The sequence below is a fragment of the Ranitomeya imitator genome, chromosome 4 (genome assembly GCF_032444005.1).
Source record: "Ranitomeya imitator isolate aRanImi1 chromosome 4, aRanImi1.pri, whole genome shotgun sequence".
NCBI lineage: Eukaryota > Metazoa > Chordata > Amphibia > Anura > Dendrobatidae > Ranitomeya > Ranitomeya imitator.
Window position 1 is genome coordinate 692,598,299 of NC_091285.1, and position 144,179 is coordinate 692,742,477.

General features: G+C 48.2%; 3 protein-coding genes across 3 annotated transcripts; 1 reads left to right on the plus strand and 2 right to left on the minus strand.

Moving 5' to 3' along the window:
• Positions 1-16,693: 16,693 nt before the first annotated feature.
• C4H17orf114 (chromosome 4 C17orf114 homolog) lies at positions 16,694-78,682 on the plus strand. The gene is made up of 3 exons (XM_069767462.1): positions 16,694-16,800; positions 66,185-66,264; positions 77,945-78,682. Exons 2-3 carry the CDS (start codon positions 66,186-66,188, stop codon positions 78,112-78,114), a joined length of 249 nt encoding a protein of 82 aa, XP_069623563.1. The 5' UTR covers positions 16,694-16,800; position 66,185; the 3' UTR covers positions 78,115-78,682.
• A 4,737-nt stretch (positions 78,683-83,419) lies between these two features.
• Positions 83,420-88,524, minus strand: PSMB6 (proteasome 20S subunit beta 6). The gene is made up of 6 exons (XM_069767463.1): positions 88,367-88,524; positions 85,738-85,805; positions 85,456-85,587; positions 85,242-85,371; positions 83,754-83,898; positions 83,420-83,626 (listed from the first exon to the last, which is right to left on the minus strand). The coding sequence occupies exons 1-6, from the start codon at positions 88,463-88,465 to the stop codon at positions 83,499-83,501; spliced, it is 702 nt and encodes a 233-aa protein (XP_069623564.1). The 5' UTR covers positions 88,466-88,524; the 3' UTR covers positions 83,420-83,498.
• Positions 88,525-92,002: 3,478 nt separating this feature from the next.
• LOC138677382 (dnaJ homolog subfamily C member 18-like) lies at positions 92,003-104,324 on the minus strand. Its single transcript, XM_069767464.1, has 2 exons — positions 102,841-104,324; positions 92,003-93,711 (listed from the first exon to the last, which is right to left on the minus strand). Exons 1-2 carry the CDS (start codon positions 103,351-103,353, stop codon positions 92,722-92,724), a joined length of 1,503 nt encoding a protein of 500 aa, XP_069623565.1. The 5' UTR covers positions 103,354-104,324; the 3' UTR covers positions 92,003-92,721.
• Between the last annotated feature and the right edge of the window lie 39,855 nt (positions 104,325-144,179).

Below are 144,179 nucleotides of genomic sequence, written 5' to 3' on the forward strand. Positions count from 1 at the left end.
TGATGTGTGTGTATTAGGAGGAGGCAGTGATCTGATGTGTGTGTATTAGGAGGAGGCAGTGATCTGATGTGTGTGTATTAGGAGGAGCAGTGATCTGATGTGTGTGTATTAGGAGGAGCAGTGATCTGATGTGTGTGTATTAGGAGGAGCAGTGATCTGATGTGTGTGTATTAGGAGGAGGCAGTGATCTGATGTGTGTGTATTAAGAGGAGGCAGTGATCTGATGTGTGTATTAGGAGGAGCAGTGATCTGATGTGTGTGTATTAGGAGGGAGCAGTGATCTGATGTGTGTGTATTAGGAGGAGGCAGTGATCTGATGTGTGTGTATTAGGAGGAGCAGTGATCTGATGTGTGTGTATTAGGAGGGGGCAGCGATCTGATGTGTGTATTAGGAGGGGGCAGCGATCTGATGTGTGTGTATTAGGAGGGGGCAGCGATCTGATGTGTGTGTATTAGGAGCGGGCAGTGATCTGATGTGTGTGTATTAGGAGGAGCAGTGATCTGATGTGTGTATTAGGAGGAGCAGTGATCTGATGTGTGTGTATTAGGAGGAGGCAGTGATCGGATGTGTGTGTATTAGGAGGAGCAGTGATCTGATGTGTGTATTAGGAGGAGCAGTGATCTGATGTGTGTGTATTAGGAGGAGGCAGTGATCTGATGTGTGTGTATTAGGAGGAGGCAGTGATCGGATGTGTGTGTATTAGGAGGAGCAGTGATCTGATGTGTGTGTATTATATAGAGGGGCAGATTTCTGATGCCTGTGTATTATATAGAGGGGCAGATTTCTGATGCCTGTGTATTATATAGAGGGGCCGATTTCTGATGCCTGTGTATTATATAGAGGGGCAGATTTCTGATGCCTGTGTATTATATAGAGGGGCAGATTTCTGATGCCTGTGTATTATATAGAGGGGCAGATTTCTGATGCCTGTGTATTATAGAGGGGCAGATTTCTGATGTCTGTGTATTACATAGAGGCAGGGACGCTGCTTACATTAGGCGATTTGAGCCCTTTGGCTCAGGCGGCAGAAGAGAGGGGGCGGCAGATTCCGTAGTAACTGGATTTGCGCTGCTAGGTTTTTTTTTTTTTTTAAATAAAACTCCGGGGTCAAGTGCCCGCCCCCCCTCCTCCCTCCCTCCGTTTTTTGCAATTCTGACCAGTGTCCCTTTATGAGGTAATAACTCAGGAACGCTTCAATGGATCCTAGCGGTTCTGAGACTGTTTTTTCGTGACATATTGGGCTTCATGTTAGTGGTAAATTTAGGTCAATAAATTCTGTGTTTATTTGTGATAAAAACAGAAATTTGGCGAAAATTTTGAAAATTTCGCAATTTTCACATTTTGAATTTTTATTCTGTTAAACCAGAGAGTTATGTGACACAAAATAGTTAATAAATAACATTTCCCACATGTATACTTTACATCAGCACAATTTTGGAAACAAAATTTTTTTTTGCTAGGAAGTTATAAGGGTTAAAATTTGACCAGCGATTTCTCATTTTTACAACGAAATTTACAAAAACCATTTTTTTTAGGGACCACCTCACATTTAAAGTCAGTTTGGGGGGTCTATATGGCTGAAAATACCCAAAAGTGACACCATTCTAAAAACTGCACCCATCAAGGTGCACAAATCCACATTCCAGAAGTTTATTAACCCTTCAGGTGCTTCACAGCAGCAGAAGCAACATGGAAGGAAAAAATGAACATTTAACTTTTTAGTCACAAAAATTATCTTTTAGCAACAATTTTTTTATTTTCTTAATGGTAAAAGGAGAAACTGAACCACGAAAGTTGTTGTCCAATTTGTCCTGAGTACGCTGATACCTCATATGTGGGGGTAAACCACTGTTTGGGCGCACGGCAGGGCTTGGAAGGGAAGGAGCGCCATTTGACTTTTTGAATGAAAAATTGGCTGCACTCTTTAGCGGACACCATGTCGCGTTTGGAGAGCCGCTGTGTGCCTATGCATTGGAGCTCCCCCACAAGTGACCCCATTTTGGAAACTGGACCCCCCAAGGAACTTATCTAGATGCCTAGTGAGCACTTTAAACCCTCAGGTGCTTCACAAATTGATCCGTAAAAATGAAAAAGTACTTTTTTCACAAAAAATTTCTTTTCGCCTCAATTTTTTCATTTTCACATGGGCAATAGGATAAAATGGATCCTAAAATTTGTTGAGCAATTTCTCCCAAGTACGCCGATACCTCATATGTGGGGGTAAACCACTGTTTGGGCACACGGCAGGGCTCGGAAGGGAAGGCGCGCCTTTTGACTTTTGGAATGGAAAATTAGCTCCAATTGTTAGCGGACACCATGTCGCGTTTGGAGAGCCCCTGTGTGCCTAAACATTGGTGCTCCCCCACAAGTGACCCCATTTTGGAAACTAGACCCCCCAATGAACTTATCTAGATGCATACTGAGCACTTTAAACCCCCAGGTGCTTCACAGAAGTTTATAATGCAGAGCCATGAAAATAAAAAATAATTTTTCTTTCCTCAAAAATGATTTTTTAGCCTGGAATTTCCTATTTTGCCAATGGTAATAGGAGAAATTGGACCACAAATGTTGTTGTCCAGTTTGTCCTGAGTACGCAGATGCCCCATATGTGGGGGTAAACCACTGTTTGGGCGCACGGCAGGGCTCAGAAGGGAAGGCACGCCATTTGGCTTTTTAAATGGAAAATTAACTCCAATCATTAGCGGACACCATGTTGCGTTTGGAGAGCCCCTGTGTGCCTAAACATTGGAGATCCCCCACAAATGACCCCATTTTGGAAACTAGACCCCCAAAGGAACTAATCTAGATGTGTGGTGAGCACTTTGAACCCTCAAGTGCTTCACAGAAGTTTATAACGCAGAGCCATGAAAATAAAAAAAAAAATTTCTTCTCTCAAAAATGATTTTTTAGCCCGCAATTTTTTATTTTCCCAAGGGTTACAGGAGAAATTGGACCACAAAAGTTGTTGTCCAGTTTCTCCTGAGTAAGCTGATACCCCATGTGTGGGGGTAAACCACTGTTTGGGCACACGTCGGGGCTCAGAAGGGAAGTAGTGATATTTTGAAATGCAGACTTTGATGGAATGATCTGCGGGCGTCACGTTGCGTTTGCAGAGCCCCTGGTGTGCCTAAACAGTAGAAACCCCCCACAAGTGACCCCATTTTGGAAACTAGACCCCCAAAGGAACTTATCTAGATATGTGGTGAGCACTTTCAACCCCCAAGTGCTTTACAGAAGTTTATAACGCAGAGCCGTGAAAATAATAAATACGTTTTTTTTCCTCAAAAATAATTTTTTAGCCCAGAATTTTTTATTTTCCCAAGGGTTACAGGAGAAATTGGACCCCAAAAGTTGTTGTCCAGTTTCTCCTGAGTACGCTGATACCCCATGTGTGGGGGTAAACCACTGTTTGGGCACACGTCGGGGCTCAGAAGGGAAGTAGTGACTTTTGAAATGCAGACTTTGATGGAATGGTCTGCTGACGTCACGTTGCGTTTGCAGAGCCCCTGGTGTGCCTAAACAGTAGAAACCCCCCACAAGTGACCCCATTTTGTAAACTAGACCCCCCAAGGAACTTATCTAGATATGTGGTGAGCTGTTGTGAGTTCTGTTTTTGGGCTCCCTCTGGTGGTTACTGATGGTACTGGGTGATTTGTGTTCTGCTGTCTCTGGTGTCCACCTGTTCTATTAGGATTTGGGAGTTTCCTATTTAACCGGGCTTTCTTGTCATTTCCCCGCCGGCTATCAAGGTTATCAGAGTGTTTTGTTACCTCAGCTTCTGGCTTCAGATTTTCTTGTTCCACGTTTTGTTTTATTTTTGTCTTGTCCAGCTTGCATATAATTGTTTCTTTGCTGCTGGTTGCTCTAGTGGGCTGTAATTGCTCCTCATGTTCCATGAGTTGGAACATGAGTTCAAGTAATTACAGGATGGTTTTTTGAAGGGTTTTTTGCTGACCGCGCAGTTTACTTTTGTATCCTCTGCTATCTAGTTTTAGCGGGCCTCATTTTGCTGAATCTGTTTTCATACTGTGTATGTGCCTTCCTCTCATTTCACCGTCATTATATGTGGGGGGCTGCTATTTCTGTGGGGTATTTCTCTGGAGGCAAGAGAGGTCTGTGTTTCTTCTAATAGGGGAAGTTAGATCTTCGGCTGGTGCGAGACGTCTAGGATCAACGTAGGCACGTTCCCCGGCTATTGTTATTTGTGTGTTCAGGTTTAGGGTCGCGGTCAGCTCAGGTTCCATCACCCTAGAGCTCGTTGGTGCTTGTCCTTTTGTGATTCCCTGCCATTGGAATCATGACAGTATAGCCGGCCAGAAATGTTTGGGCTGAAGTAGGAGGAAAAGTAGTCTGAGGAAGTTTTTTTTTTTTTTTTTCTCCTCTGAGGTTGCTGCCTAGCCCTAATTGCAGCCTGGCTGATTTTTTTTTTTTTCCTCCTCTTAATCCTTGAATGGCTCTGACCTTAGCTGTTTATCATGGACGTCCAGAGTTTAGCTTCCAGCTTGAATAATCTTGCTGCTAAGGTTCAAAATATACAAGATTTTGTTGTACATGCTCCTATGTCTGAACCTAGAATTACTATTCCAGAGTTCTTTGCTGGAGATAGATCTAGTTTTCTGAATTTTAGGAACAATTTCAAGCTGTTCCTTTCTTTGAAATCTCGCTCTTCTGGAGACCCTGCTCAGCAGTTTAAGATTATTATATCTTTCCTGCGGGGTGACCCTCAAAATTGGGCATTTGCATTGGCACCAGGGGATCCTGCGTTGCTTAATGTGGATGCGTTTTTTCTGGCATTGGGTTTGCTCTATGAGGAACCTAACCAAGAGATTCAGGCTGAAAAAGCTTTATTAGCTCTCTCTCAGGGACAAGATGAAGTAGAAATATATTGTCAAAAATTTCGGAAATGGTCAGTGCTTATTCAGTGGAATGAGTGCGCCCTGGCTGCAAAATTCAGAGATGGCCTTTCTGAGGCCATTAAAGATGTTATGGTGGGGTTCCCTGCGCCTACGGGTCTGAATGAGTCTATGACTATTCAGATTGATCGGCGTTTACGGGAGCGCAAACCTGTGCACCATTTGGCGGTGTCTTCTGAACAGGCACTTGAGACAATGCAATGTGATAGAGTTCAGTCTAGAAGTGAACGGCAAAACTATAGGCGGAAAAATGGGTTGTGCTTTTATTGTGGTGATTCAGCTCATGTTATATCAGCATGCTCTAAACGCACAAAAAAGGTTGATAAGTCTGTTGCCATTAGTACGTTACAGTCTAAGTTCATTCTGTCTGTGACTCTGATTTGCTCATTATCATCCATTTCCGTCGATGCCTATGTAGATTCAGGCGCTGCCCTGAGTCTTATGGATCGGTCATTTGCCAACCGCTGTGGGTTTAGTCTGGAGCCTCTGGAAGTCCCTATTCCTTTGAAGGGAATTGACTCTACACCTTTAGCTATGAATAAACCTCAGTACTGGACACAAGTGACCATGCGTATGACTCCCGTTCATCAGGAGGTGATTCGCTTTCTGGTACTGTATAATTTACATGATGTCTTAGTGCTTGGTCTGCCATGGTTACAAACTCATAATCCAGTCCTTGACTGGAAAACAATGTCTGTGTTAAGCTGGGGATGTCAGGGGGTTCATGATGATGCACCTCCGATTTCTATCGCTTCATCTACTCCTTCTGAGGTTCCTGTATTTTTGTCTGATTATCGGGATGTTTTTGAGGAGCCTAAGCTCAGTTCGCTTCCTCCTCACAGGGATTGCGATTGTGCTATAGATTTAATTCCTGGTAGTAAATTTCCTAAAGGTCGTTTGTTCAATCTGTCAGTGCCAGAGCATACTGCTATGCGGGATTATGTTAAGGAGTCCTTGGAAAAGGGACATATCCGTCCATCTTCGTCCCCTTTGGGAGCAGGTTTTTTTTTCGTGGCCAAGAAAGATGGGTCCTTGAGGCCTTGTATAGATTATCGTCTTTTGAATAAAATTACCGTAAAATATCAGTATCCTTTGCCTTTGTTGACTGATTTGTTTGCTCGCATTAAGGGGGCTAAATGGTTCACTAAGATTGATCTCCGGGGTGCGTATAATCTTATACGAATAAAGCAAGGTGATGAGTGGAAAACCGCATTTAATACGCCTGAGGGCCATTTTGAGTATTTGGTAATGCCTTTCGGACTTTCTAATGTTCCTTCAGTCTTCCAGTCCTTTATGCACGATATTTTCCGTGAATATCTGGATAAATTTATGATTGTGTATTTGGATGATATTTTGGTTTTTTCTGATGACTGGGAGTCTCATGTTGAGCAGGTCAGGAAGGTGTTTCAGGTCCTGCGGGCTAATTCCTTGTTTGTAAAGGGCTCAAAGTGTCTCTTTGGAGTCCAGAAGATTTCTTTCTTGGGGTATATTTTTTCCCCTTCTACTATTGAGATGGATCCCGTCAAGGTTCGGGCTATTTGTGACTGGACGCAGCCTGCATCTCTTAAGAGTTTGCAGAAGTTCTTGGGCTTTGCTAATTTCTATCATCGTTTTATAACTAATTTTTCTAGTGTTGTTAAGCCTTTGACGGATTTGACTAAGAAGGGTGCTGATGTTGCTGATTGGTCTCCTGCGGCTGTGGAGGCCTTTCAGGAACTTAAACGCCGGTTTTCTTCTGCTCCTGTGTTGCGTCAGCCTGATGTTTCGCTTCCTTTCCAAGTTGAGGTTGATGCTTCCGAGATTGTAGCGGGGGCGGTTTTGTCACAGAGAAGCTCCGATTGCTCAGTGATGAAGCCATGTGCGTTCTTTTCTAGAAAATTTTCGCCCGCTGAGCGGAATTATGATGTGGGTAATCGGGAACTTTTGGCCATGAAGTGGGCATTTGAGGAGTGGCGTCATTGGCTGGAGGGTGCTAGACATCGTGTGGTGGTCTTGACTGATCACAAAAATCTGATTTACCTTGAGTCTGCCAGGCGTCTGAATCCTAGACAGGCTCGTTGGTCACTGTTTTTCTCTCGTTTCAATTTTGTGGTTTCATACCTGCCAGGTTCAAAGAATGTGAAGGCGGATGCTCTTTCTAGGAGTTTTGTGCCTGACTCCGTTGGAAATTCTGAGCCCACTGGTATCCTTAGGGATGGGGTGATTTTGTCGGCCGTCTTCCCAGATTTGCGACGTGCTTTGCAGGAGTTTCAGGCGGGTAAACCTGATCGTTGTCCGCCTGAGAGACTGTTTGTTCCGGATAGTTGGACCAGTAGAGTCATCTCTGAGGTCCATTCTTCTGCGTTGGCAGGTCATCCTGGAATATTTGGTACTAGAGACTTGGTGGCCAGGTCTTTTTGGTGGCCTTCCTTGTCGAGGGATGTGCGTTCTTTTGTGCAGTCTTGTGAGGTTTGTGCTCGGGCTAAGCCTTGCTGTTCTCGAGCCAGTGGATTGTTGTCACCTTTGCCTATCCCGAAGAGGCCTTGGACGCACATTTCCATGGACTTTATTTCGGTTCTCCCTGTCTCTCAAAAAATGTCCGTCATCTGGGTTGTGTGTGACCGCTTTTCTAAAATGGTTCATCTTGTACCCTTGCCTAAGTTGCCTTCCTCCTCTGAGTTGGTCCCTCTGTTTTTCCAGAACGTGGTTCGTTTGCATGGGATTCCGGAGAACATAGTTTCTGACAGGGGATCCCAGTTTGTGTCTAGATTTTGGCGGACGTTCTGTGCTAAGATGGGCATTGATTTGTCCTTTTCGTCTGCATTCCACCCTCAGACGAATGGCCAGACGGAGCGAACTAATCAGACCTTGGAAACTTATTTGAGGTGTTTTGTTTCTGCTGATCAGGATGACTGGGTTACCTTTTTGCCGCTGGCCGAGTTTGCCCTTAATAATCGGGCTAGTTCTGCTACCTTGGTTTCTCCTTTCTTTTGTAATTCGGGGTTTCATCCTCGTTTTTCCTCTGGTCAGGTGGAGCCTTCTGATTGTCCTGGAGTGGACATGGTGGTGGATAGGTTGCATCAGATTTGGAGTCATGTGGTGGACAATTTGAAGTTGTCCCAGGAGAAGGCTCAGCAGTTTGCTAATCGCCGTCGCCGCGTGGGTCCTCGACTTCGTGTTGGGGACTTGGTGTGGTTGTCTTCTCGTTTTGTTCCTATGAAGGTCTCTTCTCCTAAGTTCAAGCCTCGGTTCATCGGTCCTTATAGGATCTTGGAAATTCTTAACCCTGTGTCGTTTCGTTTGGATCTCCCGGAATCGTTTGCTATTCATAATGTGTTCCATCGGTCGTTGTTGCGGAGGTATGAGGTACCTGTTGTTCCTTCGCTTGAGCCTCCTGCTCCGGTGCTGGTGGAGGGAGAATTGGAGTATGTTGTGGAGAAGATCTTGGATTCTCGTGTTTCCAGACGGAAACTCCAATATTTGGTCAAGTGGAAGGGTTATGGTCAGGAGGATAATTCTTGGGTGGTTGCCTCTGATGTTCATGCTGATGATTTGGTCCGCGCTTTTCATAGGGCTCATCCTGGTCGCCCTGGTGGTTCTCGTGAGGGTTCGGTGACCCCTCCTCAAGGGGGGGGGTACTGTTGTGAGTTCTGTTTTTGGGCTCCCTCTGGTGGTTACTGATGGTACTGGGTGATTTGTGTTCTGCTGTCTCTGGTGTCCACCTGTTCTATTTGGATTTGGGAGTTTCCTATTTAACCGGGCTTTCTTGTCATTTCCCCGCCGGCTATCAAGGTTATCAGAGTGTTTTGTTACCTCAGCTTCTGGCTTCAGTAATCTTCAGGACAAGCTAAGTTTTTGATTTTCTTGTTCCACGTTTTGTTTTATTTTTGTCTTGTCCAGCTTGCATATAATTGTTTCTTTGCTGCTGGTTGCTCTAGTGGGCTGTAATTGCTCCTCATGTTCCATGAGTTGGAACATGAGTTCAAGTAATTACAGGATGGTTTTTTGAAGGGTTTTTTGCTGACCGCGCAGTTTACTTTTGTATCCTCTGCTATCTAGTTTTAGCGGGCCTCATTTTGCTGAATCTGTTTTCATACTGTGTATGTGCCTTCCTCTCATTTCACCGTCATTATATGTGGGGGGCTGCTATTTCTGTGGGGTATTTCTCTGGAGGCAAGAGAGGTCTGTGTTTCTTCTAATAGGGGAAGTTAGATCTTCGGCTGGTGCGAGACGTCTAGGATCAACGTAGGCACGTTCCCCGGCTATTGTTATTTGTGTGTTCAGGTTTAGGGTCGCGGTCAGCTCAGGTTCCATCACCCTAGAGCTCGTTGGTGCTTGTCCTTTTGTGATTCCCTGCCATTGGAATCATGACAGTGAGCACTTTGAACCCCCAAGTGCTTCACAGACGTTTACAACGCAGAGCCGTGAAAATAAAAAATCATTTTTCTTTCCTCAAAAATTATGTTTTAGCAATCATTTTTTTATTTTCTCAAGGGTAACAGGAGAAATTGGACCCCAGTTATTGTTGCGCAGTTTGTCCTGAGTATGCTGGTATCCCATATGTGGGGGTAAACCACTGTTTGGGCACACGTCAGGGCTCGGAATTGAGGGAGCACCATTTGACTTTTTGAATACAAGATTGGCTGGAATCAATGGTGGCGCCATGTTGCGTTTGGAGACCCCTGATGTGCCTAAACAGTGGAAACCCCTCAATTCTAACTCCAACACTAACCCCAACACACCCCTAACCCTTATCCCAACTGTAGCCGTAACCCTAAATACAACCCTAACCCCAACACACCTCTAACCACAACCCTAACCCCAACACACCCCTAACCCTAACCACAACCCTAATTCCAACCCAACCCTAACCCTAAGGCTATGTGCCAACGTTGCGGATTCGTATGAGATTTTTCAGCACCATTTTTGAAAAATCCGCGGGTAAAAGGCACTGCGTTTTACCTGCGGATTTACCACGGATTTCCAGTGTTTTTTGTGCGGATTTCACCTGCGGATTCCTATTGAGGAACAGGTGTAAAACACTGCGGAATCCGCACAAAGAATTGACATGCTGCGGAAAATACAACGCTGCGTTTCCGCACGGTATTTTCCGCACCATGGGCACAGCGGATTTGGTTTTCCATATGTTTACATGGTACTGTAAACCTGATGGAACACTGCTGCGCACCGTGTGCACATAGCCTAATTCTAAAGGTATGTGCACACACTGCGGAAAACGTTGCGGATCCGCAGCAGTTTCCCATGAGTTTACAGTTCAATGTAAACCTATGGGAAACAAAAATCGCTGTACACATGCTGCAGAAAAACTGCACGGAAACGCAGCGGTTTACATTCCGCAGCATGTCACTTCTTTCTGCGGATTCCGCAGCGGTTTTACAACTGCTCCAATAGAAAATCGCAGTTGTAAAACTGCAGTGAAATGCGCAGAAAAACCGCGGTAAATCCACGATAAATCCACAGCGGTTTAGCACTGCGGATTTATCAAATCCTCTGCGGAAAAATCCGCAGAGGACCAGAATACGTGTGCACATACCGAAACCCTAACCCTACCCCTAACCCTAGCCCTAACCCTACCCCTAGTTCTTACCCCAACCTTAGTGGAAAAAAAAAAAAATTATTTATTTCATTATTGTCCCTACCTATGGGGGTGACAAAGGGGGGGGGGGGGTTATTTACTGTTTTTTTTTTATTTTGAATCAAAATTCACTTTGGAACGAATCTGCCGCCTGGCAGATTCGGCGGGCGCACTGCGCATGCGCCCGCCATTTTGGAAGATGGCGGCGCCCAGGAAAGAAGACGGACGCACCCCTGGAGGCTAGGTAAGTATAAGGGGGGGGGGGGGGAGATCAGGGCTCGGGGGGGCGTCGGAGCATGGGAGGGTGGATCGGAACACGGGGTGGGGGATCGCTGTGCGGGGGAGTGGATCGGAGCACGGGGGGGGGGATCGCTGTGCGGGGGGGATCGGAGTGCGGGGGGTGGGATTGGAGCACGGGGGGTGGGATCGGAGCACGGGGGGAGCGGACAGGAGGACGGGGGAGCGAAGCACAGGACGGAGGGGAGCGGACCACCGATCGGAGGGCTGGGGGGGAGATCGGTGGGGTGGGGTGGGGGCACATAAGTGTTTCCAGCCATGGCCGATGATATTGCAGCATCGGCCATGGCTGGATTGTAATATTTCACCAGTTTTTTAGGTGAAATATTACAAATCGCTCTGATTGGCAGTTTCACTTTCAACAGCCAATCAGAGCGATCGTAGCCACGGGGGGGGGGGGGGGGTTGGGGGTGAAGCCACCCCCCCTGGGCTAAACTACCACTCCCCCTGTCCCTGCAGATCGGGTGAAATGGGAGTTAACCCTTTCACCCGATCTGCAGGGACGCAATCTTTCTGTGACGCAGCATATGCATCACAAGTCGGATTGGCACCGACTTTCATGACGCATACGCTGTGTCACAGGTCGGGAAGGGGTTAAAGGGGTTGTCCAGGTTTGTAATGAGTCTGCAGTCATTCTTTGTGACTGCAGACTTCTGACTTCTCACAGTGCGCACTGCACGCTGTCAGGATTCTCTCGTGCTGGTGATTTACATACACGCGGTCACGTGCTGACTAGACATGTGTAGCCTCCGTCATTGAAAATGAACTAAGCGAGGCCGGGCACGTCTAGGCGGAATTTGGTCAGAAGTATACAAATCACATGCTTGTGCTGACATGAACGGCCACCGGCAAGGGAGAATCCTAGTAGTGTGCAGTGCATGCGTTGTGAGAATTCAGAAGCTGCGATGTCAGGATTCAGCTCTGCAGGTTCCAGTAGTCGTCACATGGACACTTCACTCATATGTGATTTTCATACTCACGGTCCCGTGACAACGAGCTTCTCTTCTGCTTCTCTCAGTTTTTCACTGAACATTGAGAGCATTAGGGAGAGGGGCTCGTGGGTACATGACTGAGTGTGCAAATCGCATATGTCCTGGGGGGGCGCCAAAATGAATTCTTGTCCCTGGTGCCAGAAACCATAGATACACCTCTGCCGGTATGCCACTGCGAGCGGCGATTACCGGGTCCGGTGGAGGGATGTGTGTGCACAGGCAGTGAGGCAGGGACTGTGGGGAGGGCGCCATTTTTCCGTTCGCCTCAGGCAGCAGAGAGGCTAGGTTCACCCCTGCATAGAGGGAGAGATTTCTGAAGCCTGTTGTAGCATAGCCCCTGCTACGTGTCTTGGGGGACACTCGCTGGGCACAGGATTAACGCACTCGGGCACGGTTTTCTTACAAAACAGAGTCTTTTAGGTTTATTTCACACAACATAAAGCACATCCTCAGGAACTTGTTAACAGCTTGAACAGTATCTGGACATATTCAACTTCACCACAGTTCATCTCTGACCCCGGTCAGCATAACACACGGATCCCTATCCGTTACCTGGTGGCGACCTTCACAGGTTCCTGGACACCTCTTGGCCTCAGAGGTGCCCCAGATACAATGTCTCTCTCCTCTACCCCCGGTTAGCATAACACGGATCCCTTTCCGTTACCTGTTGGTGCCGCACAGGTTCTCGGATACCTCTTCTCCACAGAAGTATCCTTCAGACGTTCTCACTGACCCCGGTCAGTATTGCCCACGGTTATCAGACAGTTCCACACGCTGCCATGTGCTCTTCAGGAATCCTATTCCCCAGGACTTCCAACACAGGCTTCCAGGACCTTCTGGGATAGACCATTCAGGTCCACACTCCAAGACCATGTGACCAGACCTCAGTCACATTATATAGTACTAACCACTCCCACAGGCGGGAGTGTGGATGTGTGGCTAGTTTGTCCCGCCCATCACACACAACTACCCTAGTAAGTCTCCCTTACAACTACACCATACATACAGGGCCGTATTTTCCACTAGGCACTCGAGGGCACGTACCTAGGGTGGGGACGATGGGGGGGGGGGGGCGGCACCAGAGCAAGTGAGCAAGTTTTTTTTTTTTTTTTCACCTCCTGACCGCCCCAACCCCTGCCCGCCGCCCCCCCGGCCCAGCCATCCATCCACCCACCCTCCGACCGCTGGTGTGATGAGCCATGCATACTGGGTGATGAGCCATGCATACGGGGGGGAGGGGGTGGAGAGATGAGCCATGCATAGGGGGGTGGAGAGATGAGCCATGCATAGGGGGGAATATGAGTCATGCATACAAGAGGTGGGGGGGATATGAGCCATGTATACAGGAGGGCGGGGGGGGGATGAAGGAGGACGGTAAGCCGCTCGCGCCATGCAAGATGGGAGAAGGAGCGGGGAGCGGAGGGGGGTGGTGGAGTGATGAGCCATGCATAGGGGGTGGAGTGATGAGCCATGCATACGGGGGGGTGGAGTGATGAGCCATGCATACGGGGGGGTGGGGGTGTTGGGGTGGTGTGATGAGCCATGCATACGGGGGGGGTGTTGGGGTGGTGTGATGAGCCATGCATATGGGGGGGTGGGGGTGGAGAGATGAGCCATGCATACGGGGGGGAAAGATGAGCCATGCATACGGGGGGTGGAGAGATGAGCCATGCATAGGGGGGAATATGAGTCATGCATACAAGAGGTGGGGGGGATATGAGCCATGTATACAGGAGGGCGGGGGGGGGGTTAGAGCCATGCATACAGGGGGGGAATTATGAGCCATGCATACAGGAGGTGGGGGGAATTATGAGCCATGCATAGGGGGATATGGGCCATGCATACAGGGGGGGGGTATTTATGAGCCATGCATACAGGGGGGGGGTATTTATGAGCCATGCATACGCGGGGGGATATGAGCCATGCATATGGGATGGGAGGAAGATGAGCCATGCATACAAGATGGGAGGGGGGCATTATGTGGGTTCATTATACAGTATTGAACATCATGTGGGGTCATTATACAGTATTGAGCATCATGTGTGGCCATTATACAGTATGGAGCACTGTGTGGCCCTTATAAAGTATGGAGCATCATGTGTGGCCATTATACAGTATTGAGCATCATGTGTGGCCATTATACAGTATTGAGCATCATGTGTGGCCATTATACAGTATTGAACATCATGTGGCGTCATTATACAGTATTGAGCATCATGTGTGGCCATTATACAGTATGGAGCACTGTGTGGCCATTATACAGTATGGAGCATCATGTGTGGCCATTATACAGTATTGAGCATCATGTGTGGCCATTATACAGTATTGAGCATCATGTGGGGCCATTATACAGTATTGAACATCATGTGGGGTCATTATACAGTATGGAGCACTGTGTGGCCATTATACAGTATGGAGCATCATGTGTGGCCATTATACAGTATGGAGCATCATGTGTGGTCATTATACAGTATGGAGCACTGTGTGGTCATTATACAGTATGGAGCATCATGTGCAGTCATTATACAGTATGGAGCATCATGTGTGGCCATTATACAGTATGGAGCACTGTGTGGCCATTATACAGTATGGAGCATCATGTGTGTCCATTATACAGTATGGAGCATCATGTGTGGTCATTATACAGTATGGAGCACTGTGTGGCCATTATACAGTCTGGAGCATCATGTGTGACCATTATACAGTATTGAGCATCATGTGTGGCAATTATACAGTATTGAGCATCATGTGGGGTCATTATACAGTATTGAGCATCATGTGTGGCCATTATACAGTATGGAGCACTGTGTGGCCATTATACAGTATGGAGCATCATGTGTGTCCATTATACAGTATGGAGCATCATGTGCAGTCATTATACAGTATGGAGCACTGTGTGGCCATTATACAGTATGGAGCATCATGTGGCCATTATACAGTATGGAGCATCATGTGTGGCCATTATACAGTATGGAGCATTGTGTGGCCATATTTTTTTTGGGTTATAATTATTGTATATGAAACAGTGTGATCAATGCTAAATGGGTGTGGTTGGGACTTGGATATGGGTGTGACTAGTTGTGAAATGGGTGTAGTCCATGGGCGGACATACCGCCGGTTCAACCGGTGCAGCTGCACCGGGGCCCGGAGGCTCTGGGGGGCCCCTGCAGGGCGGCCAGGGACGCTGCTACCATTAGGCGATTTGACTATCAGGCGGCAGAAGAGAGGGCGGCAGACTCTATAGTAAGTGAATTTGCGCTGCTAGTTTTTTTTTTTTTTTTTTTCTAAAACTCCGGGGTCAAGTGCCCGCCCCCCCTCCTCCCTCCCGGAGGCGCGTCCTGTCTTCAGCGGTCACATGGTACCGCTAATTTAAGGTCATGAATATGCGCATATTCATGACCTTAATTAGCGCTATCATGTGACCGCTGAAGACAGGAAGGAAGACGCTGCAGAAGAGATGCCAGGAAGGAAGTTCTGTTCTGTGCTGCGCGGTGAGAGGTAAGTATGACAGGGAAAAAGGATGTGGAGCCATGCACGCAGGGAAAAAGGATGTGGAGCCATGCACGCAGGGAAAAAGGATGGGGAGCCATGCACGCAGGGAAAAAGGATGTGGAGCCATGCACGCAGGGAAAAAGGATGTGGAGCCATGCACGCAGGGAAAAAGGATGTGGAGCCATGCACGCAGGGAAAAAGGATGTGGAGCCATGCATGCAGGGAAAAAGGATGTGGAGCCATGCACGCAGGGAAAAAGGATGTGGAGCCATGCACGCAGGGAAAAAGGATGTGGAGCCATGCACACAGGGAAAAAGGATGTGGAGCCATGCACACAGGGGAGAAGAATGGGGGAGCCATGCACGCAGGGTGGGAGGATAGGGGAGGCATGCACGCAGGGGAGAAGAATGGGGGAGCCTTGAACGCAGGGGAGAAGAATGGGGGAGCCGTGAACGCAGGGGAGAAGGATGGGGGAGCCGTGAACGCAGGGGAGAAGGATGGGGGAGCCGTGAACACAGGGGAGAAGGATGGGGGAGCCCAGCACGCAGGGGAGAAGGATGGGGGAGCCGTGAACGCAGGGGAGAAGGATGGGGGAGCCCAGCACGCAGGGGAGAAGGATGGGGGAGCCGTGAACGCAGGGGAGAAGGATGGTGGAGCCGTGAACGCAGGGGAGAAGGAATTACGGGAGCCGTGAACGCAGGGGAGAAGGATGGGGGAGCCATGCACACAGGGTGGGAGGATGGAGTATAAATATGGAGTATAAATACTAGGCCCTATAGGGGGGACACAGTGTGAGTGGACAGTGTGAAGAGGGGGCCGGTATAGAAAGGAGAGGTCAGTGTGAAGAGCATGTACCATAAGAGGGACAGTGTGGGGGTCATATTTTGTGCAGACAATATAGTGAGGGGCAATTTTTTATTCCGGAGCATTGTAATGACACTTGTATCTTTAAGGGCGTCTTGTGGAGACTTTCTGCAAAAGAGCGGAAAAGATCGAAGTCTGCAGAGACGGCTGTGGCTGAGAAAACTCATCATGGGATCTGGACAAGATGAAGAAAAGAAGAACGGCTCCAGAGACGACGTTATCTATAAGGTACCTGGATGTAAATGTTAATTGTGATACTAACTAATTCTCATGTTTTTATTTATGTTAGGAGCCATTTTTCCGTTCGCCTCAGGCAGCAGAGAGGCTAGGTTCACCCCTGAGGGCGGCTAATATAGAGGGCAATCTGGCCAGCCTATCCGGCCCCGAGGCTCCGGGGGCCCCCTGGCCAGATTGCCCTCATGTGCGGCAGGCATGGAGCAATCTCTCCAGCTCCGCTGCCTGCAAGAGAAAATGGCAACGGATCTGCAGGGAATGGATGCTTCCTGCTTCCTTTCTCACACAGACAGCAGCGGGTCAGCTGAATGACATCATCATTCCGCGCTGCGGCTGTGCGAGACAGGAAGCTGCCGCACACTGGCGTCTGCACACTCATGCCTGGAAGGAAGCTGCAGCTGTGCAGGACCTCAATCACCCCCTGAACAGGAGGTAAAGAACAGTCTGAATGTGACGGATTGTTTGCAGAGTAAAGAGGGGAGACAGGGGCAGCAGTCAGAGACTAGAAGCAGTGATTTACTGACTGTGACCCCCGGAGCTTTGTGTTCTCTGGTCAGTGCAGGATTTTCATCCACACACAGCAGGGACCAGAGAGTTCAGAGCTCAGGAACACAGTCACTAAATCACTGGGTCTATTCTCTGACGGGACTCCAGTCATCACTGCAGTATCAGATCCAGGCTGGGACTGACCCCTGAGCCCATCACCCAGTGAAGACTTTTTCACATATACTGTATCTGTTGCATTAAACACACATATAAGGGTATGTTTCCACTGTCAGTAAACTCTGCGGATTGGACGCTGTGTACATTCGCAGCATCCAGTCCGCAGCTCCTGATGTTACAGCATAGTGCATGAGATTTCAAGGAATCCAATGTCCACTATGTATGCAGCGGCACCCGCAGCTTCCCTGCAGAGACGGACATGCGGCACATCTTTCTAGACTGTAGCATGTCTATTTATCTTGCGGAGACGCTCAGTCTCCACAAGATAAATATCACAGTCCAATGTATAGGATGCGGTGATTCTGCATGTGTTCAATGAACACATGCGGAAGCATCACTCGTACAAAAGCCGGCAGCGCTTTGGACCGAGCGGACATGTGCTGCATCCAAAGCGCTGCCGATTCCTGACCGTGGAACCATACCCTTATACATTAATGTATACTATGTCACATATGCAGTAGACACAGGTGTTTATTATACATGGGCATATTCTACAGTGTGTGTATATATATATATATATATATATATATATATATATATATATATTAGCTTTGTCGCCTTCAAAGAAGGGGGGCCCAAACACATTTCCTGCACAGGGGCCCCAAGCTGTCTGTGTCCGCCCCTGGGCGTGGCCTAAAATTTGCCGTGGCGCACTACGTGCGCCGCAACCTTTATACCCCTTTCCCTTCAAGTGTTGGGAGGTATGGTACCGCATTTGCCAGATCACAGCAAGTGCCGCAAATCCCATAGGGAATGAATGAGGCCGAACGCAGTGTTGCCGTAAGTGATCCATTACGCGGCAGATGCGAAAAAACTGCCCGATCTGCTGCAAAAGGCGACTTTCACATCAGCGATTCTTGCCAAAGTCACTGCCGATAATGTCACCAATGGGGGAGGCAGTTACCAATGGGTAAATACGGCCCTGCATATATATACACACTCTTGAGGGACTATAGGTCCCAGAACAACAACATTGCATCAGACTTACCGCGCAGACTCCCTCTGCGACACATATCTGCCATTCACAACACTGCCGGACTTTGTGTCATCACAATTATGCCTCCAAGTGCATCTTGCAGCGCGCACACAGCACCCCCTGGCTGTAACATTGGTCACTACACCACATATTCCCCCCCTCTGTTCAAACCCGTGGGGTTGAACACTTGTCACACACCCGGGATCTCGTGACCCGGTATGCAATTCACCTTGCCCTACCAGTCGTGAGGACCGTCTCAGTCGGACGTGAGCATCCTTTATCATCATACCCTTGTTAGGTTTTCCCCACCCCCAGCGGTCAATATGTAGGCCTTGAGCTTTGGCCTTTAAGTCACAGTCTGTCTGCGTCACCAGACCCTTTGTCACCACATTTTTTCTACAAGGTCTCCCACCTATGTCACTCATCCCTGAGTCAACTGAGGTGACACTACTTTTTTCCTTAGGCTGGGTACTTCCACCCCTTTGTTTGTCCATATTTCGGGTCAAACATGGCAGCCATCTTCCATCAACTGAGCGATGCAGTCCTGTAAGGCGCCATCCTTCAACCCTTAACTGCTCGATCTCCTTCAGATATACCATACGATATTGCAGCAGAGTCCGTATTTTGCTAAGACTCTCCACTGTTCCCACAACGAAGAAGGGAACCATACCCTTTTCTCAGGGTATTTGGCCTTCATGGACACCAGGTATTCTCAACCTTACCACTCCAGACTTATCCACCATCTCTTGCATGGCTTGACCATTCCTTCCAATGACTTTCTTCACCCTAGAGACGGGTACCTGTATTACATCTTCTCGAAGAAGACTCCGAGCTTTCCTCACATGCTCCAGTCGTCTAGCAGCTTCTTCATTCTGCAATTGGATCATCCATTTTGTACGCACATATCTCAGGTGCATGTCACTCAGGGTAGCTACCCTCTTACTGTAGCTGTGATATCAGTTGTGGACAGTATCACTAACTGACTTGTTTTTGGGGTCCAATTCACCTCACACGCCCCCACAGCCTTCTTGAACTCTTCATGCATAGACTCCCTGGCACATGCCTCTCTCAGGTTTTCAGGTACGTCTATCATGCATTTGAACAAGGAACTCTCCTTCTCTTCAGCTGTCATTATACACCCATCTTGTTCAGCTTTCAGAGCCAACTTCCTCTGAATATCAGCAGCTTCCAGATATTTGGCCAGGATAGACACCTGCCGCTCCACCTTCTCCCAGGCTACTTTATGCATCGACTGGCTTTCTTCTAGGCGACCTCTGAGCTCCGCCACCTCTTTCTCTAAGGCACTCACACGACACTCATCGGCCTGTCTCCGAAGCTCCTCTTGCTTCAAATGGGTATCCACAGCCTCTTGGACCATGCTTGGCTCACTCCCTCCATCCTCTGGATTGGCTGAGCTTTCATCACGCGAGGTGGTATCTACTTCAGGCCCCACTCCTTTGGTGGCCTCCTCCAGTGCTTCACAAGGTGCAACTGGTACCACTTCTTTGCATCCTTTACGTCTCCGGCGACGGGAGGACTTTTCCTTCTGGTGGGGCTCTTCTTTACTGTACTCCCTTACTTCCTCAGAGTTACAGTCACCCGCATAGTCTGTGTCATACCCCACAGTATGGTGAACCCCCAAGTCACACTCTAACCGGGTGTCAGCTTCACAGGCTTTATTAACCATGTCACTCAAAGTCATCTTGGGGTACACACCAGGTGACATGACCGTAAGTTGGGCAGACGCTCCCTCCCCACTGGTCAACCCGATGTCTGACCCATCAGTCTTGGGAGGCGTTTCTGCCAACTTCGTGTCACTAAGTTGGGCCCGTTCACCATTTTCCTTGGTCATGCCCACCTTAGGACTGTCAAATCTAGGGGGCGCATTCTCTGCATTAATTTTCATACACATTAATTCCACAGACACTTTCCCTTTTATCCACCAGTCCCACTGGGTTTCCAAATCTCGCCCTATTACCATAGTGTACAGTAAGTCCGGGACTACTCTTACATCGTGATACGTGGACTCCTCTGTCATGTCAATGTAGAGGGAGGCTGCTAAGTGTCCTTTAACATCCCCACCTGTGTCATTAACTTTTGTCCCTAACTCAGGTGACACAGTGCATTCAGAAGGGGTTCTCAGCAAAGTCGCTTTACTCCCTGGGTCTATCAGTCCTATCACACATTCTCCATTCAACAAAAAGGAGCACTGTTGTGATAAACCATTAGCTGAGCAATCCACAGTATAACATGGACCTGCATAATACAATTTCCCCTGGGGCCCACCGGTCTGCGCCACCCCTTTAACTTCAGGAGGCTCCGCCCCTTTTCTTGGACAGTGGCATTCCCTGGGTTACCGCCCTCTTTTGGGACTCCACCCCCTTTAGGGTCACCACCCCTTTTTGGGCAACTACTCCCTTTTGGGACTCCGCCCCTTTTTTGACAACCATCCCTGTTTGGGTTTTCCGACCCATTTTTTAGGACGCTACCCTTTAGGGACACCACCACTTCCCTGGGGTACACCCAACAGTACCAGTTCACATAGTACAAAGAAAAAAAACCAAAACATGTCTCTTTGGGTCGCACCGGCCCTTTAAGAGTCTGCACGGAGAGAGAAAAAAACATGTTGTTTTTTTTTCTTTAACACTTCACCAGCTCCTGCTGGCAATCACAAGCTGCTGCTGCTGCTGCTGAACCTTTCGCTGCAACTGCAGCCGCACTCCACAATGCTCTGTGCGGCTCCACTGCAGACTTCATGGACCCGCCGATCCACAGCAAGACGCTGTTGTCACCTTCATAACCCCGTCGAGTTACAGCATTACAGCACAAACACAGCTTCTCACTGATCTCGATCAGCATAACACACGGTTGTCAGACCGTTCGACTCCTCTGGCTCAGCCAGCACTGCACATGTGCTTCTTAGGGAACCGTTTGCCCGCATTCTCCACCAATTGTAGCATATCGCATACTATGTGTCTTGGGGGACACTCGATTGGTGCGGGATTAACGCACTCGGGCACATTTTTTTTTTATAAAACAGTCTTTTAGGTTTATTTCACACAACGTAAAGCACATCCTCAGGAACTAGGTAACAGCTTGAACACCGTCTGGACATATTCAACTTCCCCACAGTTCGTCTCTGACCCTGGTCAGCATAAGACACAGACCCCTGTCCGTTCACAGGTTCCTGGACACCTCTTGGCCTCAGAGGTGCCCCATACACAATGTCTCTCTCCTCTACCCCCGGTTAGCATAACACGGATCCCTTTCCGTTACCTGTTGGTGCCGCACAGGTTCTCGGATACCTCTCCTCCACAGAGATACCCTTCAGACGTTCTCACCCCGGTCAGTATTGCCCACGGTTATCAGACCGTTCTACACGCTGCCATGTGCTAGGTCCAGAGCCCTGCCATGTGCTCTTCAGGAAACCTATTCCCCAGGACTTCCAACACAGGCTTCCAGGACCTTCTGGGATAGACCATTCAGGTCCACACTCCAAGACCATGTGACCAGACCTCAGTCACATTATATAGTACTAACCACTCCCACAGGCGGGAGTGTGGGTGTGTGGCTAGTTTGTCCCGCCCATCACACACAACTACCCTAGTAAGTCTCCCTTACAGCTACACCATACATATACACACTCTTGAGGGACTACAGGTCCCAGAACAACAACATTGCATCAGATTTACGACGCAGGCTCCCTCTGTGACACATATCGGCCATTCACAACACTGCCGGACTTTGTCTCATCACAATTATGCCTCCAAGTGCATCTTGCAGCGTGCACACAGCACCCCCTGGCTGTAACATTGGTCACTACACCACACTGCGTATTATATAGAGGGGCAGATTTCTGATGCCTGTGTATTATATAGAGGGGCCGATTTCTGATGCCTGTGTATTATATAGGAGGGCAGATTCCTGATGCCTGTGTATTACATAGAGGGGCAGATTTCTGATGCCTGTGTATTACATAGAGGGGCAGATTTCTGATGCCTGTGTATTATATAGGGGGGCAGATTTCTGATGCCTGTGTATTATATAGAGGGGCAGATTTCTGATGCCTGTGTATTATATAGGAGGGCAGATTTCTGATGCCTGTGTATTATATAGAGGGGCAGATTTCTGATGCCTGTGTATTATATAGAGGGGCAGATTTCTGATGCCTGTGTATTATATAGGAGGGCAGATTTCTGATGCCTGTGTATTATATAGAGGGGCAGATTTCTGATGTCTGTGTATTATATAGGGGGGCAGATTTCTGATGTCTGTGTATTATATAGAGGGGCAGATTTCTGATGTCTGTGTATTATATAGGGGGGCAGATTTCTGATGTCTGTGTATTATATAGAGGGGCAGATTTCTGATGCCTGTGTATTATATAGGAGGGCAGATTTCTGATGCCTGTGTATTATATAGAGGGGCAGATTTCTGATGCCTGTGTATTATATAGAGGGGCAGATTTCTGATGCCTGTGTATTATATAGGAGGGCAGATTTCTGATGCCTGTGTATTATATAGAGGGGCAGATTTCTGATGTCTGTGTATTATATAGAGGGGCAGATTTCTGATGTCTGTGTATTATATAGGGGGGCAGATTTCTGATGTCTGTGTATTATATAGAGGGGCAGATTTCTGATGTCTGTGTATTATATAGGGGGGCAGATTTCTGATGTCTGTGTATTATATAGAGGGGCAGATTTCTGATGTCTGTGTATTATATAGAGGGGCAGATTTCTGATGCCTGTGTATTATATAGAGGGGCAGATTTCTGATGTCTGTGTATTATATAGGAGGGCAGATTTCTGATGTCTGTGTATTATATAGAGGGGCAGATTTCTGATGTCTGTGTATTATATAGGAGGGCAGATTTCTGATGCCTGTGTATTATATAGAGGGGCAGATTTCTGATGTCTGTGTATTATATAGAGGGGCAGATTTCTGATGCCTGTGTATTACATAGAGGGGCAGATTTCTGATGCCTGTGTATTACATAGAGGGGCAGATTTCTGATGCCTGTGTATTACATAGAGGGGCAGATTTCTGATGCCTGTGTATTACATAGAGGGGCAGATTTCTGATGTCTGTGTATTATATAGAGGGGCAGATTTCTGATGCCTGTGTATTACATAGAGGGGCAGATTTCTGATGCCTGTGTATTACATAGAGGGGCAGATTTCTGATGTCTGTGTATTATATAGAGGGGCAGATTTCTGATGCCTGTGTATTACATAGAGGGGCAGATTTCTGATGCCTGTGTATTACATAGAGGGGCAGATTTCTGATGCCTGTGTATTACATAGAGGGGCAGATTTCTGATGCCTGTGTATTACATAGAGGGGCAGATTTCTGATGCCTGTGTATTACATAGAGGGGCAGATTTCTGATGTCTGTGTATTATATAGAGGGGCAGATTTCTGATGCCTGTGTATTACATAGAGGGGCAGATTTCTGATGCCTGTGTATTACATAGAGGGGCAGATTTCTGATGCCTGTGTATTACATAGAGGGGCAGATTTCTGATGTCTGTGTATTATATAGAGGGGCAGATTTCTGATGCCTGTGTATTACATAGAGGGGCAGATTTCTGATGCCTGTGTATTACATAGAGGGGCAGATTTCTGATGCCTGTGTATTATATAGAGGGGCAGATTTCTGATGCCTGTGTATTATATAGGAGGGCAGATTTCTGATGTCTGTGTATTACATAGAGGGGCAGATTTCTGATGTCTGTGTATTATATAGAGGGGCAGATTTCTGATGTCTGTGTATTATATAGGAGGGCAGATTTCTGATGCCTGTGTATTATAAAGGAGGGCAGATTTCTGATGTCTGTGTATTACATAGAGGGGCAGATTTCTGATGCCTGTGTATTATATAGAGGGGCAGATTTCTGATGCCTGTGTATTATATAGGAGGGCAGATTTCTGATGCCTGTGTATTATATAGAGGGGCAGATTTCTGATGCCTGTGTATTACATAGAGGGGCAGATTTCTGATGTCTGTGTATTATATAGAGGGGCAGATTTCTGATGCCTGTGTATTATATAGGAGGGCAGATTTCTGATGCCTGTGTATTATATAGGAGGGCAGATTTCTGATGCCTGTGTATTACATAGAGGGGCAGATTTCTGATGCCTGTGTATTACATAGAGGGGCAGATTTCTGATGTCTGTGTATTATATAGAGGGGCAGATTTCTGATGCCTGTGTATTACATAGAGGGGCAGATTTCTGATGCCTGTGTATTACATAGAGGGGCAGATTTCTGATGTCTGTGTATTATATAGGGGGGCAGATTTCTGATGTCTGTGTATTATATAGGGGGGCAGATTTTTGATGCCTGTGTATTATATAGGAGGGCAGATTTCTGATGTCTGTGTATTACATAGAGGGGCAGATTTCTGATGCCTGTGTATTATATAGGGGGGCAGATTTCTGATGTCTGTGTATTACATAGAGGGGCAGATTTCTGATGCCTGTGTATTATATAGGAGGGCAGATTTCTGATGTCTGTGTATTATATAGGAGGGCAGATTTCTGATGTCTGTGTATTACATAGAGGGGCAGATTTCTGATGCCTGTGTATTATATAGAGGGGCAGATTTCTGATGCCTGTGTATTATATAGAGGGGCAGATTCCTGATGCCTGTGTATTATATAGGAGGGCAGATTTCTGATGTCTGTGTATTATATAGAGGGGCAGATTCCTGATGCCTGTGTATTATATAGGAGGGCAGATTTCTGATGTCTGTGTATTACATAGAGGGGCAGATTTCTGATGCCTGTGTATTATATAGAGGGGCAGATTTCTGATGCCTGTGTATTATATAGGAGGGCAGATTTCTGATGTCTGTGTATTACATAGAGGGGCAGATTTCTGATGCCTGTGTATTATATAGAGGGGCAGATTTCTGATGCCTGTGTATTATATAGAGGGGCAGATTTCTGATGCCTGTGTATTATATAGGAGGGCAGATTTCTGATGTCTGTGTATTACATAGAGGGGCAGATTTCTGATGCCTGTGTATTATATAGGGGGGCAGATTTCTGATGCCTGTGTATTATATAGAGGGGCAGATTTCTGATGCCTGTGTATTATATAGAGGGGCAGATTTCTGATGCCTGTGTATTATATAGGAGGGCAGATTTCTGATGTCTGTGTATTACATAGAGGGGCAGATTTCTGATGCCTGTGTATTATATAGGGGGGCAGATTTCTGATGCCTGTGTATTAGAGGGGCAGATTTCTGATGCCTGTGTATTATATAGGGGGGCAGATTTCTGATGCCTGTGTATTACATAGAGGGGCAGATTTCTGATGCCTGTGTATTATATAGGAGGGCAGATTTCTGATGTCTGTGTATTACATAGAGGGGCAGATTTCTGATGTCTGTGTATTATATAGAGGGGCAGATTTCTGATGCCTGTGTATTATATAGGAGGGCAGATTTCTGATGTCTGTGTATTACATAGAGGGGCAGATTTCTGATGCCTGTGTATTATATAGGGGGGCAGATTTCTGATGCCTGTGTATTATATAGGAGGGCAGATTTCTGATGCCTGTGTATTATATAGGAGGGCAGATTTCTGATGCCTGTGTATTATATAGGAGGGCAGATTTCTGATGTCTGTGTATTATATAGAGGGGACAGATTTCTGATGTCTGTGTATTATATAGAGGGGCAGATTTCTGATGCCTGTGTATTATATAGAGGGGACAGATTTCTGATGCCTGTGTATTATATAGAGGGGCAGATTTCTGATGTCTGTGTATTATATAGGGGGGCAGATTTCTGATGCCTGTGTATTATATAGAGGGGCAGATTTCTGATGCCTGTGTATTACATAGAGGGGCAGATTTCTGATGCCTGTGTATTATATAGAGGGGCAGATTTCTGATGTCTGTGTATTATATAGAGGGGCAGATTTCTGATGCCTGTGCATTATATAGGGGGGCAGATTTCTGATGTCTGTGTATTACATAGAGGGGCAGATTTCTGATGCCTGTGTATTATATAGGGGGACAGATTTCTGATGCCTGTGTATTATATAGAGGGGCAGATTCCTGATGCCTGTGTATTATATAGAGGGGCAGATTTCTGATGCCTGTGTATTACATAGAGGGGCAGATTTCTGATGCCTGTGTATTATATAGAGGGGCAGATTTCTGATGTCTGTGTATTATATAGAGGGGCAGATTTCTGATGCCTGTGTATTATATAGAGGGGCAGATTTCTGATGCCTGTGTATTACATAGAGGGGACAGATTTCTGATGCCTGTGTATTACATAGAGGGGCAGATTTCTGATGCCTGTGTATTATATAGAGGGGCAGATTTCTGATGTCTGTGTATTATATAGAGGGGCAGATTTCTGATGCCTGTGTATTATATAGAGGGGCAGATTTCTGATGCCTGTGTATTACATAGAGGGGACAGATTTCTGATGCCTGTGTATTATATAGGAGGGCAGATTTCTGATGCCTGTGTATTATATAGAGGGGCAGATTTCTGATGTCTGTGTATTACATAGAGGGGCAGATTTCTGATGCCTGTGTATTATATAGAGGGGCAGATTTCTGATGCCTGTGTATTACATAGAGGGGACAGATTTCTGATGCCTGTGTATTATATAGAGGGGCAGATTTCTGATGCCTGTGTATTATATAGAGGGGCAGATTTCTGATGCCTGTGTATTATATAGAGGGGCAGATTTCTGATGCCTGTGTATTATATAGAGGGGCAGATTTCTGATGCCTGTGTATTATATAGAGGGGCAGATTTCTGATGTCTGTGTATTATATAGAGGGGCAGATTTCTGATGTCTGTGTATTACATAGAGGGGACAGATTTCTGATGCCTGTGTATTATATAGAGGGGCAGATTTCTGATGCCTGTGTATTATATAGAGGGGCAGATTTCTGATGCCTATGTATTATATAGAGGGGCAGATTCCTGATGCCTGTGTATTACATAGAGGGGCAGATTTCTGATGCCTGTGTATTACATAGAGGGGCAGATTTCTGATGCCTGTGTATTATATAGGGGGGCAGATTACTGATGACTGTGTATTTGGAGTAGAGGCGCAGAGTCTTCTTTAGAACTTCTGCACTATAATTTCTGTTTATATTTTACTAGTTGTTAAAGGGACATTATTGTACTGGGTTTATGCATATATTATGTAACTTGCCCATTAAAGGGACAGTGTCCCTAGTATAAGGAGCTCAGGTGACACAGATCCATGCATTTAATGTATGGCAATAGTTAAAGGGGCAGTGTCCTGTGTGCACAGGAGATAAGGGAGCTAAGATTAGGTAGGGAGCAGTGGAGGAGGAGGAGGAGGAGGAGGAGGAGTGTATGACACACACAAACACACTCAGTCTGGCAAAGTGTGAGCTGGGATAACTGGAGAGGAGACCTCAGGTAAGAGGCTGCAGCCGTCACAATGATTTCTTATGTGATCCAGCAGATTATGGTTGTAGTGTACAGCACAGATTGTGTGAGGGTGTGACACAGAACTACAGAGTGTGTGTGTGTGACTCATATTGTGTATGTGTCTGTGTGTGCATGGCCGATTGTGAGAGGGCGTATGTGCCAGATGCAAGTTGTAACCGAGTGTATGATACAGAGTGTGAGTGTGTGTATGATACAGTGTGAGTGTGTATGATACAGAGTGTGAGTGTGTGTATGATACAGAGTGTGAGTGTGTATGATACAGTGTGAGTGTGTATGATACAGAGTGTGAGTGTGTGTATGATACAGAGTGTGAGTGTGTAGTATACAGTGTGAGTGTGTATGATACAGAGTGTGAGTGTGTGTATGATACAGAGTGTGAGTGTGTATGATACAGTGTGAGTGTGTATGATACAGAGTGTGAGTGTGTGTATGATACAGTGTGAGTGTGTATGATACAGAGTGTGAGTGTGTGTATGATACAGTGTGAGTGTGTGTATGATACAGAGTGTGAGTGTGTGTATGATACAGAGTGTGAGTGTGTATGATACAGTGTGAGTGTGTATGATACAGAGTGTGAGTGTGTGTATGATACAGTGTGAGTGTGTATGATACAGTGTGAGTGTGTATGATACAGTGTGAGTGTGTGTATGATACAGTGTGAGTGTGTGTATGATACAGTGTGAGTGTGTGTATGATACAGTGTGAGTGTGTGTATGTTATAGATTGTGAGTGTGTATGATACAGAGTATGAGTATGATAGAGTGTGAGTGTGTGTATGATACAGATTGTGAGTGTGTATGATACGGATTGTGACTGTGTGTATGATAGAGTGTGACTGTATCATACACACACTCACACTCTGTATCATACACACTCACAATCTGTATCATACACTCACACTCTGTATCATACACACTCACAATCTGTATCATACACTCTCACTCTGTATCATACACTCACACTCTGTATCATACACACTCACACTCTGTATCATACACACTCACAATCTGTATCATACACTCACACTCTGTATCATACACACACTCACACTCTGTATCATACACACTCACACTCTGTATCATACACACACTCACAATCTGTATCATACACACAGAGTGTGAGTGTGTATGATATAGATTGTGAGTGTGTGTATGATATAGATTGTGTGTATGATACAGATTGTAAGTGTGAGTGTGTGTATGATTGTGAGTGTGTGTATGATTGTGAGTGTGTGTATGATATAGATTGTGTGTATGATACAGAGTGTGAGTGTGAGTGTGTGTATGATATAGATTGTGAGTGTGTGTATGATATAGATTGTGTGTATGATACAGATTGTAAGTGTGAGTGTGTGTATGATATAGATTGTGAGTGTGTGTATGATATAGATTGTGAGTATGATAAAGATTGTAAGTGTGTGTATGATATAGATTGTGAGTGTGTGTATGATATAGATTGTGTGTATGATACAGATTGTAAGTGTGTGTATGATGCAGAGTGTGAGTGTGTGTATGATGCACAGTGTGAGTGTGTGTATGATGCAGAGTGTGAGTGTGTGTATGATACAGAGTGTGAGTGTGTGTATGATACAGAGTGTGAGTGTGTGTATGATACAGAGTGTGAGTGTGTGTATGATAGTGTAAGTGTGTGTGTGTGTGATAGAGTGTGAGTGTGTGTATGATACAGAGTGTGACTGGGTGTATGATACAGAGTGTGACTGTGTGTATGATACAGAGTGTGACTGTGTGCATGATACAGAGTGTGAGCGTGTGTATGATACAGATTGTAAGTGTGTGTATGATACAGAGTGTGAATGTATGTATGATACAGAGTGTGAGTGTGTGTATGATACAGATTGTGACTGTGTTTATGATAGAGTGTGAGTGTGTGTATGATACAGAGTGAGTGTGTGTATGATACAGAGTGTGAGTGTGTGTATGATACAGAGTGTGAGTGTGTGTATGATACAGAGTGTGAGTGTGTGTATGATAGTGTGAGTGTGTGTATGATAGTGTGTGACTGTGTGTATGATACAGAGTGTGACTGTGTGTATGATACAGAGTGTGACTGTGTGTATGATACAGAGTGTGAGTGTGTGTATGATACAGATTGTAAGTGTGTGTATGATACAGAGTGTGACTGTGTTTATGATACAGAGTGTGAGTGTGTGTATGATAGAGTGTGAGTGTGTATGATAGAGTGTGAGTGTGTATGATAGAGTGTGAGTGTGTATGATAGAGTGTGAGTGTGTATGATAGAGTGTGAGTGTGTGTATGATAGAGTGTGAGTGTGTATGATACAGAGTGTGAGTGTGTGTATGATACAGATTGTGACTGTGTTTATGATACAGAGTGTGAGTGTGTGTATGATACAGAGTGTGAGTGTGTGTATGATAGTGTGAGTGTGTGTGTGATAGAGCGTGAGTGTGTGTATGATACAGTGTGAGTGCGATTGTTGTGTATGATATAGATTGTGAGTGTGTGTATGATATAGATTGTGAGTGTGTGTATGATACAGAGTGTGAGTGTGTGTATGATACAGAGTGTGAGTGTGTGTATGATACAGAGTGTGAGTGTGTGTATGATAGTGTAAGTGTGTGTGTGTGTGATAGAGTGTGAGTGTGTGTATGATACAGAGTGTGACTGGGTGTATGATACAGAGTGTGACTGTGTGTATGATACAGAGTGTGACTGTGTGCATGATACAGAGTGTGAGCGTGTGTATGATACAGATTGTAAGTGTGTGTATGATACAGAGTGTGAATGTATGTATGATACAGAGTGTGAGTGTGTGTATGATACAGATTGTGACTGTGTTTATGATAGAGTGTGAGTGTGTGTATGATACAGAGTGAGTGTGTGTATGATACAGAGTGTGAGTGTGTGTATGATACAGAGTGTGAGTGTGTGTATGATACAGAGTGTGAGTGTGTGTATGATAGTGTGAGTGTGTGTATGATAGTGTGTGACTGTGTGTATGATACAGAGTGTGACTGTGTGTATGATACAGAGTGTGACTGTGTGTATGATACAGAGTGTGAGTGTGTGTATGATACAGATTGTAAGTGTGTGTATGATACAGAGTGTGACTGTGTTTATGATACAGAGTGTGAGTGTGTGTATGATAGAGTGTGAGTGTGTATGATAGAGTGTGAGTGTGTATGATAGAGTGTGAGTGTGTATGATAGAGTGTGAGTGTGTATGATAGAGTGTGAGTGTGTATGATAGAGTGTGAGTGTGTATGATAGAGTGTGAGTGTGTGTATGATAGAGTGTGAGTGTGTATGATACAGAGTGTGAGTGTGTGTATGATACAGATTGTGACTGTGTTTATGATACAGAGTGTGAGTGTGTGTATGATACAGAGTGTGAGTGTGTGTATGATAGTGTGAGTGTGTGTGTGATAGAGCGTGAGTGTGTGTATGATACAGAGTGTGAGTGTGTGTATGATACAGAGTGTGACTGTGTGTATGATACAGAGTGTAAGTGTGTGTATGATACAGTGTGAGTGCGATTGTTGTGTATGATATAGATTGTGAGTGTGTGTATGATATAGATTGTGAGTGTGTGTATGATATAGATTGTGTGTATGATATAGGATGTGAGTGTGTGTATGATACAGAGTGTGAGTGTGTGTATCATAGAGTGTGAGTGTGTGTATGATACAGGGTGTGACGGTGTGAGTGTACAGTGCACTCACTGTCTGCATTCTGCACATCCCTGCAGACCGCGTGTGTATTGGACACATTATTGGGTATGACTATTTATACTTTTTATATTGTCCCACGCCATCTCTCACCAGTGGGGCGGCAGGGGACAGAGCCTGCATTGAGCAGTGTGGGGCGGCGTTCCACCACAGTGTGGGGTTACATCTGCACAATTCACTTTTTTTAGGATGTTGAAAAACCAGTTTGTGTGTTTGGGTCCAGTGGGATTTCTCGGCACCGGAGACGTGCGGGGAACTCTGCAGCCCCCCGAGCTACAGGAGGAAGAGGAGAGGGGAAAGGAGTGCGAGCTCCGGGGGCCAGAATATCTGAGGGGCCACAGTAATGTCGCGTGCTAGAGAGCTGCAGAGCATCGCACCACTGACCCCATAGAGCTCTGCAGAGCATCTCACCACTGACCTCCATAGAGCTCTGCAGAATATTACACCACTGACCCCCATAGAGCTCTGCAGAATATTACACCACTGACCTCCATAGAGCTCTGCAGATTATTACACCACTGACCCCCATAGAGCTCTGCAGAGCATCTCACCACTGACCTCCATAGAGCTCTGCAGAATATTACACAACTGACCCCCATAGAGCTCTGCAGAATATTATACCACTGACCCCCATAGAGCTCTGCAGAGCATTGCACCACCGACCTCCATAGAGCTCTGCAAAATATTGAACCATTGACCTCCATAGAGCTCTGCAGACTATTACACCACTGACCTCCATAGAGCTCTGCAGAATATTACACCACTGACCCCCATAGAGCTCTGCAGAGTATTGCACCACCGACCTCCATAGAGCTCTGCAAAATATTGAACCATTGACCTCCATAGAGCTCTGCAGACTATTACACCACTGACCTCCATAGAGCTCTGCAGAATATTACACCACTGACCCCCATAGAGCTCTGCAGAGCATTGCACCACCGACCTCCATAGAGCTCTGCAAAATATTGAACCATTGACCTCCATAGAGCTCTGCAGACTATTACACCACTGACCTCCATAGAGCTCTGCAGAATATTACACCACTGACCTCCATAGACCTCTGCAGAGCATCGTACCACTGTCACGGATCCCAGGGAGGATACCTTAATCATCCCACCCACTCACACCAATTTGTCATGAACCGGGGTTGTTTGGTTGCCCCTGGTTCTTTCTGAAGGGAATTTATCTATATCTCACTTCCCAGTTGCGGTTTGGAACTTGCAGCTCTCTGGCGCCCCTTACCCTCAGGTCAGTCAGGGTACTGCACCTAGGGTAATTAGTCGTCAGAAAGGCTGCCTTACTATGTACTGTCTAATGGGCACACTGCAGTAAGGGCGATATAACTACTCCCACTCAGGTGGGAACAATAATTATCAACGCCGTCCATCGCTACAAAGTCTCCCAAACGCACAGAACAAATCTGCTGCCACCAGCTCCGATTTCTTAATAATGGGTCTAAATTAGTAGCGTATTCCCTTCAGAGGACGTGACAGTACGTTGTAGAGCAAGGAGAATCGAAGCTAGTAATTTTATATATTTTACTCTAAAAAGGTAGGCAGTGTTTACAAAAAGTATAAAAAATTATAAAATGAGACAAGTATCGTATGTACAGTACAATCACAAATAAAATGGGATTAAAGTTGAAAAAACACAGTTCCTTATGTCATTTCATCCCTTGGCAGACCATGTGCTGTGGGGGATGGGCATACATCCAGATGCATTACAGATCTGTCTCGCAGCTAGACCCGGGACAAAAGACTAGTGAAGACTGATGTGTCACTCACTTATCTCCGGGCCCAAAACCAAGGCACTCCCCCTGTGGTGACCTCACTCAGAGGCTGAATACTCCCCTTTCTTAGAGTTATGACAAGCTATTTCTATACATAAGTCACTGTATGAACCTCGTAGAAGAATGCCACAATGATCATGATGCTCATCACGTCATGGGGGTTATTTTAAGTATAAACACGGCTTAGATATATGACCTGCTTATGGTGAAATCCGTTCCTTGCATTTCGTTGGGCTTAAATCCTAGCGATTTCAGTGAGTTATAGATTTCTCGGTGGACATTCGGAATATGTAACTCTTATATCGCTATCCCTGATCGGTGCCACTATACATAACTTTTCAAGAACAGAAGAGTCCCATGCGGTTTGGAAGTTGCTGTACCAGTTATAGCTGGTATCAGGCGGGAGGGGGGATGAAGGGTTTTGACAGAGAACTGGCTTTCCCAGCACACAGCCATAAAAATTCCTCAGTGAAGCTGGCATGCTGGTCTCACATTACAGCTATATAGCAGGGGGGAGGGAGGAAGAGTGGCTTAGAAAATGCAACTGACGTCTCTGTATGGGTAAATGAAGGAATCAGAACTTCTTCCTATTTCCTAACAACCACTGACCCCCCCCCCACATAGAGCTCTGCAGAACATTGCACCACTGACCCCATAGAGCTCTGCAGAGCATGTCACCACTGACCTCCATAGAGCTCTGCTGGGTATTACACCACTGACCCCCATAGAACTCTGCAGAACATTGCACCATTGACCTCCATAGAGCTCTGCTGGGTATTACACCATTGACCCCCATAGAACTCTGCAGAACATTGCACCACTGACCTCCATAGAGCTCTGCAGAGCATTGCTCCCTTCACCCCCTCACATACATAGCAGTATATTCTGCAGAGTATTGCACTGCTCTGTAGGGGGACATGTAATATATTGATTGCATTATTTTGGCAGGAACGCTCCCTCTCTGCTTGTACGGACCTGTCAGGACCATGATCTCAAGTGCACAGAACATTTCATGAACTTACTTAAATGGAGAGACAGGCTGATAACAGAGAACAATAGATTTGATTGTATTCGCCATCTCTGGGGGTCACTGTCTGGGACCATGTTATGTGCCTGTGAGTATTTCATCACCCTTTGCTAGAAATCAATCAGAAGTGGCTGATAACAGAGAACAATAGTGTGCATTTTACCAATTGTACCTCTGTTCCTAGAGGGAGTAATTATGGAGAATGGAGGAGTAATTACTGATTACATGAGATTATTTCTGGGAGGACAATACTGATGGGTAGATAAAGCATGGTGGGCAAACGTATGGGCGTGCAGAGCGGTGTACATCGTCATGGCCAGGTGGGCACGTACGATTATGCCTCCCTTGCTTTAATCCTCCCCCATATGAGTGGTTATTAGATAGCTCTACCAGATTTGTAGGGAGTCCAGTGGGCGGTGCTTTTCAGTGACTACTATCAGCACCTTTGGATTATGGGGCCACAAACACCTGATTGGGGGTCTCCTGGTGATAAGAGTCGACAACATTTGGGTTGTTGAAGTCATACCTGCGATGTTAGATTTAATTTTCAGATATGGACAATTCCTTTAAGGGAATATCTTAAAGGGGAATACCACCTTTACAAATTTATAAAAGGGTTGTCTTTGAAATAAAAGGTGCTGCCGGGGATCAGGACGTTTCCAGATTCAGAAATCTGCAAGAGCCTGAAAAGTGAGTGGGTAGAAGCCATCCATATCCCCCACAGGATACGTGGCGGACCCCTTATAACAAGGAATTAGTGGCCCCTGTAGACACATTGTAGACACTTTGTCATTGCAATGAGGTTTCTCGGGAATATCCTACGGCTTCTGGAATGGAGGACGGCGGGAGGCGAGGGTATAGGTATGAAGAATTGTTTATTTAAAGCCCCCATTAACATTCCAGTTCCATCACTGGGAGCCCATGCAGGGGGAAGCTGGCACTGTGCCCACGGACATGTGGCTAATTATGGGAGATCCTTAGGATCCTCTACCCATCGTTGTGGACCTGGGTGCCACCGCCGTCCTCTCATAAGTGATGTTGGTGTATATTTGGTTTTCGGCCGCACCCTGGGGTGTTGATTGACACCCTATTGACGTTCCTCACCGTTCTGAGATGTTCCTCTGTGTTCCTTATGTAAATTCACAAATGTTAAATATGTCTGGAACTTGAATTTCAGGTCTAAGGAGATATGGTAATCAGGGGTGGAGGCGCCCGGAGGGGAGCAAGGCCTCATTGGGATGGGGTCAGTGTGTGACGGATGGATGCTGGTCGTCATCGTCTTCATTGCTTTGAGAATCTTTACATTCTTGGCTACAAAATCTATTGGTTTCCAAGAACAAAATCATTGGTCTTGGTCAAAGTCTTCTTGGATTTTACGGGCAACACAATCTATCACTCCACATACTATGGCAAAGTCCCCAACAATAGAAATATTTAGGTTGTCATGGGCAACACCACCTTCATCCCTTTGCCACCATTGTTCCTAAGGCCGGTTTCACACGTGCGTTTATTTCCTCAAAAACCAGTACCGAAGATATCCATATCCATGTGTGTAATACTTGCGGCACACGTGTGGCATGCATGTGCCGCATCAGTACCACACAGCCGGCAGGGAAGAAGCGCTACAGTAAGCGCTGTTCCCCGATGCCGGGTGCTGAACACGGCTCTCACCATTGAGCAGAGGAGAATGATGAGTTATATTCAAGTCAGAACAATGACAGCAGCTTTTGGGACTATTAATCCCATCATCCGACACCTGCTGCCGCTAATAAGTGGGCAGCAGGAGCAGATAATGGGGGTATTCATCAGCCGCCGCCTGCGCTATAACAAAATAAATGAACGAAAAACCCGTGTGTGTTCCCCTCCATTTTTGGCAACCAGCCTTGCTAAAGCTCACAGCTGTTGGCTGGTATTCTCAGGCTGGTAAGGGGCCATGGATATTGGCCTCCTCCCAGCCTAAAAATAGGAGCCCACAACTGCCCAGAAAAGGCACATCTATTAGATGTGCCGATTCTGGCGCTTTGCCCGGCTCTTCCCACTTGCCCTGTAGTGGTGGCAAGTGGGGTTCATATTTATGGGGTTGATGTCACCTTTGTATTGTCAGGTGACATCAAGCCCATGGCTTAGAAATGGATAGGTGTCTATAAGAACCTATCCATTACTAATCCTATAGTTATATGGTAAATAATGACACAGCCAGAATAAAGTCTTTCATTAGAAATAAGACAAAACACAGTTTTCCTTTTTTTTTATTTAATAATAACTAACACAGCTATACTCACCTGACGCTTATTCCACCGAAGCCCTCGTCTCCTGTAATAAAACTATAAAATAATATACCATACCTGTCCGTTGTTCTGTTCCATGCCGTTATCCATGTCTGGGGGATAATTAGTTTTCAACCAGGCTGAGAACCACTGGGGAATGAGCTGCATGCCATCGGTGACATCTTTAAGGTTCCCATCTGGGCTGAACTGCGGTGACCTCATCACGGTCCTGAGGTCACCGCAGTTCAGCCCGGCTGGGAACCTCGATGATGTCACCGCTGGTCATTGATGCTGCCCTTGTAAGCAGCTCATTCCCCAGTGGTTCTCAGCCTGGACGGTCGCATTTTGGCACCATCCAGGTTGAAAATTATTTATCCCCCAAACATGGAATACGGCGTGGGACAGAACGACGGACAGGTATGGTATATTAGAAAATCAACATGAGGACACGGAGTGCAAAACAGGTCTCATAAAATATCACATTTTTTTCAATATTTTAAAAAAAAATGAAATATATATATAGTATAAGTAAGATGCAAACAGAGTATTCCTAAAAAAAGGAGTGATGGCAGTACATACGTATACATTTTTTTTTTTAATTATTTTTTAAACAGAAATATATATATGACAATATATGAATAGCTGGGCCTAAAAACAAGAGCCCCTAAAATTATACCCCTGGTCAAGGACAATTGCTATGACTATTGCTAAATCCATTTTAGCCAAGAAAAAAAATCAAATAAAATACTTAGGGAAAGCTGGAATGTAGATATGTAGGGTAAAGTACATGTCTGTATATAGTGGGCAGCTGTATATCCACATCTGTATATAGTGGGCGGCTGTATATCCACATCTGTATATAGTGGGCAGCTGTATATCCACATCTGTATATAGTGGGCAGCTGTATATCCACATCTGTATATAGTTGGTGGCTGTATATCCAGGGCTGTATATAGTGGGCGGCTGTATATAGTGGGTGGCTGTATATCCAGGTATGTATATAGTGGGCGGCTGTATATAGTGGGCAGCTGTATATCCAGGTCTGTATATAGTGGGCGGCTGTATATAGTGGGTGGCTGTATATCCAGGTATGTATATAGTGGGCGGCTGTATATAGTGGGTGGCTGTATACCCAGGTCTGTATATAGTGGGTGGCTGTATATCCAGGTCTGTATATAGTGGGCGGCTGTATATAGTGCGCGCCTGTATATCCAGGTCTGTATATAGTGGGCAGCTGTATATCCAGGTCTGTATATAGTGGGTGGCTGTATATCCAGATCTGTATATAGTGGGTGGCTGTATATAGTGGGTGGCTGTATATTCAGATCTGTATATAGTGGGCGGCTGTATATCCAGATCTGTATATAGTGGGCGGCTGTATATCCAGGTCTGTATATAGTGGGCGGCTGTATATCCAGATCTGTATATAGTGGGCTGCTGTATATCCAGATCTGTATATAGTGGGCGGCTGTATATCCAGATCTGTATATAGTGGGTGGCTGTATATAGTGGGCGGCTGTATATCCAGATCTGTATATAGTGGGTGGCTGTATATCCAGATCTGTATATAGTGGGCGGCTGTATATCCAGATCTGTATATAGTGGGTGGCTGTATATAGTGGGCGGCTGTATATCCAGGTCTGTATATAGTGGGTGGCTGTATATAGTGGGCGGCTGTATATCCAGATCTGTATATAGTGGGCGGCTGTATATCCAGATCTGTATATAGTGGGCGGCTGTATATCCAGATCTGTATATAGTGGGCGGCTGTATATCCAGGTCTGTATATAGTGGGCGGCTGTATATCCAGATCTGTATATAGTGGGTGGCTGTATATCCAGGTCTGTATATAGTGGGCGGCTGTATATCCAGGTCTGTATATAGTGGGTGGCTGTATATCCAGGTCTGTATATAGTGGGTGGCTGTATACAGTGGGCGGCTGTATATCCAGGTCTGTATATAGTGGGTGGCTGTATATCCAGGTCTGTATATAGTGGGCGGCTGTATACAGTGGGCGGCTGTATATCCAGGTCTGTATATAGTGGGCGGCTGTATATCCAGGTCTGTATATAGTGGGCGGCTGTATATCCAGGTCTGTATATAGTGGGCGGCTGTATACAGTGGGCGGCTGTATATCCAGGTCTGTATATAGTGGGTGGCTGTATATCCAGGTCTGTATATAGTGGGCGGCTGTATATAGTGGGTGGCTGTATATCCAGGTCTGTATATAGTGGGTGGCTGTATATCCAGGTCTGTATATAGTGGGCGGCTGTATATCCAGGTCTGTATATAGTGGGTGGCTGTATATCCAGGTCTGTATATAGTGGGTGGCTGTATATCCAGGTCTGTATATAGTGGGCGGCTGTATATCCAGGTCTATATATAGTGAGTGGCTGTATATCCAGGTCTGTATATAGTGGGTGGCTGTATATCCAGGTCTGTATATAGTGGGTGGCTGTATATCCAGGTCTGTATATAGTGGGTGGCTGTATATCCAGGTCTGTATATAGTGGGCGGCTGTATATCCAGGTCTGTATATAGTGGGCGGCTGTATATCCAGGTCTGTATATAGTGGGTGGCTGTATATCCAGGTCTGTATATAGTGGGTGGCTGTATATCTAGGTCTGTATATAGTGGGCGGCTGTATATCCAGGTCTGTATATAGTGGGTGGCTGTATATCCAGGTCTGTATATAGTGGGCGGCTGTATATCCAGGTCTGTATATAGTGGGCGGCTGTATATCCAGGTCTGTATATAGTGGGCGGCTGTATATCCAGGTCTGTATATAGTGGGCGGCTGTATATCCAGGTCTGTATATAGTGGGCGGCTGTATATCCAGGTCTGTATATAGTGGGCGGCTGTATATCCAGATCTGTATATAGTGGGCGGCTGTATATCCAGGTCTGTATATAGTGGGCGGCTGTATACAGTGGGTGGCTGTATATCCAGGTCTGTATATAGTGGGCAGCTGTATATCCAGGTCTGTATATAGTGGGCGGCTGTATACAGTGGGCGGCTGTATATCCAGGTCTGTATATAGTGGGCAGCTGTATATCCAGATCTGTATACAGTGGGTGGCTGTATACAGTGGGTGGCTGTATATCCAGGTCTGTATATAGTGGGCAGCTGTATATCCAGGTCTGTATATAGTGGGCGGCTGTATACAGTGGGCGGCTGTATATCCAGGTTTGTATATAGTGGGCGGCTGTATACAGTGGGTGGCTGTATATCCAGGTCTGTATATAGTGGGCGGCTGTATACAGTGGGCGGCTGTATATCCAGGTCTGTATATAGTGGGCAGCTGTATATCCAGGTCTGTATATAGTGGGTGGCTGTATATCCAGGTCTGTATATAGTGGGCGGCTGTATATCCAGATCTGTATATAGTGGGCGGCTGTATATAGTGGGCAGCTGTATATCCAGGTCTGTATATAGTGGGTGGCTGTATATCCAGGTCTGTATATAGTGGGCGGCTGTATATCCAGGTCTGTATATAGTGGGTGGCTGTATATCCAGGTCTGTATATAGTGGGCGGCTGTATATAGTGGGCAGCTGTATATCCAGGTCTGTATATAGTGGGTGGCTGTATATCCAGATCTGTATATAGTGGGCAGCTGTATATCCAGGTCTGTATATAGTGGGTGGCTGTATATCCAGGTCTGTATATAGTGGGCGGCTGTATATCCAGATCTGTATATAGTGGGCGGCTGTATATAGTGGGCAGCTGTATATCCAGGTCTGTATATAGTGGGTGGCTGTATATCCAGGTCTGTATATAGTGGGCGGCTGTATATCCAGGTCTGTATATAGTGGGTGGCTGTATATCCAGGTCTGTATATAGTGGGCGGCTGTATATAGTGGGCAGCTGTATATCCAGGTCTGTATATAGTGGGTGGCTGTATATCCAGGTCTGTATATAGTGGGTGGCTGTATATCCAGATCTGTATATAGTGGGCGGCTGTATATAGTGGGCAGCTGTATATCCAGGTCTGTATATAGTGGGTGGCTGTATATCCAGGTCTGTATATAGTGGGCGGCTGTATATCCAGATCTGTATACAGTGGGCGGCTGTATATCCAGGTCTGTATATAGTGGGCGGCTGTATATCCAGATCTGTATATAGTGGGCGGCTGTATATCCAGGTCTGTATATAGTGGGCGGCTGTATATCCAGATCTGTATATAGTGGGTGGCTGTATATCCAGGTCTGTATATAGTGGGTGGCTGTATATCCAGGTCTGTATATAGTGGGCGGCTGTATACAGTGGGTGGCTGTATATCCAGGTCAGTATATAGTGGGCAGCTGTATATCCAGGTCTGTATATAGTGGGCGGCTGTATATCCAGGTCTTTATATAGTGGGTGGCTGTATATCCAGGTCTGTATATAGTGGGTGGCTGTATATCCAGGTCTGTATATAGTGGGTGGCTGTATATCCAGGTCTGTATATAGTGGGCGGCTGTATATCCAGGTCTGTATATAGTGGGCGGCTGTATATCCAGGTCTGTATATAGTGGGTGGCTGTATATCCAGGTCTGTATATAGTGGGTGGCTGTATATCCAGATCTGTATATAGTGGGCGGCTGTATATCCAGGTCTGTATATAGTGGGCAGCTGTATATCCAGGTCTGTATATAGTGGGCGGCTGTATATCCAGGTCTGTATATAGTGGGTGGCTGTATATCCAGGTCTGTATATAGTGGGTGGCTGTATATCCAGGTCTGTATATCCAGGTCTGTATATAGTGGGCGGCTGTATATCCAGATCTGTATATAGTGGGTGGCTGTATATCCAGGTCTGTATATAGTGGGCGGCTGTATATCCAGGTCTGTATATAGTGGGTGGCTGTATATCCAGGTCTGTATATAGTGGGTGGCTGTATATCCAGATCTGTATATAGTGGGCGGCTGTAAATCCAGATCTGTATATAGTGGGTGGCTGTATATAGTGGGTGGCTGTATATCCAGGTCTGTATATAGTGGGTGGCTGTATATCCAGATCTGTATATAGTGGGCGGCTGTATATCCAGGTCTGTATATAGTGGGTGGCTGTATATAGTGGGTGGCTGTATATAGTGGGTGGCTGTATATCCAGATCTGTATATAGTGGGCGGCTGTATATCTAGGGCTGTATATAGTGGGCGGCTGTATATCCAGATCTGTATATAGTGGGCAGCTGTATATCCAGGTCTGTATATAGTGGGTGGCTGTATATCCAGATCTGTATATAGTGGGCGGCTGTATATCCAGATCTGTATATAGTGGGCGGCTGTATATCTAGGTCTGTATATAGTGGGTGGCTGTATATAGTGGGTGGCTGTATATCCAGATCTGTATATAGTGGGCGGCTGTATATCTAGGTCTGTATATAGTGGGTGGCTGTATATAGTGGGCGGCTGTATATCCAGATCTGTATATAGTGGGCGGCTGTATATCTAGGTCTGTATATAGTGGGTGGCTGTATATAGTGGGTGGCTGTATATCCAGATCTGTATATAGTGGGCAGCTGTATATCCAGATCTGTATATAGTGGGCAGCTGTATATCCAGATCTGTATATAGTGGGTGGCTGTATATCCAGGTCTGTATATAGTGGGCGGCTGTATATCCAGGTCTGTATATAGTGGGTGGCTGTATATCCAGATCTGTATATAGTGGGCAGCTGTGTATATCCAGGTCTGTATATAGTGGGCAGCTGTATATCCAGATCTGTATATAGTGGGTGGCTGTATATCCAGGTCTGTATATAGTGGGCAGCTGTATATCCAGATCTGTATATAGTGGGTGGCTGTATATCCAGATCTGTATATAGTGGGCGGCTGTATATCCAGATCTGTATATAGTGGGTGGCTGTATATCCAGGTCTGTATATAGTGGGCGGCTGTATATCCAGGTCTGTATATAGTGGGCGGCTGTATATAGTGGGTGGCTGTATATCCAGATCTGTATATAGTGGGCGGCTGTATATCCAGGTCTGTATATAGTGGGCGGCTGTATATCCAGATCTGTATATAGTGGGCAGCTGTATATCCAGGTCTGTATATAGTGGGCGGCTGTATATCCAGATCTGTATATAGTGGGCGGCTGTATATCCAGGTCTGTGTTATGTTTGCTAATGACAGGTGTTATGAAGGCAATCCAGAAACACAGTGTGCTTAGCGATCAGAGCGCACACAGTGATCTGACAAATACCCAAAAATACAAGAACGAGCTCTGAGACGTGGAAACTCTGTAGACTGCACACCTGATCCTATCCTAAACACAACTAAAAGCGGCTGTGGATTGCGCCTAACAACTACCTAGGCAACTCGGCACAGCCTAAGAAACTAGCTAGCCTGAAGATAGAAAAATAGGCCTGACTTGCCCCAGAGAAATTCCCCAAAGGAAAAGGCAGCCCCCCACATATAATGACTGTGAGTAAGATGAAAAGACAAAACGTAGGGATGAAATAGATTCAGCAAAGTGGGGCCCGATATTCTAGGACAGAGCGAGGACAGTAAAGCGAACTTTGCAGTCTACAAAAAACCCTAAAGCAAAACCACGCAAAGGGGGCAAAAAAAAACCACCGTGCCGAACTAACGGCACGGCGGTACACCCTTTGCGTCTCAGAGCTTCCAGCAAAACAAAAGACAAGCTGGACAGAAAAAAAGCAACAAAAAAGCAAAAAACACTTAGCTATACAGAGCAGCAGGTCACAGGAACAATCAGGAGAAGCTCAGATCCAACACTGAAACATTGACAAGGAGCAAGGATAGCAGCATCAGGCGGAGTTAAGTAATGAAGCAGTTAACGAGCTCACCAGAACAGGGAGGAAGCTCAGAAGCTGCAGTACCACTTGTGACCACAGGAGTGAGTTCAGCCACAGAATTCACAACAGTACGCCCCCCTTGAGGAGGGGTCACCGAACCCTCACCAGAGCCCCCAGGCCGACCAGGATGAGCCGCATGAAAGGCACGAACAAGATCGGAAGCATGAACATCAGAGGCAAAAACCCAGGAATTATCTTCCTGAGCATAACCCTTCCATTTAACCAGATACTGGAGTTTCCGTCTAGAAACACGAGAATCCAAAATCTTCTCCACAATATACTCCAATTCCCCCTCCACCAAAACCGGGGCAGGAGGCTCAACAAATGGAACCATAGGTGCCACGTATCTCCGCAACAACGACCTATGGAATACTTTATGTATGGAAAAGGAGTCTGGGAGGGTCAAACGAAAAGACACAGGATTGAGAACCTCAGAAATCCTATACGGACCAATAAAACGAGGTTTAAATTTAGGAGAGGAAACCTTCATAGGAATATGACGAGAAGATAACCAAACCAGATCCCCAACACGAAGTCGGGGACCCACACGGCGTCTGCGATTAGCGAAAAGTTGAGCTTTCTCCTGGGACAAGATCAAATTGTCCACTACCTGAGTCCAGATCTGCTGCAACCTATCCACCACAGAATCCACACCAGGACAGTCCGAAGACTCAACCTGTCCTGAAGAGAAACGAGGATGGAACCCAGAATTGCAAAAAAATGGAGAAACCAAGGTAGCCGAGCTGGCCCGATTATTAAGGGCGAACTCAGCCAACGGCAAAAAGGACACCCAATCATCCTGGTCTGCAGAAACAAAACATCTCAGATATGTTTCCAAGGTCTGATTGGTTCGTTCGGTCTGGCCATTAGTCTGAGGATGGAAAGCCGAGGAAAAGGATAGGTCAATGCCCATCCTACCACAAAAGGCTCGCCAAAACCTTGAAACAAACTGGGAACCTCTGTCAGAAACAATATTCTCAGGAATGCCATGCAACCGAACCACATGCTGAAAGAACAAAGGTACCAAATCAGAGGAGGAAGGCAATTTAGCCAAGGGCACCAGATGGACCATCTTAGAAAAGCGATCACAGACCACCCAAATGACTGACATCTTTTGAGAAACGGAAAGGTCAGAAATGAAATCCATCGAAATATGTGTCCAAGGCCTCTTTGGGACCGGCAAGGGCAAAAGCAACCCACTGGCACGAGAACAGCAGGGCTTAGCCCTAGCACAAATCCCACAGGACTGCACAAAAGTACGTACATCCCGTGACAGAGATGGCCACCAGAAGGATCTAGCCACTAACTCTCTGGTACCAAAGATTCCAGGATGACCAGCCAACACCGAACAATGAAGTTCAGAGATAAGTTTATTAGTCCACCTATCAGGGACGAACAGTTTCTCTGCTGGACAACGATCAGGTTTATTCGCCTGAAATTTTTGCAGCACCCGCCGCAAATCAGGGGAGATGGCAGACACAATGACTCCTTCCTTGAGGATACCCGCTGGCTCAGATAAACCCGGAGAGTCGGGCACAAAACTCCTAGACAGAGCATCCGCCTTCACATTTTTAGAGCCCGGAAGGTACGAAATCACAAAGTCGAAGCGGGCAAAAAATAACGACCAACGGGCCTGTCTAGGATTCACGCGCTTGGCAGACTCGAGATAAGTCAAGTTCTTATGATCAGTCAATACCACCACGCGATGCTTAGCTCCTTCAAGCCAATGACGCCACTCCTCGAATGCCCACTTCATGGCCAGCAACTCTCGATTGCCCACATCATAATTACGCTCAGCGGGCGAAAACTTCCTGGAAAAGAAAGCACATGGTTTGATCACTGAGCAATCAGAACCTCTCTGTGACAAAACCGCCCCTGCTCCAATCTCAGAAGCATCAACCTCGACCTGGAACGGAAGAGAAACATCTGGCTGACACAACACAGAGGCAGAACAAAAACGACGCTTCAACTCCTGAAAAGCTTCCACAGCAGCAGAAGACCAATTAACCAAATCAGCACCCTTCTTGGTCAAATCGGTCAATGGTTTGGCAATGCTAGAAAAATTACAGATGAAGCGACGATAAAAATTAGCAAAGCCCAGGAACTTTTGCAGACTTTTCAGAGATGTCGGCTGAATCCAATCCTGGATGGCTTGGACCTTAACTGGATCCATCTCGATAGTAGAAGGGGTAAAGATGAACCCCAAAAATGAAACTTTCTGCACACCGAAGAGACACTTTGATCCCTTCACAAACAAAGAGTTAGCACGCAGGACCTGAAAAACCATTCTGACCTGCTTCACATGAGACTCCCAGTCATCTGAGAAGATCAAAATGTCATCCAAGTAAACAATCAGGAATTTATCCAGATACTCACGGAAGATGTCATGCATAAAAGACTGAAACACAGATGGAGCATTGGCAAGTCCGAACGGCATCACTAGATACTCAAAATGACCCTCGGGCGTATTGAATGCAGTTTTCCATTCATCTCCTTGCCTGATTCTCACCAGATTATAGGCACCACGAAGATCTATCTTAGTGAACCAACTAGCCCCCTTAATCCGAGCAAACAAGTCAGATAACAATGGCAAGGGATACTGAAACTTAACAGTGATCTTATTAAGAAGGCGGTAATCAATACACGGTCTCAGCGAACCATCCTTCTTGGCTACAAAGAAGAACCCTGCTCCCAGTGGTGATGACGATGGGCGAATATGTCCCTTCTCCAGGGATTCCTTCACATAGTAACATAGTAACATAGTAACATAGTTAGTAAGGCCGAAAAAAGACATTTGTCCATCCAGTTCAGCCTATATTCCATCATAATAAATCCCCAGATCTACGTCCTTCTACAGAACCTAATAATTGTATGATACAATATTGTTCTGCTCCAGGAAGACATCCAGGCCTCTCTTGAACCCCTCGACTGAGTTCGCCATCACCACCTCCTCAGGCAAGCAATTCCAGATTCTCACTGCCCTAACAGTAAAGAATCCTCTTCTATGTTGGTGGAAAAACCTTCTCTCCTCCAGACGCAAAGAATGCCCCCTTGTGCCCGTCACCTTCCTTGGTATAAACAGATCCTCAGCGAGATATTTGTATTGTCCCCTTATATACTTATACATGGTTATTAGATCGCCCCTCAGTCGTCTTTTTTCTAGACTAAATAATCCTAATTTCGCTAATCTATCTGGGTATTGTAGTTCTCCCATCCCCTTTATTAATTTTGTTGTCCTCCTTTGTACTCTCTCTAGTTCCATTATATCCTTCCTGAGCACCGGTGCCCAAAACTGGACACAGTACTCCATGTGCGGTCTAACTAGGGATTTGTACAGAGGCAGTATAATGCTCTCATCATGTGTATCCAGACCTCTTTTAATGCACCCCATGATCCTGTTTGCCTTGGCAGCTGCTGCCTGGCACTGGCTGCTCCAGGTAAGTTTATCATTAACTAGGATCCCCAAGTCCTTCTCCCTGTCAGATTTACCCAGTGGTTTCCCGTTCAGTGTGTAATGGTGATATTGATTCCCTCTTCCCATGTGTATAACCTTACATTTATCATTGTTAAACCTCATCTGCCACCTTTCAGCCCAAGTTTCCAACTTATCCAGATCCATCTGTAGCAGAATACTATCTTCTCTTGTATTAACTGCTTTACATAGTTTTGTATCATCTGCAAATATCGATATTTTACTGTGTAAACCTTCTACCAGATCATTAATGAATATGTTGAAGAGAACAGGTCCCAATACTGACCCCTGCGGTACCCCACTGGTCACAGCGACCCAGTTAGAGACTATACCATTTATAACCACCCTCTGCTTTCTATCACTAAGCCAGTTACTAACCCATTTACACACATTTTCCCCCAGACCAAGCATTCTCATTTTGTGTACCAACCTCTTGTGCGGCACGGTATCAAACGCTTTGGAAAAATCGAGATATACCACGTCCAATGACTCACCGTGGTCCAGTCTATAGCTTACCTCTTCATAAAAACTGATTAGATTGGTTTGACAGGAGCGATTTCTCATAAACCCATGCTGATATGGAGTTAAACAGTTATTCTCATTGAGATAATCCAGAATAACATCCCTCAGAAACCCTTCAAATATTTTACCAACAATAGAGGTTAGACTTACTGGCCTATAATTTCCAGGTTCACTTTTAGAGCCCTTTTTGAATATTGGCACCACATTTGCTATGCGCCAGTCCTGCGGAACAGACCCTGTCGCTATAGAGTCACTAAAAATAAGAAATAATGGTTTATCTATTACATTACTTAGTTCTCTTAGTACTCGTGGGTGTATGCCATCCGGACCCGGAGATTTATCTATTTTAATCTTATTTAGCCGGTTTCGCACCTCTTCTTGGGTTAGATTGGTGACTCTTAATATAGGGTTTTCATTGTTTCTTGGGATTTCACCTAGCATTTCATTTTCCACCGTGAATACCGTGGAGAAGAAGGTGTTTAATATGTTAGCTTTTTCCTCGTCATCTACAACCATTCTTTCCTCACTATTTTTTAAGGGGCCTACATTTTCAGTTTTTATTCTTTTACTATTGATATAGTTGAAGAACAGTTTGGGATTAGTTTTACTCTCCTTAGCAATGTGCTTCTCTGTTTCCTTTTTGGCAGCTTTAATTAGTTTTTTAGGTAAAGTATTTTTCTCCCTATAGTTTTTTAGAGCTTCAATGGTGCCATCCTGCTTTAGTAGTGCAAATGCTTTCTTTTTACTGTTAATTGCCTGTCTTACTTCTTTGTTTAGCCACATTGGGTTTTTCCTATTTCTAGTCCTTTTATTCCCACAAGGTATAAACCGCTTACACTGCCTATTTAGGATGTTCTTAAACATTTCCCATTTATTATCTGTATTCTTATTTCTGAGGATATTGTCCCAGTCTACCAGATTAAGGGCATCTCTAAGCTGTTCAAACTTTGCCTTCCTAAAGTTCAATGTTTTTGTGACTCCCTGACAAGTCCCCCTAGTGAAAGACAGGTGAAACTGCACAATATTGTGGTCGCTATTTCCTAAATGCCCAACCACCTGCAGATTTGTTATTCTGTCAGGTCTATTAGATAGTAATATCTGACATAACTGCGCATAGCGGCGTGTTCGGGCACGGATAAATTAAATAATCGACCTTTAGGGAATTTACTACCAGGAATCAAATTGATAGCACAATCACAATCCCTATGCGGAGGTAGGGCATCGGACTTGGGCTCTTCAAATACATCCTGATAATCAGACAAGAACTCTGGGACCTCAGAAGGGGTGGATGACGAAATCGACAAAAATGGAACATCACCATGTACCCCCTGACAACCCCAGCTGGATACCGACATGGAATTCCAATCCAATACTGGATTATGGGTTTGTAGCCATGGCAACCCCAACACGACCACATCATGCAGATTATGCAACACCAGAAAGCGAATAACTTCCTGATGTGCAGGAGCCATGCACATGGTCAGCTGGGCCCAGTATTGAGGTTTATTCTTGGCCAAAGGTGTAGCATCAATTCCTCTCAATGGAATAGGACACCGCAAAGGCTCCAAGAAAAACCCACAACGTTTAGCATAATCCAAATCCATCAGATTCAGGGCAGCGCCCGAATCCACAAACGCCATGACAGAAAACGACGACAAAGAGCATATCAAGGTAATGGACAGAAGGAATTTGGACTGTACAGTACCAATGACGGCAGACCTAGCGGACCGCTTAGTGCGCTTAGGACAATCAGAAATAGCATGAGTGGAATCACCACAGTAGAAACACAGACCATTCAGACGTCTGTATTCCTGCCGTTCAACTCTAGTCATAGTCCTATCGCACTGCATAGGCTCAGGTTTAACCTCAGGCAGTACCGCCAAATGGTGCACAGATTTACGCTCGCGCAAGCGTCGACCGATCTGAATGGCCAAAGACAAAGACTCATTCAAACCAGCAGGCATAGGAAATCCCACCATGACATCCTTAAGAGCCTCAGAGAGACCCTTTCTGAACAAAGCTGCCAGCGCAGATTCATTCCACTGAGTGAGTACTGACCATTTCCTAAATTTCTGACAATATACTTCTATATCATCCTGACCCTGGCACAAAGCCAGCAAATTTTTCTCAGCCTGATCCACTGAATTAGGCTCATCGTACAGCAATCCGAGCGCCAGGAAAAACGCATCGACACTACTCAATGCAGGGTCTCCTGGCGCAAGAGAAAATGCCCAGTCTTGAGGGTCGCCGCGCAAAAAAAGAAATAATAATCAAAACCTGTTGAATAGGATTACCAGAAGAATGAGGTTTCAAGGCCAGAAATAGCTTACAATTATTTTTGAAACTTAGAAACTTAGTTCTATCTCCAAAAAACAAATCAGGAATAGGAATTCTTGGTTCTAACATAGATTTCTGATCAATAGTATCTTGAATTTTTTGTACATTTATAACGAGATTATCCATTGAAGAGCACAGACCCTGAATATCCATGTCCACACCTGTGTCCAGAATCACCCAAATGTCTAGGGGGAAAAAAAAAAAAAGTGAACACAGAGCTGAGAAAAAAAAAAAAAAAATGATGTCAGAACTTTTTCTTTCCCTCTATTGAGAATCATTAGGTTGGCTCCTTGTACTGTTATGTTTGCTAATGACAGGTGTTATGAAGGCAATCCAGAAACACAGTGTGCTTAGCGATCAGAGCGCACACAGTGATCTGACAAATACCCAAAAATACAAGAACGAGCTCTGAGACGTGGAAACTCTGTAGACTGCACACCTGATCCTATCCTAAACACAACTAAAAGCGGCTGTGGATTGCGCCTAACAACTACCTAGGCAACTCGGCACAGCCTAAGAAACTAGCTAGCCTGAAGATAGAAAAATAGGCCTGACTTGCCCCAGAGAAATTCCCCAAAGGAAAAGGCAGCCCCCCACATATAATGACTGTGAGTAAGATGAAAAGACAAAACGTAGGGATGAAATAGATTCAGCAAAGTGGGGCCCGATATTCTAGGACAGAGCGAGGACAGTAAAGCGAACTTTGCAGTCTACAAAAAACCCTAAAGCAAAACCATGCAAAGGGGGCAAAAAAAACCCACCGTGCCGAACTAACGGCACGGCGGTACACCCTCTGCGTCTCAGAGCTTCCAGCAAAACAAAAGACAAGCTGGACAGAAAAAAAGCAACAAAAAAGCAAAAGGCACTTAGCTATACAGAGCAGCAGGTCACAGGAACAATCAGGAGAAGCTCAGATCCAACACTGGAACATTGACAAGGAGCAGGGATAGCAGCATCAGGCGGAGTTAAGTAATGAAGCAGTTAACGAGCTCACCAGAACACCTGAGGGAGGAAGCTCAGAAGCTGCAGTACCACTTGTGACCACAGGAGTGAATTCAGCCACAGAATTCACAACAGGTCTGTATATAGTGGGCGGCTGTATATCCAGATCTGTATATAGTGGGCGGCTGTATATCCAGGTCTGTATATAGTGGGCGGCTGTATATCCAGATCTGTATATAGTGGGTGGCTGTATATCCAGGTCTGTATATAGTGGGCGGCTGTATATCCAGATCTGTATATAGTGGGCAGCTGTGTATATCCAGGTCTGTATATAGTGGGCGGCTGTATATCCAGATCTGTATATAGTGGGCGGCTGTATATCCAGATCTGTATATAGTGGGTGGCTGTATATCCAGATCTGTATATAGTGGGTGGCTGTATATCCAGATCTGTATATAGTGGGCGGCTGTATATCCAGATCTGTATATAGTGGGCGGCTGTATATCCAGATCTGTATATAGTGGGCGGCTGTATATCCAGATCTGTATATAGTGGGTGGCTGTATATCCAGATCTGTATATAGTGGGCGGCTGTATATCCAGATCTGTATATAGTGGGCGGCTGTATATCCAGATCTGTATATAGTGGGCGGCTGTATATCCAGATCTGTATATAGTGGGCGGCTGTATATCCAGATCTGTATATAGTGGGCGGCTGTATATCCAGATCTGTATATAGTGGGCGGCTGTATATCCAGATCTGTATATAGTGGGTGGCTGTATATCCAGATCTGTATATAGTGGGCGGCTGTATATCCAGATCTGTATATAGTGGGCGGCTGTATATCCAGATCTGTATATAGTGGGCGGCTGTATATCCAGATCTGTATATAGTGGGCGGCTGCATATCCAGATCTGTATATAGTGGGCGGCTGCATATCCAGATCTGTATATAGTGGGCGGCTGTATATCCAGATCTGTATATAGTGGGTGGCTGTATATCCAGATCTGTATATAGTGGGTGGCTGTATATCCAGATCTGTATATAGTGGGTGGCTGTATATCCAGGTCTGTATATAGTGGGTGGCTGTATATCCAGATCTGTATATAGTGGGTGGCTGTATATCCAGATCTGTATATAGTGGGCGGCTGTATATCCAGATCTGTATATAGTGGGCGGCTGTATATCCAGGTCTGTATATAGTGGGCGGCTGTATATCCAAGTCTGTATATAGTGGGCGGCTGTATATCCAGATCTGTATATAGTGGGTGGCTGTATATAGTGGGTGGCTGTATATCCAGGTCTGTATATAGTGGGTGGCTGTATATCCAGATCTGTATATAGTGGGCGGCTGTATATCCAGATCTGTATATAGTGGGTGGCTGTATATAGTGGGTGGCTGTATATCCAGATCTGTATATAGTGGGCGGCTGTATATCCAGATCTGTATATAGTGGGTGGCTGTATATCCAGATCTGTATATAGTGGGCGGCTGTATATCCAGATCTGTATATAGTGGGTGGCTGTATATCCAGATCTGTATATAGTGGGTGGCTGTATATCCAGGTCTGTATATAGTGGGTGGCTGTATATCCAGATCTGTATATAGTGGGCGGCTGTATATCCAGATCTGTATATAGTGGGTGGCTGTATATCCAGATCTGTATATAGTGGGCGGCTGTATATCCAGATCTGTATATAGTGGGTGGCTGTATATCCAGATCTGTATATAGTGGGTGGCTGTATATAGTGGGTGGCTGTATATCCAGGTCTGTATATAGTGGGTGGCTGTATATCTAGGTCTGTATATAGTGGGTGGCTGTATATCCAGGTCTGTATATAGTGGGCGGCTGTATATCCAGGTCTGTATATAGTGGGCGGCTGTATATAGTGGGTGGCTGTATATCCAGGTCTGTATATAGTGGGCGGCTGTATATAGTGGGCGGCTGTATATCCAGATCTGTATATAGTGGGCGGCTGTATATAGTGGGTGGCTGTATATCCAGGTCTGTATATAGTGGGCGGCTGTATATCCAGGTCTGTATATAGTGGGCGGCTGTATATAGTGGGTGGCTGTATATCCAGATCTGTATATAGTGGGCGGCTGTATATCCAGGTCTGTATATAGTGGGCGGCTGTATATCCAGTTCTGTATATAGTGGGTGGCTGTATATCCAGGTCTGTATATAGTGGGCGGCTGTATATAGTGGGCGGCTGTATATCCAGGTCTGTATATAGTGGGCGGCTGTATATCCAGATCTGTATATAGTGGGCAGCTGTATATCCAGGTCTGTATATAGTGGGCAGCTGTATATAGTGGGTGGCTGTATATCCAGATCTGTATATAGTGGGCGGCTGTATATCCAGGTCTGTATATAGTGGGTGGTTGTATATAGTGGGCAGCTGTATATAGTGGGCGGCTGTATATCCAGGTCTGTATATAGTGGGCGGCTGTATATCCAGATCTGTATATAGTGGGCAGCTGTATATCCAGGTCTGTATATAGTGGGCAGCTGTATATAGTGGGTGGCTGTATATCCAGATCTGTATATAGTGGGCGGCTGTATATCCAGATCTGTATATAGTGGGCGGCTGTATATCCAGGTCTGTATATAGTGGGCAGCTGTATATCCAGATCTGTATATAGTGGGCGGCTGTATATCCAGGTCTGTATATAGTGGGCGGCTGTATATCCAGGTCTGTATATAGTGGGTGGTTGTATATCCAGATCTGTATATAGTGGGCAGCTGTATATAGTGGGTGGCTGTATATCCAGATCTGTATATAGTGGGCGGCTGTATATCCAGGTCTGTATATAGTGGGCGGCTGTATATCCAGATCTGTATATAGTGGGCAGCTGTATATAGTGGGTGGTTGTATATCCAGATCTGTATATAGTGGGCAGCTGTATATAGTGGGTGGCTGTATATCCAGATCTGTATATAGTGGGCGGCTGTATATCCAGATCTGTATATAGTGGGCGGCTGTATATCCAGGTCTGTATATAGTGGGTGGCTGTATATCCAGATCTGTATATAGTGGGCGGCTGTATATCCAGGTCTGTATATAGTGGGCAGCTGTATATCCAGATCTGTATATAGTGGGCGGCTGTATATCCAGGTCTGTATATAGTGGGTGGCTGTATATAGTGGGTGGCTGTATATCCAGGTCTGTATATAGTGGGCGGCTGTATATCCAGATCTGTATATAGTGGGCGGCTGTATATCCAGATCTGTATATAGTGGGCGGCTGTATATCCAGATCTGTATATAGTGGGTGGCTGTATATCCAGGTCTGTATATAGTGGGTGGCTGTATATAGTGGGTGGCTGTATATCCAGATCTGTATATAGTGGGCGGCTGTATATCCAGGTCTGTATATAGTGGGCGGCTGTATATCCAGATCTGTATATAGTGGGTGGCTGTATATCCAGATCTGTATATAGTGGGCGGCTGTATATCCAGGTCTGTATATAGTGGGTGGCTGTATATCCAGGTCTGTATATAGTGGGCGGCTCTATATCCAGGTCTGTATATAGTGGGCGGCTGTATATCCAGATCTGTATATAGTGGGCGGCTGTATATCCAGATCTGTATATAGTGGGCAGCTGTATATAGTGGGTGGCTGTATATCCAGGTCTGTATATAGTGGGCGGCTGTATATCCAGATCTGTATATAGTGGGCGGTTGTATATAGTGGGCGGCTCTATATCCAGGTCTGTATATAGTGGGCGGCTGTATATCCAGATCTGTATATAGTGGGCAGCTGTATATAGTGGGCGGCTGTATATCCAGGTCTGTATATAGTGGGCGGTTGTATATCCAGATCTGTATATAGTGGGCAGCTGTATATCCAGATCTGTATATAGTGGGCGGCTGTATATCCAGATCTGTATATAGTGGGCGGTTGTATATCCAGATCTGTATATAGTGGGCGGCTGTATATCCAGATCTGTATATAGTGGGCGGCTGTATATCCAGATCTGTATATAGTGGGCGGCTGTATATCCAGATCTGTATATAGTGGGCGGTTGTATATCCAGATCTGTATATAGTGGGCGGCTGTATATCCAGATCTGTATATAGTGGGCGGTTGTATATCCAGATCTGTATATAGTGGGCGGCTGTATATCCAGATCTGTATATAGTGGGCGGCTGTATATCCAGATCTGTATATAGTGGGCGGCTGTATATCCAGATCTGTATATAGTGGGCGGTTGTATATCCAGATCTGTATATAGTGGGCAGCTGTATATCCAGATCTGTATATAGTGGGCGGCTGTATATCCAGATCTGTATATAGTGGGCGGTTGTATATCCAGATCTGTATATAGTGGGCGGCTGTATATCCAGATCTGTATATAGTGGGCGGCTGTATATCCAGATCTGTATATAGTGGGCGGCTGTATATCCAGATCTGTATATAGTGGGCGGTTGTATATCCAGATCTGTATATAGTGGGCGGTTGTATATCCAGATCTGTATATAGTGGGCGGCTGTATATCCAGATCTGTATATAGTGGGCGGCTGTATATCCAGATCTGTATATAGTGGGCAGCTGTATATAGTGGGTGGCTGTATATCCAGATCTGTATATAGTGGGCAGCTGTATATAGTGGGCGGCTGTATATCCAGATCTGTATATAGTGGGCGGCTGTATATCCAGATCTGTATATAGTGGGCAGCTGTATATAGTGGGTGGCTGTATATCCAGGTCTGTATATAGTGGGCGGCTGTATATCCAGGTCTGTATATAGTGGGTGGCTGTATATCCAGGTCTGTATATAGTGGGCAGCTGTATATAGTGGGTGGCTGTATATCCAGATCTGTATATAGTGGGCGGCTGTATATCCAGGTCTGTATATAGTGGGCAGCTGTATATCCAGGTCTGTATATAGTGGGTGGCTGTATATAGTGGGCGGCTGTATATCCAGATCTGTATATAGTGGGCGGCTGTATATCCAGATCTGTATATAGTGGGCGGCTGTATATCCAGGTCTGTATATAGTGGGCGGCTGTATATCCAGATCTGTATATAGTGGGCGGCTGTATATCCAGATCTGTATATAGTGGGCGGCTGTATATCCAGATCTGTATATAGTGGGCGGCTGTATATCCAGATCTGTATACAGTGGGCGGCTGTATATCCAGATCTGTATATAGTGGGCGGCTGTATATCCAGATCTGTATATAGTGGGCGGCTGTATATCTAGGTCTGTATATAGTGGGCGGCTGTATATCCAGATCTGTATATAGTGGGCGGCTGTATATCCAGATCTGTATATAGTGGGCGGCTGTATATCCAGATCTGTATATAGTGGGCGGCTGTATATCCAGATCTGTATATAGTGGGCGGCTGTATATCTAGGTCTGTATATAGTGGGCGGCTGTATATAGTGGGTGGCTGTATATCCAGGTCTGTATATAGTGGGCGGCTGTATATCCAGATCTGTATATAGTGGGCGGCTGTATATCCAGGTCTGTATATAGTGGGCGGCTGTATATCCAGATCTGTATATAGTGGGTGGCTGTATATCCAGATCTGTATATAGTGGGCGGCTGTATATCCAGGTCTTTATATAGTGGGCGGCTGTATATCCAGGTCTGTATATAGTGGGCGGCTGTATACAGTGGGTGGCTGTATATCCAGATCTGTATATAGTGGGCGGCTGTATATCTAGGTCTGTATATAGTGGGCGGCTGTATATCCAGGTCTGTATATAGTGGGTGGCTGTATATCCAGGTCTGTATATAGTGGGCAGCTGTATATAGTGGGCGGCTGTATATCTAGGTCTGTATATAGTGGGCAGCTGTATATCCAGGTCTGTATATAGTGGGTGGCTGTATATCCAGGTCTGTATATAGTGGGCAGCTGTATATAGTGGGCGGCTGTATATCTAGATCTGTATATAGTGGGCGGCTGTATATCCAGGTCTGTATATAGTGGGTGGCTGTATATCCAGGTCTGTATATAGTGGGCAGCTGTATATCCAGGTCTGTATATAGTGGGCGGCTGTATATCCAGGTCTGTATATAGTGGGCGGCTGTATATCCAGGTCTGTATATAGTGGGCGGCTGTATATCCAGGTCTGTTTATAGTGGGCAGCTGTATAGAGTGGGCAGCTGTATATCCAGATCTGTATATAGTGGGTGGCTGTATATCCAGGTCTGTATATAGTGGGCAGCTGTATATCCAGATCTGTATATAGTGGGCGGCTGTATATCCAGATCTGTATATAGTGGGTGGCTGTATATCCAGGTCTGTATATAGTGGGCAGCTGTATATCCAGATCTGTATATAGTGGGTGGCTGTATATCCAGGTCTGTATATAGTGGGCAGCTGTATATCCAGATCTGTATATAGTGGGCAGCTGTATATCCAGGTCTGTATATAGTGGGCAGCTGTATATCCAGATCTGTATATAGTGGGTGGCTGTATATCCAGGGCTATATATAGTGGGTGGCTTTATATCTAGGTCTGTATATAGTGAGTGGCTGTTGTGATGCAGTCACTCCTGTGGCAGCTAGGGGGCGCTGTGTGTGCTCCTCGGGATATGCATGGAGGCGTATCTGTGGTTATAATGGTGGTGAAACAGCGACTGGCAGAATTGTAAGTGGCCGATATGTGTCGCAGAGGGAGTCTGCGCGTTAAGTCTGAAGTAATGTTGTTCTGGGACCTGTAGTCCTACAAGCAAATTGTGTTGTTTGTATAGTTGTGAAGGGAGACTTACTGGGCTAGTTATGAGAGATGGGCAGATCGAACTAGCCACACACACACTCCCACCTGTGGGAGTGGTTATAGCTTCATAATGTGGCCAGGGTGTGAGTCACATGGTCGCTGAGTGTGGACCTGAATGGTCTATGCTGGAAGGTCCTGGAGAGCCTATGTTTTGGGAGGGTCGTCTCCCTGAAGAGCACGTGCTGGGGCTTTGGACCTGGTGGCCTGGGGTGTTGGACATATGTCCTGAATAGCACCCGGACAGGTCACATACCAGTGTGTTGGACGGTCCCCGGTAAGGACGGACGTCCTGAATAGCGCACTGAGTAGCCTGTGTTGGAAGACCTGGGAGTAGGCTTCCTGAAGAGCACAACCTGTGTTGGATGTCCTGGGAGTAGGAGTCCTGAAGAGCACATGTCAGTGTGTTGGACGGTCCCAGGTGGGATGGACGTCCTGAATAGCGCATAGTGAGACTGTGGTCCTGGAGGGTCTGTGTTGGAAGCTCCTGTGAGTGGAGTCTTCCTGGAGCACCTGAGAGACCGTGGACCTGGACGGTCTGTGTTGGGGAAGCTACCGACCTTCGGTGGCTCTGGACTAACTTATGTGTGCCTGCCAGGCAAGTTGGTGAACCCCGTAAGGGCAGCTTGTGGAGCAGGAGCTCCAGAAAGGTAACACTCGGGAAGGGGGGCTATCATAACGGCAGAGACGTATCTGCCAGTGGAACAGACTATTGGTGCTTGTTGTGTTCCATGGATAGTGATGAACTGTGCGGTCTCCCACGGTAACTGGATGAAGTGAGGTCCAGCATGTTTAGAGACGGCAAACCAATGTCGTGTGCGCTATATGACACGAACATTGATACGGCGTATAGACAACCCTGTGAACTAGTCATGGAGGCCTGGCGGGTGTAGTGTCTGAACTGTGAGTTAAAGCCGTATATGAAATATCTGAGTCAAAGCTGCAACTTAATGTCACTGGTTGGTGACTGTTGTGTTCTATGGAGTTTATAACGAACTGTGCATAACCCGGTTTATGATGCTATAATAAACCGCATGGACTGTATAAACCAATAAACCAGGGATTCAAGCTTGAGGAGGCTAATTTGCATATTCCAGGTGCCTTCTGGGAAAGCGAAGAGTCTCCCTAAGCTAGAAGATCGTTGGGTACAGCCGGGACCAGCTGCTTAGAAAGAATCACCAAACCAGGGATTCAAGCTTGAGGAGGCTAATTTGCATATTCCAGGTGCCTTCTGGGAAAGCGAAGAGTCTCCCTAAGCTAGAAGATCGTTGGGTACAGCCGGGACCAGCTGCTTAGAAAGAATCACCAAACCAGGGATTCAAGCTTGAGGAGGCTAATTTGCATATTCCAGGTGCCTTCTGGGAAAGCGAAGAGTCTCCCTAAGCTAGAAAATCGTTGGGTACAGCCGGGACCAGCTGCTTAGAAAGAATCACCAAACCAGGGATTCAAGCTTGAGGAGGCTAATTTGCATATTCCAGGTGCCTTCTGGGAAAGCGAAGAGTCTCCCTAAGCTAGAAGATCGTTGGGTACAGCCGGGACCAGCTGCTTGGAAAGAATCACCAAATCGTGCGCCGTAAGGCGCGCGAATTTTTGCCTGTAGGACATTATTGCAAGAGAGCTTGGCTGAGTAGATTACACAAGAAGGAAAACACACAGCAAGTCAGCAGGATCTAGGAGCAACATGGCAGATGTGACAACCTACATGGTGAGCTGCAGCATGTGCTACATGTTCACAGATCGACCAGATGAAGAATTAAATTTCACCTGTCAGAAGTGTAGACTAGTGGCCCTTTTAGAAGAAAAGGTGCGGGGTCTGGAAGAAAGAATAGCAACTTTGAAACTCATCAAAGAGAATGAAGACTTTCTAGACAGAACAGAAGCATCTCTACTGGTCACAGAAGGTGAAGAAAGTGTCAGAGAACCTCCAAAAGCAGATGAGTGGAAGCATGTGACCAAAAGAAGCAAGAAGACCATGGAGAAATCACCAACCACACAACTGAAGAACCGATATCAAATCTTTGTAGAGGATGAAGATGGCACACCCAAGGATGAAGCAATACCAGCAAGCAAAAAAGAAAAGGGCACACAGCAACAAGTGACAGCAAAAAGTACAGCCAAGAAGCAACGAAGAGTGGTGGTGGTGGGAGACTCACTACTGAGAGGCACAGAAGCAGCCATCTGCAGACCGGACATAACTGCAAGAGAAGTATGCTGCCTTCCAGGTGCAATGATCAAGGATGTGACCGATAGGATACCAAAGCTCTTCAACTCCAAGGATGTCCACCCATTTCTTCTGATACATGTTGGCACCAATGACACGGCAAGGAAGGACCTACCGACAATCTGCAAAGACTTTGAAGAGTTGGGGAAGAAAGTAAAGGAACTGGATGCACAGGTAGTTTTTTCTTCTATCCTTCCAGTAGACAGGCATGGCACCAGGAGATGGAACAGGATCCTTGATGCAAACAACTGGCTAAGACGATGGTGCAGACAACAAGGATTCGGATTCCTGGACCACGGTGTGAATTACTTGTACGATGGACTCCTCGCCAGAGACGGACTACACCTCAACAAACCTGGGAAACACACATTCGCCAGAAGACTCGCTACACTCATCAGGAGGGCGTTAAACTAGAAGAAGAGGGGACGGGAAGAAAAACATTAGACTTGAACAAAGAAGACCCAGGAAAACATACTCAGAAGGGAGGTAAGAACATTTCTAAAACAATCCACAGCGAGGAGATTGGAACAAAACAAAATCCTCTAAACTGCATGCTTGCAAACGCCAGAAGCCTGACAAACAAGATGGAAGAACTAGAAGCAGAAATATCTACAGGTAACTTTGACATAGTGGGAATAACCGAGACATGGTTAGATGAAAGCTATGACTGGGCAGTTAACTTACAGGGTTACAGGCTGTTTAGAAAGGATCGTAAAAATCGGAGAGGAGGAGGGGTTTGTCTCTATGTAAAGTCTTGTCTAAAGTCCACTTTAAGGGAGGATATTAGCGAAGGAAATGAGGATGTCGAGTCCATATGGGTCAAAATTCATGGAGGGAAAAATGGTAACAAAATTCTCATTGGGGTCTGTTACAAACCCCCAAATATAACAGAAACCATGGAAAGTCTACTTCTAAAGCAGATAGATGAAGCTGCAACCCATAATGAGGTCCTGGTTATGGGGGACTTTAACTACCCGGATATTAACTGGGAAACAGAAACCTGTGAAACCCATAAAGGCAACAGGTTTCTGCTAATAACCAAGAAAAATTATCTTTCACAATTGGTGCAGAATCCAACCAGAGGAGCAGCACTTTTAGACCTAATACTATCTAATAGACCTGACAGAATAACAAATCTGCAGGTGGTCGGGCATCTAGGAAATAGCGACCACAATATTGTACAGTTTCACCTGTATTTCACTAGGAGGACTTGTCAGGGAGTCACAAAAACACTGAACTTTAGGAAGGCAAAGTTTGACCAGCTTAGAGATGCCCTTAATCTGGTAGACTGGGACAATATCCTCAGAAATAAGAATACAGATAATAAATGGGAAATGTTTAAAAACATCCTAAATAGGCAGTGTAAGCGGTTTATACCTTGTGGGAATAAAAGGACTAGAAATAGGAAAAACCCAATGTGGCTAAACAAAGAAGTAAGACAGGCAATTAACAGTAAAAAGAAAGCATTTGCACTACTAAAGCAGGATGGCACCATTGAAGCTCTAAAAAACTATAGGGAGAAAAATACTTTATCTAAAAAACTAATTAAAGCTGCCAAAAAGGAAACAGAGAAGCACATTGCTAAGGAGAGTAAAACTAATCCCAAACTGTTCTTCAACTATATCAATAGTAAAAGAATAAAAACTGAAAATGTAGGCCCCTTAAAAAATAGTGAGGAAAGAATGGTTGTAGATGACGAGGAAAAAGCTAACATATTAAACACCTTCTTCTCCACGGTATTCACAGTGGAAAATGAAATGCTAGGTGAAATCCCAAGAAACAATGAAAACCCTATATTAAGGGTCACCAATCTAACCCAAGAAGAGGTGCGAAACCGGCTAAATAAGATTAAAATAGATAAATCTCCGGGTCCGGATGGCATACACCCACGAGTACTAAGAGAACTAAGTAATGTAATAGATAAACCATTATTTCTTATTTTTAGGGACTCTATAGCGACAGGGTCTGTTCCGCAGGATTGGCGCATAGCAAATGTGGTGCCAATATTCAAAAAGGGCTCTAAAAGTGAACCTGGAAATTATAGGCCAGTAAGTCTAACCTCTATTGTTGGTAAAATATTTGAAGGGTTTCTGAGGGATGTTATTCTGGATTATCTCAATGAGAATAACTGTTTAACTCCATATCAGCATGGGTTTATGAGAAATCGCTCCTGTCAAACCAATCTAATCAGTTTTTATGAAGAGGTAAGCTATAGGCTGGACCACGGTGAGTCATTGGACGTGGTATATCTCGATTTTTCCAAAGCGTTTGATACCGTGCCGCACAAGAGGTTGGTACACAAAATGAGAATGCTTGGTCTGGGGGAAAATGTGTGTAAATGGGTTAGTAACTGGCTTAGTGATAGAAAGCAGAGGGTGGTTATAAATGGTATAGTCTCTAACTGGGTCGCTGTGACCAGTGGGGTACCGCAGGGGTCAGTATTGGGACCTGTTCTCTTCAACATATTCATTAATGATCTGGTAGAAGGTTTACACAGTAAAATATCGATATTTGCAGATGATACAAAACTATGTAAAGCAGTTAATACAAGTGAAGATAGTATTCTGCTACAGATGGATCTGGATAAGTTGGAAACTTGGGCTGAAAGGTGGCAGATGAGGTTTAACAATGATAAATGTAAGGTTATACACATGGGAAGAAGGAATCAATGTCACCATTACACACTGAATGGGAAACCACTGGGTAAATCTGACAGGGAGAAGGACTTGGGGATCCTAGTTAATGATAAACTTACCTGGAGCAGCCAGTGCCAGGCAGCAGCTGCCAAGGCAAACAGGATCATGGGGTGCATTAAAAGAGGTCTGGATACACATGATGAGAGCATTATACTGCCTCTGTACAAATCCCTAGTTAGACCGCACATGGAGTACTGTGTCCAGTTTTGGGCACCGGTGCTCAGGAAGGATATAATGGAACTAGAGAGAGTACAAAGGAGGGCAACAAAATTAATAAAGGGGATGGGAGAACTACAATACCCAGATAGATTAGCGAAATTAGGATTATTTAGTCTAGAAAAAAGACGACTGAGGGGCGATCTAATAACCATGTATAAGTATATAAGGGGACAATACAAATATCTCGCTGAGGATCTGTTTATACCAAGGAAGGTGACGGGCACAAGGGGGCATTCTTTGCGTCTGGAGGAGAGAAGGTTTTTCCACCAACATAGAAGAGGATTCTTTACTGTTAGGGCAGTGAGAATCTGGAATTGCTTGCCTGAGGAGGTGGTGATGGCGAACTCAGTCGAGGGGTTCAAGAGAGGCCTGGATGTCTTCCTGGAGCAGAACAATATTGTATCATACAATTAGGTTCTGTAGAAGGACGTATATCTGGGGATTTATTATGATGGAATATAGGCTGAACTGGATGGACAAATGTCTTTTTTCGGCCTTACTAACTATGTTACTATGTTACTATGTATTTGTGTTAAAAAAAAAGTGCCTGTGTGACTGAATCCCGTTGCTAAGCAAGTGTCCCCCAACACATGCAGTAAGCACAATCTTACACTATATATAGTATGTGGCTGTATATCTAGGGCTGTATATAGTGGGCGGCTGAATATAGTGGGTGGCTGTATATCTAGGTTTGTATATAGCGGGCGTCTGTATATAGTGGGTGGCTGTATATCCAGGTCTGTATATAGTGAGTGGCTGTATGTCATGATAATGTAAAAATGTCATAATGTGAGATTAGTTCTAGAAAGTACTATGGCACAGAAACACACCCTGAGGTTTCGATCCCCCTTTCTCCCCCTCTGCATTTGCTCATACAACAAAGCCCTATGGCAGATACTCTGTGCAAGTTGATACCAATGTGTGAGCAGTTTATGGCTGTAGGTGCAGATACCAGTCTTCGTGAAAACTACTCATTCCCCCCTCCCATCTAATACTAGTTGGAACTGGTGGAAAGCCATGAGTTTCTTTGTTCGATTAAAGTTATATATAGCGGCACCAATTTGGGCTAGAGAGATAAGAATTATATATTCCGTATGTCCATCGGTAGAGCTATCACTCACTGAAAGTGCTCGCAGCTAGACGCAACGAGTGCAAAGTGCAGATATCTCTGTAAGCGGTTCACGTAATTGCTCCGTGTTCACACTTAAAGGAATGCCCCTGACTTGGGGAACATCATGAGCATGCGAGGTTCACACAGCAAGTTATGCATAAAAAATAGTTTTCATATCCTAAGTAAAGGGGAGGTGTCAGCCTTTAAGTGATGTCACCACAGGGGGAGTGCCTGGGTTTTGGGCTAAGAATATCTTAGTGAGACAGCATTACAGCAGCGTCTTGTGTCAGGGGTACAGCTGCACACTACATATGTGCTATGCATCTAGATGTTTTTATCCTCCTAAGCCACAGGCCAGCCAAGATGATACCATGACATAACGACCTGTAAGTGTTCTTTTCAAGTTTAATCCCATTTTATTTGTAATTTGTATTGTACACGTGATTTTGTCTGCTTTATAATATCTTTTATACTTTGTAAACACTGCCTACATTTTTATGGAGTAAAATATGCAATTTACTAGCTTGTCTCTCCTTGCTCTATAAACAAACTGTTGCTTCCTCCGAAGTGAATTACGCTACTGATTTGGGTTGGCTCTGGACCCGTTAATCCTTAGGAAATTGGAGCTGGTGGCAGCATACCTTGTTCTGTGTGGTTGGGAATCTTTGTAGCGACGGCGGCATTGATAATTATTGTTCCCGCCTGAGTGGGAGTAGTTATATCGCCCTTGCTGCAGCGTGCCCTATAGCCAGTACATAGCAGGCAGCCTTTCTGGCAACTAATTACCCTAGGTGCAGAGTACCTAGTGTGACCTGGGAGTAAGGGGGGGGGGGGCACCAGAGCGCTGCAAGTTCCAAAGCGGAACTAGGAAGTGGGATGTAGATAAATCCTTTTCAGAAGGAACCAGGAGCAAACAAACAACCCAGGTTCGTGAGAAATTGGTGTGAGTGGTGGGGATGATAAAGGTATCCTCCCCGGGAACCCTGACATATTGTTGGCAGCACGTCTGAACCGTGGCACTGTATATAGCGGGAGACTGTATATCTAGGGCTGTATACAGTGCCTTACGAAAGTATTCGGCTCCCTGGAAGTTTTCAACCTTTTCCCACATATCCTGCTTCAAACATAAAGATACCAAATGTAAATTTTTGGTGAAGAATCAACAAGTGGGACACAATTGTGACGTTGAACAAAATTTATTGGTTATTTTACATTTTTGTGGAAATTCAAAAACTGAAAAGTGGGACATGCAATATTATTCGGCCCCTTTACTTTCAGTGCAGCAAACTGACTCCAGAAGTTCATTGAATGATCCAATGTTGTCCTAAATGCCTAATGATGATAAATATAATCCACCTGTGTGTAATCAAGTCTCCGTATAAATGCGCCTGCTCTGTGATAGTCTCGGGGTTGTGTTTGAAGCACAGAGAGCATCATGAAGACCAAGGAACACAACAGGCAGGTCCGTGATACTGTTGTGGAGAAGTTTAATGCCGGATTTGGATACAAAATGATTTCCTAAACTTTAAACATCCCAAGGAGCGCTGTGCAAGTGATCATATTGAAATGGAAGGAGCATCATACCACTGCACATCTACCAAGACCCGGCCGTCCCTCTAAACTTTCATCTCAAACAAGGAGAAGACTGATCAGAGATGCAGCCAAGAGGCCCATGATCACTCTGGATGAACTGCAGAGATCTACAGCTGAGGTGGGACAGTCTGTCCATAGGACAACAATCAGTCATACACTACAAACATCTGGCCTTTATGAAAGAGTGGCAAGAAGAAAGCCATTTCTCAAAGATATCCATAAAAAGTGTTGGGTAAAGTTTGCAATAAGCCACCTGGGAGACACCAAACATGTGGAAGAAGGTGCTCTGATCAGATGGAACCAAAATCGAACTTTTTGGCAACAATGACAAACGAGATGTTTGGCGTAAAGGCAACACGGCTCATCACCCTGAACACACCATCCCCACTGTCAAACATGGTGGTGGCAGCATCATGGTTTGGGCCTGGTTTTCTTCAGCAGGGACAGGGAAGATGGTGAAAATTAATGGGAAGATGGATGGAGCCAAATACAGGACCATTCTTGAAGAAAACCTGTTGGGTGTCTGCAAAAGACCTGAGACTGGGACTGAGATTTGTCTTCCAACAAGACAATGATCCCAAACATAAAGCAAAATCTACAATGGAATGGTTCACAAATAACCGTATCCAGGTGTTAGAATGGCCAAGTCAGAGTCCAGACCTCAATCCAATCGAGAATCTGTGGAAAGAGATGAAAACTGCTGTTCACAAACGATCTCCATCAAACCTCACTGAGCTCGAGCGGTTTGCCAAGGAAGAATGGGCAAGAATTTCAGTCTCTAGATGTACAAAACCGATAGAGACATACCCCAAGCCACTTGTAATCGCAGCAAAAGGTGGCGCAACAAAGTATTAAGTTACAGGGGCCGAATAATATTGCACGCCCCACTTTTCAGGTTTTGAATTTCCACAAAAATGTGAAATAACCAATAAATTTCGTTAAACTTCACAATTGTGTTCCACTTGTTGATTCTTCACCAAAAATGTACATTTGGTATCTTTATGTTAGAAGCTTGATATGTGGGAAAAGGCTGAAAAGTTCCAGGGGGCCGAATACTTTCACAAGGCACGGTATAGTGGGCGGCTGTATACTGTGACGTGAGGTATGTCTGGTATGGGGATGTGTCTGGATCTGTACATTACTGGGTGGATATATCTGGGGGCCGCGCAGAGCGCTCCGCACTGCATACAGAGTACATGATTCTGTCTTCTCTTCCTAGGATGGGCGTGAAGTCTCTGCGCTGTTTTCCCTGGCCCGGAAGGAGGAAAGAACGAAAAAGAAGCAAATCCAGTCATGAAGGTGAGAGATGAGGAGCTACATATGCATGGGGGGGTGGGGTGTATACAGGAGGGGCTGCGTGTACACACGGGGGTGCGGTGTATACAGGAGGGGCTACGTGTACACGGGGGTGCGGTGTATACAGGAGCGGCTACGTGTACACGGGGGTTCAGTGTATACAGGAGGGGCTACGTGTACACGGGGGTTCAGTGTATACAGGAGGGGCTACGTGTACACACGGGGGTGCGGTGTATACAGGAGGGGCTACGTGTACACGGGGGTGCGGTGTATACAGGAGGGGCTACGTGTACACGGGGGTTCAGTGTATACAGGAGGGGCTACGTGTACACACGGGGGTGCGGTGTATACAGGAGGGGCTACGTGTACACACGGGGGTGCGGTGTATACAGGAGGGGCTACGTGTACACACGGGGGTGCGGTGTATACAGGAGGGGCTACGTGTACACACGGGGGTGCGGTGTACACAGGAGGGGATACGTGTACACGGGGGTGCAGTGTATACAGGAGGGGCTACGTGTACACACGGGGGTGCGGTGTATACAGGAGGGGCTACGTGTACACGGGGGTGCAGTGTATACAGGAGGGGCTACGTGTACACGGGGGTTCAGTGTATACAGGAGGGGCTACGTGTACACGGGGGTGCAGTGTATACAGGAGGGGCTACGTGTACACTGGTGTGGAGTGTATACAGGAGGGGCTACGTGTACACACGGGGGTGCGGTGTATACAGGAGGGGCTACGTGTACACACGGGGGTGCGGTGTATACAGGAGGGGCTACGTGTACACACGGGGGTGCGGTGTACACAGGAGGGGCTACGTGTACACACGGGGGTGCGGTGTATACAGGAGGGGCTATGTGTAGACACGGGGGTGCGGTGTATACAGGAGGGGGTACGTGTATACAGGGTTGCGGTGTATTTGTGGGTGTTGGGGGGTGCGGTGTATACAGGATGGGGTATGTGTACACAGGGTTGCGGTGTATTCGTGGGTGTCGGGGGTGGAGTGTATACAGGAGGGTTGTCGGGGGAGGGGTACGTGTACACAGGGTTGCGGTGTATTCGTGGGTGTCGGGGGTGCAGTGTATACAGGAGGGTTGTCGGGGGAGGGGTACGTGTACACAGGGTTGCGGTGTATTCGTGGGTGTCGGGGGTACAGTGTATACAGGAGGGGGTACGTGTACACAGGGTTGCGGTGTATTCGTGGGTGTCGGGGGTACAGTGTATACAGGAGGGGGTACGTGTACACAGGGTTGCGGTGTATTCGTGGGTGTCGTGTATACAGGAGGGGGTACGTGTATACAGGGTTGCGGTGTATTCGTGGGTGCTGTGTATACAGGAGGGTTGTCAGGGGAGGGGTACGTGTACACAGGGTTACGGTGTATACGGGGGTGCAGTGTATACAGGAGGGGCTACGTGTACACTGGTGTGGGGTGTATACAGGAGGGGCTACGTGTACACGGGGGTGCGGTGTATACAGGAGGGGCTACGTGTACACGGGGGTGCGGTGTATACAGGAGAGGCTACGTGTACACGGGGGTGCGGTGTATATAGGAGGGGCTAGGTGTACACACGGGGGTGCGGTGTATACAGGAGGGGGTACGTGTACACGGGGGTGCGGTGTATACAGGAGGGGCTACGTGTACACTGGTGTGGGGTGTATACAGGAGGGGCTACGTGTACACGGGGGTGCGGTGTATACAGGAGGGGCTACGTGTACACACGGGGGTGCGGTGTATACAGGAGGGGCTACGTGTACACTGGTGTGGGGTGTATACAGGAGGGGCTACGTCTACACACGGGGGTGCGGTGTATACAGGAGGGGCTACGTGTACACTGGTGTGGGGTGTATACAGGAGGGGCTACGTGTACACACGGGGGTGCGGTGTATACGAGGGGCTACGTGTACACACGGGGGTGCGGTGTATACAGGAGGGGCTACGTGTACACACGGGGGTGCAGTGTATACAGGAGGGGCTACGTGTACACTGGTGTGGGGTGTATACAGGAGGGGCTACGTGTACACACGGGGGTGCGGTGTATACAGGAGGGGCTACGTGTACACATGGGGGTGCGGTGTATACAGGAGGGGCTACGTGTACACACGGGGGTGCAGTGTATACAGGAGGGGCTACGTGTACACTGGTGTGGGGTGTATACAGGAGGGGCTACGTGTACACACGGGGGTGCGGTGTATACAGGAGGGGCTATGTGTACACAGGGGTGCGGTGTACACAGGAGGGGCTACGTGTACACACGGGGGTGCGGTGTACACAGGAAGGGCTACGTGTACACACGGGGGTGCGGTGTATACAGGAGGGGCTACGTGTACACTGGTGTGGGGTGTATACAGGAGGGGCTACGTGTACACACGGGGGTGCGGTGTATACAGGAGGGGCTATGTGTACACGGGGGTGCGGTGTATACAGGAGGGGCTACGTGTACACGGGGTGCGGTATATACAGGAGGGGCTACGTGTACACTGGTGTGGGGTGTATACAGGAGGGGCTACGTGTACACACGGGGGTGCGGTGTATACAGGAGGGGCTATGTGTACACGGGGGTGCGGTGTATACATGAGGGGGTACGTGTACACGGGGGTGCGGTGTATACAGGAGGGGGTTACGTGTACACTGGTGTGGGGTGTATACAGGAGGGGCTACGTGTACACACGGGGGTGCGGTGTATACAGGAGGGGCTATGTGTACACGGGGGTGCGGTGTATACAGGAGGGGCTACGTGTACACTGGTGTGGTGTATACAGGAGGGGCTACGTGTACACGGGGGTGCGGTGTATACAGGAGGGGCTACGTGTACACACGGGGGTGCGGTGTATACAGGAGGGGCTACGTGTACACACGGGGGTGCAGTGTATACAGGAGGGGCTACGTGTACACTGGTGTGGGGTGTATACAGGAGGGGCTACGTGTACACACGGGGGTGCGGTGTATACAGGAGGGGCTATGTGTACACAGGGGTGCGGTGTATACAGGAGGGGCTACGTGTACACTGGTGTGGTGTATACAGGAGGGGCTACGTGTACACGGGGGTGCGGTGTATACAGGAGGGGCTACGTGTACACACGGGGGTGCAGTGTATACAGGAGGGGCTACGTGTACACTGGTGTGGGGTGTATACAGGAAGGGCTACGTGTACACACGGGGGTGCGGTGTACACAGGAGGGGCTACGTGTACACACGGGGATGCGGTGTATACAGGAGGGGCTACGTGTACACTGGTGTGGGGTGTATACAGGAGGGGCTACGTGTACACACGGGGGTGCGGTGTATACAGGAGGGGCTATGTGTACACGGGGGTGCGGTGTATACAGGAGGGTCTACGTGTACACTGGTGGGGTGTATACAGGAGGGGCTACGTGTACACACGGGGGTGCGGTGTACACAGGAAGGGCTACGTGTACACACGGGGGTGCGGTGTATACAGGAGGGGCTGCGTGTACACTGGTGTGGGGTGTATACAGGAGGGGCTACGTGTACACACGGGGGTGCGGTGTATACAGGAGGGGCTATGTGTACACGGGGGTGCGGTGTATACAGGAGGGGCTACGTGTACACGGGGGTGCGGTGTATACAGGAGGGGCTACGTGTACACTGGTGTGGGGTGTATACAGGAAGGGCTACGTGTACACAGGAGGGGCTACGTGTACACTGGTGTGGGGTGTATACAGGAGGGGCTACGTGTACACACGGGGGTGCGGTGTATACAGGAGGGGCTATGTGTACACGGGGGTGCGGTGTATACAGGAGGGGCTACGTGTACACTGGTGTGGGGTGTATACAGGAGGGGCTACGTATACACGGGGGTGCGGTGTATACAGGAGGGGCTACGTGTACACACGGGGGTGCGGTGTATACAGGAGGGGCTACGTGTACACACGGGGGTGCAGTGTATACAGGAGGGGCTACGTGTACACTGGTGTGGGGTGTATACAGGAGGGGCTACGTGTACACACGGGGGTGCGGTGTATACAGGAGGGGCTATGTGTACACGGGGGTGCGGTGTACACAGGAGGGGCTACGTGTACACACGGGGGTGCGGTGTACACAGGAAGGGCTACGTGTACACACGGGGGTGCGGTGTATACAGGAGGGGCTACGTGTACACTGGTGTGGGGTGTATACAGGAGGGGCTACGTGTACACACGGGGGTGCGGTGTATACAGGAGGGGCTATGTGTACACGGGGGTGCGGTGTATACAGGAGGGGCTATGTGTACACGGGGGTGCGGTGTATACAGGAGGGGCTACGTGTACACGGGGTGCGGTATATACAGGAGGGGCTACGTGTACACTGGTGTGGGGTGTATACAGGAGGGGCTACGTGTACACACGGGGGTGCGGTGTATACAGGAGGGGCTATGTGTACACGGGGGTGCGGTGTATACAGGAGGGGCTACGTGTACACTGGTGTGTATACAGGAGGGGCTACGTGTACACGGGGGTGCGGTGTATACAGGAGGGGCTACGTGTACACACGGGGGTGCGGTGTATACAGGAGGGGCTACGTGTACACTGGTGTGGGGTGTATACAGGAGGGGCTACGTGTACACACGGGGGTGCGGTGTATACAGGAGGGGCTATGTGTACACGGGGGTGCGGTGTATACAGGAGGGGCTACGTGTACACTGGTGTGGGGTGTATACAGGAGGGGCTACGTGTACACACGGGGGTGCGGTGTATACAGGAGGGGCTACGTGTACACGGGGGTGCGGTGTATACAGGAGGGGCTACGTGTACACTGGTGTGGTGTATACAGGAGGGGCTACGTGTACACGGGGGTGCGGTGTATACAGGAGGGGCTACGTGTACACACGGGGGTGCGGTGTATACAGGAGGGGCTACGTGTACACTGGTGTGGTGTATACAGGAGGGGCTACGTGTACACGGGGGTGCGGTGTATACAGGAGGGGCTACGTGTACACACGGGGGTGCGGTGTATACAGGAGGGGCTACGTGTACACACGGGGGTGCGGTGTATACAGGAGGGGCTACGTGTACACACGGGGGTGCAGTGTATACAGGAGGGGCTACGTGTACACTGGTGTGGGGTGTATACAGGAGGGGCTACGTGTACACACGGGGGTGCGGTGTACACAGGAGGGGCTACGTGTACACACGGGGGTGCGGTGTATACAGGAGGGGCTACGTGTACACTGGTGTGGGGTGTATACAGGAGGGGCTACGTGTACACACGGGGGTGCGGTGTATACAGGAGGGGCTACGTGTACACACGGGGGTGCGGTGTATACAGGAGGGGCTATGTGTACACGGGGGTGCGGTGTATACAGGAGGGTCTACGTGTACACTGGTGGTGTGTATACAGGAGGGGCTACGTGTACACACGGGGGTGCGGTGTACACAGGAAGGGCTACGTGTACACACGGGGGTGCGGTGTATACAGGAGGGGCTACGTGTACACTGGTGTGGGGTGTATACAGGAGGGGCTACGTGTACACACGGGGGTGCGGTGTATACAGGAGGGGCTATGTGTACACGGGGGTGCGGTGTATACAGGAGGGGCTATGTGTACACGGGGGTGCGGTGTATACAGGAGGGGCTACGTGTACACGGGGTGCGGTATATACAGGAGGGGCTACGTGTACACTGGTGTGGGGTGTATACAGGAGGGGCTACGTGTACACACGGGGGTGCGGTGTATACAGGAGGGGCTATGTGTACACGGGGGTGCGGTGTATACAGGAGGGGCTACGTGTACACGGGGTGCGGTATATACAGGAGGGGCTACGTGTACACTGGTGTGGGGTGTATACAGGAGGGGCTACGTGTACACACGGGGGTGCGGTGTATACAGGAGGGGCTACGTGTACACTGGTGTGGGGTGTATACAGGAAGGGCTACGTGTACACACGGGGGTGCGGTGTACACAGGAGGGGCTACGTGTACACACGGGGGTGCGGTGTATACAGGAGGGGCTACGTGTACACTGGTGTGGGGTGTATACAGGAGGGGCTACGTGTACACACGGGGGTGCGGTGTATACAGGAGGGGCTATGTGTACACGGGGGTGCGGTGTATACAGGAGGGTCTACGTGTACACTGGTGGGGTGTATACAGGAGGGGCTACGTGTACACACGGGGGTGCGGTGTACACAGGAAGGGCTACGTGTACACACGGGGGTGCGGTGTATACAGGAGGGGCTGCGTGTACACTGGTGTGGGGTGTATACAGGAGGGGCTACGTGTACACACGGGGGTGCGGTGTATACAGGAGGGGCTATGTGTACATGGGGGTGCGGTGTATACAGGAGGGGCTACGTGTACACTGGTGTGGTGTATACAGGAGGGGCTACGTGTACACTGGTGTGGGGTGTATACAGGAAGGGCTACGTGTACACACGGGAGTGCGGTGTATACAGGAGGGGCTACGTGTACACACGGGGGTGCGGTGTATACAGGAGGGGCTATGTGTACACGGGGGTGCGGTGTATACAGGAGGGGCTACGTGTACACTGGTGTGGGGTGTATACAGGAGGGGCTACGTGTACACACGGGGGTGCGGTGTATACAGGAGGGGCTATGTGTACACGGGGGTGCGGTGTACACAGGAGGGGCTACGTGTACACGGGGGTGCGGTGTACACAGGAGGGGCTACGTGTACACACGGGGGTGCGGTGTATACAGGAGGGGCTATGTGTACACGGGGGTGCGGTGTACACAGGAGGGGCTACGTGTACACGGGGGTGCGGTGTACACAGGAGGGGCTACGTGTACACACGGGGGTGCGGTGTACACAGGAAGGGCTACGTGTACACACGGGGGTGCGGTGTATACAGGAGGGGCTACGTGTACACTGGTGTGGGGTGTATACAGGAGGGGCTACGTGTACACACGGGGGTGCGGTGTATACAGGAGGGGCTATGTGTACACGGGGGTGCGGTGTATACAGGAGGGGCTACGTGTACACGGGGTGCGGTATATACAGGAGGGGCTACGTGTACACTGGTGTGGGGTGTATACAGGAGGGGCTACGTGTACACACGGGGGTGCGGTGTATACAGGAGGGGCTACGTGTACACTGGTGTGGGGTGTATACAGGAGGGGCTACGTGTACACACGGGGGTGCGGTGTATACAGGAGGGGCTATGTGTACACGGGGGTGCGGTGTACACAGGAGGGGCTACGTGTACACACGGGGGTGCGGTGTACACAGGAAGGGCTACGTGTACACACGGGGGTGCGGTGTATACAGGAGGGGCTACGTGTACACTGGTGTGGGGTGTATACAGGAGGGGCTACGTGTACACACGGGGGTGCGGTGTATACAGGAGGGGCTACGTGTACACTGGTGTGGGGTGTATACAGGAGGGGCTACGTGTACACACGGGGGTGCGGTGTATACAGGAGGGGCTACGTGTACACACGGGGGTGCAGTGTATACAGGAGGGGCTACGTGTACACTGGTGTGGGGTGTATACAGGAGGGGCTATGTGTACACGGGGGTGCGGTGTATACAGGAGGGGCTACGTGTACACGGGGTGCGGTATATACAGGAGGGGCTACGTGTACACTGGTGTGGGGTGTATACAGGAGGGGCTACGTGTACACACGGGGGTGCGGTGTATACAGGAGGGGCTATGTGTACACGGGGGTGCGGTGTATACAGGAGGGGGTACGTGTACACGGGGGTGCGGTGTATACAGGAGGGGCTACGTGTACACTGGTGTGGGGTGTATACAGGAGGGGCTACGTGTACACTGGTGTGGGGTGTATACAGGAGGGGCTACGTGTACACACGGGGGTGCGGTGTATACAGGAGGGGCTACGTGTACACACGGGGGTGCGGTGTATACAGGAGGGGCTATGTGTACACGGGGGTGCGGTGTATACAGGAGGGGCTACGTGTACACTGGTGTGGTGTATACAGGAGGGGCTACGTGTACACGGGGGTGCGGTGTATACAGGAGGGGCTACGTGTACACACGGGGGTGCGGTGTATACAGGAGGGGCTACGTGTACACACGGGGGTGCAGTGTATACAGGAGGGGCTACGTGTACACTGGTGTGGGGTGTATACAGGAGGGGCTACGTGTACACACGGGGGTGCGGTGTATACAGGAGGGGCTACGTGTACACTGGTGTGGTGTATACAGGAGGGGCTACGTGTACACGGGGGTGCGGTGTATACAGGAGGGGCTACGTGTACACACGGGGGTGCAGTGTATACAGGAGGGGCTACGTGTACACTGGTGTGGGGTGTATACAGGAGGGGCTACGTGTACACACGGGGGTGCGGTGTACACAGGAGGGGCTACGTGTACACACGGGGGTGCGGTGTATACAGGAGGGGCTACGTGTACACTGGTGTGGGGTGTATACAGGAGGGGCTACGTGTACACACGGGGGTGCGGTGTACACAGGAAGGGCTACGTGTACACACGGGGGTGCGGTGTATACAGGAGGGGCTACGTGTACACACGGGGGTGCGGTGTATACAGGAGGGGCTACGTGTACACACGGGGGTGCGGTGTACACAGGAGGGGCTTCGTGTACACACGGGGGTGCGGTGTATACAGGAGGGGCTACGTGTACACACGGGGGTGCGGTGTACACAGGAGGGGCTACGTGTACACACGGGGGTGCGGTGTACACAGGAGGGGCTACGTGTACACACGGGGGTGCGGTGTACACAGGAGGAGCTACGTGTACACACGGGGGTGCGGTGTACACAGGAGGGGCTACGTGTACACACGGGGGTGCGGTGTATACAGGAGGGGCTATGTGTAGACACGGGGGTGCGGTGTATACAGGAGGGTTGTCGGGGGAGGGGTACGTGTACACAGGGTTGCGGTGTATTCGTGGGTGTCGGGGGTACAGTGTATACAGGAGGGGGTACGTGTACACAGGGTTGCGGTGTATTCGTGGGTGTCGGGGGTGTTGTGTATACAGGAGGGGGTACGTGTATACAGGGTTGCGGTGTATTCGTGGGTGCTGTGTATACAGGAGGGTTTTCAGGGGAGGGGTACGTGTACACAGGGTTACGGTGTATACGGGGGTGTTGTGTATACAGGAGGGTTGTCAGGGGAGGGGTACGTGTACACAGGGTTACGGTGTATACGGGGGTGTTGTGTATACAGGAGGGTTGTCAGGGGAGGGGTACGTGTACACAGGGTTACGGTGTATTCGTGGGTGCTGTGTATACAGGAGGGTTGTCGGGGGAGGGGTACGTGTACACAGGGTTACGGTGTATTCGGGGGTGTTGTGTATACAGGAGGGTTGTCGGGGGAGGGGTACGTGTACACAGGGTTACGGTGTATTCGTGGGTGCTGTGTATACAGGAGGGTTGTCGGGGGAGGGGTACGTGTACACAGGGTTACGGTGTATTCGGGGGTGTTGTGTATACAGGAGGGTTGTCGGGGGAGGGGTACGTGTACACAGGGTTACGGTGTATTCGTGGGTGCTGTGTATACAGGAGGGTTGTCGGGGGAGGGGTACGTGTACACAGGGTTACGGTGTATTCGGGGGTGTTGTGTATACAGGAGGGTTGTCGGGGGAGGGGTACGTGTACACAGGGTTGCGGTGTATTCGTGGGTGCTGTGTATACAGGAGGGTTGTCGGGGGAGGGGTAGGTGTACACAGGGTTACGGTGTATACGGGGGTGTTGTGTATACAGGAGGGGTACGTGTACACAGGGTTACGGTGTATACGGGGGTGTTGTGTATACAGGAGGGTTGTCAGGGGAGGGGTACGTGTACACAGGGTTACGGTGTATTCGTGGGTGCTGTGTATACAGGAGGGTTGTCGGGGGAGGGGTACGTGTACACAGGGTTAAGGTGTATTTGTGGGTGCTGTGTATACAGGAGGGTTGTCGGGGGAGGGGTACGTGTACACAGGGTTACGGTGTATTCGGGGGTGTTGTGTATACAGGAGGGTTGTCGGGGGAGGGGTACGTGTACACAGGGTTACGGTGTATTCGTGGGTGCTGTGTATACAGGAGGGTTGTCGGGGGAGGGGTACGTGTACACAGGGTTACGGTGTATTCGGGGGTGTTGTGTATACAGGAGGGTTGTCGGGGGAGGGGTACGTGTACACAGGGTTGCGGTGTATTCGTGGGTGCTGTGTATACAGGAGGGTTGTCGGGGGAGGGGTACGTGTACACAGGGTTACGGTGTATACGGGGGTGTTGTGTATACAGGAGGGGTACGTGTACACAGGGTTACGGTGTATACGGGGGTGTTGTGTATACAGGAGGGTTGTCAGGGGAGGGGTACGTGTACACAGGGTTACGGTGTATTCGTGGGTGCTGTGTATACAGGAGGGTTGTCGGGGGAGGGGTACGTGTACACAGGGTTACGGTGTTTTCGTGGGTGCTGTGTATACAGGAGGGTTGTCGGGGGAGGGGTACGTGTACACAGGGTTACGGTGTATTCGTGGGTGCTGTGTATACAGGAGGGTTGTCGGGGGAGGGGTACGTGTACACAGGGTTACGGTGTATACGGGGGTGTTGTGTATACAGGAGGGGTACGTGTACACAGGGTTACGGTGTATACGGGGGTGTTGTGTATACAGGAGGGTTGTCAGGGGAGGGGTACGTGTACACAGGGTTACGGTGTATTCGTGGGTGCTGTGTATACAGGAGGGTTGTCGGGGGAGGGGTACGTGTACACAGGGTTACGGTGTTTTCGTGGGTGCTGTGTATACAGGAGGGTTGTCGGGGGAGGGGTACGTGTACACAGGGTTACGGTGTATTCGTGGGTGCTGTGTATACAGGAGGGTTGTCGGGGGAGGGGTACGTGTACACAGGGTTACGGTGTTTTCGTGGGTGCTGTGTATACAGGAGGGTTGTCGGGGGAGGGGTACGTGTACACAGGGTTAAGGTGTATTCGTGGGTGCTGTGTATACAGGAGGGTTGTCGGGGGAGGGGTACGTGTACACAGGGTTACGGTGTATTCGTGGGTGCTGTGTATACAGGAGGGTTGTCGGGGGAGGGGTACGTGTACACAGGGTTACGGTGTATTCGGGGGTGTTGTGTATACAGGAGGGTTGTCGGGGGAGGGGTACGTGTACACAGGGTTGCGGTGTATTCGTGGGTGCTGTGTATACAGGAGGGTTGTCGGGGGAGGGGTACGTGTACACAGGGTTACGGTGTATACGGGGGTGTTGTGTATACAGGAGGGGTACGTGTACACAGGGTTACGGTGTATACGGGGGTGTTGTGTATACAGGAGGGTTGTCAGGGGAGGGGTACGTGTACACAGGGTTACGGTGTATTCGTGGGTGCTGTGTATACAGGAGGGTTGTCGGGGGAGGGGTACGTGTACACAGGGTTACGGTGTTTTCGTGGGTGCTGTGTATACAGGAGGGTTGTCGGGGGAGGGGTACGTGTACACAGGGTTAAGGTGTATTCGTGGGTGCTGTGTATACAGGAGGGTTGTCGGGGGAGGGGTACGTGTACACAGGGTTACGGTGTATTCGGGGGTGTTGTGTATACAGGAGGGTTGTCGGGGGAGGGGTACGTGTACACAGGGTTACGGTGTATTCGGGGGTGTTGTGTATACAGGAGGGTTGTCGGGGGAGGGGTACGTGTACACAGGGTTGCGGTGTATTCGTGGGAGTCGCCTATACACAGGAGCGCACACATGTGAGGATGAAGTCAGTGTGTGTGAGGGGAGCACGCTGTACCCATGTTTCTTCTTCCTCCCACAGAGACCCCCGCATCCCCTGCCCCTCAGGAGGAGAAGCCGCGCCTGCGCTCCACCAACTCCTCCGGCAGCGATACGGACGGCCAGCAGAGCCGCGCATACTTCAGCGGTAAATCCCGCGTGTCTTTCCGCCATGAGATGGACTCCATGTTTGTGAATGATTCCACCTTCTGAGGACAAGACCGTCTCTTCCCTCCTGCTCCAGGATTTGGGGGATTCGTCCTGAGTTGGGGGCCGCACTGAACATTAACTAGAAGGGACTACAATCTCATCATCCTCAGCTAAGGGCGCAGTACTCAGAATCCACCAGAAGGTGGCAGCGCAGGCTTGGGCACCTCTATGGCCACAATCACTGTGCGGTGACACAGCGCCCCCTATGTGCTGTATCAGACACTCACATCTGCTGCCTAGATCAGTGCTGGTTATTGCTCTCTGTTATCAGCCATATTCCAATATAGAGGTCACCAGTATCCTGACTTTTTTTTGAAAATTATTACTGTTTTATTAATGAAATGTTATAATAGGTTGCCCCCTGGTGTCCGCAGTCGGTGCTGATCACTAGAAGGAAAATTCTAGTGCGATTTGTCTCCTGCTAGACCATCAGATGCTGGATTACCAGATGTACGACACTTCTGCCACTGACCACAAGTCCAAGAGTGACCTTGCAGGGGGTCTGATTTATAGACGTTTTTCACATTTTATTTTTTTATGAATAAACGTAAAAATGGCATCAGAGCATGAATGCAAAGACCTGTGCTTGCTGTCAGTGAATGCTTGAAAAGAGATGAAGAGCATCTGCACTGACCCAGGGTAACAGACCCTCAGATGTGTATGCGGGTCTATGGGAAGAGGGCGACTGTTACACCCCGATCTTCCCACCACCTCCAATTTTAGAGCTTACGTTTTATATTTAACAAAAGTGAATCCATAATACCGCCATATCACACAACGAATGTCTCCACATACCACACTGCCAAACCACAAGTAATGCTGGGAACCTGGTCTGAAAGGAGGAATAAGTCTTAGCGGTAATTGTGTCTCTAGGAGACCATCAGGTGGTTGTCCTTCGTATCCTTGATAGGGGCTTTTACTCTCTTATGTGTTCCTGTCCTTCCCTCCACCACCACACATCAGTTATCTTACAACTACCACACCAGGCTGGATGCATCTCCATTTTATTGAAAATTCCATTACCTTCACATAGACAGGAAATTTAAGGGGGGAGGAATGTAAGGGTGCAGTCATGATGGACTATTGGACACACAATTACAGCTAGGATTAATTCCCCCTTTTCAGGATGTCCCTCCTAACGGCACCATCAGAATACCAGAGAGAACATTCAGGGTGGGACTCTGCTTGGAGAACTTTCATTCTGAAGGCCATCTTTTGTCCTTATGTCTACAAAGAGGTATTAAGGCTTGACCACATCGCTGCCATGCAGATCTGGTCCACTGAAGCCCCTGCCTAAGATTTAGAGACTGCTCTGGGTGAATGGGCTGTAGTGTTATCCGGACGAGTTCCTCCTCCTGAGGTATAGGCTAGACTGGTTACGGATTTAATCCACCTTACTAGTGTAGTTCTTGAAGCCGTCTTCAAACCAAGCTTAATGAATAGAGTCAATTTGCCAAACTTTTGTGGCTTCTGAGTATTGAAGAACTGCCCTTCTTACATTCAATGAGTGAAACTTAAGCTCTCGTCTATCCTTGTGGTTTTGATAGAAGGAAGGTAAGATGATCTCTTGGCTCACATGAAAGGTTGTTGCCACCTTAGAATGACACAATCATCTAGAACTCTAGGGATCGTTGATAGATAATGCCTGAATTTCTCCACTCGTCTTTCCAAATTAATAGCTACCAGGAAGGCTGTTTGTAAGGAGAGTTAATCCAAATCTTGAGTCTCCTAGGGGCTCATATGGTGGTCTACATAAGCCGTTTAGGACCAGCTTCAAGTCGCATGGTGGAATGGAGCTTTCTATGTTCCCAAGTCTGCCTCTGGCCTTAACAAATCCCTTAATCCAGGGAAGACTCACTAGTGGACAATCCAGGAAAGTACTACAAATGAAACTTGTTCTGTGTGTGCTAGGTTTTAATCCCTTGTAGAACCCCAACCTGGAGGAAGTCCAGAATTTTTAGAATATCTGGACATGAGATTTCCGACATTGACTCTCGGTGTTGTGAACAAAACTTCTTCCAGATTATTGTATTTTCGATACTACTGTGAAAGCCCTTGAGATCAAGATATCACCTTCAGGATCCTGCCTGATAGCTGCAGGAGATGACTGGCCCCCCAGGAAAACAAGATCGTGCCTTAATGTTAAGAGGACGTGGATTGTCCAGAGCCATTTGTTTCAGCAGGGGAAACCAGCTCCTCTTGGGCCAAAATTGTCCCATTGAGATTACTTTGGCCTGATCCTCTCGAATTTTTCTCTGCACTGCCGGAATTAGGAAAAATGGTGGAAAAGCACATGCTAAGTGAATGTTCCATACCTGGGACAGAGCATCTATTCCCACTGGGCTGTCTCCTGTATTTGAGGAGAAACTTCTGAACCTTTGCCTTTCCCTGTGGGATACCCCAGCGCTAGGTTAGCCGATGAAAGTCTTCCCAGTTCTCTACCCATTCTGATGTCTGTACTTTCTTCCTGCTGAGAAAGTCGGCACTCTGATTTTGAGACCATGTCCGGTGTAATGCTGAAACTGAAAGGACCGTTTCCTCCGCCCAACGAAAGATGTTTGTGGCTAAAGCTGGGAGATGGTGATGTCTCGGCCCCCCTTGATGATGGAGGAAGGCCGCTGTAGTGACATTGTCCAATGGGACCCAGTCATGTTGATTTCTTGAGGTAATCTGCCATCTCTGATGTTTCCCAGACATCTCGAAACTCTCTGTAGCTTGACGATCTGAGATAACCTGGCTCTGTCCAGGTGCCCGGTGGATATGGACCTTCTCCATGAGCCCTCGATCCACTGCTGCTTGTGTCTGTAGTAGCTGTCACGAATAGGGATAGAATCCACAGATTTCATTTTTGAAGATTCTGCTCAGACATCCACCAACTTAATGACTTTTTAGCTGCTATGGACAATTGTATTTTCTTGTCCACCGAACCGGTTCCATGATGTTCAAGTTTCCCATTGCAATGGTCTCCAGTGAAACTGACTCCACCGAACGCCTGGTATACAAGTCGTCATCAGGCCCAGGATCTTCATACCCTCTCTGAAGGTGAAGACTCGGGCTCTGAGCTCCTCCTGCTTCTTCTCCGGTAGAAAGGACGACCGGTGTTCTGAATCCAAAAGGCTCCTACAAAAACCTTGCTGTCATGTCTGAGGTTCCGATTTCTCCCAGTTTATAATCCAGCCTAGGTTTTTCAGAATCAAGACGATTGAGACCAAGTTTTTTTTTTAGCTGTTGGGGCGATTCATCTACTAGAAGAAAGTCGTCTAGATATTGAACAATGACTTTCACCCTTAGCCATGATTTCGGCCACCAGTGTGGTGGAAAGACCAAATGGAAGACACCGGTTGTAGTGATGATGAATCACTTTGACCTTTTTGTACAAGACCCTTGAGTTAAGGACTTTAGACTGTGCAGAAGTCGCCCCCAGGTTCTCTCATTGAGAATAGACATGAGTAGTAACCGAGGAACCGTTCTGCTTTTGGTACCGGTAATCTACTAGCTCTGGTGCGTCTCTTAGAAAATTGGAAATGCATTAGTGCCGTAAAAAATCGTAAAATGCTTCATTGTGAACATGTGGAATATTGGGAAAATGAAGCGGTAATATGGCCAAGAAAACTTACAGTAAAGAGGAAGGTGCTTAGCGCATAGAACGGCCAATATATGGCAGCCCAACAGCCAACGTCAAGGCGACCTCCATTGTTAGGTCCCTGTCCACCTCCCGCCAGTGTCAGGTGCTTTTAAGTAGCAAACTCCTTCCTGCCCCATGAATTGTAGGCTTCTAGCCCAGGAGAGGGGTCTTATCAGCACGGGGACCCAACACATACTGGCCAATCTATGCACCAAGTACCTTCCTGTTTACTAGACAAAGGGCCGCGCAGAGAAATAATGCTGCCATACTGCACACACAGAAATAATGCCGCCATACTGCACACATAGGGCCACATGGAAATAATGCCGCCATACTGCACACATAGGGCCACACGGAAATAATGCCGCCATACTGCGCACATAGGGCCACATGGAAATAGTGCCACCATACTGCACACACAGGGCCACACGGAAATAATGCCGCCATACTGCACACATAGGGCCACACGGAAATAATACCGCCATGCTGCGCACATAGGGCCACATGGAAATAGTGCCGCCATACTGCACACATAGGGCTACATAGAAATAATGCCGCCATACTGCACACACAAAAATAATGCCGCCATACTGCTCACATAGGGCCACGTAGATAAATAATGCCACCATACTGCACACACAGAAATAATGCCGCCATACTGCTCATAGGGCCACGTAGATAAATAATGCCGCCATACTGCACGCATAGGGCCACGCAGATAAATAATGCCGCCATACTGCACACACAGAAATAATGCCGCCATACTGCTCACATAGGGCCACGTAGATAAATAATGCCGCCATACTGCACACAGAAATAATGCCGCCATACTGCTCATAGGGCCACGTAGATAAATAATGCCGCCATACTGCACACATAGGGCCACATGGAAATAATGCCGCCATACTGCACACATAGGGCCACGTAGATAAATAATGCCGCCATACTGCACACATAGGGCCACATGGAAATAATGCCGCCATACTGCACACATAGGGCCACGTAGATAAATAATGCCGCCATACTGCACACATAGGGCCACGTAGATAAATAATGCCGCCATACTGCACACATAGGGCCACATGGAAATAATGCCGCCATACTGCACACACAGAAATGCCGCCATACTGCACACATAGGGCCACATGGAAATAATGCCGCCATACTGCACACACAGAAATGCCGCCATACTGCACACATAGGGCCACATGGAAATAATGCCGCCATACTGCACACACAGAGAAATAATGCCGCCATACTGCACACATAGGGACACGTAGAGAAATAATGCCGCCATACTGCACACATAAGGCCACATGGAAATAATGCCGCCATACTGCACACACAGAAATAATGCCGCCATACAGCACACAGAGAAGTTATGCTGTCATACTACACACATAGGGCCACACAGAAATAATGCTGGGCTGGTCACAACTACCACCATCAGTGTGCACATGAATAACACCGTTGTACTGCACAGACAGCCGTCGTACAGGACGGATATAGAACAGAGCACATACATGACACCGCCACACTGTGTAACACTCCCCAACCATCCATACAGAACTAACGCCATCACACAGCTCCTCCCCTCTGTACGAGGAGTCATGACTGCAGCTCTGGATGTGACTAGAGCAGGACACATGACTATTTGACCCCGAGAGAGAACGACACTGCGGGAGCCGACACCTCAGGTTTATTAGGGTCATCACGTCAGTAACAAAAACATAAGGGCGAGAAAGGGAACATCGGGGCGACATCATGAGGCTGAGAATCGGGGCAATTCATTCCCAAGGATCACCTGACGCTCCACACCCGCTTCTGTGATGGCGGCCAGACGAATGACGCCCCCGCTGGATCCATCACGCTCCATCGCCAGCGCCAAAGCTGCAAGAGAGGAAGGGGTTACAGGGGCAGACGGTCACCCTGCAGGGGCGGAGACTACTAGCTCCTCCTATCTGTATCACCCTGCAGGGGGCGGGGCTATCCTCTCCCTCTGGTCACATGATCTCACCGTTTGCAGTGAATTTCAGACACTCCTCCTTGGTCATTCCGGTTTTGTATGTAGAGTCCACATATCCGTAGATGTAGGAGCTGCCGGAGCCTCCGATGGAAAACGGCTGATGCACCATCATCCCCCCCATGGGCACCGTGTACACCTGCAGCAGAAGATGGCGGAAATGTGAGGCTGGGGGAAAGAAGGGTCACGGGCGGCGGGGGAGGAGGAGGAGAAGGGTCACAGGCGGGGGGAGGAGGAGGAGAAAGAAGGGTCACAGGCGGGGGAGGAGGAGGAGAAAGAAGGGTCACAGGCGGCGGGGGAGGAGGAGGAGAAGGGTCACAGGCGGGGGAGGAGGAGAAGGGTCACAGGCGGGGGAGGAGGAGGAGGAGGAGGGCCACAGGCGGAGAGGAGGAGGAGAAGGGTCACAGGCGGGGGGAGGAGAAGGGTCACAGGCGGGGGAGGAGGAGGAGAAGGGTCACAGGCGGGGAGGAGGAGAAGGGTCACAGGCGGCGGGGGAGGAGGAGAAGGGTCACAGGCGGCGGGGGAGGAGGAGAAGGGTCACAGGCGGCGGGGGAGGAGGAGAAGGGTCACAGGCGGCGGGGGAGGAGGAGAAGGGTCACAGGCGGCGGGGGAGGAGGAGAAGGGTCACAGGCGGCGGGGGAGGAGGAGAAGGGTCACAGGCGGCGGGGGAGGAGAAGGGTCACAGGCGGGGGAGGAGGAGGAGAAGGGTCACAGGCGGCGGGGGAGGAGGAGAAGGGTCACAGGCGGCGGGGGAGGAGGAGAAGGGTCACAGGCGGGGGAGGAGGAGAAGGGTCACAGGCGGGGGAGGAGGAGAAGGGTCACAGGCGGCGGGGGAGGAGGAGAAGGGTCACAGGCGGCGGGGGAGGAGGAGAAGGGTCACAGGCGGGGGAGGAGGAGGAGAAGGGTCACAGGCGGGGGAGGAGGAGGAGGAGAAGGGTCACAGGCGGGGGAGGAGGAGGAGAAGGGTCACAGGCGGGGGAGGAGGAGAAGGGTCACAGGCGGGGGAGGAGGAGGAGAAGGGTCACAGGCGGGGGAGGAGGAGGAGAAGGGTCACAGGCGGGGGAGGAGGAGGAGAAGGGTCACAGGCGGGGGAGGAGGAGAAGGGTCACAGGCGGGGGAGGAGGAGAAGGGTCACAGGCGGGGGAGGAGGAGAAGGGTCACAGGCGGGGGAGGAGGAGAAGGGTCACAGGCGGGGGAGGAGGAGAAGGGTCACAGGCGGGGGAGGAGGAGAAGGGTCACAGGCGGGGGAGGAGGAGAAGGGTCACAGGCGGGGGAGGAGGAGAAGGGTCACAGGCGGGGGAGGAGGAGAAGGGTCACAGGCGGGGGAGGAGGAGAAGGGTCACAGGCGGGGGAGGAGGAGAAGGGTCACAGGCGGGGGAGGAGGAGAAGGGTCACAGGCGGGGGAGGAGGAGAAGGGTCACAGGCGGGGGAGGAGGAGAAGGGTCACAGGCGGGGTCATCGGGGGTAAATTTTGCCTCGTACCTGCCCCCCTTTCCTCTGGTCCCACCCGGCGACGATGATCCCGGCCATCAGGTCCTCGCGGTACTTGTAGCACATCTCCTTGAAGAGGTTGGCGGCGGTGTGGACGAGGGGCAGCGTGCCCAGCTCTATGCTGTGGGGAGCAGACACGGGGGTTAGGGGGCAGCCCCTCCATACTGTGCCCCTCCATCAGACGCTGCCGCCGGTCACTACTGACCTGTGAAATCCCAGCTGGTAGGTGACGGCATCGGCGATGGCCTGAGTGTCCGCCGCACTGCCGGAGCGGCAGCAGAAGATGCGGTCATGGACGGGGGTCAGCTTGTCCGTCACCCTGTTAGCGATGTACGCCCTGCAGAGAGGAAACCGTCAGCGACCACAGAAGGCGGACCGCACGCTGCTAGGCCCGGGGCATGATGGGTAATCACGGACCATGAGGTTCCCCCCTTCATATCTGCAGTGGTATAGCCCAATGGTCTCCCACCAGGGGCCACACACTCACCCAGTGGTCGTCCTGGAATCAGCGCCGATCACCACCCCGCCATCAAACTCCACCGCCATGATGGTCGTCTGCAGAGAGAAGCGAGAAGGATGAGCACCCGAAGATGGAGCATCGGCCTCCAGTCACTGCCAGAGCTGCGCTCACCCCGAAGATGGAGCATCGGCCTCCAGTCACTGCCAGAGCTGCGCTCACCCCGAAGATGGAGCATCGGCCTCCAGTCACTGCCAGAGCTGCGCTCACCCCGAAGATGGAGCATCGGCCTCCAGTCACTGCCAGAGCTGCGCTCACCCCGAAGATGGAGCATCGGCCTCCAGTCACTGCCAGAGCTGCGCTCACCCCGAAGATGCAGCATCGGCCTCCAGTCACTGCCAGAGCTGCGCTCACCCCGAAGATGGAGCATCGGCCTCCAGTCACTGCCAGAGCTGCGCTCACCCCGAAGATGGAGCATCGGCCTCCAGTCACTGCCAGAGCTGCGCTCACCCCGAAGATGGAGCATCGAGGCTCCAGTCACTGCCAGAGCTGCGCTCACCCCGAAGATGGAGCATCGGCCTCCAGTCACTGCCAGAGCTGCGCTCACCCCGAAGATGGAGCATCGGGGCTCCAGTCACTGCCAGAGCTGCGCTCACCCCGAAGATGGAGCATCGGCCTCCAGTCACTGCCAGAGCTGCACTCACCCCGAAGATGGAGCATCGGCCTCCAGTCACAGCCAGAGCTGCGCTCACCCCGAAGATGGAGCATCGGCCTCCAGTCACTGCCAGAGCTGCGCTCACCCCGAAGATGGAGCATCGGCCTCCAGTCACAGCCAGAGCTGCGCTCACCCCGAAGATGGAGCATCGACCTCCAGTCACTGCCAGAGCTGCGCTCACCCCGAAGATGGAGCATCGACCTCCAGTCACTGCCAGAGTTGCGCTCACCCCGAAGATGGAGCATCGGCCTCCAGTCACAGCCAGAGCTGCGCTCACCCCGAAGATGGAGCATCGACCTCCAGTCACTGCCAGAGCTGCGCTCACCCCGAAGATGGAGCATCGACCTCCAGTCACTGCCAGAGCTGCGCTCACCCAGTAGATAGAGCATCGGCCTCCAGTCACTGCCAGAGCTGCGCTCACCCCGAAGATGGAGCATCGGCCTCCAGTGACAGCCAGAGCTGCGCTCACCCCGAAGATGGAGCATCGGCCTCCAGTCACAGCCAGAGCTGCGCTCACCCCGAAGATGGAGCATCGGGGCTCCAGTCACTGCCAGAGCTGCGCTCACCCCGAAGATGGAGCATCGGCCTCCAGTCACTGCCAGAGCTGCGCTGACCCTGAAGATGGAGCATCGGCCTCCAGTCACTGCCAGAGCTGCGCTCACCCCAAAGATGGAGCATCGGGGCTCCAGTCACTGCCAGAGCTGCGCTCATCCCAAAGATGGAGCATCGGCCTCCAGTCACTGCCAGAGCTGCACTCACCCCCTGCCCATAAGTGCGTATACTCCAGTCACAGCCAGAGAGCGGCATTTAACTAGCACTCTCGGCCATCGGGGCAGAAATTAGCCCATCGCTGACCCCCCGTCACATGATCGGGGGTCAGCGATGTGTCGGCATGACAACCAGAGGCCTATTGAACACCTCTGTGGTTGTGGATGGCAGATTTCCCCCTGTGGTCGGTGCTCATAGCAGTAATTCAGCTACATAGGGGTGATCTGATGATCGCTGTTATGTAGCAGAGCCGATCAGGCTACGCCAGCTTCTATCCTTCCATGGAGGCTATTGAAGCATGGCACAAGTAAAAAAAAAAAATGTTTTAAAAAAATATGAAAAAAGTAAAAAATATAAAAGTTTAAATCACCCCCCTTTCACCCCATTCAAAAATAATAATAAAAAAAAAAAAAATCAAACCTACACATATTTGGTATCATCGCCTTCAGAATCGCCCAATCTATCAATAAAAAAAAGCATTAACCTGATCACTAAATGGCGTAGCGAGAAAAAATTCGAAACACCAGAATTACGTTTTTTGCATTAAAATGCAATAACGGGCGATCAAAAGATTGTATCTGCACAAAGGTGGTAAAATTAAAAATGTCATCTCGGCACGCAAAAAATAATCCCTCACCCGACCCCAGATCATGAAAAATGGAGACGCTACGAGTATCGGAAAATGGCGCAATTTTTTAAGCAAAGTTTTTAATTTTTTTTCACCACTTAGATAAAAAATAACCTAGTCATGTTTGGTGTCTATGAACTCGTAATGACCTGGAGAATCATAATATCAGATCAGTTTTAGCATTTGGTGAATCTAGCAAAAAAGCCAAACAAAAAACAAGTGTGGGATTGCACTTTTTTTTGCAATTTCACCGCACTTAGAATTTTTTTCCCGTTTTCTAGTACACGACATGCTAAAACCAATGATGTCGTTCAAAAGTACAACTCGTCCCGCAAAAAACAAGCCCTCACATGGCCAAATTGACGGAAAAATAAAAAAGTTATGGCTCTGGGAAGGAGGAGAGCGAAAAACGAACACGGAAAAACGGAAAATCCCAAGGTCATGAAGGGGTTAATATGTTTTATTTTTCCTATTTTTTTCGGTCCCCGGGGCCAGACCTGGCGGACGCACCATGGAGGAGAACTACAACTCCCAGCAGCGGCTCTTACCCCGGTGGTCACTTCCCGGCTCATCCACTCCTGCTCCACACTCTCCCCGCCGCTCAGCGGCGCCGCACCAGGACTCAGCATCTTCACCGCCGCCATCATTCTCTGTTCTGCCGGGAGACGGGGGAGGAGGAATCTCACTCACAGGAACTTCCGGCGCACGGGTATGACGAAAGGATGTGCACACTCATGGGTGTATACAGATGGCCGCCCGGCGCTGACATATGACGTAGGCGAACATTGGAAACTAGTGTAGGTGAGCGATCATGCTGCTGGCTGGGGTGTACAAAGATGGCCGATGCGACGTGCGTGATGGATGGGAGGACAAAGATGGCGGTAGGTGTCCATTAATAAATCATGATAATAACAGGATGGTAATATAGTTATAATAATCTCCATAAGTTCCTTTAATTACCATCTTTTCAGTTAGCCATTAAAAGGTATCAACCACTGAGGACTCTCAATTCTAAATGTTTTTCTCCTTTAGTTCAGTAATTCATTAAAGGACCACCCCAAAGACCCTCTTACAAATCCATAATACAACAGGTGACGCCTCACTGAGAATCCGGTAATCGCACAAGGTAATGCGGCCCCCCATACTAGTGTGATATGTAGAGCAATAACCGTGTCGGCCACCAGATGTCAGCACAGCCCGCCGCTCTCTGCACCCTCTCACTTTACAGCCTGTCGTGAAACTAAAGTGATTTTCCAGGATTATAACCTGACGCCAGTAATAACGCCTCTCTCCTCTGTGGGTTGTATCAGGTACTGCACCTCTAGTGAAATGGATGAGTTTAGGCTGCAGCACCCCACACGGCCTGCCGTCAGGAGTGGCGCTGCTTCTGATACCAACCTGGGAGATCCCTGTGAAGAGATGTTCTAGCAGGATGATTGATGGCGTCTCCTTACTGTGTGATTGAGGGGATCTGACCCTGGGGCGCCCGTCCTACAGATCCTAGTAGCCCACCCTACTCCTAGCGTGTGCACGTCAGTGCAGCTCTTGTGCCCCACAGGGACGGGCGTGTGCACTAGAGCGCAGCTCTTGTGCCTCACAGGGACGGGCGTGTGCACTTTAGTGCAGCTCTGGCGCCCCACAGGGACGGGCGTGTGCACTACAGCGCAGCTCTGGCGCCCCACAGGGACGGGCGTGTGCACTTCAGCGCAGCTCTGGCGCCCCACAGGGACGGGCGTGTGCACTACAGCGCAGCTCTGGCGCCCCACAGGGACGGGCGCGTGCATGTCAGTGCAGCTCTGGCGCCCCACAGGGACGGGCGTGTGCACTACAGCGCAGCTCTGGCGCCCCACAGGGACGGGCGTGTGCACTACAGCGCAGCTCTGGCGCCCCACAGGGACGGGCGTGTGCACTACAGCGCAGCTCTGGTGCCCCACAGGGACGGGCGTGTGCACTACAGCGCAGCTCTTGTGCCTCACAGGGACGGGCGTGTGCACTTCAGCGCAGCTCTGGCGCCCCACAGGAACGGGCGCGTGCACTTCAGCGCAGCTCTGGTGCCCCACAGGGACGGGCGTGTGCACTTCAGCACAGCTCTGGCGCCCCAAAGGGACGGGCGTGTGCACTACAGCGCAGCTCTCGCACCTCACAGGAACGGGCGCGTGCACTTCAGCGCACCTCTGGCACCCCACAGGAACGGGCGTGTGCACTTCAGCGCACCTCTGGCGCCCCACAGGGACGGGCGTGTGCACTTCAGCGCAGCTCTGGCGCCCCACTGGGACGGGCGTGTGCACTACAGCGCAGCTCTGGCGCCCCACAGGGACGGGCGTGTGCACTACAGCGCAGCTCTGGCGCCCCACAGGGACGGGCGTGTGCACTACAGCGCAGCTCTGGCGCCCCACAGGAACGGGCGCGTGCACTTCAGCGCACCTCTGGCACCCCACAGGAACGGGCGCGTGCACTTCAGCGCAGCTCTGGCGCCCCACAGGGACGGGCGTGTGCACTACAGCGCAGCTCTGGCGCCCCACAGGGACGGGCGTGTGCACTACAGCGCAGCTCTGGCGCCCCACAGGGACGGGCGTGTGCACCACAGCGCAGCTCTGGCGCCCTACAGGGACGGGCGTGTGCACTTCAGCGCAGCTCTGGCACCTCACAGGGACGGGCGTGTGCACTTCAGCGCAGCTCCGGCACCCCACAGGGACGGGCGTGTGCACTTCAGCGCAGCTCTGGTGCCCCACAGGGATGGGCGTGTGCATTTCAGCGCAGCTCTGGCACCTCACAGGGACGGGCGTGTGCACTTCAGCGCAGCTCCGGCACCCCACAGGGACAGGCGTGTGCACTACAGCGCAGCTCTGGTGCCCCACAGGGACGGGCGTGTGCACTTCAGCGCAGCTCTGGTGCCCCACAGGGATGGGCGTGTGCATTTCAGCGCAGCTCTTGTGCCTCACAGGGACGGGTGTGTGCACTTCTGCTCCAATATAACGGGATAAAAGTTACCTGTTTTGTCGATCGGTCCCAGAGGTCGGACCTTCACCAATCAATAGGTTATCACCTATCCTGTAGATTAGTAATAATTTGCTTAATCCCTTTGTGACCCTCTTCAGCCCCCCGAGGTCTTAGAAATCTCTGCTTTTTGCCCACTGTTCAAAGGGTCATATCAAGTTGGTATCCATAGGATAGCTGGGCTGGGGGTCCGACGTGCACCTCCCCTCTATTCATTGTCCATGCGGCTGTTGGAGATGGCGATTACTTGGACCCCAAGCAATCAGTAAAATATCCCCCACCCTAGGTGATGACTTACCCACGTGGTCCAAACACTAACCTCCTCCCTGACACCAGTGAGTCCAATGTGTAGAGCTGATTGGATGAGTCCACACACGGTGGGTGCCGGCTGTATAACATGGAGATCGGAGCCGGCTGGGGTTGGGTTGACACGTCCGTCACCCTCACACGGTGAAGGCCCACTTACCACCAAGTGCAGGGCTCCATGGATGACTGCGATTTTCACTATTAAATGTCTTATTACGGTCTATAAAACCCTGGATCCAATGATTGCGGGTTCAAGTCCCCAAAGGGAACTAAAAAGTAATAATGCGAAAAGTAAAAAAAAAACAACATAAACCTTCCTCCTAATTTAAAAAGATAAGAATATGCGAATCTGTAAAAATCCGAACAACCAGAATGTGAAATATTATTTATCCTGCACCGAAAACAATGCGAAAAGTCAGAATTTCAGTTTTACTTTCCCGGATCGTCCCTATAAAAATGTAATAAAGAGCGATGAAAGCGTCATTTGTACCCCTAGATGGTATCAATAAAAATGCCAACTCGCCACCCAAAAAACAAGCTCTCATAGGGCTACGTGGATGGAAAACTGAAAACGTTATGGCTCTTGGAATGTGATGAGAAAAAAAAACAAAACGTAGAATTCACCTGGTCAAGAACGGGTTAATGCACTTTATGGCACAGCTGCAAAGTAATGGACATCCCCCCGATTCTCATGGGAGTCAGAAGACCCCAAAGGCCTCCTGACTCTTATGAGGTGGAAGAGGGACCACCCTTTACAGGAAGACACCTGATGGCCGCCAGCACTGAGGCATTGGACACCTCATCCCCTCACTGCCTTGTGATCCCAACAGTTCGGCTTCTCATCCACCCTTCTCGTAGGGAATGATGATGGACAGCAGAGATAAATGTGTTCATTTTATTAACTTACAGGCAAAGTAAAATATAAATACACGAGTCTAGTGATGTAAGCATCGTACTGAAGACATGAGGGGAAGTTATAGTCCTTCTTGGAGATGCCCTTGATGGAGTCACTCGTAATAACCAATTGGGTGGAAGCTTCCTTTCTCCTACCTCCATACAGTAAAATTACAGCCAGCACTATGTGTGAGACATCTTCACACTGAGTAGAGGGGACAACTATTGAGTGACATGGAGACAATTGATGGTGTTATGTGAATCAGTGAGCGGTGGGGGGGTGCACAATGGTTTTGGCACTATCTTTGTCTATATTCACAGTATGAGGAACATTTAGATAATAAGTCTCTAAAGATGTCTCAAGAAATGTCTTAGAAGATTCGGCCTGAAATGAATAGACGGCCCAGGCAACATGGGACAGTTTAAGACGAGGATTGCCCAACAGAAGTCCCAGGTGATTTGGTTAAACTTGATAGCACGAAGTTCACCACCCTCTCCCACTGGTGGTTAGCCGACATTATGCCCGGTGACACCTAGCTGTATATGACATACGTACGTCACGTGTCCCCTGGGCCCGAAGCTTCTGGGCCCAAAATCGGGTAGGTTTCCTAGTAGCTGTAGCATTATCTGGCGCAAGACAGTTCTAGAAGGTCCTCACTTCAGTTTGAAAAGTCTTTTGAGGTCCTCGCTAGAAGTCCCTATTGTCTCAACCTCCCCTCCGTATACCGATGAGGTCTGACAACTTCCTGCAGTTCTCCATCTTGAAGGTGTCAGCCTTCTCTCTTAATCTCTGATCTCCATAAAGTCGGGCAAGGTTGGCCAAGTCGGACCTCTGCTGTTTCTCTTTCCAACATCCAGCTTGGACTTGCTCAGCATACTCCTTCTCCACTGCCCTCTCCAGCTCCACCAGTGTTTGCCCTCGATACCGGTTCTGAAAATTCTGGCTGACATAGTATGGGACCCCACGACTGCTGGTTTCCCGTGGGATTGTTAGGCCATAAGAAGGTTTAGGATGGAGACTATAGGCAGGAGTAGTGGCAGTCATTTGAGCCACCACTGTTACCACCACAAGAATGAGGACTGGGAGGACCTGGATGAAAGCAGAATAAACTGACTTAGGTGGACCTCCTTCCTCTTCTTCCTCTTGTCTCCTAGGTCGTTTTATATTATGTTTCTCCATTTCTTCACGCCATCTTGACTTTTTGGGCTCTTGACCCGTTTTCTCCCACCACTTTGGACTTGTCCGTCCAGCATCTTGTTTCCTCTCCTGTTGGGTCTTGGGTCTTCCCGGCTCTCGTTTAGCTTCTTTCTGCCACTTTGATTGACTGCCCTCCTGTTTCTGTTCTTGTCTCCGTCCTTCCTGGGAGGCCTCCTCTTTCCTTTTCCATTCTTGGCCATTGTTTTGTCTCATACCTTCTCTCTGCTGCCATCTTGGCCTGTCTTGAAAATCTGCCTCTGTGGCAAACCTCTGCCATCGACCTTCTGGTTCATCTCTCCTGGCAGATCTCGGTGTCTCTCGTGGACGTCTGTTGAAGGCATAAGAAGCTCGGGCAGAAAAGTGACCCCTGAAAAATAGGTCGAAGATCTCGTCTGTCGTCAGGTCATGGTCAGAAGGAGCTTGAGCTTGGCCTTGGGAGTCGTCATAAACTTTTTTCTTAGTTGGATCACTGAGAACCGCGAAGGCTTTCCCAATAACCTAGAAGAAGCAAAGAAACCAATGAGAATAGAGGTAAGCTGGAGATAAGCGGCAACACACTTATGGAGATACCTGCTGATAACATTGTTATGAGGGATCTGCGGATGATGCACTATTATGGGGGAATCTGAAGAATGACGCACTATTATGGGGAATCTGCAGATGATGCACTATTATGGGGGATCTGCGGATGATGCACTATTATGGGGGATCTGCGGATGACGCACTATTATGGGAAATCTGTGGATGACGCAATGTTATGGGGGATCTGCGGATGACAAACTATTATGGGGGATCTGTGGATGATGCACTATTATGGGAAATCTGTAGATGACGCAATGTTATGGGAATCTGTGGATGACGCACTATTATGGGGAATCTGTGGATGACGCATTATTATGGGAAATCTGTGGATGCAATGTTATGGGGATCTGCAGATGACACACTGTTATGGGAATCTGCGGATGACACACTGTTATGGGGATCTGTGGATAACACACTATTTTGGGGGATCTGCAGATGATGCACTATTATGGGGGATCTGCGGTTGACGGTGCTCTGGGGTCTTGTCACAGTTCACGGGGAGGATTCCTTTATCATCCCCACCACTCACACCAATTTGTCATGAACCGGAGTTGTTTGGTTGCCCCTGGTTCTTTCTGAAAAGGACTTATCTATATCCCACTTCCAAGTTCCAGTTTGGAACTTGCAGCTCTCTGGCGCCCCGCTTACCCTCAGGTCCGTCAGGGTACTGCACCTAGGGTAATTAGTTGCCAGAAAGGCTGCCTGCTATGTACTGGCTATTGGGCGATATAACTACTCCCACTCAGGCGGGAACAATAATTATCAACGCCGCCGGTCGCTACAAAGCCTCCCAATTGCACAAGACAAATCCGCTGCCACCAGCTCCAATTTCTCAATTATTAAAGGGAACCTGTCACCCCCAAAATCGAAGGTGAGCTTAGCCCATTGGCATCAGGGGCTTATCTACAGCATTCTGTAATGCTGTAGATAAGCCCCCGATGTAACCTGAAAGATGAGAAAAAGAGGTGAGATTATACTCACCTGGGTGGGCGGTCCGATCCGATGGGCGTCACGGTCTGGTCTGGGGCCTCCCATCTTCATAGGATGACGTCCTCTTCTTGTCTTCACGCCGGGCCTCTCTGACCTTTCCCGGCGCCTGCGAACTGCAGTACTTTGTTCTGCCCTCAACAGGGGAGACAAAGTACGCCTGCGCCGGAGCCGCAGCGTGAAGACAAGAAGAGGACGTCATCGTAAGAAGATGGGAGGCCCGGGACCGTCCCTGGGTGAGTATAATCTAACCTCTTTTCCTCATCTTTCAGGATACATAGGGGGCTTATCTACAGCATCCCAGAATGCTGTAGATAAGCCCCTGATGCCGGTGGGCTTAGCTCACCTTCGATTTTGGGGGTGACAGGTTCCCTTTAACGGGTCCGGAGCCAACCTAGATTAATATCGTAATTCACTTCAGAGGACGTGACCGTATGTTATAGAGCAAAGAGAGACAAGCTAGTAATTTTATATATTTTACTTCAAAAAAGGTAGGCAGTGTTTACAGAGGTATAAAAAGATATTATAAAGAAGACAAATATCATATGTACATTACAATTACAAATAAAATGGGTTAAAGTTGAAAAACACTCACATTCTGTAATGTCATATCATCTCATGGCCGACCGTGTGCTATGGGGGAATGGCGAGCATATATCCAGATGCATCACCCCTGTATAGCAGCTAGACGCCAGACAAAGACACAAGAAGACTGCTGCCTCACTCACTTATTTCCTAGCCTAAAACCAAACCCCCCCTGTGGTGACCTCACTTAGAGGCTGAAACCTCCCCTTTACTTAGAGTTATTGCAACCTTTTTTTATGCCTAGCTCACTGTATGAATCTCTTACACAAAAGACACAATGATCAGGATGTGCACCACATCAGAGGGATTATTTTAAGTGTAAAAACGGTGTAATTACATGGTACTTGCTCTTTGCACTCATCGGGTTTAGCTTCTAGCAATTTCAGGGAGTTATAGATCCCTCAATGGACATCCGGAATATATAATTCTTATATCTCTAGCCCTGATCGGTGCCAATAGACATAACCTTCACAGAACAATAGAATCTCAGGCTTTCTGTACCAGTTTTAACCAGTATCAGGTGCGAGAGGGGGAATGAGAAGGGTAGGGAGACTTGTCTGTCGCAGCATAGAGCCATATAAATTCTTGAGGGAGGGGGAAAATGAGGGGTTTAGGGTTATACACACAGGCAGAGGGAGAAAGAGTGGCTCAGAATTCCAACCTTGTGTTGGCAGGCAGAGGAAACTGTAGCTGAGAGCTCTGTATGTGTAAGTGAAGTAATCAGAACTTTCCCATTTCCTGACAGGTCTGTACAGGGGGGCATGGGGTCTGGTGTCTGCTCTGGGTTCTGTACAGGGGGTCATGGAGTCTGGTGTCTGCTCTGGGGTCTGTATAGTGGGGCATGGGGTCTGGTGTCTACTCTGATATCTGTACAAGGGAGCATGGGGTCTGGTGTCTGCTCTGGGGTCTGTACAGGGGAGCATGGGGTCTTGTCTGCTCTGAGGTCTGTACAGGGGAGCATGGGGTCTTGTCTGCTCTGAGGTCTGTACAGGGGAGCATGGGGCCTTGTGTCTGCTCTGGGGTCTGTACAGGGGAGCATAGGGCCTGGTGTCTGCTCTGAGGTCTGTACAGGGGGGCATGGGGCCTGGTGTCTGCTCTGGGGTCTGTACAGGGGAGCATAGGGCCTGGTGTCTGCTCTGGGGTCTGTACAGGGGAGCATAGGGCCTGGTGTCTGCTCTGGGGTCTGTACAGGGGGCATGGGGCCTTGTGTCTGCTCTGGGGTCTGTACAGGGGGGCATGGGGCCTGGTGTCTGCTCTGGGGTCTGTACAGGGGAGCATAGGGCCTGGTGTCTGCTCTGAGGTCTGTACAGGGGGGCATGGGGCCTTGTGTCTGCTCTGGGGTCTGTACAGGGGAGCATAGGGCCTGGTGTCTGCTCTGGGGTCTGTACAGGGGGGCATGGGGCCTTGTGTCTGCTCTGGGGTCTGTACAGGGGGCATGGGGCCTGGTGTCTGCTCTGGGGTCTGTACTGGGGGGCATGGGGCCTGGTGTCTGCTCTGGGGTCTGTACTGGGGGGGCATGGGGCCTGGTGTCTGCTCTGGGGTCTGTACTGGGGGGCATGGGGCCTGGTGTCTGCTCTAGGGTCTGTACTGGGGGGGGCATGGGGCCTGGTTTCTGCTCTGGGGTCTATACTGGGGGGCATGGGGCCTGGTGTCTGCTCTGGGTTCTGTACTGGGGGGCATGGGGCCTGGTGTCTGCTCTGGGGTCTGTACAGGGGACACGGGGCCTGGTGTCTGCTGTGGGATCTCTACTGGGGGGCATGGGGCCTGGTGTCTGCTCTGGGGTCTGTACTGGGGGGGCATGGGGCCTGGTGTCTGCTCTGGGGGGGCATGGGGCCTGGTGTCTGCTCTGGGATCTGTACTGGGGGGCATGGGGCCTGGTGTCTGCTCTAGGGTCTATACTGGGGGGGCATGGGGCCTGATGTCTGCTCTGGGTTCTGTACTGGGGGGCATGGGGCCTGGTGTCTGCTCTGGGGTCTATACTGGGGGGCATGGGGCCTGGTGTCTCCTCTGGTATCTGTACTGGGGGGCATGGGGCCTGGTGTCTGCTCTGGGATCTGTACTGGGGGGCATGGGGCCTGGTGTCTGCTCTGGGGTCTGTACTGGGGGGCATGGGGCCTGGTGTCTGCTCTGGGATCTGTACTGGGGGGGCATGGGGCCTGGTGTCTGCTCTGGGGTCTATACTGGGGGGCATGGGGCCTGGTGTCTGCTCTGGGATCTGTACTGGGGGGGCATGGGGCCTGGTGTCTGCTCTAGGGTCTATACTGGGGGGGGCATGCGGCCTGGTGTCTGCTCTGGGATCTGTACTGGGGGGCATGGGGCCTGGTGTCTGCTCTGGGATCTGTACTGGGGGGCATGGGGCCTGGTGTCTCCTCTGGTATCTGTACTGGGGGGCATGGGGCCTGGTGTCTGCTCTGGGGTCTGTACTGGGGGGTATGGGGCCTGGTGTCTGCTCTGGGATCTGTACTGGGGGGGCATGGGGCCTGGTGTCTGCTCTGGGGTCTGTACTGGGGGGGGCATGGGGCCTGGTGTCTGCTCTGGGATCTGTACTGGGGGGGCATGCGGCCTGGTGTCTGCTCTGGGGTCTATACTGGGGGGCATGGGGCCTGGTGTCTGCTCTGGGATCTGTACTGGGGGGGCATGGGGCCTGGTGTCTGCTCTGGGGTCTATACTGGGGGGCATGGGGCCTGGTGTCTGCTCTGGGTTCTGTACTGGGGGGCATGGGGTCTGGTGTCTGCTCTGGGGTCTGTGCTGGGGGGGCATGGGGCCTGGTGTCTGCTCTGGGGTCTATACTGGGGGGCATGCGGCCTGGTGTCTGCTCTGGGATCTGTACTGGGGGGGCATGGGGCCTGGTGTCTGCTCTAGGGTCTGTACTGGGGGGCATGGGGCCTGGTGTCTGCTCTAGGGTCTGTACTGGGGGGGGGGGCATGGGGCCTGGTGTCTGCTCTGGGGTCTATACTGGGGGGGCATGGGGCCTGGTGTCTGCTCTGGGTTCTGTACTGGGGGGCATGGGGCCTGGTGTCTGCTCTGGGTTCTGTACTGGGGGGCATGGGGCCTGGTGTCTGCTCTGGGATCTGTACTGGGGGGGCATGGGGCCTGGTGTCTGCTCTGGGTTCTGTACTGGGGGGTATGGGGCCTGGTGTCTGCTCTGGGTTCTGTACTGGGGGGCATGGGGCCTGGTGTCTGCTCTGGGGTCTATACTGGGGGGCATGGGGCCTGGTGTCTGCTCTGGGGTCTGTACTGGGGGGGCATGGGGCCTGGTGTCTGCTCTGGGTTCTGTACTGGGGGGCATGGGGTCTGGTGTCTGCTCTGGGATCTGTACTGGGGGGGCATGGGGCCTGGTGTCTGTTCTGGGGTCTATACTGGGGGGGCATGGGGCCTGGTGTCTGCTCTGGGGTCTGTACTGGGAGGCATGGGGCCTGGTGTCTGCTCTGGGATCTGTACTCGGGGGGCATGGGGCCTGGTGTCTGCTCTGGGGTCTATACTGGGGGCATGGGGTCTGGTGTCTGCTCTGGGGTCTGTACTGGGGGGGCATGGGGCCTGGTGTCTGCTCTGGGGTCTATACTGGGGGCATGGGGTCTGGTGTCTGCTCTGGGGTCTGTACTGGGGGGGCATGGGGCCTGGTGTCTGCTCTGGGTTCTGTACTGGGGGGGCATGGGGCCTGGTGTCTGCTCTGGGGTCTATACTGGGGGGCATGGGGCCTGGTGTCTGCTCTGGGGTCTATACTGGGGGGCATGGGGCCTGGTGTCTGCTCTGGGGTCTATACTGGGGGGCATGGGGCCTGGTGTCTGCTCTGGGGTCTATACTGGGGGGCATGGGGCCTGGTGTCTGCTCTGGGTTCTGTACTGGGGGGGCATGGGGCCTGATGTCTGCTCTGGGGTCTGTACTGGGGGGGCATGGGGCCTGGTGTCTGCTCTGGGGTCTATACTGGGGGCATGGGACCTGGTGTCTGCTCTGGGGTCTGTACTGGGGGGGCATGGGGCCTGGTGTCTGCTCTGGGGTCTATACTGGGGGGCATGGGGCCTGGTGTCTGCTCTGGGGTCTGTACTGGGGGGGCATGGGGCCTGGTGTCTGCTCTGGGATCTGTACTGGGGGGGCATGGGGCCTGGTGTCTGCTCTGGGTTCTGTACTGGGGGGCATGGGGCCTGGTGTCTGCTCTGAGGTCTATACTGGGGGGCATGGGGCCTGGTGTCTGCTCTGGGGTCTGTACTGGGGGGCATGGGGCCTGGTGTCTGCTCTGGGGTCTATACTGGGGGGCATGGGGCCTGGTGTCTGCTCTGGGTTCTGTACTGGGGGGCATGGGGCCTGGTGTCTGCTCTGGGGTCTGTACTGGGGGGCATGCGGCCTGGTGTCTGCTCTGGGGTCTGTACTGGGGGGGCATGCGGCCTGGTGTCTGCTCTGGGGTCTGTACTGGGGGGGGCATGGGGCCTGGTGTCTGCTCTGGGGTCTGTACTGGGGGGCATGCGGCCTGGTGTCTGCTCTGGGGTCTGTACTGGGGGGGCATGCGGCCTGGTGTCTGCTCTGGGGTCTGTACTGGGGGGGCATGGGGCCTGGTGTCTGCTCTGGGTTCTGTACTGGGAGGCATGGGGCCTGGTGTCTGCTCTGGGTTCTGTACTGGGAGGCATGGGGCCTGGTGTCTGCTCTGGGGTCTATACTGGGGGGCATGGGGCCTGGTGTCTGCTCTGGGGTCTGTACTGGGGGGCATGCGGCCTGGTGTCTGCTCTGGGGTCTGTACTGGGGGGCATGGGGCCTGGTGTCTGCTCTGGGGTCTGTACTGGGGGGCATGCGGCCTGGTGTCTGCTCTGGGGTCTGTACTGGGGGGGCATGGGGCCTGGTGTCTGCTCTGTAATTTGAGGGTTCTTATTTATTTATGGAATCTGTATTTAGGGGTCTGAACTGTTTCTGTAGAGGATGTTGTAGATTGTGTATCAATGGGTCTGTAGTAGATGAAGGAGACTGGTGTGGGGTCTGAATAATTTTGGGTGTTATTTACGGGGTCATATGTAGTGTTTGTGGCCGGGTGTCCTAATGTGTGGGGAATAAGGAGAAGCAAACACCTCTGTCTTTAGGAAACTCACCAATGTTCAATCTGAAAAGTGATCAAGTATTAAAGAGGTTACTAAAATAATAACGGCCGTAGACCTTAGATAAAGACACCAGCAGCCATTTATCCCCCCACTCCAGTGCATGGGGAGAGGGGAGTAAGGCAGTGCCAGCCTGTCCTCTCCACATTACGCTCACATACCCAGATTTGTCTGACCCTCTACATGCTCCTCTGCCCTCTCACAGACTCTGTTTCCACGCCAAACTCCTCTGCACACCCCAGACTCTCCTGTCCCCTCCAGACTCCTCTGTCCCCTCTCCAGGTTCCACTAACTACCCTCCAGTCTCTTCTATACCCCCTCCAGACTCTTCTATCTCCTCCTCCAGTCTCTTCTGCCCCTACCAGTCTCTACTGCCCCCTCCAGACTCTTCTGCCCCTTTCACTGTCTTCTGCCCTCACCTCCAGTCTCATCTGTCTCCCCCTCCAGTCTCTCCTGTCCCCCCTTCCAGTCTCTCCTGTCCCCCCACCAGTCTCTCCTGTCCCCCTCCAGTCTCTCCTGTCCCCCCCTCCAGTCTCTCCTGTCCCCCCACCAGTCTCTCCTGTCCCCCACCAGTCTCTCCTGTCCCCCACCAGTCTCTCTTGTCTCCCACTCCAGTCTCTCCTGTCTCCCCCTCCAGTCTCTCCTGTCTCCCCCTCCAGTCTCTCCTGTCTCCCCCTCCAGTCTCTCCTGTCTCCCCCTCCAGTCTCTCCTGTCTCCCCCTCCAGTCTCTCCTGTCCCCCCCTCCAGTCTCTCCTGTCCCCCCCTCCAGTCTCTCCTGTCTCCCCCTCCAGTCTCTCCTGTCTCCCTCTCCAGTCTCTCCTGTCTCCCCCTCCAGTCTCTCCTGTCCCCCCTACAGTCTCTCCTGTCTCCCCCTCCAGTCTCTCCTGTCTCCCACTCCAGTCTCTCCTGTCTCCCCCCCGTCTCTTCTGTCTCCCCCTCCAGTCTCTCCTGTCTCCCCCTCCAGTCTCTCCTGTCCCCCCCTCCAGTCTCTCCTGTCCCCCCCTTCAGTCTCTCCTGTCCCCCCCTCCAGTCTCTCCTGTCTCCCCCTCCAGTCTCTCCTGTCTCCCACTCCAGTCTCTCCTGTCTCCCCCCCATCTCTTCTGTCTCCCCCTCCTGTCTCTCCTGTCTCCCCCTCCAGTCTCTCCTGTCCCCCCCTCCAGTCTCTCCTGTCCCCCCCTCCAGTCTCTCCTGTCCCCCCTCCAGTCTCTCCTGTCCCCCCCCACCAGTCTCTCCTGTCCCCCCTCCAGTCTCTTCTGTCTCCCCCTCCTGTCTCTCCTGTCTCCCCTCCAGTCTCTCCTGTCCCCCCCTCCAGTCTCTCCTGTCTCCCCCTCCAGTCTCTCCTGTCTCCCCCTTCAGTCTCTCCTGTCTCCCCCACCAGTCTCTCCTGTCTCCCCCACCAGTCTCTCCTGTCTCCCCCACCAGTCTCTCCTGTCTCCCCCACCAGTCTCTCCTGTCTCCCACTCCAGTCTCTCCTGTCTCCCCCTCCAGTCTCTCCTGTCTCCCCCTCCAGTCTCTCTTGTCTCCCCCTCCAGTCTCTCCTGTCTCCCCCTCCAGTCTCTCCTGTCTCCCCCTCCAGTCTCTCCTGTCTCCCCCACCAGTCTCTCCTGTCTCCCCCACCAGTCTCTCCTGTCTCCCCCACCAGTCTCTCCTGTCTCCCCCTCCAGTCTCTCCTGTCTCCCCCTCCAGTCTCATCTGTTCTCCCTCAGACTCCTGTGTTTTTCTCCAGACATTTTTGGCTCCATCCAAACTTCTCTGTCCCCTTTCAGACACCTGGTTCCTCTTCCAAACACCTCTACATGCCTCCAGGTACCTTTGCAGTTCATTGGCAAAGAGACCCAGCGACTAGATCTTGAGTTATGTAGCCATTGACCTTTTTAGTACTTAAGCCACCAAATATGCTGACATTTCATCTTCACTGTCCTAGACCACCAGGGGATTTTGGCACCTCTTCCATACACGAGACTGCCACAGACTATTTCCATACCTAGTTCACCAGGAATGCTGTCACCTTCCCTTCCCTAGGCAATCATGAATGCAATAGTGTCTTTCCTGTCTGGAGACCACCTTGGGTGCTTACATTTGGGTGCTTACAGTAGCTCTTTCAATAACCAAGACCACCTGGGCTTTTGGCATTGACCTTTTGTCAATACCAAAATCCAGATCCCAAGGATGTTGGCATAGACCACGTCAGTACCTAGACCACCATGGCTTTTTTCACGGACCTTACATCTACTCTAGACGACGAGGCATGTTGATTCAATTCTAATGACAGCCATTTGATCGTCCCCAAATTAGATATATTTAAGAAATCTGAATTTTTGCAATTTTTCACATAATATATAGAGCAAAATCCACCCACTGGCCTTCACATTGGCTCACCATCCCCGTTCACCTTGAAGGCTTCTGTGGCTCCCGGAGAGCTGTTCTTGTCTGGGTGGTATCTCAGCGCCAGTCTCCGATACGCCTTCCTTATCACCTCAGTGTTGGCATCCCTCCTGACTCCAAGGACTCGGTAATAATCCTCATGGTCTTCAAATCCTTGCATCACCCTCTGCTCATCTTCCTCTTCGTCATCTTCCTCATCGTCATCATCATCTTCATCATCATCATCATCATCTTCCTCCTCTTCTTCTTGCCACGCTGGCCTGCCACAGTTCCCACAACCTGCATAGTGGTTCTCATGGGCCCAGAAGTCACGTTGCTCATGATGACCATGTGTTGGTCCACATTGGGCTTCATCTGCATCAAAGTAGCCTCCTCGTATGGCCTGAATGAGGCCGGCAGCCGTGCGGGTGGGGTAGAGGCTTTGGGCTTGGTAAAGGTAATTTAGAGCATCCCCCGTTCTTCCGCACTGGAGTCGCACCCGTGCGATCTTTATGAGCATCTCAGCTCTTTGTCGCTCCATCTCAACCAACTTCGTCTCCGAATGTCTCTAAGAAAGTCCTTATATCATCCAAAAAAAAAAAGTATATACAAATTCGGAGAACTTAGTCAATTTGTCAATTTTGTTTTCAAATCTTCTTTAAATGTCAACTGTAACGTCTGACATTAAATTACTTATTATATTTTAATTAACATCTAAAAAATAAGAAAGTTTTAGAACTTCTTCGTTCACACTAACCGAGTAATAAAACGGAAGGTTAAGACTAAGCTCTATCAAAACAAGAAATTGGACCAGAAGCTTGGCGGATTTCCAACATTTTTTTTTTTCAAAAGAAATGTTAAGAGAAAAAATTCTTATTTCTTTATCCAAAATTAAAAAATAAAATACGACGTCTGTTAATATTTATCTTTGGAGTCGCAATTTCAGAAGGTAAAATAAATTAAATTTGCAAAAAATTCTAAAATGAAAAATTCTGAAAACGGCAGATTAAAATAAAACCGGACGTAAGGCTTTTTCCTAGAGACACATGGCCGGGTGTCCAGACTGCGGAGGTGGCACGGTGGGCTCCAGTGAGCGGAGCGCGGGCTTGGATGTAGACGGAGGTGTTACGGCGTCTTCGCACCCTGTCATTGACGCACACGGAGGGATCCTGGGTGTCAGCAGCTGCTCATGAATATGGATGCACCTCCAGCAATTCGCCGCGGGATCGGAGCGTCCTGTGCAATGCGGGTTCTTCCCGGAATCCCGGACTGGATCCTGTTATTCTACAATATTGCAGATGTCGGGATCCCGGACGGCGTCCAGTGATTATTGCAGCATCCGGAGAATGAGATGATGGTAGCCCAGCATTGATGTCGCCCTCGCCACCTGCACGGCTGCGGAGAGGACACTGATCCCAGGATCCCCACCTCCTGCATGGATTAATTAGCCCTGGAGCAAGGCATCATATGTCCCTGGCCTCCTTTCACGTCCCATCCCCCACCAGTCCTATAAAAAGCCTTGAAGAGAGGCAGCACGCAGAACAGACAGCAGCAGCTGATCCCCAGCAGCCCACAACGCTTCCCTCCCAGCCCCGGGAATGATGGGACATGTAGTTCTCAGCTGAAGGAGAATATGCTGAGATCACCAAACCCTGCCGCTCCGCCAGGGTCACAGCGCTAAGAATCATTCTGAAATGTATGCTAATGTTACATTTAATAAGTCCTAATAACAGAGCCAGCCATAGTGTCCTAATAACAGAGCCATCCATAGTGTCCTAATAACAGAGCCATCCATAGTGTCCTAATAACAGTGCCATCCATAGTGTCCTAATAACAGAGCCATCCATAGTGTCCTAATAACAGAGCCATCCATAGTGTCCTAATAACAGAGCCATCCATAGTGTCCTAATAACAGAGCCATCCATAGTGTCCTAATAACAGTGCCAGCCAGTGTCCTAATAACAGTGCCATCCATAGTGTCCTAATAACAGAGCCAGCCATAGTGTCCTAATAACAGTGCCATCCATAGTGTCCTAATAACAGAGCCATCCATAGTGTCCTAATAACAGAGCCATCCATAGTGTCCTAATAACAGTGCCATCCATAGTGTCCTAATAACAGTGCCATCCATAGTGTCCTAATAACAGAGCCATCCATAGTGTCCTAATAACAGAGCCATCCATAGTGTCCTAATAACAGCGCCATCCATAGTGTCCTAATAACAGAGCCATCCATAGTGTCCTAATAACAGAGCCATCCATAGTGTCCTAATAACAGTGCCATCCATAGTGTCCTAATAACAGAGCCATCCATAGTGTCCTAATAACAGAGCCATCCATAGTGTCCTAATAACAGTGCCAGCCATAGTGTCCTAATAACAGAGTCATCCATAGTGTCCTAATAACAGTGCCATCCATAGTGTCCTAATAACAGAGCCATCCATAGTGTCCTAATAACAGAGCCAGCCATAGTGTCCTAATAACAGAGTCATCCATAGTGTCCTAATAACAGAGCCATCCATAGTGTCCTAATAACAGTGCCATCCATAGTGTCCTAATAACAGAGTCATCCATAGTGTCCTAATAACAGAGCCATCCATAGTGTCCTAATAACAGTGCCATCCATAGTGTCCTAATAACAGAGTCATCCATAGTGTCCTAATAACAGTGCCATCCATAGTGTCCTAATAACAGTGCCATCCATAGTGTCCTAATAACAGAGCCATCCATAGTGTCCTAATAACAGTGCCAGCCATAGTGTCCTAATAACAGAGTCATCCATAGTGTCCTAATAACAGAGCCATCCATAGTGTCCTAATAACAGCGCCATCCATAGTGTCCTAATAACAGAGCCATCCATAGTGTCCTAATAACAGTGCCATCCATAGTGTCCTAATAACAGTGCCATCCATAGTGTCCTAATAACAGAGCCATCCATAGTGTCCTAATAACAGTGCCAGCCATAGTGTCCTAATAACAGAGTCATCCATAGTGTCCTAATAACAGAGCCATCCATAGTGTCCTAATAACAGAGCCATCCATAGTGTCCTAATAACAGAGCCAGCCATAGTGTCCTAATAACAGTGCCATCCATAGTGTCCTAATAACAGTGCCATCCATAGTGTCCTAATAACAGAGCCAGCCATAGTGTCCTAATAACAGAGCCATCCATAGTGTCCTAATAACAGCGCCATCCATAGTGTCCTAATAACAGAGCCATCCATAGTGTCCTAATAACAGAGCCATCCATAGTGTCCTAATAACAGTGCCATCCATAGTGTCCTAATAACAGTGCCATCCATAGTGTCCTAATAACAGAGCCATCCATAGTGTCCTAATAACAGAGCCATCCATAGTGTCCTAATAACAGTGCCAGCCATAGTGTCCTAATAACAGAGTCATCCATAGTGTCCTAATAACAGAGCCATCCATAGTGTCCTAATAACAGAGCCATCCATAGTGTCCTAATAACAGAGCCATCCATAGTGTCCTAATAACAGAGCCATCCATAGTGTCCTAATAACAGTGCCATCCATAGTGTCCTAATAACAGTGCCATCCATAGTGTCCTAATAACAGAGCCAGCCATAGTGTCCTAATAACAGAGCCATCCATAGTGTCCTAATAACAGAGCCATCCATAGTGTCCTAATAACAGAGCCATCCATAGTGTCCTAATAACAGTGCCAGCCAGTGTCCTAATAACAGTGCCATCCATAGTGTCCTAATAACAGAGCCAGCCATAGTGTCCTAATAACAGTGCCATCCATAGTGTCCTAATAACAGAGCCATCCATAGTGTCCTAATAACAGAGCCATCCATAGTGTCCTAATAACAGTGCCATCCATAGTGTCCTAATAACAGTGCCATCCATAGTGTCCTAATAACAGAGCCATCCATAGTGTCCTAATAACAGAGCCATCCATAGTGTCCTAATAACAGCGCCATCCATAGTGTCCTAATAACAGAGCCATCCATAGTGTCCTAATAACAGAGCCATCCATAGTGTCCTAATAACAGTGCCATCCATAGTGTCCTAATAACAGTGCCATCCATAGTGTCCTAATAACAGAGCCATCCATAGTGTCCTAATAACAGAGCCATCCATAGTGTCCTAATAACAGTGCCAGCCATAGTGTCCTAATAACAGAGTCATCCATAGTGTCCTAATAACAGAGCCATCCATAGTGTCCTAATAACAGAGCCATCCATAGTGTCCTAATAACAGAGCCAGCCATAGTGTCCTAATAACAGTGCCATCCATAGTGTCCTAATAACAGTGCCATCCATAGTGTCCTAATAACAGAGCCAGCCATAGTGTCCTAATAACAGAGCCATCCATAGTGTCCTAATAACAGCGCCATCCATAGTGTCCTAATAACAGAGCCATCCATAGTGTCCTAATAACAGAGCCATCCATAGTGTCCTAATAACAGTGCCATCCATAGTGTCCTAATAACAGTGCCATCCATAGTGTCCTAATAACAGAGCCATCCATAGTGTCCTAATAACAGAGCCATCCATAGTGTCCTAATAACAGTGCCAGCCATAGTGTCCTAATAACAGAGTCATCCATAGTGTCCTAATAACAGAGCCATCCATAGTGTCCTAATAACAGAGCCATCCATAGTGTCCTAATAACAGAGCCATCCATAGTGTCCTAATAACAGAGCCATCCATAGTGTCCTAATAACAGTGCCATCCATAGTGTCCTAATAACAGTGCCATCCATAGTGTCCTAATAACAGAGCCAGCCATAGTGTCCTAATAACAGAGCCATCCATAGTGTCCTAATAACAGAGCCATCCATAGTGTCCTAATAACAGTGCCAGCCATAGTGTCCTAATAACAGAGCCATCCATAGTGTCCTAATAACAGAGCCATCCATAGTGTCCTAATAACAGAGCCAGCCATAGTGTCCTAATAACAGAGCCAGCCATAGTGTCCTAATAACAGTGCCATCCATAGTGTCCTAATAACAGAGCCAGCCATAGTGTCCTAATAACAGAGCCATCCATAGTGTCCTAATAACAGAGCCATCCATAGTGTCCTAATAACAGAGCCAGCCATAGTGTCCTAATAACAGAGCCATCCATAGTGTCCTAATAACAGAGCCAGCCATAGTGTCCTAATAACAGAGCCAGCCATAGTGTCCTAATAACAGAGCCATCCATAGTGTCCTAATAACAGAGCCATCCATAGTGTCCTAATAACAGAGCCATCCATAGTGTCCTAATAACAGAGCCAGCCATAGTGTCCTAATAACAGAGCCATCCATAGTGTCCTAATAACAGAGCCATCCATAGTGTCCTAATAACAGAGCCATCCATAGTGTCCTAATAACAGTGCCAGCCATAGTGTCCTAATAACAGTGCCAGCCATAGTGTCCTAATAACAGAGCCATCCATAGTGTCCTAATAACAGCGCCATCCATAGTGTCCTAATAACAGTGCCAGCCATAGTGTCCTAATAACAGCGCCATCCATAGTCTCCTAATAACAGAGCCATCCATAGTATCCTAATAACAGTGCCATCCATAGTGTCCTAATAACAGAGCCATCCATAGTGTCCTAATAACAGAGCCATCCATAGTGTCCTAATAACAGAGCCAGCCATAGTATCCTAATAACAGTGCCATCCATAGTGTCCTAATAACAGTGCCAGCCAGTGTCCTAATAACAGAGCCAGCCATAGTGTCCTAATAACAGTGCCAGCCAGTGTCCTAATAACAGAGCCATCCATAGTGTCCTAATAACAGAGCCATCCATAGTGTCCTAATAACAGAGCCATCCATAGTGTCCTAATAACAGAGCCATCCATAGTGTCCTAATAACAGTACCATCCATAGTGTCCTAATAACAGAGCCAGCCATACTGTCCTAATAACAGAGCCATCCATAGTGTCCTAATAACAGAGCCATCCATAGTGTCCTAATAACAGTGCCATCCATAGTGTCCTAATAACAGAGCCAGCCATAGTGTCCTAATAACAGAGCCATCCATAGTGTCCTAATAACAGTGCCAGCCATAGTGTCCTAATAACAGAGCCATCCATAGTGTCCTAATAACAGAGCCATCCATAGTGTCCTAATAACAGAGCCAGCCATAGTGTCCTAATAACAGTGCCATCCATAGTGTCCTAATAACAGTGCCATCCATAGTGTCCTAATAACAGAGCCAGCCATAGTGTCCTAATAACAGAGCCATCCATAGTGTCCTAATAACAGAGCCATCCATAGTGTCCTAATAACAGAGCCATCCATAGTGTCCTAATAACAGAGCCATCCATAGTGTCCTAATAACAGAGCCAGCCATAGTGTCCTAATAACAGCGCCATCCATAGTGTCCTAATAACAGTGCCATCCATAGTGTCCTAATAACAGTGCCATCCATAGTGTCCTAATAACAGTGCCATCCATAGTGTCCTAATAACAGTGCCATCCATAGTGTCCTAATAACAGTGCCATCCATAGTGTCCTAATAACAGAGCCATCCATAGTGTCCTAATAACAGAGCCATCCATAGTGTCCTAATAACAGTGCCATCCATAGTGTCCTAATAACAGTGCCATCCATAGTGTCCTAATAACAGCGCCATCCATAGTGTCCTAATAACAGTGCCAGCCATAGTGTCCTAATAACAGTGCCATCCATAGTGTCCTAATAACAGTGCCAGCCAGTGTCCTAATAACAGAGCCAGCCATAGTGTCCTAATAACAGAGCCATCCATAGTGTCCTAATAACAGAGCCATCCATAGTGTCCTAATAACAGAGCCATCCATAGTGTCCTAATAACAGTACCATCCATAGTGTCCTAATAACAGAGCCAGCCATACTGTCCTAATAACAGAGCCATCCATAGTGTCCTAATAACAGAGCCATCCATAGTGTCCTAATAACAGTGCCATCCATAGTGTCCTAATAACAGAGCCAGCCATAGTGTCCTAATAACAGAGCCATCCATAGTGTCCTAATAACAGTGCCAGCCATAGTGTCCTAATAACAGAGCCATCCATAGTGTCCTAATAACAGAGCCATCCATAGTGTCCTAATAACAGAGCCAGCCATAGTGTCCTAATAACAGTGCCATCCATAGTGTCCTAATAACAGTGCCATCCATAGTGTCCTAATAACAGAGCCAGCCATAGTGTCCTAATAACAGAGCCATCCATAGTGTCCTAATAACAGAGCCATCCATAGTGTCCTAATAACAGAGCCATCCATAGTGTCCTAATAACAGAGCCATCCATAGTGTCCTAATAACAGAGCCAGCCATAGTGTCCTAATAACAGCGCCATCCATAGTGTCCTAATAACAGTGCCATCCATAGTGTCCTAATAACAGTGCCATCCATAGTGTCCTAATAACAGTGCCATCCATAGTGTCCTAATAACAGAGCCATCCATAGTGTCCTAATAACAGAGCCATCCATAGTGTCCTAATAACAGTGCCATCCATAGTGTCCTAATAACAGTGCCATCCATAGTGTCCTAATAACAGTGCCATCCATAGTGTCCTAATAACAGAGCCATCCATAGTGTCCTAATAACAGTGCCAGCCATAGTGTCCTAATAACAGTGCCATCCATAGTGTCCTAATAACAGTGCCAGCCAGTGTCCTAATAACAGAGCCAGCCATAGTGTCCTAATAACAGAGCCATCCATAGTGTCCTAATAACAGAGCCATCCATAGTGTCCTAATAACAGAGCCATCCATAGTGTCCTAATAACAGTACCATCCATAGTGTCCTAATAACAGAGCCAGCCATACTGTCCTAATAACAGAGCCATCCATAGTGTCCTAATAACAGAGCCATCCATAGTGTCCTAATAACAGTGCCATCCATAGTGTCCTAATAACAGAGCCAGCCATAGTGTCCTAATAACAGAGCCATCCATAGTGTCCTAATAACAGTGCCAGCCATAGTGTCCTAATAACAGAGCCATCCATAGTGTCCTAATAACAGAGCCATCCATAGTGTCCTAATAACAGAGCCAGCCATAGTGTCCTAATAACAGTGCCATCCATAGTGTCCTAATAACAGTGCCATCCATAGTGTCCTAATAACAGAGCCAGCCATAGTGTCCTAATAACAGAGCCATCCATAGTGTCCTAATAACAGAGCCATCCATAGTGTCCTAATAACAGAGCCATCCATAGTGTCCTAATAACAGAGCCATCCATAGTGTCCTAATAACAGAGCCAGCCATAGTGTCCTAATAACAGCGCCATCCATAGTGTCCTAATAACAGTGCCATCCATAGTGTCCTAATAACAGTGCCATCCATAGTGTCCTAATAACAGTGCCATCCATAGTGTCCTAATAACAGAGCCATCCATAGTGTCCTAATAACAGAGCCATCCATAGTGTCCTAATAACAGTGCCATCCATAGTGTCCTAATAACAGTGCCAGCCAGTGTCCTAATAACAGTGCCATCCATAGTGTCCTAATAACAGTGCCAGCCAGTGTCCTAATAACAGTGCCATCCATAGTGTCCTAATAACAGTGCCAGCCATAGTGTCCTAATAACAGTGCCAGCCAGTGTCCTAATAACAGTGCCATCCATAGTGTCCTAATAACAGTGCCATCCATAGTGTCCTAATAACAGTGCCAGCCAGTGTCCTAATAACAGTGCCATCCATAGTGTCCTAATAACAGAGCCAGCCATAGTGTCCTAATAACAGCGCCATCCATAGTGTCCTAATAACAGTGCCAGCCAGTGTCCTAATAACAGTGCCATCCATAGTGTCCTAATAACAGAGCCATCCATAGTGGGGCGGCACGGTGGCGCAGTGGTTAGCACTGCAGCCTTGCAGCGCTGGAGTCCTGGGTTCGAACCCCACCAAGGACAACATCTGCAAAGAGTTTGTATGTTCTCTCCGTGTTTGCGTGGGTTTCCTCCGGGCACTCCGGTTTCCTCCCACATTCCAAAGACATACTGATAGGGAATTTAGATTGTGAGCCCCATCGGGGACAGTGATGATAATGTGTGCAAACTGTAAAGCGCTGCGGAATATGTTAGCGCTATATAAAAATAAAGATTATTATTATTATTAGTGTCCTAATAACAGTGCCAGCCATAGTGTCCTAATAACAGAGCCATCCATAGTGTCCTAATAACAGAGCCATCCATAGTGTCCTAATAACAGAGCCATCCATAGTGTCCTAATAACAGTGCCATCCATAGTGTCCTAATAACAGAGCCATCCATAGTGTCCTAATAACAGAGCCATCCATAGTGTCCTAATAAAAGTGCCATCCATAGTGTCCTAATAAAAGTGCCATCCATAGTGTCCTAATAACAGTGCCATCCATAGTGTCCTAATAACAGAGCCATCCATAGTGTCCTAATAACAGAGCCATCCATAGTGTCCTAATAACAGAGCCAGCCATAGTGTCCTAATAACAGTGCCATCCATAGTGTCCTAATAACAGTGCCATCCATAGTGTCCTAATAACAGAGCCATCCATAGTGTCCCAATAACAGTGCCATCCATAGTGTCCTAATAACAGAGCCAGCCATAGTGTCCTAATAACAGTGCCATCCATAGTGTCCTAATAACAGAGCCATCCATAGTGTCCTAATAACAGTGCCATCCATAGTGTCCTAATAACAGAGCCATCCATAGTGTCCTAATAACAGAGCCATCCATAGTGTCCCAATAACAGAGCCATCCATAGTGTCCTAATAACAGAGCCATCCATAGTGTCCTAATAACAGAGCCATCCATAGTGTCCTAATAACAGTGCCAGCCAGTGTCCTAATAACAGCGCCATCCATAGTGTCCTAATAACAGTGCCAGCCAGTGTCCTAATAACAGTGCCATCCATAGTGTCCTAATAACAGAGCCATCCATAGTGTCCTAATAACAGTGCCATCCATAGTGTCCTAATAACAGTGCCAGCCATAGTGTCCTAATAACAGTGCCATCCATAGTGTCCTAATAACAGAGCCATCCATAGTGTCCTAATAAAAGTGCCATCCATAGTGTCCTAATAACAGTGCCATCCATAGTGTCCTAATAACAGAGCCATCCATAGTGTCCTAATAACAGAGCCATCCATAGTGTCCTAATAACAGTGCCATCCATAGTGTCCTAATAACAGTGCCATCCATAGTGTCCTAATAACAGAGCCAGCCATAGTGTCCTAATAACAGAGCCATCCATAGTGTCCTAATAACAGTGCCATCCATAGTGTCCTAATAACAGTGCCAGCCATAGTGCCCTAATAACAGAGCCAGCCATAGTGTCCTAAGAACAGAGCCATCCATAGTGTCCTAATAACAGAGCCAGCCATAGTGTCCTAATAACAGTGCCATCCATAGTGTCCTAATAACAGTGCCATCCATAGTGTCCTAATAACAGTGCCAGCCATAGTGTCCTAATAACAGTGCCAGCCATAGTATCCTAATAACAGTGCCAGCCATAGTATCCTAATAACAGAGCCATGTCCTAATAACAGTGCCATCCATAGTGTCCTAATAACAGTGCCATCCATAGTGTCCTAATAACAGTGCCAGCCATAGTGTCCTAATAACAGAGCCAGCCATAGTGTCCTAATAACAGTGCCATCCATAGTGTCCTAATAACAGTGCCAGCCATAGTGTCCTAATAACAGAGCCAGCCATAGTGTCCTAATAACAGAGCCAGCCATAGTGTCCTAATAACAGTGCCATCCATAGTGTCCTAATAACAGTGTCAGCCATAGTGTCCTAATAACAGAGCCATCCATAGTGTCCTAATAACAGTGCCAGCCATAGTGTCCTAATAACAGTGCCATCCATAGTGTCCTAATAACAGTGCCATCCATAGTGTCCTAATAACAGTGCCAGCCATAGTGTCCTAATAACAGTGCTATCCATAGTGTCCTAATAACAGTGCCATCCATAGTGTCCTAATAACAGTGCCATCCATAGTGTCCTAATAACAGTGCCAGCCATAGTGTCCTAATAACAGAGCCAGCCATAGTGTCCTAATAAAAGTGCCATCCCATAGTGTCCTAATAAAAGTGCCATCCATAGTGTCCTAATAACACAGCCATCCATAGTGTCCTAATAAAAGTGCCATCCATAGTGTCCTAATAAAAGTGCCAGCCATAGTATCCTAATAACAGTGCCAGCCATAGTATCCTAATAACAGTGCCAGCCATAGTGTCCTAATAACAGTGCCATCCATAGTGTCCTAATAACAGTGCCAGCCATAGTGTCCTAATAACAGAGCCATCCATAGTGTCCTAATAACAGTGCCAGCCATAGTGTCCTAATAACAGAGCCATCCATAGTGTCCTAATAAGAGTGCCATCCATAGTGTCCTAATAACAGTGCCATCCATAGTATCCTAATAACAGTGCCAGCCATAGTGTCCTAATAACAGTGCCATCCATAGTGTCCTAATAACAGTGCCAGCCATAGTGTCCTAATAACAGAGCCATCCATAGTGTCCTAATAAGAGTGCCATCCATAGTGTCCTAATAAAAGTGCCATCCATAGTGTCCTAATAACAGTGCCAGCCATAGTGTCCTAATAACAGAGCCATCCATAGTGTCCTAATAACAGTGCCATCCATAGTGTCCTAATAACAGTGCCAGCCATAGTGTCCTAATAACAGAGCCATCCATAGTGTCGTAATAACAGTGCCAGCCATAGTGTCTTAATAACAGAGCCATCGATAGTGTCCTAATAACAGCGCCATCCATAGTATCCTAATAACAGCGCCATCCATAGTGTCCTAATAACAGAGCCATCCATAGTGTCCTAATAACAGTGCCATCCATAGTGTCCTAATAACACAGCCATCCATAGTGTCCTAATAACAGTGCCAGCCATAGTGTCCTAATAACAGAGCCAGCCATAGTGTCCTAATAACAGTGCCATCCATAGTGTCCTAATAACAGTGCCAGCCATAGTGCCCTAATAACAGAGCCAGCCATAGTGTCCTAAGAACAGAGCCATCCATAGTGTCCTAATAACAGTGCCATCCATAGTGTCCTAATAACAGAGCCAGCCATAGTGTCCTAATAACAGTGCCATCCATAGTGTCCTAATAACAGAGCCAGCCATAGTGTCCTAATAACAGTGCCATCCATAGTGTCCTAATAACAGTGCCATCCATAGTGTCCTAATAACAGTGCCAGCCATAGTGTCCTAATAACAGTGCCAGCCATAGTATCCTAATAACAGTGCCAGCCATAGTATCCTAATAACAGAGCCATCCATAGTGTCCTAATAACAGTGCCAGCCATAGTGTCCTAATAACAGAGCTATCCATAGTGTCCTAATAACAGTGCCAGCCATAGTATCCTAATAACAGTGCCAGCCATAGTGTCCTAATAACAGTGCCATCCATAGTGTCCTAATAACAGTGCCAGCCATAGTGTCCTAATAACAGAGCCATCCATAGTGTCCTAATAACAGAGCCATCCATAGTGTCCTAATAACAGTGCCATCCATAGTGTCCTAATAACAGTGCCAGCCATAGTGTCCTAATAACAGTGCCAGCCATAGTGTCCTAATAACACAGCCATCCATAGTGTCCTAATAACAGTGCCATCCATAGTGTCCTAATAAAAGTGCCATCTATAGTGTCCTAATAACAGTGCCCGCCATAGTGTCCTAATAACAGTGCCATCCACAGTGTCCTAATAACAGAGCCAGCCATAGTGTCCTAATAACAGAGCCAGCCATAGTGTCCTAATAACAGTGCCAGCCATAGTGTCCTAATAACAGAGCCATCCATAGTGTCCTAATAACAGTGCCATCCATAGTGTCCTAATAACAGTGCCATCCATAGAGTCCTAATAACAGTGCCCGCCATAGTGTCCTAATAACAGTGCCATCCATAGTGTCCTAATAACAGAGCCATCCATAGTGTCCTAATTACAGTGCCAGCCATAGTGTCCTAATAACAGTGCCATCCATAGTGTCCTAATAACAGTGCCAGCCATAGTGTCCTAATAACAGTGCCAGCCATAGTGTCCTAATAACACAGCCATCCATAGTGTCCTAATAACAGAGCCAGCCATAGTGTCCTAATAACAGAGCCAGCCATAGTGTCCTAATAACAGAGCCATCCATAGTGTCCTAATAACAGTGCCAGCCATAGTGTCCTAATAACAGTGCCAGCCATAGTGTCCTAATAACAGAGCCATCCATAGTGTCCTAATAACAGTGCCATCCATAGTGTCCTAATAACAGCGCCATCCATAGTGTCCTCATAACAGAGCCAGCCATAGTGTCCTAATAACAGAGCCATCCATAGTGTCCTAATAACAGTGCCATCCATAGTGTCCTAATAACAGTGCCATCCATAGTGTCCTAATAACAGTGCCATCCATAGTGTCCTAATAACAGTGCCATCCATAGTGTCCTAATAACAGAGCCATCCATAGTGTCCTAATAACAGAGCCATCCATAGTGTCCTAATAACAGTGCCATCCATAGTGTCCTAATAACAGTGCCATCCATAGTGTCCTAATAACAGTGCCATCCATAGTGTCCTAATAACAGAGCCATCCATAGTGTCCTAATAACAGAGCCATCCATAGTGTCCTAATAACAGTGCCATCCATAGTGTCCTAATAACAGAGCCATCCATAGTGTCCTAATAACAGAGCCAGCCATAGTGTCCTAATAACAGTGCCATCCATAGTGTCCTAATAACAGTGCCAGCCATAGTGTCCTAATAACAGAGCCATCCATAGTGTCCTAATTACAGAGCCAGCCATAGTGTCCTAATAACAGAGCTATCCATAGTGTCCTAATAACAGTGCCAGCCATAGTATCCTAATAACAGTGCCAGCCATAGTGTCCTAATAACAGTGCCATCCATAGTGTCCTAATAACACAGCCATCCATAGTGTCCTAATAACAGTGCTAGCTATAGTGTCCTAATAACAGAGCCAGCCATAGTGTCCTAATAACAGTGCCATCCATAGTGTCCTAATAACAGAGCCAGCCATAGTGTCCTAAGAACAGAGCCAGCTATAGTGTCCTAATAACAGAGCCATCCATAGTGTCCTAATAACAGTGCCAGCCATAGTGTCCTAATAACAGAGCCATCCATAGTGTCCTAATAACAGAGCCATCCATAGTGTCCTAATAACAGAGCCATCCATAGTGTCCTAATAACAGAGCCATCCATAGTGTCCTAATAACAGAGCCATCCATAGTGTCCTAATAACAGTGCCATCCATAGTGTCCTAACAACAGTACCATCCATAGTGTCCTAATAACAGAGCCATCCATAGTGTCCTAATAACAGTGCCAGCCATAGTGTCCTAATAACAGCGCCATCCATAGTGTCCTAATAACAGTGCCAGCCATAGTGTCCTAATAACAGAGCCAGCCATAGTGTCCTAATAACAGTGCCAGCCATAGTGTCCTAATAACACAGCCATCCATAGTGTCCTAATAACAGTGCCATCCATAGTGTCCTAATAACAGTGCCAGCCATAGTGTCCTAATAACAGTGCCAGCCATAGTGTCCTAATAACACAGCCATCCATAGTGTCCTAATAACAGTGCCATCCATAGTGTCCTAATAACAGTGCCAGCCATAGTGTCCTAATAACAGTGCCATCCATAGTGTCCTAATAACAGTGCCAGCCATAGTATCCTAATAACAGTGCCAGCCATAGTGTCCTAATAACAGTGCCAGCCATAGTGTCCTAATAACACAGCCATCCATAGTGTCCTAATAACAGTGCCATCCATAGTGTCCTAATAACAGTGCCAGCCATAGTGTCCTAATAACAGTGCCAGCCATAGTGTCCTAATAACACAGCCATCCATAGTGTCCTAATAACAGTGCCATCCATAGTGTCCTAATAACAGTGCCAGCCATAGTGTCCTAATAACAGTGCCAGCCATAGTGTCCTAATAACAGCGCCATCCATAGTGTCCTAATAACAGTGCCAGCCATAGTATCCTAATAACAGTGCCAGCCATAGTGTCCTAATAACAGTGCCAGCCATAGTGTCCTAATAACACAGCCATCCATAGTGTCCTAATAACAGTGCCATCCATAGTGTCCTAATAACAGTGCCAGCCATAGTGTCCTAATAACAGTGCCAGCCATAGTGTCCTAATAACACAGCCATCCATAGTGTCCTAATAACAGTGCCATCCATAGTGTCCTAATAACAGTGCCAGCCATAGTGTCCTAATAACAGTGCCAGCCATAGTGTCCTAATAACAGTGCCATCCATAGTGTCCTAATAACAGTGCCAGCCATAGTGTCCTAATAACAGTGCCATCCATAGTGTCCTAATAACAGTGCCATCCATAGTGTCCTAATAACAGAGCCATCCATAGTGTCCTAATAACAGAGCCATCCATAGTGTCCTAATAACAGTGCCATCCATAGTGTCCTAATAAAAGTGCCAGCCATAGTGTCCTAATAACACAGCCATCCATAGTCTCCTAATAACAGTGCCATCCATAGTGTCCTAATAACAGTGCCCGCCATAGTGTCCTAATAACAGAGCCATCCATAGTGTCCTAATAACAGCGCCATCCATAGTGTCGTAATAACAGCCATCCATAGTGTCCTAATAACAGTGCCATCCATAGTGTCCTAATAACAGTGCCATCCATAGTGTCCTAATAACAGAGCCATCCATAGTGTCCTAATAACAGAGCCATCCATAGTGTCCTAATAAAAGTGCCATCCATAGTGTCCTAATAACAGTGCCAGCCATAGTGTCCTAATAACAGTGCCAGCCATAGTGTCCTAATAACACAGCCATCCATAGTGTCCTAATAACAGTGCCATCCATAGTGTCCTAATAACAGTGCCAGCCATAGTGTCCTAATAACAGTGCCAGCCATAGTGTCCTAATAACACAGCCATCCATAGTGTCCTAATAACAGTGCCATCCATAGTGTCCTAATAACAGAGCCAGCCATAGTGTCCTAATAACACAGCCATCCATAGTGTCCTAATAACAGTGCCATCCATAGTGTCCTAATAACAGTGCCAGCCATAGTGTCCTAATAACAGTGCCAGCCATAGTGTCCTAATAACAGTGCCAGCCATAGTGTCCTAATAACACAGCCATCCATAGTGTCCTAATAACAGAGCCAGCCATAGTGTCCTAATAACACAGCCATCCATAGTGTCCTAATAACAGTGCCATCCATAGTGTCCTAATAACAGTGCCAGCCATAGTGTCCTAATAACAGTGCCAGCCATAGTGTCCTAATAACACAGCCATCCATAGTGTCCTAATAACAGTGCCATCCATAGTGTCCTAATAACAGTGCCAGCCATAGTGTCCTAATAACAGTGCCAGCCATAGTGTCCTAATAACAGTGCCAGCCATAGTGTCCTAATAACACAGCCATCCATAGTGTCCTAATAACAGTGCCATCCATAGTGTCCTAATAACAGTGCCAGCCATAGTGTCCTAATAACAGTGCCAGCCATAGTGTCCTAATAACACAGCCATCCATAGTGTCCTAATAACAGTGCCATCCATAGTGTCCTAATAACAGTGCCAGCCATAGTGTCCTAATAACAGTGCCAGCCATAGTGTCCTAATAACACAGCCATCCATAGTGTCCTAATAACAGTGCCATCCATAGTGTCCTAATAACAGTGCCAGCCATAGTGTCCTAATAACAGTGCCATCCATAGTGTCCTAATAACAGTGCCAGCCATAGTATCCTAATAACAGTGCCAGCCATAGTGTCCTAATAACAGTGCCAGCCATAGTGTCCTAATAACACAGCCATCCATAGTGTCCTAATAACAGTGCCATCCATAGTGTCCTAATAACAGTGCCAGCCATAGTGTCCTAATAACAGTGCCAGCCATAGTGTCCTAATAACACAGCCATCCATAGTGTCCTAATAACAGTGCCAGCCATAGTGTCCTAATAACAGTGCCAGCCATAGTGTCCTAATAACACAGCCATCCATAGTGTCCTAATAACAGTGCCATCCATAGTGTCCTAATAACAGTGCCAGCCATAGTGTCCTAATAACAGTGCCAGCCATAGTGTCCTAATAACAGCGCCATCCATAGTGTCCTAATAACAGTGCCAGCCATAGTATCCTAATAACAGTGCCAGCCATAGTGTCCTAATAACAGTGCCAGCCATAGTGTCCTAATAACACAGCCATCCATAGTGTCCTAATAACAGTGCCATCCATAGTGTCCTAATAACAGTGCCAGCCATAGTGTCCTAATAACAGTGCCAGCCATAGTGTCCTAATAACACAGCCATCCATAGTGTCCTAATAACAGTGCCATCCATAGTGTCCTAATAACAGAGCCATCCATAGTGTCCTAATAACAGTGCCAGCCATAGTGTCCTAATAACACAGCCATCCATAGTGTCCTAATAACAGTGCCATCCATAGTGTCCTAATAACAGAGCCAGCCATAGTGTCCTAATAACAGTGCCAGCCATAGTGTCCTAATAACAGTGCCATCCATAGTGTCCTAATAACAGTGCCAGCCATAGTGTCCTAATAACAGTGCCATCCATAGTGTCCTAATAACAGAGCCATCCATAGTGTCCTAATAACAGAGCCATCCATAGTGTCCTAATAACAGTGCCATCCATAGTGTCCTAATAAAAGTGCCAGCCATAGTGTCCTAATAACACAGCCATCCATAGTCTCCTAATAACAGTGCCATCCATAGTGTCCTAATAACAGTGCCCGCCATAGTGTCCTAATAACAGAGCCATCCATAGTGTCCTAATAACAGCGCCATCCATAGTGTCGTAATAACAGCCATCCATAGTGTCCTAATAACAGAGCCATCCATAGTGTCCTAATAACAGTGCCATCCATAGTGTCCTAATAACAGTGCCATCCATAGTGTCCTAATAACAGAGCCATCCATAGTGTCCTAATAACAGAGCCATCCATAGTGTCCTAATAAAAGTGCCATCCATAGTGTCCTAATAACAGTGCCAGCCATAGTGTCCTAATAACAGTGCCAGCCATAGTGTCCTAATAACACAGCCATCCATAGTGTCCTAATAACAGTGCCATCCATAGTGTCCTAATAACAGTGCCAGCCATAGTGTCCTAATAACAGTGCCAGCCATAGTGTCCTAATAACACAGCCATCCATAGTGTCCTAATAACAGTGCCATCCATAGTGTCCTAATAACAGTGCCAGCCATAGTGTCCTAATAACAGAGCCAGCCATAGTGTCCTAATAACAGTGCCAGCCATAGTGTCCTAATAACAGCGCCATCCATAGTGTCCTAATAACAGTGCCAGCCATAGTATCCTAATAACAGTGCCAGCCATAGTGTCCTAATAACAGTGCCAGCCATAGTGTCCTAATAACACAGCCATCCATAGTGTCCTAATAACAGTGCCATCCATAGTGTCCTAATAACAGTGCCAGCCATAGTGTCCTAATAACAGAGCCATCCATAGTGTCCTAATAACAGTGCCATCCATAGTGTCCTAATAACAGTGCCATCCATAGTGTCCTAATAACAGTGCCAGCCATAGTGTCCTAATAACAGTGCCAGCCATAGTGTCCTAATAACAGTGCCATCCATAGTGTCCTAATAACAGTGCCAGCCATAGTGTCCTAATAACAGTGCCATCCATAGTGTCCTAATAACAGTGCCATCCATAGTGTCCTAATAACAGAGCCATCCATAGTGTCCTAATAACAGAGCCATCCATAGTGTCCTAATAACAGTGCCATCCATAGTGTCCTAATAAAAGTGCCAGCCATAGTGTCCTAATAACACAGCCATCCATAGTCTCCTAATAACAGTGCCATCCATAGTGTCCTAATAACAGTGCCCGCCATAGTGTCCTAATAACAGAGCCATCCATAGTGTCCTAATAACAGCGCCATCCATAGTGTCGTAATAACAGCCATCCATAGTGTCCTAATAACAGAGCCATCCATAGTGTCCTAATAACAGTGCCATCCATAGTGTCCTAATAACAGAGCCATCCATAGTGTCCTAATAACAGTGCCATCCATAGTGTCCTAATAACACAGCCATCCATAGTCTCCTAATAACAGTGCCATCCATAGTGTCCTAATAACAGTGGCCGCCGTAGTGTCCTAATAACAGAGCCATCCATAGTGTCCTAATAATAGCGCCATCCATAGTGTCATAATAACAGCCATCCATAGTGTCCTAGTAACAGAGCCATCCATAGTGTCCTAATAACAGAGCCATCCATAGTGTCCTAATAACAGTGCCAGCCATAGTGTCCTAATAACAGTGCCATCCATAGTGTCCTAATAACAGTGCCATCCATAGTGTCCTAATAACAGAGCCATCCATAGTGTCCTAATAACAGTGCCATCCATAGTGTCCTAATAACAGCGCCATTTATAGTGTCCTAATAACAGCGCCATCCATAGTATCCTAATAACAGAGCCATCCATAGTGTCCTAATAACAGTGCCATCCATAGTGTCCTAATAAAAGTGCCAGACATAGTGTCCTAATAACACAGCCATCCATAGTCTCCTAATAACAGTGCCATCCATAGTGTCCTAATAACAGCCATCCATAGTGTCCTAATAACAGAGCCATCCATAGTGTCCTAATAACAGCCATCCATAGTGTCCTAATAACAGTGCCATCCATAGTGTCCTAATAACAGTGCCATCCATAGTGTCCTAATAACAGCCATCCATAGTGTCCTAATAACAGAGCCATCCATAGTGTCCTAATAACAGAGCCATCCATAGTGTCCTAATAACAGTGCCAGCCATAGTGTCCTAATAACAGTGCCATCCATAGTGTCCTAATAACAGTGCCATCCATAGTGTCCTAATAACAGAGCCATCCATAGTGTCCTAATAACAGCGCCATCCATAGTGTCCTAATAACAGTGCCTGCCATAGTGTCCTAATAACAGTGCCAGCCATAGTGTCCTAATAACAGAGCCATCCATAGTGTCCTAATAACAGAGCCATCCATAGTGTCCTAATAACAGTGCCAGCCATAGTGTCCTAATAACAGTGCCTGCCATAGTGTCCTAATAACAGTGCCAGCCATAGTGTCCTAATAACAATGCCAGCCATAGTGTCCTAATAACAGTGCCATCCATAGTGTCCTAATAACAGAGCCATCCATAGTGTCCTAATAACAGTGCCAGCCATAGTGTCCTAATAACAATGCCAGCCATAGTGTCCTAATAACAGCGCCATCCATAGTGTCCTAATAACAGAGCCAGCCATAGTGTCCTAATAACAGTGCCATCCATAGTGTCCTAATAACAGAGCCAGCCATAGTGTCCTAATAACAGTGCCATCCATAGTGTCCTAATAACAGTGCCAGCCATAGTGTCCTAATAACAGTGCCATCCATAGTGTCCTAATAACATAGCCAGCCATAGTGACTTAATAACAGTGCCATCCATAGTGTCCTAATAACAGAGCCATCCATAGTGTCCTAATAACAGTGCCATCCATAGTGTCCTAACAACAGAGCCATCCATAGTGTCCTAATAACAGCGCCATCCATAGTGTCCTAATAACTGCGCCATCCATAGTGTCCTAATAACAGTGCCAGCCATAGTGTCCTAATAACAGCGCCATCCATAGTGTCCTAATAACAGCGCCATCCATAGTGTTCTAATAACAGTGCCAGCCATAGTGTCCTAATAACAGTGCCATCCATAGTGTCCTAATAACAGCGCCATCCATAGTGTCCTAATAACAGAGCCAGCCATAGTGTCCTAATAACAGAGCCAGCCATAGTGTCCTAATAACAGTGCCATCCATAGTGTCCTAATAACAGTGCCATCCATAGTGTCCTAATAACAGAGCCATCCATAGTGTCCTAATAACAGAGCCATCCATAGTGTCCTAATAAAAGTGCCATCCATAGTGTCCTAATAAAAGTGCCAGCCATAGTGTCCTAATAACAGTGCCATCCATAGTGTCCTAATAACAGCGCCATCCATAGTGTCGTAATAACAGCCATCCATAGTGTCCTAATAACAGAGCCATCCATAGTGTCCTAATAACAGTGCCATCCATAGTGTCCTAATAACAGAGCCATCCATAGTCTCCTAATAACAGTGCCATCCATAGTGTCCTAATAACAGTGCCCGCCGTAGTGTCCTAATAACAGAGCCATCCGTAGTGTCCTAATAACATCGCCATCCATAGTGTCGTAATAACAGCCATCCATAGTGTCCTAATAACAGAGCCATCCATAGTGTCCTAATAACAGAGCCATCCATAGTGTCCTAATAACAGTGCCATCCATAGTGTCCTAATAACAGAGCCATCCATAGTGTCCTAATAACAGTGCCAGCCATAGTGTCCTAATAACAGTGCCATCCATAGTGTCCTAATAACAGTGCCATCCATAGTGTCCTAATAACAGAGCCATCCATAGTGTCCTAATAACAGTGCCATCCATAGTGTCCTAATAACAGCGCCATCCATAGTGTCCTAATAACAGCGCCATCCATAGTATCCTAATAACAGAGCCATCCATAGTGTCCTAATAACAGTGCCATCCATAGTGTCCTAATAACAGTGCCATCCATAGTGTCCTAATAACAGAGCCATCCATAGTGTCCTAATAACAGCGCCATCCATAGTGTCCTAATAACAGCGCCATCCATAGTATCCTAATAACAGAGCCATCCATAGTGTCCTAATAACAGTGCCATCCATAGTGTCCTAATAACAGCGCCATCCATAGTGTCCTAATAACAGAGCCATCCATAGTATCCTAATAACAGAGCCATCCATAGTGTCCTAATAACACAGCCATCCATAGTCTCCTAATAACAGTGCCATCCATAGTGTCCTAATAACAGCCATCCATAGTGTCCTAATAACAGTGCCATCCATAGTGTCCTAATAACAGTGCCATCCATAGTGTCCTAATAACAGCGCCATCCATAGTGTCCTAATAACAGTGCCAGCCATAGTGTCCTAATAACAGCGCCATCCATAGTGTCCTAATAACAGCGCCATCCATAGTGTCCTAATAACAGCGCCATCCATAGTGTCCTAATAACAGCGCCATCCATAGTGTCCTAATAACAGTGCCATCCATAGTGTCCTAATAACAGTGCCATCCATAGTTTTCTAATAACAGTGCCAGCCATAGTGTCCTAATAACAGTGCCATCCATAGTGTCCTAATAACAGCGCCATCCATAGTGTCCTAAGAACAGAGCCAGCCATAGTGTCCTAATAACAGAGCCAGCCATAGTGTCCTAATAACAGAGCCATCCATAGTGTCCTAATAACAGAGCCATCCATAGTGTCCTAATAACAGCGCCATCCATAGTGTCCTAATAACAGAGCCAGCCATAGTGTCCTAATAACAGAGCCATCCATAGTGTCCTAATAACAGTGCCATCCATAGTGTCCTAATAACAGAGCCATCCATAGTCTCCTAATAACAGTGCCATCCATAGTGTCCTAATAACAGTGCCCGCCATAGTGTCCTAATAACAGAGCCATCCATAGTGTCCTAATAACAGCGCCATCCATAGTGTCGTAATAACAGAGCCATCCATAGTGTCCTAATAACAGTGCCATCCATAGTGTCCTAATAACAGAGCCATCCATAGTGTCCTAATAACAGCGCCATCCATAGTGTCCTAATAACAGAGCCATCCATAGTGTCCTAATAACAGTGCCATCCATAGTGTCCTAATAAGAGTGCCATCCATAGTGTCCTAATAACAGAGCCATCCATAGTGTCCTAATAACAGTGCCATCCATAGTGTCCTAATAACAGAGCCAGCCATAGTGTCCTAATAACAGAGCCATCCATAGTGTCCTAATAACAGTGCCAGCCATAGTGTCCTAATAACAGCGCCATCCATAGTGTCCTAATAACAGAGCCATCCATAGTGTCCTAATAACAGTGCCATCCATAGTGTCCTAATAACAGAGCCATCCATAGTGTCCTAATAACAGCGCCATCCATAGTGTCCTAATAACAGCGCCATCCATAGTATCCTAATAACAGTGCCATCCATAGTGTCCTAATAACAGAGCCAGCCATAGTGTCCTAATAACAGAGCCAGCCATAGTGTCCTAATAACAGTGCCAGCCATAGTGTCCTAATAACAGAGCCAGCCATAGTGTCCTAATAACAGAGCCATCCATAGTGTCCTAATAACAGAGCCAGCCATAGTGTCCTAATAACAGTGCCATCCATAGTGTCCTAATAACAGAGCCAGCCATAGTGTCCTAATAACAGTGCCAGCCATAGTGTCCTAATAACAGAGCCATCCATAGTGTCCTAATAACAGAGCCATCCATAGTGTCCTAATAACAGTGCCATCCATAGTGTCCTAATAACAGTGCCATCCATAGTGTCCTAATAACAGTGCCTGCCATAGTGTCCTAATAACAGTGCCAGCCATAGTGTCCTAATAACAGTGCCAGCCATAGTGTCCTAATAACAGAGCCATTCATAGTGTCCTAATAACAGAGCCAGCCATAGTGTCCTAATAACAGAGCCAGCCATAGTGTCCTAATAACAGTGCCATCCATAGTGTCCTAATAACAGTGCCATCCATAGTGTCCTAATAACAGAGCCATCCATAGTGTCCTAATAACAGTGCCATCCATAGTGTCCTAATAACAGTGCCAGCCATAGTGTCCTAATAACAGAGCCATCCATAGTGTCCTAATAACAGAGCCATCCATAGTGTCCTAATAACAGAGCCAGCCATAGTGTCCTAATAACAGAGCCAGCCATAGTGTCCTAATAAAAGTGCCAGCCATAGTGTCCTAATAACAGAGCCATCCATAGTGTCCTAATAACAGCGCCATCCATAGTGTCCTAATAACAGAGTCAGCCATAGTGACTTAATAACAGCGCCAGCCATAGTGTCCTAATAACAGCGCCATCCATAGTGTCCTAATAACAGAGTCAGCCATAGTGACTTAATAACAGCGCCATCCATAGTGTCCTAATAACAGCGCCATCCATAGTGTCCTAATAACAGAGCCAGCCATAGTGTCCTAATAACAGTGCCATCCATAGTGTCCTAATAACAGTGCCATCCATAGTGTCCCAATAACAGAGCCATCCATAGTGTCCCAATAACAGAGCCATCCATAGTGTCCTAATAACAGTGCCATCCATAGTAGTGTCCTAATAACAGTGCCAGCCATAGTGTCCTAATAACAGAGCCATCCATAGTGTCCTAATAACAGTGCCATCCATAGTAGTGTCCTAATAACAGTGCCATCCAAAGTGTCCTAATAACAGAGCCATCCATAGTGTCCTAATAACAGAGCCATCCATAGTGTCCTAATAACAGAGCCATCCATAGTGTCCTAATAACAGAGCCATCCATAGTGTCCTAATAACAGTGCCAGCCAGTGTCCTAATAACAGTGCCATCCATAGTGTCCTAATAACAGTGCCATCCATAGTGTCCTAATAACAGAGCCAGCCATAGTGTCCTAATAACAGAGCCAGCCATAGTGTCCTAATAAAAGTGCCAGCCATAGTGTCCTAATAACAGAGCCATCCATAGTGTCCTAATAACAGCGCCATCCATAGTGTCCTAATAACAGAGTCAGCCATAGTGACTTAATAACAGCGCCAGCCATAGTGTCCTAATAACAGTGCCATCCATAGTGTCCTAATAACAGAGCCATCCATAGTGTCCTAATAACCGAGCCAGCCATAGTCTCCTAATAACAGAGCCATCCATAGTGTCCTAATAACAGTGCCAGCCATAGTGTCCTAATAACAGAGCCATCCATAGTGTCCTAATAACAGAGCCATCCATAGTGTCCTAATAACAGAGCCATCCATAGTGTCCTAATAACAGAGCCATCCATAGTGTCCTAATAACAGAGCCATCCATAGTGTCCTAATAACAGAGCCATCCATAGTGTCCCAATAACAGAGCCATCCATAGTGTCCCAATAACAGAGCCATCCATAGTGTCCTAATAACAGTGCCATCCATAGTGTCCTAATAACAGAGCCATCCATAGTGTCCTAATAACCGAGCCAGCCATAGTCTCCTAATAACAGAGCCATCCATAGTGTCCTAATAACAGTGCCAGCCATAGTGTCCTAATAACAGAGCCATCCATAGTGTCCTAATAACAGAGCCATCCATAGTGTCCTAATAACAGAGCCATCCATAGTGTCCTAATAACAGAGCCATCCATAGTGTCCTAATAACAGTGCCAGCCATAGTGTCCTAATAACAGAGCCATCCATAGTGTCCTAATAACAGAGCCAGCCATAGTGTCCTAATAACAGAGCCATCCATAGTGTCCTAATAACAGCGCCATCCATAGTGTCCTAATAACAGCACCATCCATAGTGTCCTAATAACAGAGCCATCCATAGTGTCCTAATAACAGAGCCATCCATAGTGTCCCAATAACAGAGCCATCCATAGTGTCCCAATAACAGAGCCATCCATAGTGTCCTAATAACAGTGCCATCCATAGTGTCCTAATAACAGAGCCAGCCATAGTGTCCTAATAACAGAGCCAGCCATAGTGTCCTAATAACAGAGCCAGCCATAGTGTCCTAATAACAGCGCCAGCCATAGTGTCCTAATAACAGTGCCAGCCATAGTGTCCTAATAACAGTGCCAGCCATAGTGTCCTAATAACAGTGCCATCCATAGTGTCCTAATAACAGAGCCAGCCATAGTGTCCTAATAACAGTGCCATCCATAGTGTCCTAATAACAGTGCCATCCATAGTGTCCTAATAACAGTGCCAGCCATAGTGTCCTAATAACAGTGCCAGCCATAGTGTCCTAATAACAGAGCCAGCCATAGTGTCCTAATAACAGAGCCATCCATAGTGTCCTAATAACAATGCCAGCCATAGTGTTTTAATAACAGTGCCAGCCATAGTGTCCTAATAACAGTGCCATCCATAGTGTCCTAATAACAGTGCCAGCCATAGTGTTTTAATAACAGTGCCAGCAATAGTGTCCTAATAACAGTGCCAGCCATAGTGTCCTAATAACAGTGCCATCCATAGTGTCCTAATAACAGTGCCATCCATAGTGTCTTAATAACAGAGCGAGGTTCATACAGCGAGATATGCGTAAAAATGACATTTCATACCTCTAGGGGAGGTTTCAGCCTCTAAGTGAGGTCACCACAAGGGGAGTGCCTGCGTTTTGAGCTGGGAGATAACTAAAGGCCCCTTCACATTAAGCGACGCTGCAGCGATACCGACAACGATCCGGATCGCTGCAGCGTCGCTGTTTGGTCGCTGGAGAGCTGTCACACAGACCACTCTCCAGCGACCAACGATGCCGGTAACCAGGGTAAACATCGGGTAACTAAGCGCAGGGCCGCGCTTAGTAACCCGATGTTTACCCTGGTTACCATCCTAAAAGTAAAAAAAACAAACAGTACATACTTTTTGTAGTAGGGGGGCATTTTGTAGAAGGGGGCATTCTTTGCGTCTGGAGGAGAGAAGGTTTTTCCACCAACATAGAAGAGGATTCTTTACTGTTAGGGCAGTGAGAATCTGGAATTGCTTGCCTGAGGAGGTGGTGATGGCGAACTCAGTCGAGGGGTTCAAGAGAGGCCTGGATGTCTTCCTGGAGCAGAACAATATTGTATCATACAATTATTAGGTTCTGTAGAAGGACGTAGATCTGGGTATTTATTATGATGGAATATAGGCTGAACTGGATGGACAAATGTCTTTTTTCGGCCTTACTAACTATGTTACTATGTTACTTAACTAACGCTGTCTGTCCCCGGCGCTGTGCTTCTCTGCACTCCTCCTGTACTGGCTGTGAGCACAGCGGCCGGAAAGCAGAGCGGTGACGTCACCGCTCTGCTTTCCGGCTGACCGATGCTCACAGCCAGTACAGGAGGAGTGCAGAGCACAGAGTCGGGGACAGACAGCGGTAGGTAAGTATGTACTGTTTGTTTTTTTTACTTTTAGGATGGTAACCAGGGTAAACATCGGGTTACTAAGCGCGGCCCTGCGCTTAGTTACCCGATGTTTACCCTGGTTACCAGTGAAGACATCGCTGGATCGGTGTCACACACGCCGATCCAGCGATGTCAGCAGGGAGTCAAGCGACGAAATAAAGTTCTGGACTTTCTTCAGCGACCAACGATCTCCCAGCAGGGGCCTGATCGTTGGTCGCTGTCACACATAACGATTTTATTAACGATATCGTTGCTACGTCACAAAAAGCAACGATATCGTTAACAATATCGTTATGTGTGAAGGTACCTTTAGTGAGATGGCAGTCTTGCAGGGTCTTTTGTCCGGGGTCTAGTTGCTATACAGGGGTGATGCATCTGGATATATGCTCCCCTTCCTCCTCAGCACACGGTCAGCCATGATGATGCAATGACATGACGACCTGTAAGTGTTCTTTTTAATTTTAATCCCATTTTATTTGTAATTGTATTGTGCATATGATTTGTCTCCTTTATAACATCTTTTTATACCTCTGTAACTACTGCCTACCTTTTTTTTGGAGTAAAATATAAAAGTACTAGCTTGTCTCTCCTTGTTCTTGACTCTCCTTCAACTATTGCGTCTTCTGAAGTGAATTACACTACTGATTTGGGTTGGCTCCGGACCCGTTAAATTGAAGCTGGTGGTTGCAGAATTTGTCCTGTGCATTTGGGAGGCTTTGTAGCGTTGATAATTATTGTTCCCTCCTGAGTGGGAGTAGTTATATCGCCCTCGCTGCAGCGTGCCCAATAACCAGTACATAGCAGGCAGCCTTTCTGGTGAATAATTACACTAGGTGCAGTACCTTGACTGGCCTGAGGGTAAGGGGGCGCCAGAGACCTTGGTGTGAGTGGTGAGGATGATAATGGTATCGTCCCTGTGAACCGTAACATATTGGTGGGATCCCTGACATGTCTGGTGTGATCCGTGACAGCGTGTGTCAGTGTAATGGGGGGTGATTGACATGTGCCAGTATAATGGGGGTGACTGGCAGGTGCCGGTATAATGGGGATGATTGTTATGTGCCGGTATAATGGGGGGGTGATTGGCAGGTGCCGATATAGTGGGGGTGATTGGCAGGTGCCGGTGTAATAGGGGGTGATTGGCAGGTGCCGGTATAATAGGGGGAGATTGGCAGGTGACGGTATAATGGGGGTGATTGGCAGGTGCCGGTATAATGGGGGGTGATTGGCACGTGCCGGCATAATAGTGGGTGAGAGGCAGGTGCCGATATAATGGGCAATTGGCAGGTGACGGTATAATAGGGGGTGATTGGCAGGTGCCGATATAGTGGGGGTGATTGGCAGGTGCCGGTATAATGGGGGTGATTGGCAGGTGAAGGTATAATGGGGGTGATTGGCAACTGACGGTATAATGCAGATGATTGGCAGGTGACGGTATAATGGGGGTGATTGGCAGGTGACAGTATAATGGGGGTGATTGGCAGGTGATGGTATAATGGGGGTGATTGGCAGGTGACGGTATTATGCGGGTGATTGGCAGGTGACGGTATAATGGGGGTGATTGGCAGGCATCGGTATAATGGGGAGTGATTGGCAGGTGACGGTATAATGGGGGGTGATTGGCAGGTGTCGGTATAATGGGGTGATTGGCAGGTGACGGTATAATGGGGGTGATTGGCAGGTGACGGTATAATGGGGGTGAGTGGCAGGTGCCGGTATAATAGGGGGTGGTTGGCAGGTGACGGTATAATGGGGGTGATTGGCAGGCATCGGTATAATGGGGGGTGATTGGCAGGTGACGGTATAATGGGGGGTGATTGGCATGTGACGGTATAATGGGGATGGTTGGCAGGTGACGGTATAATGGGGGTGGTTGGCAGGTGACGGTATAATGGGGGTGAGTGGCAGGTGCCGGTATAATAGGGGGTGGTTGGCAGGTGACGGTATAATGGGGGTGGTTGGCAGGTGACGGGATAATGAGGGTGGTTGGCAGGTGACGGGATAATGGGGGTGGTTGGCAGGTGACGGTATAATGGGGGTGATTGGCGGGTGCCGGTATAATGGGGTGATTGGCAGGTGCCGGTATAATAGGGGGTGGTTGGCAGGTGACGGTATAATGGGGGTGGTTGGCAGGTGACGGGATAATGGGGGTGGTTGGCAGGTGACGGTATAATGGGGGTATTTGGCAGGTACCAGTATAATGGGGATGATTGGCAGGTGCCGGTATAATGGGGGTGATGTGTCAGTATAATGGGGGTGATGTGTCAGTATAATGGGTGATGTGTCAGTATAATGGGGGGTGATGTGTCAGTATAATGGGGGGTGATGTGTCAGTATAATGGGGGTGATGTGTCAGTATAATGGGGGTGATGTGTCAGTATAATGGGGGGTGTGAGGAAAATGTATAATATAAGTTTTAGTTTCTCTGCCAGCACATATAGGGTGTGCGTTGACCCCCCTTCACTCTGTGTTTCTATGTGTGTGTGTGAAGCTATTCTTCTCAATGCCTGCCCTGCCCCCAAGCCCAGGAAGGTTTATTGCGCTTGTAGCGGCCCAAAGCTCCCTCCAGCTGAAACTGGTCTGATTATCCTTCTCAAAGACATGCGGTTCTTTGTTCGGTTATAGTAAGATATTGAGCCACCAATTTGGGCTAGAAAAATAATAAGGATATATTGCTAACCTCCATCGGTGGATCTATCAGGCACTTTAAGCAGAAGCTTCTAATTCCAACAGGGAAAAAAGTATGGATTTCTCTGGAACTGTATGTCCCAAATTGCCCCAATTTGGTTTCATTAGAAAGCCAATTTTAAAATAAGCTGAATGCTGGGTGTGTTATGATTCTGATATATTCTGGAGCGGAGATACGAGCATTATACAAATTTATGTTAACTTTGGTGAGTCTGAGGGGATGGGAGGGACCGAGAAAACCAATCCTTTTTGTGATGTCACGAGGCTGGGGTTTAAAAGTCTCTACCCTTAGCCCAGCCTTCAGTTGTCTTAGTCTGAATCTTACCTGAGGGGCTGTTCCTACCCAGACCTCCTGATGCGCTGGGACATTTGGGGTGTGCTTGCCAGCATGGTTTTGCCTGACATGATCTGAAAACATGTGAGTTTTACCTTTCTTCTTTAATCCATGTTATTTTTATAATTACCTTGTACATATTTTCAATTGTCTCATATTGTAACATCTTTATATGCCTTTTTATAAACACTGCCTTCTTTCGGAGTAAAATATATCAATTACTAGTTTTCGTTCTTCCTGCTCTAAAACGTACCCTAAGTCTTCTGAAGGGAATTACGCTACTGTTTTGGGTTAGCTTCGGACCCGTTTAATGGAAGCTGGTGGCAGCATACCGTGTGCTGTACCTTTGGGAGTCGTTGTAGCGACTGCGGCGTTGATAATTAATGTTCCTGCCTGAGTGGGAGTATTTATATTGCCTCGCTGCAGCGTGCCCAATAGCCAGTACATAGCAGGCAGCCTTTCTGATGACTAATTACCCTAGGTGCAGTACCTAGTCTGACCTGAGGGTAAGGGGGGCGCCAGAGAGCTGCAAAGTCAAGCGGAACTGTAAAGCGGGATATACATAAATCCCTGCAGTTCGTGGTATATTGGAGAGCAGTGGGATACCTAGACTAAGCCTCTGCTGTAAACTAAGAGGTCAATAGACTTGTGTGTGCTTTTTCATCACATTGTAGCAGTGGAGGGATAACTAAGATAAGCCCCCCTGCACATGTAATAGCCGTCGGTTGGCCTAAAGTCACCCCGATCCGTGATGTAGGGGTGACGGTCACGGTGTGATCTGTTATGAAAGGCAATTCAGTACTACAATGGACATAGCGGTCAGAGCACATACAGTGATCTGACAATAACCCAGAATCATAGAACGAGCTCTGAGACGTGGGAACTCTGCAGACCGCAATCCCTAATCCTCTCCAAACACTAGAGGCAGCCGTGGATTGCGCCTAACTCTGCCTATGCAACTCGGCACAGCCTGAGAAACTAACTAGCCTGAAGATAGAAAATAAGCCTACCTTGCCTCAGAGAAATACCCCAAAGGAAAAGGCAGCCCCCCACATATAATGACTGTGAGTTAAGATGAAAAGACAAACGTAGAGATGAAATAGATTCAGCAAAGTGAGGCCCGACTTTCTTAACAGATCGAGGATAGAAAAGGTAACTTTGCGGTCTACACAAAACCCTAAAGAAAACCACGCAAAGGGGCAAAAAGACCCTCCGTACCGAACTAACGGCACGGAGGTACACCCTTTGCGTCCCAGAGCTTCCAGCAACAAATTAGACAAGCTGGACAGAAAAAATAGCAAACAAATAGCAAAGAAGAACTTAGCTATGCAGAGCAGCAGGCCACAGGAATGATCCAGGGAAAAGCAAGTCCAACACTGGAACATTGACAGGAAGACAGGATGAAAGCATTAGGTGGAGTTAAGTAGAGAAGCACCTAACGACCTCACCAGATCACCTGAGGGAGGAAACTCAGAAGCCGCAGTACCACTTCCCTCCACCAACAGAAGCTAACAGAGAGAATCAGCCGAAGTACCACTTGTGACCACAGGAGGGAGCTCTGCCACAGAATTCACAACAGTACCCCCCTTGAGGAGGGGTCACCGAACCCCCACCAGAGCCCCCAGGCCGACCAGGATGAGCCACATGAAAGGCACGAACAAGATCGGGAGCATGGACATCAGAGGCAAAAACCCAGGAATTATCTTCCTGAGCATAACCCTTCCATTTAACCAGATACTGGAGTTTCCGTCTAGAAACACGAGAATCCAAAATCTTCTCCACAATATACTCCAATTCCCCCTCCACCAAAACCGGGGCAGGAGGATCAACAGATGGAACCATAAGTGTCACGTATCTCCGCAACAATGACCTATGGAATACGTTATGTATGGAAAAAGAATCTGGAAGGGTCAGACGAAAAGACACAGGATTAAGAACCTCAGAAATCCTATACGGACCAATGAAACGAGGTTTAAACTTAGGAGAGGAAACCTTCATAGGAATATGACGAGAAGATAACCAAACCAGATCCCCAACACGAAGTCGGGGACCCACACGGCGTCTGCGATTAGCGAAACGTTGAGCCTTCTCCTGGGACAAGGTCAAATTGTCCACTACATGAGTCCAAATCTGCTGCAACCTGTCCACCACAGTATCCACACCAGGACAGTCCGAAGACTCAACCTGTCCTGAAGAGAAACGAGGATGGAACCCAGAATTGCATAAAAATGGCGAAACCAAGGTAGCCGAGCTGGCCCGATTATTAAGGGCGAACTCAGCCAAAGGCAAAAAGGACACCCAGTCATCCTGATCGGCAGAAACAAAGCATCTCAGATATGTTTCCAAGGTCTGATTGGTTCGTTCGGTCTGGCCATTAGTCTGAGGATGGAAAGCCGAGGAAAAAGACAAGTCAATGCCCATCCTACCACAAAAGGCTCGCCAAAACCTTGAAACAAACTGGGAACCTCTGTCAGAAACGATATTCTCTGGAATGCCATGTAAACGAACCACATGCTGGAAGAACAATGGCACCAAATCAGAGGAGGAAGGTAATTTAGACAAGGGTACCAGATGGACCATCTTAGAGAAGCGATCACAGACCACCCAAATGACTGACATCTTTTGAGAAACGGGAAGATCAGAAATAAAATCCATAGAGATATGTGTCCAAGGCCTCTTCGGGACCGGCAAGGGCAAAAGCAACCCACTGGCACGAGAACAGCAGGGCTTAGCCCGAGCACAAATCCCACAGGACTGCACAAAAACACGCACATCCTGCGACAGAGACGGCCACCAAAAGGATCTGGCCACCAACTCTCTGGTACCAAAGATTCCAGGATGACCAGCCAACACCGAACAATGAACCTCAGAGATAACTTTATTGGTCCACCTATCAGGGACAAACAGTCTCTCCGCTGGACAACGATCAGGTTTATTAGCCTGAAATTTTTGCAGCACCCGCCGCAAATCAGGGGAGATGGCAGACACAATTACTCCTTCCTTGAGGATACCGGCCGGCTCAGACAAACCCGGAGAGTCGGGCACAAAACTCCTAGACAGAGCATCCGCCTTCACATTTTTAAAGCCCGGAAGGTACGAAATCACAAAGTCAAAACGGGCAAAAAACAGCGACCAACGAGCCTGTCTAGGATTCAACCGCTTAGCAGACTCAAGATAAGTCAAGTTCTTATGATCAGTCAATACCACCACGCGATGCTTAGCTCCTTCAAGCCAATGACGCCACTCCTTGAATGCCCACTTCATGGCCAGCAACTCTCGGTTGCCCACATCATAATTTCGCTCAGCAGGCGAAAACTTCCTGGAAAAAAAAGCGCATGGTTTCATCACTGAGCAATCAGAACCTCTCTGCGACAAAACAGCCCCTGCTCCAATCTCAGAAGCATCAACCTCGACCTGGAACGGAAGAGAAACATCTGGTTGACACAACACAAGGGCAGAAGAAAAACGATGCTTCAAGTCTTGAAAAGCTTCCACAGCAGCAGAAGACCAATTGACCAAATCAGCACCCTTCTTGGTCAAATCGGTCAATGGTTTGGCAATACTAGAAAAATTGCAGATGAAGCGACGATAAAAATTAGCAAAGCCCAGGAACTTTTGCAGACTTTTCAGAGATGTCGGCTGAGTCCCATCATGGATGGCTTGGACCTTAACAGGATCCATCTCGATAGTAGAATGGGAAAAGATGAACCCCAAAAATGAAACCTTCTGCACACCAAAGAGACACTTTGATCCCTTCACAAACAAAGAATTAGCACGCAGGACCTGAAAAACTGTTCTGACCTGCTTCACATGAGACTCCCAATCATCCGAGAAGATCAAAATGTCATCCAAGTACACAATCAGGAATTTATCCAGGTACTCTCGGAAGATGTCATGCATAAAGGACTGAAACACTGATGGAGCATTGGCAAGTCTGAATGGCATCACTAGATACTCAAAATGACCCTCGGGCGTATTAAATGCAGTTTTCCATTCATCTCCTCGCCTGATTCGCACCAGATTATACGCACCACGAAGATCTATCTTGGTGAACCAACTAGCCCCCTTAATCCGAGCAAACAAATCAGATAACAATGGCAAGGGGTACTGAAATTTAACCGTGATCTTATTTAGAAGGCGGTAATCTATACAAGGTCTCAGCGAACCATCCTTCTTGGCTACAAAAAAGAACCCTGCTCCTAATGGTGACGATGATGGGCGAATATGCCCCTTCTCCAGGGATTCCTTCACATAACTGCGCATAGCGGCATGCTCAGGCACGGATAAATTAAACAGTCGACCTTTTGGGAATTTACTACCAGGAATCAAATTGATAGCACAATCACAATCCCTATGCGGAGGTAGGGCATCGGACTTGGGCTCATCAAATACATCCCGGTAATCAGACAAGAACTCTGGAACCTCAGAAGGGGTGGATGACGAAATTGAGAGAAATGGAACATCACCATGTACCCCCTGACAACCCCAGCTGGACACCGACATGGATTTCCAATCTAATACTGGATTATGGGCTTGTAGCCATGGCAACCCCAACACGACCACATCATGCAGATTATGCAACACCAGAAAGCGAATAACCTCCTGATGTGCAGGAGCCATGCACATGGTCAGCTGGGTCCAGTATTGAGGCTTATTCTTGGCCAAAGGCGTGGCATCAATTCCTCCCAATGGAATAGGACACTGCAAGGGCTCTAAGAGAAACCCACAACGCTTAGCATACTCCAAGTCCATCAAATTCAGGGCAGCGCCTGAATCCACAAATGCCATGACAGAATACGATGACAAAGAGCAAATCAAGGTAACGGACAGAAGAAATTTTGACTGTACCGTACCAATGGTGGCAGACCTAGCGAACCGCTTAGTGCGCTTAGGACAATCAGAGATAGCATGAGTGGAATCACCACAGTAGAAACACAGCCCATTCAGACGTCTGTGTTCTTGCCGTTTAACTCTGGTCAAAGTCCTATCGCACTGCATAGGCTCAGGTTTAAGCTCAGGTAATACCGCCAAATGGTGCACAGATTTACGCTCACGCAAGCGTCGACCGATCTGAATGGCCAAAGACATAGACTCATTCAAACCAGCAGGCATAGGAAATCCCACCATGACATCCTTAAGGGCTTCAGAGAGACCCTTTCTGAACATAGCTGCCAGCGCAGATTCATTCCATTGAGTGAGCACGGACCACTTTCTAAATTTCTGACAATATACCTCTATCTCATCCTGACCCTGACAAAGAGCCAGCAAATTTTTCTCTGCCTGATCCACTGAATTAGGTTCATCGTACAGCAATCCGAGCGCCAGGAAAAACGCATCGATATTACTCAATGCAGGATCTCCTGGCGCAAGAGAAAATGCCCAGTCCTGAGGGTCGCCGCGCAAAAAAGAAATAACAATCAAAACCTGTTGAACTGGATCACCAGAGGAGCGAGGTTTCAAGGCCAGAAATAATTTACAATTATTTTTGAAACTCAGAAACTTAGTTCTATCTCCAAAAAAACAAATCAGGAATAGGAATTCTTGGTTCCAACATAGCTTTCTGATCAATAGTGTCTTGAATCTTTTGTACTCTTGCCGAGAGCTGATCCACAAATGAAGACAGACTTCTAATGTCCATCGCTACACCTGTGTCCTGAACCACCCAAATGTCTAGGGGAAAAAAAGGCAAAACACAGTGCAAAGAAAAAAAAATGGTCTCAGAACTTCTTTTTTCCCTCTATTGAGAATCATTAGTACTTTGGGCTTCCTGTACTGTTATGAAAGGCAATTCAGTACTACAATGGACATAGCGGTCAGAGCACATACAGTGATCTGACAATAACCCAAAATCATAGAACGAGCTCTGAGACGTGGGAACTCTGCAGACCGCAATCCCTAATCCTCTCCAAACAACACTAGAGGCAGCCGTGGATTGCGCCTAACTCTGCCTATGCAACTCGGCACAGCCTGAGAAACTAACTAGCCTGAAGATAGAAAATAAGCCTACCTTGCCTCAGAGAAATACCCCAAAGGAAAAGGCAGCCCCCCCACATATAATGACTGTGAGTTAAGATGAAAAGACAAACGTAGAGATGAAATAGATTCAGCAAAGTGAGGCCCGACTTTCTTAACAGATCGAGGATAGAAAAGGTAACTTTGCGGACTACACAAAACCCTAAAGAAAACCACGCAAAGGGGCAAAAAGACCCTCCGTACCGAACTAACGGCACGGAGGTACACCCTTTGCGTCCCAGAGCTTCCAGCAACAAATTAGACAAGCTGGACAGAAAAAATAGCAAACAAATAGCAAAGAAGAACTTAGCTATGCAGAGCAGCAGGCCACAGGAATGATCCAGGGAAAAGCAAGTCCAACACTGGAACATTGACAGGAAGCCAGGATGAAAGCATTAGGTGGAGTTAAGTAGAGAAGCACCTAACGACCTCACCAGATCACCTGAGGGAGGAAACTCAGAAGCCGCACTACCACTTCCCTCCACCAACAGAAGCTCACAGAGAGAATCAGCCGAAGTACCACTTGTGACCACAGGAGGGAGCTCTGCCACAGAATTCACAACAGTGATCGTGACATATTGGCGGCAGTGCGGTGGGATCTTAGAGCATTAGTGATTTGGTTTGAGCAATCATTCCTCTCACTAAAGACTTGCAAAGTTCTTGCGAGGACTCTGCGCAAATAAGTTTGGAGAACGAACTCAGTGTTTATTAGTCCTGAGACAATTGTGTGTATTTGTAATTATCCCTTCCCTTTCTCTTCGTTTTTCTATCCTATCTTTTCTTTGGCAACCATGGCTGCGAAAGGAGAAGCCTGGTACACCCATCAGAAGAAGGACACTCTTGCTGGGATATGCACGTACCATGGCCTGAACTCCCATGGCAAGTTCAAGGCTCAAATGGTCGCTGAACTGGTGCAATTTGAAGCAGACCAAGCCAGGCCAAAGAGCACAGAGGCTGCAGAAGCCAGCACGAGCAGAGGTGGTGCTGCCGCAGAGGTTCAACCACTGAATGCCGGCCCTACTTGCAATTAGGGGAGCGCAGATCTCCGCCTGCAGCTGGCTCTGCAACAATGCTCCGCAGATGACACAGAGAGACGTCTGCAGCTGGTCCTGCAATTCGAAGAGGCTGAGAGAGCCGAGCGAGAGGCCCAGCGAGCCGAGCGCCAAGCCCAGCGAGAACATGAACGGGAGATGCTCTGGCAGGGGGGGATGCTCTCCACCGCCCGGAGCCGTGAACCCAGCAGCACTCAGATACCGAAGCCCCGGCCCGATCACTTTCCTGTTATGGAAAAGGACGGGGACTTGGACACTTTTCTGCGTGCCTTTCAGAAAGACTGCAGACCGTACCAGCTGCCTACAGATGAATCGGCACGATACCTGACACCAGGTCTGAGAGGCAAAGCTCTGGAGGCGTTTGCTGCCCTCCCTCAAGAACAAGATGGTGACTATGAGGCCATCAAGCAGGCTCTGATAGCCAAGTACCAGCTTACACCCGAGGTGTACCGTAGAAAGCTCCGGAACCTCCAACGTGGCCCACATGACAGCTACGGCGATGTGGTGCATGAACTCAGGACCCACTTTAACCAGTGGATCCAAGGACTGTCAGTGACCACCTTTGAGCAGCTGGGACACCTGATGATCAAAGACCAGTTCTTACATCTTTGCCCAGCTGAGGTGCGACAGTTCATGATGGACAGAGAGCCCAAAGACGTGACGAAAGCAGCGCAGATTGCCGATGCCTATGAGGCCAACCGTAGATCGGAAGTGCGGAAGCCAGTCACCACCAGCTGGAGAGGGGCTAAGCCTGCAACCAACGCCAGTACCCCTGCCAGCCAACACACCAGAGGACCTGTCCCCGTGGCCAACAGCACCAGACCTACCACTGAACCTCGCAAATGTTTCTTCTGCAAGCGGACTGGCCATATCAGTCCCTACTGCCCAGACAAGCAGAAGAACCCCTCAGCCAAGGCCCCAGGGCCTAATGCAGCAGTTCTTTTGGTGGGTGGTGTGGTTGGGAGGGTGTGTGACAACGTACAGCACATCACGGTGGGAGGCCATGTCGCTACAGGCCTCAAGGACACCGGGGCTGAACGTACCCTCATCCGACCCGAACTGGCGGCCCCTGAAGAAATCATTCCGGGGAAAACCCTAACTGTCACTGGGATTGGGGGCATCAGCTGTCCCTTGCCAATGGCCCGGGTTTATATTGATTGGGGTGCTGAGAGCGCGGTGAAGGAAGTGGGGCTGTCTGATAATTTGCCCACTGATGTTTTGTTGGGGACTGATTTGGGGAGGATGGTTGCATACTACGTCCCTGACACCCCTCCCCAATCTGCTAATAAGGGTAATGTTCACCCTGAGGATGATGATGATGGGAAATCGCATGTGTTACCTGACCGTGCTTTATCTTGTAATGATGCATCTGATAACCAATTTTTCCCTAGGATTGATGGTGAAAATGTTGTACCTGTGCCAACTGAACCTGATAACCCTTTTTCTGCAAAGGTTAATGTGTCCATAGGTACAGGCGTGCTAAGCCACGTCGCTCTGTGGAGTGAAACGGCTGAGGAACCCCTAGAAGGGGCAAGTGTCGGTGCTACAGGAAATGGGGAGATGCATGGGAACCATGAGGAAGGTGATGCCATGAAATTGACCAGTGCCACAGAGGAAGGTAACTGGCCCATAAGTAGCACTGCCCCTGGAGTGTTGGGGGTGGATGGGGAGGTAGAGCCCATAGCAGCGCCGGCTGATGGGTCTGTAGAAACCCCCGGGGAGACAGCCTACGTAGCTGCTGTCACCCGCAGTCAGAGTGCCCGGAACGCAGATAACTGTCTTCCTTCCGGACCCTCCTCAGTCATCATTGTGCCTGAACCAGAGGTGGACCCAGAGCAGGTCCCAGAGGGTTCCCATGGGGAAGGGACCCTGACATCGCTTCTGGCTTCCCCTAGCCAGGATTTTCAGGCGGCTCTACACGCAGATGCGTGCCTAGAGAGTTTGAGACAACTCGCCGAGACGCCCACCTCCATGACTGATAAGGAGAAGGTGTTCTGGGAACGAGGAAGGTTGTACCGGGAGACCGTACCCGGAGAATCACAAAAGGAGTGGTTGAGGGAAAGACAGCTGGTCGTCCCGCAGCAATTCCGGGGTGAGTTGTTACGGATTGCCCATGAGATCCCGCTAGCTGGACACTGCATGGTTTCGCTTGACATGACCTGAAAACGTGAGTTTTACCTTTCCTCTTTAATCCATGTTATTTTTATAATTACCTTGTGCATATTTTCAATTATCTCATATTGTAACATCTTTATATGCCTTTTTATAAACACTACCTTCTTTCGGAGTAAAATATATAAATTACTAGTTTTCGTTCTTCCTGCTCTAAAACGTACCCTAAATCTTCTGAAGGGAATTACGCTACTGTTTTGCGTTAGCTTCGGACCCATTTAATTGAAGCTGGTGGCAGCATACCGTGTGCTGTGCCTTTGGGAGCCGTTGTAGCGACTGCTGCGTTGATAATTAATGTTCCTGCCTGAGTGGGAGTATTTATATTGCCTCGCTGCAGCGTGCCCAATAGCCAGTACATAGCAGGCAGCCTTTCTGATGACTAATTACCCTAGGTGCAGTACCTAGTCTGACCTGAGGGTAAGGGGGGCGCCAGAGAGCTGCAAAGTCAAGCGGAACTGTAAAGCGGGATATACATAAATCCCTGCAGTTCGTGGTATATTGAAGAGCAGTGGGATACCTAGACTAAGTCTACGTTCACATTAGCGTTGCGTCGCCGTTGCGTCGGCGACGCAGCGGCGACGCACGGAAAAACGCACGCAAACGCGCGCAAAAACGCACGCGTTTTGCGACGCGTGCGTCGTTTTTGACGAAAATCGGACGCACAGAAAATGCTACATGTAGCGTTTTCTTGCGTCCGACGCTAGCGTCGGAAACGACGCACGTGGCGAAAAACGCCACCAAAACAACGCACGCGTCCCCTATGTTAAACATAGGGGCGCGTCGCCGCTGCGTCGCCGACGCAACAGCGACGCACATTAGCGTAACGCTAATGTGAACGTAGCCTAAGCCCCTTCTGTAAACTAAGAGGTCAATAGATTTGTGTGTTTTTTATCACATTGTAGCAGTGGAGGGATAACTAAGATAAGCCCCCCTGCACATGTGATAGCCGTCGGTTGGCCTAAAGTCACCCCGATCCGTGACGTAGGGGTGACGGTCACGATGTGATCGTGACAGGGTGATGTGTGAGTATAATGGGGGTGATGTGTCAGTATAATGGGGGTGAAGTGTCAGTATAATGGAGGTGATGTGTCAGTATAATGGAGGTGATGTGTCAGTATAATGGGGGGTGATGTGTCAGTATAATGGAGGTGATGTGTCAGTATAATGGGGGTGATGTGTCAGTATAATGGAGGTGATGTGTCAGTATAATGGGGGGTGATGTGTCAGTATAATGGGGGTGATGTGTCAGTATAATGGGGTGATATGTCAGTATAATGGAGGTGATGTGTCAGTATAATTGGGGGTGATGTGTCAGTATAATGGGGGTGATGTGTCAGTATAATGGGGGTGATGTGTCAGTATAATGGGGGTGATGTGTCAGTATAATGGGGGGTGATGTGTCAGTATAATGGGGGTGATGTGTCAGTATAATGGGGGGTGATGTGTCAGTATAATGGGGGTGATGTGTCAGTATAATGGGGGGTGATGTGTCAGTATAATGGGGGTGATGTGTCAGTATAATGGAGGTGATGTGTCAGTATAATGGGGGTGATGTGTCAGTATAATGGGGGTGATGTGTCAGTATAATGGGGTGATATGTCAGTATAATGGAGGTGATGTGTCAGTATAATGGGGGTGATGTGTCAGTATAATGGGGGTGATGTGTCAGTATAATGGGGGTGATGTGTCAGTATAATGGGGGGTGATGTGTCAGTATAATGGGGGTGATGTGTCAGTATAATGGGGGGTGATGTGTCAGTATAATGGGGGTGATGTGTCAGTATAATGGGGGGTGATGTGTCAGTATAATGGGGGTGATGTGTCAGTATAATGGGGGGTGATGTGTCAGTATAATGGGGGGTGATGTGTCAGTATAATGGAGGTGATGTGTCAGTATAATTGGGGGTGATGTGTCAGTATAATGGAGGTGATGTGTCAGTATAATGGAGGTGATGTGTCAGTATAATGGGGGTGATGTGTCAGTATAATGGGGGTGATGTGTCAGTATAATGGAGGTGATGTGTCAGTATAATGGGGGTGATGCGTCAGTATAATGGAGGTGATGTGTCAGTATAATGGAGGTGATGTTCAGTATAATGGGGGTGATGTGTCAGTATAATGGAGGTGATGTGTCAGTATAATGGAGGTGATGTGTCAGTATAATGGGGGTGATGTGTCAGTATAATGGAGGTGATGTGTCAGTATAATGGGGGTGATGCGTCAGTATAATGGAGGTGATGT

What these genes read in the sequence shown, in the direction of transcription:
- C4H17orf114 (XM_069767462.1), top strand. Translation starts at nt 66,186, where the DNA reads ATGGGCGTGAAGTCTCTGCGCTGTTTTCCCTGGCCCGGAAGGAGGAAA. An exon ending in AAGCAAATCCAGTCATGAAG is followed by an intron (nt 66,265 to 77,944) that starts GTGAGAGATGAG and finishes TTCCTCCCACAG; the next exon opens with AGACCCCCGCATCCCCTGCC.
- LOC138677382 (XM_069767464.1), bottom strand. Translation starts at nt 103,353, where the DNA reads ATGGAGCGACAAAGAGCTGAGATGCTCATAAAGATCGCACGGGTGCGA. An exon ending in GAGCCACAGAAGCCTTCAAG is followed by an intron (nt 93,712 to 102,840) that starts GTGAACGGGGAT and finishes TGCTTCTTCTAG; the next exon opens with GTTATTGGGAAAGCCTTCGC.
- PSMB6 (XM_069767463.1), bottom strand. Translation starts at nt 88,465, where the DNA reads ATGATGGCGGCGGTGAAGATGCTGAGTCCTGGTGCGGCGCCGCTGAGC. An exon ending in GATTCCAGGACGACCACTGG is followed by an intron (nt 85,588 to 85,737) that starts GTGAGTGTGTGG and finishes TCCTCTCTGCAG; the next exon opens with GGCGTACATCGCTAACAGGG. An exon ending in TACCAGCTGGGATTTCACAG is followed by an intron (nt 85,372 to 85,455) that starts GTCAGTAGTGAC and finishes TGCTCCCCACAG; the next exon opens with CATAGAGCTGGGCACGCTGC.